A 144179-nucleotide genomic window follows, 5' to 3' on the forward strand; every position below is an offset into this window, starting at 1 on the left:
GTCTCTCTATAGGTTGCGTGATTGTGGTGTCTCAGGTGAAGGCTGTGCTGCTCTGAGTTCCACTCTGGGATCAAACCCCTCACACCTGAGAGAACTGGATCTGTCCTGGAATAAAGTAGGAGACTCAGGAGTGAAGTGTCTCTGTGCTGTACTGGAGAATCCTCACTGTAAACTGGAGACACTGAGGTAAGATCATCTCTCTGAGAGTCACATGACCTGCTCCTCAGTAAGACACATTCTCTAATAGTGAGACTGAAGCAGAAGTTTTAGGTTGATCATCAATGTCCTGAGGAGGAAGATTGTCTCTTTTCACTGCACACTGATGATTTGAGTCTTTGGGTCAGATGTACGTATGTGAGAAGCTGCAGAGCAAAACATGACTTGATGTGACTGCAGTGTGTCTGAAATGACTGTGAAATTTACTAAAACACTGTAACTAATCACACAAACTGCACCTGGGACACAAACTAAATGCACTGTGTGTGACTAATCCTATAATATATATATGAACATCTGGGTGATGAACATCTTTGTGTGATGAAGACTCTAATGTCCCTGTGTTTCCATGTTGGTGATGGAGAACATGCTCATAAACACATCATTCATGTAGTTATAACACATTCAACAAACTCAGAGACGTGAGAAGTGTGTGTTCATCATGCACAGTGAATCACAGACTGAGTGAACACAGACGTGACACAAGTGGAGTGACACAAGTCATCAAATCTGCCAGTTCTGTTATGAAATATATGAAACATCAGCGTTGTTGTGGTCGCTGCTCTTTGAAACACATTCATGGACCCAAATTAACTGTTGTATGACGCAGGTTTTATGGGTCATGTGATTATTCTGTGTTCATGGTTAGTGTTTTTTTTTTTTTTTCTATACTGTTTTTATTTTTCTTGTGCATATTGTTGCTGTTTTGTTGGCTTCACAATTAAAATGACATTGTATTTAAGGGCATTATGGCAGTGTCCATAATGTAATTAATAAATACATAAAAAATTATGTCATATATGTCATTATTTCTGTTTAAAATTACTTAAATATGTAACATAATTTTGTAGCAATATGTTTGTAACAGTTCTTTAAAGATGTTTTATGTTTAAAAACAAAATATTGTTACAATTCACTTAAAAATATTCATTAGTTAAATGTAATTTACTTTGCCAACATTTTCTATGTAAAAATATCACATTAGATGTAACGCTTCTTTTTCAATAAAGTTGACAGGAGAGTTGTGGTTCTGTGTTCTGTGGACGTGGGTCTGTTGGGGCTAGCAGGAGGGGTTAGCACCTCTGTGTTCTCTTCTCCCAGGTTCACAGGTTCTGGAACACGTTTGCAGTGGCTGGAGTGGATCCACTTCACACTTTCTGCTACCTTTACTGCTGTCCGTGTCACTAGGAGCACCTGGAACGGTCCCGATCACCTCCTGGCCTTCCGGTTCTTTCTTCTGAGGTCCTTCACCACCATCCAGTCTCCTCGTTTCAGATCATGCAACTTTCGCTCTGCCAGTTGTGGCAAGACCCCCTTCACTTGGGCCTGTACTCGAGAGTTTTGCACAATAACAACATTTCAACTTTACAATGTACTGTTATATTTTTAGCCACAGCTTTCAGTCGAGTTCCAGTATCTGATGGTCTACCAAACAGAATTTAAAATCTTTTCTCTCTCCCGCACACTTGTTCTCATATACATTAACACTATGGGTAGTGTCTTGGTCCATGACATTCCTATTTTATCACAACATTTTGCCAACTTCTTTACTGTTTTATTTTCTTTCTCTACTGCACCTCCACTAGCTTGATGATATGCGGCATGTTGTCGTAAGTCTATTCACAGATATCCTCTTGGTGTAGAGTTCATAAAAGGTGTTTTATTGTCACTACTATTTTTTTCAGGGAATACCCACCGTAGGATTATCTCAAAAAGCAACTTTTTTACTACTGCACTAGTATCTGGTTTGGTTAAAATGGTAAATAAGGTTTATCATTGGGGCTGTACCATATCACCTTCTTTAATTTGCCACCTGCTTTTAACCACTCCCGTCTTTCTTCTGGCATGGCTTGTGTCTGCAAATCCTGTAAATCATCTGTAGTAACAGAGCATTTTGTCATGCACATATTAACACTGTCATTACGTGGCCTTACATGTATATGAGTCATGGGTTTATCTGGACAGGTTAAAAATCTTTGATGTTTCCCAAAATCTGGAATCAATGTAGATGTTGACTGTTTTCTTTTTCTCTTGTTCTAATTTAACCAAATGGCATGAAGTCTAAATTCAATCTGGTTTACCACTGCAAATAAAGTATGAATGTTGAAAATGTTTTAAAGAAAGGTCATATATTATCATCCCTGCACTGGCTACCTGTTCAATTTAGAATTAATTACAAAAAAGTATTACTTACATACAAGGCCTTAAATGGTTTAGCTCTTACATACCTAACCAGTCTTCTGATACGCTATAATCCACCACGTCCCTTAAGATCACAAAACTCCGGACTTCTGGTAATTCCCAGAATTTTAAAATCTACAAAAGGGGGTAGGGCATTTTCATATTTGGCTTCAAAGCTTTGGAATAGCCTTCCAGACAGTGTTCGGGGAGCAGACACGGTTTCCCAATTCAAAAGTAGACTCAAGACGCATCTCTTTAATCTGGCATACGCGTGACTCATCCCATAACCTCATACTCCAGTACACCTATCCTGAATGGCAACTACGCTAATTCTCTCCATCTTTTCTGTATTTTTCTACCCATCCTGAGGCATCTGGAGGTTTCTAAGGCATCTAGAGAAGGACCAGCTCCAGCTGGATTCTGCTTTATGATGGCTGGAGCTACCATCCTGCTCCTGTGCTTCCAGTGATCCAGACCCCATCTGCCCTCTGCACCCTCTGACTCCCTGTGCTAAACTGGACTTCATGTTAATCTACACAACTTCTGTTATATTGAACTTTTACCTGCACAACACACATGATGTTATTTCTATCTGTTATGAGGATGGGTTCCCTGTTGAGTCTGGTTCCCACAAGGTTTCTTCCTATTGCCATCTCAGGGAGTTTTTCCTTGCCACCGTCACCGTCACCCTTGGCTTGCTCATCAGAGACATTTAATTCATCATTCATTCATTTCATTATTATCTAGACACATTTTTCTCACACATACACACTTCCAAATATTTTCTTTTCTTTTCTAAAAAAAAAAAATTCTTAAATTTTTTGTGAAGCTGCTTTGAGACAATGACCATTGTTAAAAGCGCTATAAATAAAATTGAATTGAATTGAATATATCTGTGAATGATGATCCTGGCTAGGGTGGCTTGAAGCTCATTGTACACATTCCCATTAACCCATTATCTATTTTTCACAGAAAGCCTCTGGTGAAATATGTCCACTAATCGGGATCGTTACACCATTTACAGAACTTTTTTAGTTAATATGATTGCAAGTTCAGCATGTGCATGGGCCCACACATAATAGTGGACACACTGGGTCCACCCTGAAGCTGATCCTGGTGTTGTGTCTGTATCTTTATTTGCATGTATATGTAAAGCAATACAAACCTTGTCTTTTTTGATAGCTGACGTATCTTTCTAGTTCTTCCTGTTATATTACACCATTATATTCCACCTTCTCCATACAGTTTAAAATAGAACCCAGAACCAATCTTTTGCTGTACGGCTCAACCCTAGACTGCGTTGTGACAATGACAATAGTTAAAAGCGCTATACAAATAAAATTTAATTTAATTAAATTTTAACTGTGCTAATTGACACACTTTCACTTCTGCACCTTATGTAGTTTGGGATTCTTTTGGTATAATTTTAAATATGTGTATGTGTCTCAGTTAGTTGTGTTGTTGTGTCCATGGTCCTGGAGGAATATTATTTAATTTCATTCAGTTATTTAATAACAATAAAAGCCACTTTGACCTCTGACACTGTCCTCTTGCCTTTTGTACTAGACTTTAGCAATATTTTCTTTTGTGTGTATGGACATGCTTTTACTTTCACTAGTAAATATAGTTAAATTTTTAACTGTAGATTTTTTTTTTTTACTGTGCAACTTCACCAAGTATTTAAGTGATCTCCAATTGTATGTTCTTTTTTTTCCCACAAAGTTGATAGTTCAGCACAGTCTTTGCAGGTTTTAATAATGTGTTAAAAAGTTAATTTCAAATCTTCTTAATTGTTTTTAATGCTTAATGCAGGACAATAATTTGAAACTTTTAAAATTATGACTTTTTATCTGGGTAGTGTAATTTTAGCAATTTTAAAATCTTGTATTTATTTTAATAACTTCAAATTAAAAGTCAGTAACATTTTAGCAGAAAAAAAGGCATTAAATAATAAGATGTAGCTTTTTGGTTGTAATTAATAACAATTTACATTTTTAAAGCTTACTGTTTTAAAGCTAATGAAGTCAGAAATGTGAATATGAACCGATTCAAAGAGTCGACTCCCACTTCTCGAATGACTCATCACCTATAATTCATCTTTTTTCCTAAAGTGAAAGTGAAAGTGTTTCAGCCTCGACTCCATTTTGTGGAGGTTTTCGAAAGGTTAAAAGACAACATTTAAAGCAGAAAATGGGATATTAATGTAACACAACAGGGCCGGGTGACTAAAGGTGAGTAATTCATTTATTATTAATGACTTTATATAAGAACAATGTGATTATTTTGTAAATAAAACTCGTGTAAAACTCAGATGTAGGAAGTCTGTAATCCGTAGTGGCCTGGTACAAACTGAAACAGGTTTTGGTCGGGTATTACTACAGTATATAAAACCGATATAACTATATAGAGATTGTACAGGCGCTTTTTGTCATTCTGCATTTGGCCCATCATCTGTTTCTGTAAAAGCAACAACGCCCTACCAGACATACTTTAATGTGTTTCACTTCTTACAGTAGTTAAAAAAATTAAAGCTTAAGATGAAAATTAGCTGTAATGTAACTCTGGAACAATACTATGTAATCTTACGGCAACATTTATGGTTAAAAACAAATGATCATGTTTTTATTAAAATTAGAAACAAACCTGAAAAGAAATGAGATATTTAATGTAAAAGTACGCCCTCTGCAGGACATGTAGCCACATCAACAGTACATTTTAAAGCAATATCTTACATGACCTGGATGTTATTGAAATAAAAGTATATGTATGTTAGAAATTAGGTAGAAACTGTTTTCATGGTTTACTGTTTTAAACATTATTTTATATATGAATGTTAATATTCAATATATGAATGTTTTCTAGTTTCAGTTTTTAAATGTCTCAGTTTCTGCATTTTAATTTTTTTTGTTACTTTAAACTGAACTTTGGGCACCATAAAGCACGGACACGTGGCGAGGTCTTATGGGAAAAATGTTATTTTATTTAGGATAAACAGGGAAGGAAAGGGTTAAAAGGAGGGAGAATAGAACGAAAGGGAAGGAAAGGATGTAAAAAAGTGTACATGCAGTTCTGGGAGCAGTGTCCAGCTGGCAGAACAGAGCACGCGGAGGCAGCGCTCCTGCACGTTTCCTCAACGGTTCTTCTCGCTGACGTCCGTCGGCTGGACGGTTTTCCCAGCTGGGATTGGGGGCCTTAACGCAGTAGGGAGTGAAGGTGCCACGGGAGCTTGCGCAGTTCCAGGCTCCTCTTTAAAGTCAATGGGGTGGGTCATATCGCCCCGCTCGCTTGCCACTCTCTCCTTCTCTGGCTTCTCTCCCGTCCCTTTCCATATCTGCAGAAGGGGGTGCCCCCTACCTCGATAGATTTGGGTGCACGCCCATCACAGGCGCCCGCCGTGACAATATATTTTAGAAATTTTTGGACAAAATAATGATCATCGAAGAAATAATCAGCAGGTTAATCAGTATTGTAAATAATGGCTATTTGCAGTTTTGAGGTACACAGATTCGAGATACACTGAGTGTTAATGCATTTATATATAAACCTAAGATCTGACTAATATCTTTTAATTTTCTCCATCACTCCGAGGCTCCGCCACACATTTTAAAATATATTTTATACCACTGGGTCACATGACATTAACTTTTACTTCTATTACAAACTATTAATTAAAAATATGCAAAGGCCTGATATCCAATGTACTACATTTTAGAATTACCTTTGAACTAATAGATCACATGACTGAACAGTTACTGAAAATATGCAAAATAATATTCAATAAAAACAGGTGTGTCTGCAGGACATGTAGACACACATTAAAAAAAAAATTATAAATGATAAATAGCATTGAATATAAATGCTTTTGTCCTCTATAGGACATTTAGCTACATACTTTTTAACTGATTTTCAACCGATAGTTCACATGATGGATGTGATCTCGCACCACCAGTAAGAGAGGAATGTGCATATACTTCCCGTGCTTATTGGGGTTCCTCTGGGTTACTCCTGTTTCCTTCCACAGTCCAAAGTCATGTGGAAAGGGTAATGGCCGTTTTTAAATGGCCCGTAGTGTAAGAGTTAGTGTGTGTGTGTGTGTGCCCTGTAATGGATTGGCATCCTGTCCAGGGTGTACCCTGCCTTATGCCTGGGGTCGTATCGGATAGGCTAATCATTTATAGGATAAGCGAAATAGAGAAGAAAAAAGTAAGTAAGTGGGAGGTAACATGACCTGAAAGTTATTTTAATAACATAATACATTTTCCCATACAATATAGAAATACAGTGGAACCTTGGATTGCGATTCCGAAAAGCAGGTTCGTATATCAAAACACTTCCTCATAAGAAATAATGGAAACTCAAATTATTCATTCCACAGCCCTAAAAAAATAAATACATAAAAAAATGAGTACAAAATATGAAGTAAAAATAAAACAAATTAACTTTCACTTTACCTTATAAAAAAGAATCGCAGCAGAGCCGTGTTTATGTTAGTGAGGGAGAGAGTGTGTGTGTGTGTGTGTGTGAAGGCAAGAGGAGAAGGGGTGTGTGTGTATTTGTGCGTGTGTGTGTGTGTGTGTGTGTGAAGGCAAGAGGAGAAGGGGTGTGTGTGTATTTGTGCGTGTGTGTGTGAGGGCAAGAGGAGGGTGAGGGGCATGCCGTCCAATGACATGCACACACACACAGACACACACACATACACAAAGTGCAGACTGACACAACGAGAGAGAAAATAGATCTTTACTCTCTCTAATAACACTTGTTTTTGCTTTAAACACGCACACACACAGGTGGTATAATAAACAATAAATGTGCACTGAAAAGGATGCCTTTTACACACACACACACACACACACACACACACACACGTAAACACAAAATAAAAGTGTGTGGGGTAGAAAAAACATTTTTCAATCAATGCTTGAAAAAAATTTGTTCATGAGGCCCTTGGGAGACGCTGAAGGAGAGAAAAATGCAAGCTTATGTGATGTTAAAACAATCCTTCCATCTTTATTATGATTAGTCATAAGAACTCTGTATCAGTAGTGACTGATTAGAATCCTATGGGATAAAGGCATGACATTGTGTTTTTAGTGCAATTTAGCATAATATTTCTTTATTTTTAAATCTCATTCTTTTTCAATGAAATTGATTTTATGTGTGATTGATTTACTAGTGTAAGTAAGGTTAGGTTTGTTACGTACTTCCTATCTTCAGCAAGGCATAGCTGGCATAAAAAGTGTGAGACCATCATAGAGCAGGACATTATTTGTTGTGTTTTTGGCACAGTTTAGGCAAGATCAAACAACACATACGTATTAATTACTAAATTTAAATGTCAGTGTATATTCTTTCAGAAGAGGCATATAGGTACATACTGTAGGGTGACAGCGGAGAGAGGAGGCAGAAGCACTCAGGTGGACTACATCATGTGTTTACGTTGTGATCTGTAAGAGATCAGTGACTGCAAAGTGTTGGTAGGGGAGTGTGTAGCCAGACAACACAGGATGGTGGTGTGTATATTGACCAGGTGATAAGGAAGATGAAGAGAACAAAGGCAGAGCAGAGGACAAGGTGGTGGAAGTTGAAAAAGGAAGAATGATGTGTAGTTTTCAGGGAGGAGTTGAGCTCTGGGTGGTCAGGGGGTGCTTTCTGTTGACTGAACAACTACAGCTAATGTGATCAGGAAGACAGGTAGGAGGGTACTTGACGTATCATCAGGAAAAGGGAAAGTGGACAAGGAGACTTGAAAGAAGTCCAGGAGTGGATACAGAGAAGAAGTGGGACACCGAGAGGACTGAAGAGAGTAGACAGAAGTACAGGGAGAGGCAGCGTAAGTTGAAGGTAGAGGTGGCAAAGGCTAAACAAAGAGCATATGAGGATTTGTATGTCTGTACATGTTGGCAAGGCAGAGAGATAGAGTTGTGATTAAAAATGGATTAAAGATGAGGATGGAAATGGACTCACAGGTGCCAGGAGGGTGATGGAAAGATGGAAGGAGTGTTTTGAAAAATTGATGAAAGAGATGACAATGAAAGAGATGACAATGAAAGAGATGACAATGAAAGAGAATGAAGAGTAGAAAGGCAGTTGGTCCTGATGACATACCTGTGGAGGTATGGAAGTGCTTAGGAGGGTAGCAGTAGGGTTTATGACTACTCTGTTTAACAAGATCTTGGAGAGTAGGAGGAATGGAGAAATAGAGGAGAACCGATCTTTAAGAACAAGGGAGATATAACTAATATTAATAACTACAGAGAAATAAAGCTGATGAGCCATACAATGAAGCTGTGGAAAAGAGTAGTGGAAGCTAGGTTAAGGGCAGAGGTGAGCATTTGTGAGCAGCAATATGGTTTCATGCCTGGAAAGAGTACATCAGATGCAGTATTTGCTTTGAGGATGCTGGCGGAGAAGTAGAGAGAAGGTAATTGTGAGTTGCATTGTGTTGCATTGTGCAAGAGAGGAGCTGTGGAATTGTATGAGGAAGTCTGGAGTGGCAGAGAAGTATGTTAGAGTAGTGCAGGACATGTATGAGAGCGCTAAGACAGTGGTGAGATGTGCTGTAGCTGATTACTCATTTTTGTGACACAGATTTTTTTTTTAACCCAAGAATGTTCTTTAGGGCAAAAATGTGAAAGTTATTGTGTGGAAGTTTAACTACAGTACATATTTGTGTTTTTGCTTTCCAGGAGTGTGATTCTTCAGAACTCAACTGCGACTTTGTGGATACCGATGTTCAAAGATGGAAAATCCTGATCTTGACACTGATAAAAAAAGGTAACCTGCCATATCTAGGTATTTCAGTCATTAAATATTAATAGGAGTACATATGAAAGAAGTAATGTAACAGTGTAAATAGTAAAGTTTCACTATTATGGACAAAATAAGGATCACCATGAAATTGATTTTGTTCATTGCAAGTAAAATTTTAGCTCTTATTAAATTAACAAGCTAAAATAATGTTGTGCAGTAAACTCCAGGGAGAGCGACCAAAGTTAAAAGGAAATTTCTGTAGATAAACAGGATGGCAATCTAAATACTAAAACATCATAACTGCCACTTTTAAGTGTCCAAATACTTATATTCTACCTTATTTAAATAATAATAATATTCTACTTTATTTATTTTTGAGAAATATTTGCTTAAAAAGCATGTTTGCTGTATCTTTAAAATAAATGCTACTTTATTTGTCATATTGTTCGTAAGTGTCCAAATACTTTTTTGGATTGCTGTATGTTACGGTACGTCACTGCAGGTTGAATAACCACTCATTTAGGCCTTACTTAGGCCCTTAAAAGATAGCATGACATGAGAATCTTTTAGAGTTGCACCATGTGAAAGTGTAAGTTTCAAATCAATAAAAAATACATGTTTCCCATGTTACCTAATGTCAGTCTGAGACCCAAATACATTTGTAAAAAGATACTGGTCAGGTTCTAGCCAAGTAACACATTTGCTGTGCAAATCATGTGTAAGCCTAAAAATCTCTTTTCGTCTGCAACCATGGATGTAGGAGCTCTTCACAGGAAAGGTCTTAGGACAAAGTAGTGGAGGAACACTAGTGGTTTTTTATTTACAGTCTGTGATAGTTTAAAAAAAGGGAATATAAGGTTGTGTGCCATAGTGTAAGATGTACATATCTAAGCACAGGCAGGTGCAGATGGTGCAGGTGTGGTGTCTCTCTTGTTGGAAGTGGCCACATGAAGCACTCGAGCAGTAGCAGCCAGAGGCAAGGAAGCTGGAGCGACCACCGGAGGAAGGCAAGGGTCACTTCTTAGCTGGTGGCTCGTCTAAGAAATGCTCCCTGGAGCTCTCTTGAAATCTGTAGGAGACAAGAAAAAACCATGAGTCTGAAAACCACACACTATTTACCTGACTGAAGCTCTGGAGGCCCTTTAAAGTGCATTCTCTCTGAGTGCATTGAGGATCTGACCCTGGTGCTGAACGCATGTTCTGTTTCATCTCCATTTGATGAATGAGAAGCGATGGGATGTGTTTGAGTGCTGGCTGTTAGCCTGCTGTCAGAATGAACTTCAAACTTAAAAAAAAAAAACATGCATATCGGAAATGTATATGGATAAACCATTCGGTATCATATTGACACATTTGTAAAGTTGTCAAATTGTAGCGCAGCCACAAAAAAAGCTTTTTATAGGGGGAAAAACAGCTTACGCTGATAAGGGAAAGGCAGCTGTGCCCCTTAAAAGTGTCCTTTCTGTTTTTTTGTTTTACTCCGGACAATTGGTAGTGGTCCCGGAAGGTACTCTCGCGAGAATGCACGCACAGGTAGCGAGAGGTCGGCGGTGACGCAGGAGGTCACCTGGTCTGCCTTTAAAGCGCTACCGCGAAAAAGCGAGAGGGGTGTAGAAATGAGAAGTAGTGATGGGAAGTTTGAATCATTTTAGTGACTAGTCATTTAGTTCATTTTGTTCTTTTGATCAGAATATGTCTACATACACAAATTTTGTCTATAGTTCCAGTTATGAAAATATTACAGTGCAGCTAAGGCCATATAATAATAAACAGAATGAGTAGCTCACCATCATATCTTCCAGTCTGAGTAGTTCGTTCTCTTGAATCTATTACACCGCATAGCGTCTATGGGAGTCACGTGGCAAAAGAACGAACGATTCAGGACCAAAGACTTAAAGGTAATTACTCATTTCTGTTTCCTGTATATAACATACGGAGGATTTGCGATGCTTTGCGCATGCGCGCCCAATAGAAAATGAACGAATCAATCTCCGAGACTACTCGTTCATCTGAGTCATGTTAAAGATTCTTTCGAAAAGAACGAATCGTTTATGAACGACCCATCACTAAGAGAAGAAAACAGGTTGTACTTTTACAAGAGAGAGAGAGAAAGAGAGAGAGTGGAGACAAACGATCAATTGGATTTACCGTTTTTTTTAATTATTAATCCTTGCTGGACATTTTCACTACCCTCTTGCTCCGTTGTCTCTTGCTCTGTTGTTGTGGTCCAGGAGCGCTTCATTACCGCCGATGAAACCGATTCAATACACACACACACGCGCGCGCGCTCCTTGCAATAATCCAGACATTGGACATTTATTTCATACGCTTACACACACGTGTATATTTGTATATATTTTGTAAATATAGTGTTCTGTTTTTCACCGCTAAGAAGGAACTTGTTGAAAAAAAGTTGAAAAAGTGATTGACAGGTGGTAATTTGTGTGTAACTTATCGGCGGCTAGCTCCACTTGGGCGAGTAACGTGTGGGGTTCGACGGCGCCGTTGTAGGAAAGCAGGCGCAGCTGCAGGTCGCCTCGCCGGCTGAAGCTTGCTCCGGTGCCTGCGCTGCGTCACCGTAGGAATCCCCCCCGATGTCCGTTGCCGGAATCTTAAACGCGCTGCTCCGCTCGCCGCTCTTTGCTCGCGCTGGCCCCGTCAGCGAGGGTTTTCCTACTCCTCAACTGTTCTGCTACTCGGCGGCCTGCTTGAATTCTCCGGATGTCCGCTCTAACCCGTTACTCTCCCTCCCACTTCTGACACCAATGTTGCGGTTTTTTTTATCACTAAGAAGGAACTTGGAGAGACGAGTAAGCTTCCTTGCTGCCCAATGCAAATAGCTGGGAGTAATTTATTAAGCAATAAGAACGAATCTTAAATAATTAAGAAATAGCATGAACAGCATATTCAACAAGTCACACACGAAACCAACAGTCACTAAAACACACACACCTTACCCACACCCAATCTGGCCGAAGCCACAAACCCAAACACCTTTCCCCAACAGGGTGAAAACACAACAACCCCTCCCGCAAAGCATGATGGTTGCTAGTCAAAACCCCGCCCCCGGTGCACCTTTGTCTGTTAGTTTGTTTATCACTTAATCCACTTTGGGTTTGTTTTAAATGTTGTGGCATGTTTGTGAATGTTAACCCTCATAATAACAGCACTGCTATAAAATTCTTTGACCCTTACACTGAAAGGAATAACATAACATGAAAATAGTAAGGGAACATTATGATTATTTTTATAAATTCTGCGCTAATTTTGTTTTCTTCTTACTGTAGTAAAACTTCAGCAGGCTACTTTACTCACATTGATATCACTGTCTATTAGGGTTGGGTCGATAGACGATGCCATCGCCCATCGCCGATGGCCGATAGACATCACGATGCTGATCCTCCGCCCCGCCCCAGCAGTAACCAGCTCATGAAAAACACACACTTAATCACACTATGGCCAAATGAAATGCATGCTTTCAATTCCCGCATCTTTACTTATTTTATGATTATTATTATTATGAGAAAATAGTAACAAGGAGGTTGTTAGCGATCACAATACAAATTACAGTGAACTCCAAACGAATTACACATTTGTTTACATTAATAAATGAGGCATACACAGTGTTGCCAACTCGTCAGTAAGGAAAGTAGCTATTGGCTGTCGTAGAAGTCGCTAGATGACGTCATCACGTAATTTGCATAATGCACGCTGCACAGTGAAAAAGCAGTTTTACCTGCTTCTCCAACGTGATCACATGCCAGCATAGAACAGTGTTCAGCGATAACTAATGCCATGGTGGCTTCAGCTTTTTTTGAAGAGTCTTTTTTTTTTTTTTTTACCATAAATGGCAGTCTGTGGCAAGTTGAGAAGAGTCAGTACAGACACATCAGAGTCTCCAAAAGTCTCCAGTAACACAAGAAAAAGTCGCCAGATTTGTCGCTAGTCGCTTTTTAAAAAAATTGTCGCTAGAGGGATTTGAAAAGTCGCTAAATATAGCGACAAAGTCGCTAAGTTTGCAACACTGGGCATACAAAAACAGCAGAAAAAAATCGAAAGAATTTTAATTAAATTAGATTAAATAAACTACACCAAATATGGCTTTTTCATGGTTTTACCATAACGAACAGAGCTTGAAACAAAAAACAAGTTTAAATATGAAGGTTTCTGGACGGAAAGACTAACATGTTTACCTTTTCTTGCTTTTATAAGCTGCGAAGTAGAGTAACAACATTACCCGCTGTGCTGAACACACGTTTAGATGGAGCACTGGTGGCACATATGCACGAATATTTGTGAAATTTGTAAATTTCGTCTGCGCATTTTTTGTGCGGACAACTTTACCGCAAATCCTACACACCACTTCAGACGTATTTCATGGCTGTCCTCTTTTATTCAGTCTAAAGCCAAAGTATTGCCAGATAGCTGAATTTGCACCTTTTTTACCAACCAAGTTTGTCGACGCCATGATAACGACACAGATCACTGTGCCTGTTCATGCCAGAGTCCCGTGGAAAAGACAAGTGGTAATTTGTGTGTAACTTATCTTTATTTATTTATGGTTTGGTTATGGGTAAAACAAAGACCATGCGGGTCAGGTAGTGGAAACGGTAGGCTATAATTAATAAATTCGTTATGAATTAATTATTTAACAACTAACCCCCCCTCCGCCTACGATGACGCCGCCATCGTCCATTGCGATGTTTTACATTAGACATCGTACAATGCCAAATTTGTCACCGTCTCCCAACCCTACTCCGCACACGTTAAATTTATTCCAGAGACAAGTTCTTAAGGCATAAATTTCATATTGCAAAATAAGAAAATAATGTAAATTCAGATAACCCGTTCCAGCTAACATTATTGATATTACCATCACATATACTCGTATATATATATTAATCATATTTTTGTTTATAAAAACAATCAAAACATTAAGAAAAGACATGTAAATGAAGTACTGCCATGGCGGTTTTGGATAAGACAAGTCGGATTTCTACAAAGCGCAACAGGTAATGCTTCAGGGTCTAGGCTTCTGATTGGCTCTCTGTTGATTAAGAAGGCTCCTAACAGCACTTAACAGGGCGTTTTGCGTTTTCATGTGGACAAAGATATTTTTAAAACGTAGTTCGTGTGGACAGAATTACTTTTAAAAACGAAGAAGAAAAATCTTTTTAAAAATATCCGGCTACGTGTGGACATGGCCTTATAGTTCTGCTTGGTTCAAGTCTATATTGACAGTGGGCTACTCAGTGCATGCGCTTTTGGCACTAACACATTGCGCACCCTATGTAAGGTGCGCCAGTGATGCTGCATGCTTAAAAAGGGGGCAGAGTAGAGAATATCTGTGCATATTTTCACAAGTTCATCTTGTCTACGTCCGAGTCTAATTCGCCAAAGAAAAAAGCTACCTAACTTCTGCTCTCTCGCACGCGCTCTGCGATATTACATACACACATATACACAAAAAAATCACCACTTAGATATTTAACTACGTTAAGAGCTCTCCATTGGATAATTACTGTTAACAGTAAAACCTAAACATTTGGTCGCATAAAATCGCAAAAAAAAATAAATCAAGTGTTAATGTTTACAAGTGCAAGTAAGAGCATTTCTCAGAAGATTGGGACTAAACATCTGTGTAACCTTAAGAAAACCACTTCTTAGTGAGGCTAGTCTATAAAAAGGTTTCAGTTTGCTAGAGAGCATAAAAAAATGGATTGTGGAGCATTGGAAAAAGGTAATGCGATCTAATGAGTCCAGATTTACCCTGACAACACAAAGTTGATGGATGCATGACGCTAAGAAGAGAGGCAGATGAAGTGATACAGCCATCATCAAAAATAGACAAATAAATAAAACACAGGGACTGCACTGCTGGTTTAACTGTATATACCATGTCAATGTCCCTTTTGGCTATGCTTTGTTCAAAACCTTTGCTCTCTACTTTTGTATTAAAATGTTTCACTAGGGTTTGGTGTGTATCTGTGGGGATTTGTGCTCATTTATCGACAAGAGCATTAGTGAGGTCAGGCACTGATATTGGGTGAGGAGGCCTGGGTACAGTCAGGTGCTAGTTCATTACAAAGGTGTTCAATGGACATGAGGACAGGACTCGGTGCTGGACACTTAAGTTCTTTCACTCCAACCTTGGTGTTTAATGAGGCTCACTTTTGTGTATTGGTCTCTTGCTTCTGGTGAAGGGGAATTCACCAGAGAGGGCCAGGGGTAGCTCAGTGGTTAAGGCATTGGACTACGGTTCGGAAGATCCCAGGTTCGAATCCCACAACCACCAAGTTGCCACTGTTGGGCCCTTGAGCAAGGCCCTTAACCCTCAACTGCTCAGATGTGTAATGAGATAAAAAAATGTAAGTCGCTCTGGATAAGAGCGTTTGCCAAATGCCTAAATGTAAATGAATTACAATGTTGCATGTTACAATTTCCATATAGAATATTTATTGAGAACATATGAAAGGAATACATTGACTAAAGTTTTAAAGTTCTTTTTTTTTTTTTTTTACTAAATATTTATGAGTTAACAGTTTAAAACAGTAAAGAGCTAACAGTAAAGCTAACAGTTTAAAACAGTAAAGAGTGTATATAAATAACTAAAGGACTGTCTGTAATGTTGTGCAGTAAACTCCAGGGAGAGAGACCAGAATCAGCAGCACCCAGCTGTATCTCCATGAAAAGTGATTGGTCTATGGATCGTCCTACAGGGTTTAATGCTGGAGACTCCTCACCTCTACACAGGTAACGTCTCCTCACTGTTAATGTCACTGCTGAAGTCACAGTTAAAGGGAAATTCATCCAGATAAACATGGTAAACTAAATACTAAAACAACATATCTGTTATCTTTAATGAAGACACTATTAAGTGTCCAAATATTTTTTGTCTTTGTAAGATATTTTTTCTTTAAAATGTCTTTGTGGTAACTTTAAAATAAATGCCACTTGGTTGGACATAGTGTTTAGGGATGTAGATAAATTATGTTTCTAAGTATGGATTATTTGTCCAAGAACGTTTTTGCTCACTGTTTGTTCTGTCATCACAGATTATCTTAATTTAGACACTGATAGGACACCAAACCAAAAGAATGTTCTAGAGTTAAATCAATATTCAACCAGGAAATCTCGCTAGATGTAGTAGTAGGAGTTACTCTAACTACAAAGAGTTAATCTGGGAAGATGGTTATAGAATACGCCGTCCCAAATTGGGAAACACTGAATGAACAAAGGATTAAATACCCTAACTAACTTAATCTAATAGGGAAGAAATCCCTTTATTTATCATGACTTGTACAACAATGCATAAATACATAAACCCACATTCAAATTGGAGGATATCTATAAAACCGCTCACAGCTGATCGTGCACACTTCTATCTCTCTTTCTCTCAAACACACACACACACACACACACACACACAAATATCCACATTTTGGTTGTAGAATTTTTATTGATCAATTTTTAGGAAAGACAAATACTTTTTTGACATAATCTCCTTTTTTCAGTGCATTTTATCCATCTGTCTAAGGTTTTTTACTCCCCTATTAAAATCTTTTTTAGCCTTAACTGCCACGAATGCACCGCAATCTTAATAAAAACGATAGGGCTGTTTTCAGGGGTCCAAACAGGTGAAAGTCAGATCAGGACTATATGGAGTAGCGTTAATTTCATCAACGAAAATAATGGCGAAACATATTGGTTGACGTGCTATTTTCTTTGACTAAGACGAGATGATGACGAGACGTCACGGATATTAATCAGCAGTGACAGTGACGAAATTAGCATGCGATGTTGTTAACAAAAATAGACAAAACTAAAATGTGGCCTAAAAAAATCTAAACTAATAAGACATCATCATTACAATCTGCTGTGATACGGTGTTCATTCATTATGGTATGAGCAACAGTGTTTTCCGGGTCACGGCACTCGGCATGTCAGTAGTACTGTAGTTTGCGCGCACAGTGACAGGATGCTACAAACTCAGTCATGTTTAACTCTTTGTTATCACAGCAGTATTACTCAGGGCAAAGAGACGAACCGGTATTTGGGCCCATTTTCTTCATATTAAACCGGAGTAAAAAAGACGATGTGTAGTTATATAGGAGGGGAAACAGTGGGGGCACACAATTACAGGAAGAAATACAACAAACCTGAAGAGACGCATCATGGCCTATCATAAAAAACACCCCCCTTATTTTACAGCCTCTTTGTGGTAAGTATGTTACCACATGTAAACATAATTATGTTGTAATGTATTTTATTTAATTTTGTTTCATAGTTAAACCGTAGCTAAACATATTAAGCTAATAGGCTAGCAAATGACCCGTAGTAGCTATCCCTACAACAGTCCAAGTGTGTAAATTCATTAAAAAAAGGTTTAAAAACACTGTATTGTACTTTTAAAAAATGGAAATGCAACAGCTGTTGTGATGGTTAAAAATAAATATAATTAGCTGAAAACATCAGATGAAAAATACATTTTAAATGTTAAGATAACTATTTTGTGAAAAACATTTAAAAAGGGGTTTTGACGACTAGATTGACTGTAGGGTTAATCTTATTGCTAAAATGTTATGTTTTCATTGACTAAATCTAGACTAAAATGTCTAAAGCGAATAACATGGATTATTTAATTTCAAATGGCATTTGTAAAATGATGGGCTCAATTAGGTTATTTCTCAAAATTGTGTTTCAAGCTCGAAAAAGTGGCAACTTTTTATGAGATAAAAGTGGCTTTGTTAAAAGCCTCAGTGATGTGCATGGGAAGCGAAGGCCTTATCTTGTCCAATTGCACAGATAACACTATTAAAAATTGCAAAAAAGTTAATACTTGCTATGATAAAGTTTCAGAACACACAAGACATGACAGCTTGCTTTAGCTCTCTCTCTCTAAACAAACAAAAAAGAACATTCCAGAGTTAGTCCCACTTTGCAGTTTAAAATCATCTCCACTCTTCTATGAGAGTTTTTCACTAGGGTTTGGTGTGTATCTGTGGGGATTTGTGCTCATTTATCTACAAGGGCATTAGTAAGGTCAGGCACTGATATTGGGTGAGGAGGCCTGGGTACAGTCAGTGTTCTAGTTCATCACAAAGGTGTTCAAAGGGCTTGAGGTCAGGACTCAGTGCCGGACACTCAAGTTCTTTCACTCCAATCTTGGTGTTTTAATGAAGCTCACTTTATTCACAGGTGCATGATCATGCTGAAACAGGTTTTGGCCCCCTGGTTCTGGTGAAGGGGAATTGCAATGTTGCATATTACAATTTCCATATAGAATATTTATTGAGAACATATAAAAGAAATAATTTGACTAAAGTTTTAAAGTTGTTTTTTACTAAATATTACTGAAAAGTCACTACTTAGCATAAAACATTTATTCACTGTATAAGCAATTATGTTCTTATTAAATCAATAAGGTACTTAAAATAGTAAAGCATGTATATACAGTGGTGTGAAAAACTATTTGCCCCCTTCCTGATTTCTTATTCTTTTGCATGTTTGTCACACAAAATGTTTCTGATCATCAAACACATTTAACTATTAGTCAAAGATAACACAAATCAACACAAAATGCAGTTTTTAAATGATGGTTTTTATTATTTAGGGAGAAAAAAAAACCAAACCTACATGGCCCTGTGTGAAAAAGTAATTGCCCCCTGAACATAATAACTGGTTGGGCCACCCTTAGCAGCAAGAACTGCAATCAATCGTTTGCGATAACTTGCAACGAGTCTTTTACAGCGCTCTAGAGGAATTTTGGCCCACTCATCTTTGCAGAATTGTTGTAATTCAGCTTTATTTGAGGGTTTTCTAGCATTCTAGGGTTTTTCTTCAGCCATTCAGAGGTGGATTTGCTGGTATGTTTTGGGTCATTGTCCTGCTACAGCACCCAAGATCGCTCCAGCTTGAGTTGACGAACAGATGGCCGGACATTCTCCTACAGGATTTTTTGGTAGACAGTAGAATTCATGGTTCCATCTATCACAGCAAGCCTTAGGTCCTGAAGCAGCAAAACAACCCCAGACCATCACACTACCACCACCATATTTTACTGTTGGTATGATGTTCTTTTTCTGAAATGCTGGGTTACTTTTACGCCAGATGTAACGGGACACGCACCTTCCAAAAAGTTCAACTTTTGTCTCGTCGGTCCACAAGGTATTTTCCCAAAGGTCTTGGCAATCATTGAGATGTTTTTTTTAGCAAAATTTAGACGAGCCTTAATCTTCTTTTTGCTTAAAAGTGGTTTGTGCCTTGGAAATCTGCCATGCAGGCCGTTTTTGCCCAGTCTCTTACTTATGGTGGCCTCTCGGATGAGTTGTCTCTGCGCTCTTGGGGTAATTTTGGTCGGCCGGCCACTCCTGGGAAGGTTCACCACTGTTCCATGTTTTTGCCATTTGTGGATAATGGCTCTCACTGTGGTTCGCTGGAGTCCCAAAGCTTTAGAAATGGCTTTACCAGACTGATAGATCTCAATTACTTTTGTTCTCATTTGTTCCTGAATTTCTTTGGATCTTGGCATGATGTCTAGCTTTTGAGGTGCTTTTGGTCTACTTCTCTGTGTCAGGTAGCTCCTATTTAAGTGATTTCTTGATTGAAACAGGTGTGGCAGTAATCAGGCCTGGGGGTGACTACAGAAATTGAACTCAGGTGTGATAAACCATAGTTAAGTTATTTTTTGACAAGGGGGGCAATCACTTTTTCACACAGGGCCATGTAGATTTGGAGTTTTTTTTCTCCCTTAATAATGTAAACCTTCATTTAAAAACTGCATTTTGTGTTCAATTATGTTATCTTTGACTAATAGTTAACGGTTTTTGATGAGCAGAAACATTTAAGTGTGACAAACATGCAAAAGAATAAGAAATCAGATAGGGGGCAAATAGTTTTTCACACCACTGTAAATGTCTAAAGGCCTGTCTGTAATGTTGTGCAGTAAACTCCAGGGAGAGAGATCAGAATCAGCAGCACCCAGCTGTGTCTCCATGAAGAGTGATTGGTCTATGGATCGTCCTACAGGGTTTAATGCTGGAGACTCCTCACCTCTACACAGGTAACGTCTCCTCACTGTTAATGTTACTGCTGAAGTCACAGTTAAAGGGAAATTCATCCAGATAAACATGGTAAACTAAATACTAAAACATCATATCTGTTATCTTTAATGAAGCCACTATTAAGTGTCCAAATATTTTTTGTCTTTGTAAGATATTTTTTCTTAAAAATGTCTTTGTGGTAACTTTAAAATAAATGCCACTTGGTTGGACATAGTGTTTAGCGATGTAGATAAATTATGTTTCTAAGTATGGATTAATTGTCTAAGAACGTTTTTGCTCACTGTTTGTTCTGTCATCACAGATTATCTTAATTTAGACACTGATAGGACACCAAACCAAAAGAATGTTCTAGATTTAAGTCAATATTCAACCAGGAAAGTTTGCTTGATGTAGTAGTAGGAGTCACTCTAACTACAAAGAGTTAATTTTGAAAGATGGTTATAGAATATGCTGTCCCAAGTTGGGGAAAAACTGAATAAACAAAGGATTAAATACCCTAACTAACTTAATCTAATAGGGAAGAAATCCCTTTATTTACCGTGACTTGTACAACAATGCATAAATACATAAACCTATATTCAAATTGGAGGATATCTATAAAACTACTTCTATCTCTCTTTCTCTCAAACACACACACACACACACACACACACACACACACACACACACACACACACACACACACACACACAAATCTCCACATTCTGGTTGTAGAATTTATATAAATAAATTTTTAGGAAAGTCAAATACATACTTTCTCTTCTTTTCAGTGCATTTTGTTTTGTACTCCTTTATTAAATTCTTTTTTAGGCTTAGCTAATATAAAATGTTAAATCAGGCTTCCAACATACAGTAATAGTATATAAACTGAAAGAGTTATGTACATTGGGTTTTACATTTTGAGGTAAAGTTGGTGAAATTCTAAGAAGATCAAGTCTGGTAGCCCAGGTGTCTGAGACATTAACCTTTTGTCTTTATGTACTTCCTGACCACTGGGTAGGGTCCCAAAGTAAATCTGAATGCGAATCTCAAGGCCAGGCTGTGCCTTTGTGTCTATGATAGTGTGAAGGTCTGGGTGATACTGTCAGGCTGATTAGATTAGCACCTATTAATTTGAAACGCACTGTTATGCTGATGAACTTCCGTTACTAGGCTGATTCCTGTACTACACAGATCGTCTCCACCTCTCTTTATCCCTCTCCCTTGAAAAGTATAAACTCTCCAGAACTGAGTTTTTAGTCAGACTACAGTGACGCTCGGCGAGTTCTTAATAAAGAGTAACTTCTGCTTGAAAGAAATCCCAATGTCTTCTGGTCTCTGATTCGTTAACATTGTTAAGGAATGTTTACTGTTTCTCCACTACCTTTTAACTCATCACCTAAACACCATATTATTATGTTATGTTGTGTTTTGTCGCACTGTCACTTTGTTGCTTTTGTTTGCACATTTGCACATGTTGTCTGTTGTCTTATAAAAAAAAAATGTAGATAGTCTTCCTTAGAAAGTTAGTTTTTGTTAATTTATGTTGTAATTTGTGTTAGGTCAATCTGTCTTGTCTCTGCTAGCCAGATAACTAGGCCTCTTAGTTAGCTAGTTAAGTTTTTCTATTAATTTATGTTGTAAATTTGTGTTGTCTGTAGCACCTTGGTCCTGGAGGAACGTTGTTTCGTTTCACTGTGTACTAACTGTAAATAGTTGAAGTGACAATAAAGCGTACCTGAACTTGAACTTGACAAAGGGAAAAAAGTTCCCAACAGCTGCAAGCCATAAAATCGCCGCAATCTTCATGAATACTTGTTCTTGTAGGGCTGCTTTCAGATCAGGACTGAATGAAGGATGCTTCATCACCTCAAAATGAAAAGTGTCTGCAGTGTGCGCAAAAGTGTGTGGACGTGCATTTTCATGCACATTCACAATGCCCTTGTCCCTCCACAAAGGCAGTCCTCTGTCTGAGGTTTTGGATACATGTTTTCAATAGGCGTCTCACTGTAACAAGCACTGTTGATTGCTGAACCTTTTTCCTGATAATGTTTCAATACTGGCCCTTGAGAATCCCGAAAAGAGAGTATTTCCGTTTCATACTTTGCCATTTACTCTCAGGCTTCATGAATCCATGTCTCATCACCAGTAATGATTCTCTTAAAGAAACTTTCACCTTCCATAAAGTATGGGTCCAAATTTTCTTCGCATATATCCAACCCCTTCTGTTCATGTTCTTCTGTGAGTTGTTTTGACACCAGGTACATCCTCAGACCACAAAAAAAAATTATAATAACTGTACACTGCTCTTCTATCTTGCAAATCACAAGTGGGTAATTCATTTTTACTCGCACCACAGTTACAAATAAACTAATGTAACGTACTGGGGTGACAGTAGCCTTAAACGGAAAGCGCAGCCAACAGAAGTTTTAATACTATATGACCAGAGTGCGGCTAGTGCTGACAACAAAGACAACTCTCAACTGCAACTGATTACCTAAATCATGGTAATATTTAGGGCTGTGCAATTAATCAAATTTTGATTTCTGGTCTCAATGATTACAAAAATGGTGTAATCGAAAAAACGATTATTCACTTTTTTCAAGTTATTTTGACCTGCGTTCTGACGCATACGCGCATCCTTACACCCTAAAAAATGCTGCTGGGTAAATATTGGACTAACCAAATGCTGGGTTAATTTAACCCAGCAAAATGGGTTATTTTTTTAACCCAGCAAAATGGGTTAAATATTCAACCCAAATGCTGGGTCATATTTAACTATAATGCTGGGTTAATTCTACCACATAAATTGGTTAAATGTTCTACCCAGATGTTGGTTCATTTTAACTGGAATGTTGGGTTAATTCTACCTCACAAATAGGTTATTGTTATTTTCATGTTTTACAGTGAATCTGTAAAAAAAAAAAAAAAAAAAAAACTACCCACGTCTATTAAACAGTTAAATTACTTTGATATACTGGTTTATTACAAAAAAAAACTTAAAAGTTTTGCAAACCATACATATATGCAATGAACAACATCCTATTAAATGTTCATAAAAAAAAAAACATTTATTTTTTTAAAGCACAAGAGCAGATAATCAACAGTGACATCATTACTATACTATTACTCACAAGGGCAGAATGGAGTAATAACACAAATAGGCTGAGGCAGCTTCTACAGAGCAGAACCTGTGTGACAAAACTATCCAGCCCTGGTCTCATTGCAACATACAAACACTGTCTATGACTTTTCAAGTAGGCTTGCTATTTTATAGCAACATTACAAAAAGTCCTCTACAGGAGCACACTACTTTGGATAGTTAATGTCAAAAATATAAAATGCCTTGAAGCACACATCAACCGCCCCAAGTAGTGTGCATTGCTCCAGAGCCTGTCCCACCAGAATGACGAATGCCTGAGAGCAGCGCTGGTCATTATCTCCCAACGTCAGGATGTACAGTAGGGGTACGGCCTTGACCCTTCAGCTGAAGGTATTCCAACATGTTGGTGCCAACCTTAGAAAGAAATGAAATAAGGTAAAAAAAAAAATTAATAACAAAGATTAAACTGAATAAGACTATCAATTTAATGTGTAATAGGATTTATACTAAATAAAAAAATTAAAAAGCTAGGGTATAGGTAACCTGAAACAAAAACATGGAGACAGCTACTACCAAAAATAAAATAAGCAAAATAAGCATGGCTTTTGGGATAAAGCTCGTATGTGTATATATATATATATATATATATATATATATATATATATATATATATATATATATATTATTATTATTATTATATATATATATATTTTTTTAAGTCAGACTAGTTGATCTTGTGGTCTGCATTGATTTTAAGCTAATTACCGAGGAAATGCATCGTCAGTTATCTGTACAGCTGACTTAATTTAGCCTGAGTCACAAGCAACTTTGGTTAAAGAGGGCTACCTGGTTAGCTTACATGCAGCAGTCATATTTGCATACTACTTGCCAAAGGGGGAAAGGTGTAAAATATTGTAATAACTTGGGAGAAACGCGGGCGAATTTTGACTGCGGAGTAAATTACTAACTAGTAAAAAACGTGAGGGTTAGCAGGTCTGGATATTTGTGAGAGGGTCAGTGTTTTGTAACACCCCAGCATTTTATTGTCTCAAACAGTGAGATTAATAAAGTTCTAATGTTAAAGTGGTTGCAAACGCTAGCAACCTAACTAAATGCTAGCGTCATGCTAATACTACACTTACAGTTTCGTCACCCTGCAAACATTCTACAGAAAAAGATAAAAAGCTCAGACATCTTATCCGTTTCTTTCACACACAGGTGGGGTTCTTTGGCTAACTATAGCAGCTATTGTCAGCTAAATTATCTTACCTCACACCAGCCTGAAAGTTTAAGTGTAACCTTAACACGGTAACAGTAATAAATGTTACATATAGTAATAATTTTTTAGTCATATGTGACTTAGGTGAGTAAACATGTGTATACAGACCTTGTATTTAGCGTCATTTTCCCTTAAATGAACCGTCATCACGAAGCTCTGACTGACAGCCTCTGAATCCACCGGTGAACTTTGGGGGAGGAGCCAATCAAACTTCAACCCAGCAGCTGGGTTACACAAAAACTACTCAACTCTCTGTAAATAACCCAGAAAAATGACCCAACAGCGGCAACCCAGCGCTTGGGTAGAAAAAACAACCCAGCGTTTTGTAGTGTGGACTTTCGCCCTTCCAGAAGCCCGAACTCTCCCACTTTATACTGTCAGCGAAGAGGTTGCGTATGTGGTATCTGATTGCATTTAAAAATCAGAGCGAGTGAAGATGGCAAAAAAAGAGTAGCCACAGAAGTGTTTGGTCAACAAAAGAGGTAGAAGCAATTCTGTTATTTGGGAACAGTTTGGATTCGAAGAAAAAAACATATTAGGTGCAAGATTTGCTATGAGGTTGTGTCGGCACCGTTTGGTAACACCACAAATCTTTTTAACCATTTAAAATTTAAACACAGGCCACATATGACCAACTAATAAAGAAACAGAAAGAACGACGAACAAGCTCTTCAGTGCAACTGCGTATCCATCCAGCTCAGAAAGGCACAAAAAATATAACAGATGCCGTTGCATACTTTTTAGCTAAAGACATGTAAACATATTTGCTGTTAGTTTTGAGCGATAGTTTGCCAGCCTTAAAATATTCTTGGACTGAGTTACTGACTGGAATTTTATTATTAATTATGTTTAAAATGTAGAATGTTGTAAAATGTTGTTTTGAATTTTTCAGTTTCTTAAGGCACATACAGGAGCAAATTTATTTTGGACTAATTTATTTATTATTTTATTTATTATTTATATTTTATTTATTACTAGTTTTCAAAAGATTGTGGAAGTGCACTACATTGTTGATCTTTTTTGCCTTTATCTGTTTTATCCGTCTTAATCTGTTTTAAGGAGAATTCACTGTTCTGTTTAATAAACGCATTATATTTCCAAAGTCAATGAGTAATCGTGTAAAATAATCGTGATTTCAATTATGACCAAAATAATCGTGATTATGATTTTTTTTTCCATAATCGAGCAGCCCTAGTAATATTCAAAATAACACTTAAAAACTGGAAACAAAACAGAAGCAGCCATCAGAAGCCAGTCTACAGTGTGACAGATTCCCAAATTTCACTTAAAACCTGAATAGATACAAAAACTTTCTCTAATCCTGGCTTGATTACAAATAGTTAAGTCATCTACAATTGTTACAGGTAGAATAATTAACACCCAGCAAATAAACAGCCTTTGGTGCTGATGAACAGGAGAACAAACATCCACAAACCAAAGCCCTGATGTCTTCAGCACATAATATCAGGCTGTGAGATATTTAAATTATCAGACAATCACGATAAATAATGAGTCAGAGCACCATTCCATGTGATTTTAATAATGACGTTACCTTCAATTTAATACAGGTAGACTAACGCACCTAAAGCAATCGTCCAGTAAAATCTCCTGTGCTGATGAATGTGAAACTTGTTTTAACCAAAGCTCTGACATCTGAACTGTATGTGACTTATACACCTTTAAGAATTAGCAAAAAAAAAAACAAGGTGGAGTTTTGAAATAAAACTGAAGCCTATGGTGGTAAATTAATAACTTTTTTAGTCCACATATTTGTTTATTTGTTCATGCCATGCTTCTGAATAAGATTAACAATAACTCCTAGTCAGGAAAAGTCTAGAATCTGCATCCTGGAGCTACAAATTTTCTTCAGTTGTTAATTTTTTTATTTTAGCTTTATTTGGTAAAGAAGATATGGATTGTTAGAGTTATATGGTTATAAGTAGTTAAGTAGGATATTTCGGGAATTATCATATCAGTTTATTTATTTCCATGTTACTAATGGACCAAACAAACTTTCAATTGTCTGCGCACATGTTCATCGTGGATCACAGGTCCTACACAATATGTTGTTTGGCTAATGTAGATGGTGTTGCCAAGTTTAAATCATATCTTGACATGTTAATGGTTTTGTTAAACATAGCTAATAAATAATAAAAAAGTTAACTATTTTATAAACTACTTTAAAAAAAAAAATCAGATTATTAAATTAAATCCCTATTAATTGAGAGACTTAATTGAATCTGGTCCCTATTATAAATATGGTGACAAGGCTCACCAGCTTATTGCTTACCTGTCAAGCCCACACCAGTCCTTCTAGATGTATTGCCCACATCTAAATATAATAACAACAAGACGAGTCTTCATTATCAGAACTGAGGGAAACAGTTCTCAATATAGAATCAGTTGAGAATAACTCATGTGGTTCTTTGAGGATGATAGGAGATGGTGGACTTCCCTAGAAAAACATGGAGGCCACATATTAGGTGGATGTAGGAACAATTTTATTACCATCAGTATTATCAGTATGCTTATTAGCCATATGCTTATCTAAGAAAAAGAAGCATTATAAGTAAAGAAAATATAAATGACAAAGAAGGCATAAGAATGACAGGAAGTAAAGGTGGTGAAATGATCCAGAGATAATGGGAAAGATTTCTGAGTTAGATCACATCATAATGGGAAATTTTCTGAGATGATAAGGAACAGGAAAGTAGTGAGTGAGGTGACAGCAAAGGTCCTTCCTTGGCAAGCTGCATTTAAACAAAAAAAACATAGAAGTTCCTTGGTCCTCTTTCCAAAGGGTGACTAGAAAACCTATTTTACATCTCAGGGCTAACAGGAAACATACTGCAATTTTTTTTCTGTGCTTGCCAACATTTAAACTCTTAGACCTGGGCATATGAAATCAATTATCTTGTTTTATAAGTTATTCTCTAGCTGTTTCTCTTATTTTGTGACTTAACAAAATTAAAGATTTATTTATTTTTCCTTTCTGTATGGACAGAAACTAATGTGAAGGGAATTTTTTTTATTGATCTTTTATTTGATACGTGGAACTGCAGAAGTTTCTTATGAGTCTCAGCTAAACGTTGGAATGCATTTTTGCACGGAATGAGGATTGTGGAATTTACGCTTATTTTACTTACATTAAACTCACTTCTCACATGACAAACGTCATGGGCAGTGTGCAGAGCAGGAAAATTTAAAACAGAAAATAAAGACCTAATGTAATACTACTTATATACACCTCAGTTCTAATATAATACTGCATAGAAAACACACAAACTATGCCTTCAAGGCAAATGTTTAGACTATAGTGGGAATGATCAACTACAATTTTTGTTCACAGTGATCTCCAGAAGGCAGGAGACAGAATAGCAGGGAGGATCATCACAGATACAGGGTAAGATAAAAACCAACAACATGACTGTGACACTGACACACTGCTGTTATAAACCTCTCTGCTGTTATTAACTACAGAGTGATTAGATTATAGAAAACATACAACCAAATAAAACAAACACATAGTGAGAACATTATAAAGAGCTATCAGTTATAACCATTCAGAAAAAATTAAATCTTAAAGATTAATTATTGGACCCAATGTTTCACCACATTTCTACTTCACCATCTCACAGGCACGACCCAGAATCTGCTGGTGTCAATGAATTTCAGGCCAAGTTCAAATTAAATCTGATGAAGCAGTTTCAGTTCTTGAATGGAGTGATAATAAACCTGGGAACCCAAACACTCCTGAATGAGATCTACACAGAGCTCTACATCACAGAGGGAGACAGTGGAGACGTCAATAATGAACATGAGGTGAGACTGATCGAAGCAGCGTCCAAGAGAACAACAACAGAGGAAACACCAATTAAATGCAATGACATCTTTAAGCCCTTATCTGAACAAGACGAACCCATCAGAACTGTGCTGACAAAGGGAGTTGCTGGCATCGGAAAAACTGTCTCTGTGCAGAAGTTCATTGTGGACTGGGCTGAAGGGAAAGCAAATCAGGACGTCCACCTCATATTTCCACTTCCTTTCAGAGAGCTGAATTTGATAAAGGACCAGAAACTGAGTCTGATGGAGCTCCTTCATGTCTGTTTTAAAGACACAAAAGGAACAGAAATGTCCAACAGAAAGGTTCTGTTAATTTTTGATGGATTGGACGAGTGTCGTTTTCCTCTAGATTTCCAGAACACAGTGAGAGTGTGTGATGTAACTAAATCAGTTTCAGTGCCTGTGCTGCTGATAAACCTGATCAAAGGGAATCTGCTACCCTCTGCTTTCATCTGGATCACCTCCCGACCTGCAGCAGCTGATCAAATCCCCTCTGAGTGTGTCCATCGAGTCACAGAGGTACGAGGGTTCAATGACCCACAAAAGGAGGAGTACTTCAGGAAGAGGATCAGTGATCAGAGCCTGGCCAATAACATCATCACACACCTGAAGTCATTAAGAAGCCTCTACATCATGTGTCACATCCCAGTCTTCTGCTGGATTTCAGCCGCTGTTCTAGAGAGAATGTTGGGTGAAGCAGAGAGTGGAGAGATTCCCAAGACTTTGACTCAAATGTACACACACTTCCTCATCATTCAGATAAACATCATAAGAGAAAAGTACTCAAAGAAGCAGGAGAGTGATCAAGAAATGTTTCTTAAACTGGGACAACTGGCTTTTGAGCAGCTGGAGAAAGGGAACCTGATCTTCTATGAGGAAGACCTGAGAGATTGTGGCATTGATGTGAGAGAAGCAGCAGTGTACTCAGGTGTGTGTACGCAGATCTTTAGAGAAGAGTTTGGGCTTCACCAGAGTAAAGTGTACTGCTTTGTTCATCTGAGCATTCAGGAACATCTCGCAGCTCTGTATGTGCACCTGATGTTCAGGATAGACAATAAAAATGTTCTTAAAAAGAGTCAAGCTTCAACACAGAAGAAGGAAAAAATTACTGTTTTAGATGTACACAAGTCTGCTTTAGATGAGGCTTTAAAATGTCAGACTGGACATCTGGATCTTTTCCTTCGCTTTCTTCTGGGTCTCTCACTGGAGTCCAATCAGAAACTTTTACAGGTCTTAGTAACACAGACAGGAAGTAGCTCCCAAAGCACAAAGGAAACAGTTCAGTACATTAAGGGGAGGATCAATGAAGATCTTCCTACAGAGAAATCCATCAATCTGTTCCACTGTCTGAATGAACTGGGTGATAATTCTCTAGAGGAGGAAATCCAACACTACCTGAAATCTGGAAGACAAAATAAACTCTCTTCATCACAGTGGTCTGCTCTGGTGTTTGTGTTACTGACATCAGCACAGGAGCTCGTAGAGTTTGACCTGAATAAATATTTCAGTCCAGATAAGATAACAGATGATGTTCCTCTGAAGCTGATGCCTGTGATTGCAGCATCCAGAAAAGCAATGTAAGTAAAGCTGAATATAACTGTTCTACTGTTACTGTACATGCTACTGTAAGAAAGCATTACAGTAGCATGACTGGATCTTTGTGAAAAACATTTTTACAAATATTTGCTGTGGGATGTTTTGATCTCAACATGATTTAGGGTGTGTAGGTGCATGTTATTCACAAGTTCTGACGCGTGTCTTTAGTTACAACAACTTATTTTACTGTATTCCTTTTAGCTTACTGTCTCACGTTATCACGGTCAAAAGCTTGTGTGCTCCAAACCTTTCTGTATCCTTCCGTGTCTTAACAACAACTACAACTAACGTGCGTGATAGACATGGAACTGCATAACTGTGGGATGATGTGACAGAACAACCCATGAAGTGATGTCACAATACAAATTATATTTATGATACTTAATGCTTAATGCTTAACTAATAAACTGAAATAAGATAAACATAACAACAAATCACAAGAATGAAATATGGCCCTTACAGGGTGGATTTAATACAATTAAATTAAGAATTAAATATAATAATAATAATAATAATAATAATATTTTTAAAGAAATTCATAAATAAATGAATATGTCCAAATGGTATTTAGTAGATGTGTGTGTGTTTGCGGGGGTCAGCTGATTTCATTTGAGGAGAAAAACACAAGTTATGATTTAAAAAAAAAAAAAAAAGTTATGCTGGTTTGAGTTGGATATTTGGTGTATGTTTACATCAAAACGCCAAGCTACATCCAGTTTGACACCTGCTAAGTTGCAATGTCACCACCAAATGACGCTTTTACAATTTGCAATTGCAAATGCAATTTTGTATTTATTATAGTGTCGCCAAATGCCATATTTGGACAAAATCTGATCCTGTTTGTCAAGTTGAATAGAGTTTGACAAATAGAAACACACAGTATAGTTATAGGTTTTGTTGGTCTTGGTCTATAGATGCTGCCTATAAAATTTGGTAAAATTTGGACAATTTTGTAGAATATGTATTTTAAGTCTTTTATGTACTTATCTACATCATTATGACATAATAACAAAATGGCCACAAAAGTAACAACTTTCTAAGGTAGGATAAAGGTACAACTTGGTTGTCTAAGTTTAATGATTGTAGCTTAAACCAACATGAAGATACATACATTTGAAAATTAAAAATTCATCAGCTCACTGTAGCATCCCTGCGGACTATTGTGATGAAAGACTTTTACATTTTAAAAAGTATTTTTTAAAGTTTAAGTTTAATTGGAATTAAATAAATCTAGTGCACTGCACAATCCATGTTAACATGCACTGAAATGTTGATTGGCTCCTTATAGTCATGGTTGGGCATAGCAGTGGACAGTTAGGACCCATATAACACTGAAGCTGAAAAACCTCTTTGGTGAAAATATCTTTAACCCCTGTGGAGTCATTGATGTTTCAGTCTCAGTTTTGCATTATCTACACCGTAGTAGAATTCGATGAATCAAAAACAAAATGACATTTCCCTTTGGGCTTGGTCCACAGATGTTACATATAAAATACACAAAATTCAAAATGGAAGAAAATTAAATATGGCAAAGTTAATTTAAATAAAATGTTATTTATATAGAGCTTTTGATAAATGTCATTAATGCAAAGCAGTTTTACAGAATAAAAAAAATGTAAATATGTAAATGTGAGCAAATGTTTATAACCTATAATTAACAGTCCCTGATGACCAAGCTGAGTGGTAAGGAAAAAGTTCCTGAGATCAATAGGAAGAAACCTTGACTTAACAGGGGACACATCCTCATTTGAATGATAATAGATGGGTAGGAATTGATTTGTTGTCATACTGTGTCCTATGAGGCAGAAAGTTTAGTATAACAGGAGAGGTGTTTATGTTAGTATAAAGTCCACTTTTGTTGTTGGTTACCTGTATAAGGCCGAGTCCAAGACCATTTTCATGGTCAAGTGAAACCATTCCCACTCATCAACAACCTCCTAAGCAGACCACATACTGTAATACCATCCTCAGTACCAAAACAGAGTCTTTATCCGAGGGGATCTGCAACCAGAACCAGGGCTCCAGGACATGTCAGACAGGTCAGAAGAACAGAAGGGGAAGGGATGGCTTCCTCAGGAGTGCCTTTAGGAACTCGGGAGTGATACAGTATGTAGATCGCCAAAAAGAGATATGGTTGGACCAATATGTTTTTTTCAAAACTAATTGCGATCATTTGATGAAGGAATGATCAAAGGTGAAGGAAAACAAAAAAGGCAAGTACGTTAGTGCATTTCAGCCATTGTTGTGTTAAAGTGACATTAGTTTCGTCCACTTGCTACAATAGAGGACCTAGAAACATTCCAGAGAAAAATATACTGCTCATGAAACAGGACGAAGTACACTATGATAAATTTTCTTACAAGTTGTAAGCACAAATGTTAGTCTACAAGACGCTCCTCAATGTACTTCAACACAATAATGGCTAAAATGCACTGACAATTTAGGCGACCCTGAAGTATGAATCATATGGTCTTGATTTTTTTTTTTTTTCCTTCAATAGTATTTTTTCTTTTCATTTTTTGTCTTCACCTGTTTTTTTTTACCCCACCCATTTGTTCTGACATAAGACCTTACCCTTTAAGGTCTCTGTATTTATTTTATTATTTTTTTAATTCTTTGTTTCTGAAACATTTTTGATTACAACTATTTACAACAAATCCCAAGATCCGCCAATATTACCTATACAGTGAAACCTTGGATTGCGAGTAACGCGGTTTGCGAGCGTTCCGCAGGAGAAGCAAAGATCTTTAATAAATTTTGATTAGCGAACTGAGCCAACGGTTTTTCTCTTACTTGTGTCTTAGTTTGCGTCTCTTACTGGTATAATCAACATCCGTGCATGCGTGTACTGTTCACTATAACACTGTGACCACGTTTGTGTGCATAAAACATATTTTATTTTGTGTCTGTATGCGTGTGTGTTCACAGCGCGCGTGTAAAGCTAAAGCAAGTCTCATTAAAGATGTTACAGATTTATTTTCTCTCTCTGCTCAAGGCTCAGCCTGCTCTTTGTGTCTGTGTGAACGAGTCATTGGACACCGTGCCCCACACACACACACAAACACACCCACGTGCACACCCCTACTACTTTCGCCTTTACAAACACAGAAACACGCACACTCTTTTTCTCTGCTCTACACAAAAACACTGAAAAAAGATTGTTAGTGTGTCGCTCAGGTGAGTGTTATCAGTGAAGTTCCTTGTTAATTTTTTTCAATAAAACAGTCTTTCTGTTAATGTGTGTAGCTTTACACATATACAGAAACACACACAGTGCCTGCGCACATAAAAGGAAACACTTATCTGTCGGGATTTATTTATACTTTTTTTTAAAGGTAATTTGTTTTATTTTTACTTTATATTTTGTATCAATTATTTTTATGTTTTATTTTTAAAATATGAGCCCGCTTCCAGAATGAAGTATTTTTATAATCCAAGGTTCCACTATATCTATTTACTGTTTATTTATGGCGCTCTAAGCCAGTGAGTGATTTACCGTACTCTGAGCGTATAAGTAATTTGATGGTGCTCTGATCCAATGACGTTTGGCATTGTCAGGTCGACATTTGCCAAATGATGTTGGAGGGGCACCAGGCGGGGTCAGTCATATTTCAGGGGGAGGGGATGACGACAACGACTGCTGTTACTGAACTTGTATGTCATGGTACTCTATTTTATTGCCTTTTGATGCCACTTCATAATACTGCATAAATAAGACTTTTGCAGGAACTATTAGTCTGATTCCTAAATAACATTTTTTATATTTATTTTTGATCATATTATTACCTAGTAGCTCATTTGATATGTGAATCACGTTTTTTTCTATTTTATTCTTTATTAAAAAAAAGGATAACTCCCCACAGTGCTGCTTCATCCATACTGTTTCATAACATGTAGGGGCCCTATCAACTTCCTCAGCGGCCCCCACCCACACCAGTCAAAATATTTAATTTAAAAGAAGAAACAAATTCATTACTATTAATAATTTTAATAATAGCTTAATAGTATTAATACTATTAATTTTTTTAACATTTGTGTTAAGCATATTTTGATGAGCACATTCCCCTCAGAACTAAACTGGTATCATCTTATTTTACTGTTAAACTGGTCAATTTTATACACAGCTGTGTTATATTTAGATCATCTGTAACCATTAAATGTATAATATTTATGACTTATAAATACCACATATAAATATACAAAAGAAACTGGAAGTTATTTATTCAGACTATTATATGTTGCACATTGACATATTTATAGACTGTAAACTACAATATTTATGACATGTATCTGTCTGGAAATCATCACCTGCCGCATGCTCCACAGTAAACTGTACCGTTTGGCTTGTCCTCATCGTCAGGGACAGGACTGTATCCCTTCTCACACCTGTGATTATGGATTAAATAGATGATAAAAATAGAATTAAAACATTGTAGTAATTACATATTCTTGAATATTATTTTGTCTTTGATGATAAATATACAAATCCCTTTTAAAACTTCACTGGAAACTCACACAGCTCATTATTGTTTTTTTTCTGACCACTGTGAAAACTTATATCTATGAATGGATACAGTATGAAAACCGCAGGACAAATTATTAAAAACAATTTTTTCTTTCTTTTTTTTTTTCCTTTTAGGTCGATGCTATATTATGAGAATGAGTCAAAAATGATCCACACTCTGGTTATATTAAAATGCTGTTGGTCACAATGTCTTATCAGTGCTTTCCATTCAAGGATACTGTCTCCCCAGTCAGTCTAAAAACTTTTTTTAATAAGAGAAAACGAAAACTTGTTGACAATATGTATTGAAATTAAGTATTTGTCTTTTCCAAACGTTAATTCAAATGAATTCTATAGCCTGAGTGCGGATAATTTTTGACTCACTGCTTTATATTAGAAGGGTTACAATCCTAAGGTAGATACTAGCTAGTTACAGTAGCTGTAGTTAGCCTTTAACTTAATCGATTTGAGAGAAATTGATTAATCACTGTTTATATTTTGGGGCGTTGTTTGGCTTCTTGTGTGTGTGTGCGCGCGCGCGTGTTTGCGTTTACATTCCAGTTAACCTAATGATCGTTGCTTCTCATGATCTTCTGATATTATTTAAGCTAGCTATGTTATTTGATTAGATAAATTAAGATAAGATTAGTTGTATTTTTGCTACTGCACTGTATAACGTGTGTGTGTGTGTGTGTGTGTGTGTTTCTTTTTAGTTGTTAAAATTATTATTTTAGCTGTAGTGTTGTTTTGGGCATATTGTCTAAGCGTTTTTTTTTTACTTTTAAAATTTGTAAAAAAATAAGAATGTGCAGTGAAAGATTTAAGGACTTTTGATCATTTGCACTAACTAAATTTTATTATGTATTTTATTTCCATCAGTATCAAATGTGATAAAGTTGGAGTGAAAAGTTGTTCAGCTCTGGGCTCAGCACTCAAGTCAGAAACCTCCAATCTGAGAGAACTGCATCTGACTGTCAAAACACTGGATCTGTTCTACAGAACACTAGGAGACTCAGGAGTAAAGACTCTCTCTGCTGTACTGGAGAATCCTCACTGTAAAGTGGAAAGTCTGAGGTAAAATCATCTCTTAGAAAGTAATGCTGTATGTAAACACACAAACAACTATTGGCGTTTTCTCATAGGGGTTTGGGGATGTTGTAGCAACTGCTAGGATAGCCACAGCACCCCCAAAACTTTATGGTGTATTTATGTTATTACATTTTTAATTAATAGAAATGTAATTTTATTTATAATTAAATACAAAAAATATTAAAATGCAATAATAAAACCAATTATTTTAGACCAAAAAAATTAATAATTAAAACCAAAAACAAGACATCTGATCTAATTCCAGTCGATTTATCATCTGCTTTCTCTCATGTTTTGTTAGCCAGAGTTAAATTTTTGTAACTTAGCATAATCAATACATTGATGATACATAATGGATATTATGGTGACTGATGTTAAATGCATGATTTTTCTGCTCTGTTGCCTGTCATGAATTTCATACATTGGTGGTTGAAGAAGAAACTGTGACTCCTCATCGCTGTCTCTATGTGATGCTCCTTCACACACCATGGGACTGTTTCTTATGAGCTTAATATTTTACCTGGTATTTATCACACAACAGCTATGTAACTACAGCTACCAACTTTTCAGAAAAGCTTAAAGTGAGGTTCTGGAAATAAGAGCATTGGTTCAGACACATGATCTCCCCACTGCACATGTCCATCCTAGTGAAAAAAAAGTATATTATGCTAAGTATATTAAATCCTACGATGCCAAAGCATAATTAAGTGTACTTGCTCCAGACCAGTGTTGGGTATAGAGCAGTGGTCTCCAACCTGTTTATCACCGCGGACCGGTCAACGCATGACAATTTTACTGCGGCACTGGGGATTGGGGGTGAACCGTCAGATAAGGCTTCTGCATGTTAGTCTGCCCGCTAATACTCACAAGCTCTACTTCTTTTCAGAACACCGGTAAGCCAGTTTTGTGACCCATTCCTATTTTTAAAAGGTTTTTCAAAATAAAATATAGTTCAGACTCCGATTATACATGAAACTGAAATATTTAATTATTTCTTGTGTGGCCCGTTACCATTTGAGGACCACTGGTATAGGGTACTTAAATTACTTTTTTTTGATGTAACGAGTAATGGTAAACGCGTTAGGTCCCCCATTTAAGTACTCAGTCATTTAGTTATATTTTCAAAAATGTAATCCGTGAGCCACACAGCAGTGATTCCATTATTGTGTGTGTGTGTGTGTGTGTGTGTGTGTGTGAAAGTCATCCTACAAGCCCTGCCCCCGATAACCAACCCCCCTGGTATTCCTGCTGTTATACTCCTATCTCACCTATGCGGTTTGACTCGCGGTGAGAAGCGGCGTTAGGCACTGTGAACCGCCGCGAGTGATCGCCCAACATTCTGCAAAGGACTGCAGGGACCGACGCGCGGAAAGATGGAAACGTAATCACAGCGCTAAAACTCACAATGATTCATGATAAACCATACTTGCGGCCACCGCGTGAAACCGCGTAGGTGAGATAGGGGTATTAGTAGTTAACAGATTATGGGCCAAACTTCGCTGAGAGATGATGGTAGAATAATTATAAAGGGCTTGACTTTCTGCAATGGAAAAGTACTCTAACTAGTTACTTTTATCAGAAGTAATGCTGTAATGTAACTGCTTACATTTTAATGACAGTAATTTTGTAATGTAATTAGTTACTTTAAAAAGTAACGTCCCCCAACACTGGTCCAGACTTATGATTACGTGCAATTAAGTGCATTTTAGTTGTAATTAAATTATAGAAAAGCACAATTTTAGGTGTATTAAGTGTACTTTTGTGTGCTAAAGTGGAACAACTTTAAGTATACTTAGTACACTTAAAATATGTGGCAAATACCTGACACAGTAATTAATGAAATTAAAGTATTTAATGTATTATAAGTATATTGCAGCAATTTTAACTGTGCTGCAAATAAATGAGTAATGTACCATAAATATATTCTTATTGCAGCAGTAGCATGATTCTGCCCAAATAAAAAAAAAAAAGTACACTTTGTGGTCAAAGCAATAAGTACATAAGATACACAAATACATTCTAAAGTTTAAACTACGTACTTAATTTCAAACTACCTAACAAAACATAAAATTTACCTTATGCCGATGAAAATAAAATAATAAGAATAAGAATGAACGCACGCAATGATGCAGCTTCCAGCCTTGAATTTAAAATAGAAGCATAGAATAGCAGAGCCAATCCAGAAACAGAGAGTGTGCCCACCTTTAGTTTCTAATTGGCTGGTGTTGCCCCAACTCTAGTCTCTGGTTGGCTGGAATAGTGAAAAAGTTTTAACACTGCTGCAGTTTGAGCAAGCTTTATGATAATGAGCTTTATGATATTGAGCACACTGAAGAGACAGAGTTCAAACACACAAAAATGAGCTTGAGTTTTAGCGCAAGAACGAGTTTAAGAGTGTGCTCGCGAGAGAGATTTGGCATGCAAAAACGAGTTTGAGCACAGACACGAGAAAGAGAGTAGTGCACTAAATATAAGCATAAATTAATATATTTAAATTTAACGGAAAATATACTGAGACTGTTTAACATTTGCATGGCTCAGGTTCTGTATATTTTAGCGTTGCAGTGTTAAGGTGAAACACTCACATTTTAAATATTTACCCAAACAAAACAAATGAAATAGGGCCTAACTTACCCATGCTCCCCATGCTCTCCAGCAACTCCATGTAGGACAGTATGGGGGGGAGCACAGAACTCCTATGAAAATGATATGTCACTATTCATATTCATAAGAAGAGAGCTCACAAACCTGATTAAGAGAAAATACAACAAAAACATGCAATCTTATGTGAAATGCAACGGTCATACTGGAGACGTGGAACAACGAGAATGTATGAGAGCAGCGAGGAAACTTGAACCCACAAGGAAACCGATAAAAGAGAAGTCAAGATATTATATATTGTAGGATAAAAAAAGTCAGCCAAAGTGAATCAGCAATGTGTGTGTGTGTGTGTGTGTGTGTGTGTGTGTGTGTGTGTGTGTGTGTGTGTGTGTGACCTTTAATAGATTCAAAGGGTGCTTTATATGGTCATTTATATTGTCAAAGCTCAGGATCAAGTGAGGTGGAGGTATTCCACCATGTTGGTTCCAACCTTAGAAAGAAAGAAATGAAAGAAAGTATAAATTTTCTTACACAGCAAACATTAAACTGAATAAGACTATCAATTTAGTGTGTAATAGGATTGATACTAAATAAAAAATGACAAAGCTGTCCATTAAGATAGGGTATAGGTAACCTGAAACAAAAACATGGAGACAGTTACTACCAAAAATAAAACAGCAAAATAAGCATGGCTTTTAGAATAAAGCTCCTTAATATTATATATTTTTTTGTTGTCAGACTAGTTGATCTCGTTGTCTGCGCTGATTTTAAGCTAATTACCGAAAAAATGTCATAGCTGGTGTCTTACTGGTACATTACAATCACCCAAATATTAATACTTCCATCTAGTAGTTACCTGTTCAGCTGTGGTACTTTTTCCTGTAGTTGGCACATTGACTGATAGTTAATTTAGCCTGGATCACAAGCAACTTTGGTTAAAGAGGGCTACCTGGTTAGCTTATATGCAATTACTGGTGATACATTTTCATACTTGAAAAAGGGGCAAAGGTGTGAAATATTGTTATAACTCGGGAGAAATTTGACCGCGGAGTAAATTACTAACTAGTGAAAAACGGGAGGGTTAGCAGTTATGCATATTTGTGAGAGGGTCAGTGTTTTGTAACACCCCAGCATTTTATTGTCTCAAGCAGTGAGATTTATAAAGTTTTAATGCTAGCAACCTAACTAAATGCATGCGTCATGCTAGCACTACAGTTAACAGTTTAGAGTTCATTCATCACTTCACCATCTTCGTACACCCTGCAAACAGTTTACAGAGAAAGCTAAAAAGCTCAGACATCTTAGCCATTTCTTTCATACACAGGTGGGGTTCTTTGGCTAACTAGCAGCTATTGTCAGCTAAATTATCATAACTCAGACCAGCCTGAAAGTTTGAGTGTAACCTTAACACGGTAACAGTAATAAATGTAACATATAGTGATAATTTTTCAGTCATATGTGGCTTAGGTGAGTAAACATGTGTATACAAACCTTGTATTTAATGTCATTTTCCCTTAAATGCACGAGGAGGATGAATCGTCATCAGCGCTTAAAAGAAAAAACATGAAGCTGACAGCCGCTGAATACACCGGTGGACTTTGGGGGAGGGGCCAAGCAAACTTCAACCCAGCAGCTGGGTTACACAAAAACTACCCAACTCTCTGTAAATAACCCAGGAAAAATGACCCAACAGCGGCAACACAGCGTTTGGGTAGAAAAAATAACCCAGCATCTTTTTGTGTGTGGATCTTCACCAGGTTTGCACACACTTCAGGAGGGATTTTGGCCCCTCGTCCATACAGATCTTCTCTACATCTGTCAGGTTTCGGGGCTGTCGCTGAGCAACACAGAGTTTGAGCTCCCTCCAAATATTTTTATTGGAATTATTGGAAAAATTTTAGGTCTGGAGACTGGCTAGGCCACTCCAGAACCTTGATATGCTTCTTACGGAGCCACTCCTTGGATTTCCTGGCTGTGTGCTTTGGGTCATTGTCATGTTGGAAGACCCAGCCACAACCCATCTTTAATGCTCTGACTGAGGTAGGGAGGTTTTTGCCCAATATGTCACAATACATGGCCCCGTTCATCCTCTCCTTACTACAGTGCAGTCGTCCTGTCTCCTGTGCAAAAAAACACCCGGAGCATGATGCTTCCAGCCCCATGCTTCACTGTAGGTATGGTATTATTGGAATGATACTCATCATTCTTCTTTCTCCAAACACAGCGAATGGAGTTACTGTAAGACCAAAAAGTTCTACTTTGGTCTCATCTGACCACAGGACTTTCTTCCATGACAACTATTGTAATTCACAAATAAATTGTTAAAAAAAAATCATACAATGAGATTGTGAGTGATGAGTGATTGCATTGATGGTGTTGTTGCATTGTTGAAGTTGGCAGCTTTAATGTAACAGTCACAGAGCAGGTACTGAACACTGTGTTTTTAAATGAGTGTGCATTAGTCTAGACCTTCTTGTCATTAAAAAAAAATATCTGTCATTTTTTACATTTCTACTGACTACAGTACACTGCCCCTACGGTTTATATGCATATTGCATATTGTGAGTGGGTCACGTTAATTTCTAAGAATGTGCACAAGTTACTCACTATCAGAACCTGAAGTTAGGGGGATGCAAGTGCAAGTACAAATGTTTTTATTAAAAACACAATCAAAGGTAAACAAATCAAACATGGGTATTCAAGGTCGTAATCCAAAACAGGCAAGTAATTTTTTTTTTTAGTAGCTCTTCACTATATATAAATTTTGACGGTTCAGGGTTCTGACCCACCAAAGACTGTCTGATTTGGGACAGATGAAGATGCACTAATTAATCTTCCAAAACAACCCATTTATTGTCACCACTCAACAGACTGGTTTGTAAAATTGTAATGCGTCAGGTAACATAAATATGAGCATATAGAATAATTGCAACAATTACAATAAAATATGCAGGTAATAACATAACACAATCAGTAACACAATCAAAACAGCTGTTCTCGGAGGACTTGTGACGTCAGTCACATGATAGTTCAGGACTGGAGTTTCCTACAGTCTACCTGAGCCTCCAGTAATGAACTGGACTCCATTTTAACTTAAACACATATCCTGTTTTACTGAACTTCCAATCTCTCACAGTATGATGCAGATTAATCCCTGCTATCCATTTCACCCAAATGAGGACAGGTTTCCTGTTGAGTCTGGTTCCACTCAAGACTTCTTCCCACTGCCATGTCTGAGAGTTTTTCCTTGCCACTGTTGCCGTCGTTCTCGGCTTGCTCATCATCTTATCATCCTACATTCACATTTCATAGAACCAAATTATTTTGATTGTGTAAAGCTGCTTTGCAACAATCTCAATTGTTAAAAGCGCTATACAAATTTTATTAAATATATAGTGTATCAGTGGCGATTTCTTTAAGACTGCAAGGGAAGCTCAGCTTCCCCTATAATGTCACAAAATTATTGGTCAAATTATGTACTATTGTATTAACATTTTATTGACTAAAAATGCGTTAGAAAACGTTCATCTCAAAGACGAGTTCGTTCAGAATCAGTTAGATAAAGCAGGTCGGCTGACTTGATTTTCTTCTCATACATTCCTGTATTGCATTTCCCCGTTTGACTTCAATGCGGCTGCTTTGAACGTTTTTTTTTCAGTGCTTTGAAACTAGACGGTCATTGGCTAAACGCTGCGATTATGTCCCGCCCATGGACGCTCAGCATCTCTGGGGGGGAAAGAGGAGCAAATGAGGAGTGGGCTGGCCTGGACTCCGAGCTTCTGCGTGATGATTGGAGGGTCTGTCGAAAGATTGCATCTTCTTTTGACTGACAGCGATTTTGTACTATAAGGAATCGCTGAAGCTATTCGCGCTCAGTCCCATCGTGGATTTCTCAAGTTCCGTCGAAATAAAAACTGCTGCAACCTATTTCTTTATATTTGCTTGGCGAAATTGCTTGATTTTCATCATAAATTTCACACAATTATACACCACATTCCTTGTTTCACTTTTACAGAGTTTAATATTTTTTTAGATCGTTCATTCATTCATTCATATAGTAGGCTAGGCTAGCGTCGTGGGTGAAACTGCACACGATGGCAGACAGTGCTAATATTGTCGACCTGATTTTTAGATCAACACCTAAGATTGATTTAGTGCAAAAGATAGGAAAAAATAACAGGTCTTTTCAGCTCTCCTGGTATGACAAAGTTAGCTGGCTGACTGAAAGTGCTGTGACAAATAAAATGTACTGCTGGCCATGCCTCTTGATGAAACCATCTCACGGATTTGTTGTTTGGTCAAAGGTGGGGTTTGGAGATCTGTCTAACTTTGACAGGGCATATAAAAGACATGAAATGAGCAATGAACATGTGAGTGCATGTGCAAGATTAAATTGCATGGGAAGGATCAGGGTTGAGCATGCAATAAATGAAGGTGCTCGCATTCAAGTGGCTAAACATAATGAAACAGTCAAACAAAACAGGGCCTTCCTAAACCGCCTTATTGATGTGACATCCTTGCTAGGCCGGCAGGAGCTGTCATTTAGGGGACATGATGAGAGAAGTGAATCATCCAACAAGGGGAATTACAGGGAGTTCACAGAAACATTAGCTAAATATGACTCTGTCCTGTCCACACAATTCGTTCTCAACTGTGTTTTCTGGTATGTTCCATACTATTCAAAATGACTTGATCTCTGCTCTTGCAGCCACCATTTCTGATCATATCAGAGATGAAATTCAGGATGGCAGGTGGATAAAACAACTGATATATTCTGCCGTGCCCAACTCTCTGTCATTGTTCGCTATGTGGATAGTGCAGGTAAAATTCAGGAGCGCTTTATTGGATTTTTTTGTTTCTGGGGGGAGAGATGCCAAGTCCGTTTTTGAAATATTAAATGAGAACATGCAGGGCTACAATTTTAAGGATAAGCTTGTGGCACAGACCTATGATGGGGCTGCTGTCATGGCTTTAGATCTCAATGGTCTGCAGGCCAAAGTGAAAGCAATAGCCCCCAATGCAATGTTTGTGCATTGCTATGCACACAGACTGAATCTGGTGCTGTCACAGGGGGCTAAATGCTTGCCTGAGTGCAGAATATTTTTTGCATCACTCTCTAGATTTGCCACATTTTTTTCAAAATCCACAAAGAGGACATCTTTTCTGGAGTCTGCAGGCTGTTCAAGGTTGCCCAGAAACGCTCCTACTCGATGGAATTTCACATCACAGATAGTGAGCACTGTGGCAAACAATTATGATGGCCTCCTGCAGACATTTGAGAACATCATTGCAGATACAACAATGGATGATGATACACTGGATTGTGCCAAAGGCTTTGTGAGGAAACTGGAGGATTTTGAGTTTGTGTTCATGTTGTACACATGAACAAATCTTCTCTGAGACTGATATTGACTAGTCTTTAATATTGTCCAGCAGAGGGCGATGGATGTTCTTTACTGCAAGAAAATAATTGAATCTCTTCTTGCATTTGTCAAAGAGAAGAGGTCAGAGGGGGCTTTCCAAGCCGTTTATGCCAAAACAGCAGATCCCACATCAGACCCACGAGATGAGCCCATGAGAAAGCGCCGTCTGACCCAATTACAGGATCCCCAAGAGCGATACAGAAATCTGTACATGGCCATCCTTGATAACATCTTGGAGCAGATTCCTCGACATTTTTCAAATTTGGAAAGCATGCTCTTCTTAGAATTAGCTAATCCAGAGAAATTTGATGACATGAGACAAGTATTTCCAGAGGAGGCCTTCCAAAGTGTCCTAAATGTTATGGCCATCACTTTGATTCAGGGAGACTGAGGTCAGAACTTTAAGCCCTGTATTCAGATCAGGACTTGCAGGGTAACAGGGGAAAGCTGTGTAATTACTTGGTGTTCCTTAAAGACATGGAGTTGGACAGTGCAATGCCTCAGCTTTACAAACTGTTCTCATTAGGGGCAACAATTGGAGCAACATCTGCAGGTGTAGAAAGGAGCTTCTCCTGTTTAAAGCGGTTCAAGTCCTACACCCGAAACACAATGGGCCAAGGCCGTTTAAGCAGCCTAGCTCTGCTGGTCATTGAGAGGACACTGGTCAAGTCACTGGAAAAGACACCTAATTGGTACAACAGGGTCACAGACCATTTTCTTGAAAAGGAACGTAGGGCAGAATTAACTTTTAAATAAATAGACAATTTTATGATGTAGGCCAAATATGAGCTTCTCCTATTTGACAGACCAGTAGCCGCCACTGTAGTGTATCATAACACCACAGGCATAGCTTGTGACTGGAACAGATTAAATGTCCATTGTTTATATGTTTAAAGCTTAGACACTTACTCTTGCATTCACTCACAACGCTTGATCCAAAGGGCGATTTGTAAACAACTAACCAGTCTGTAAACAACTATTTAGCTGCAACTTTTGCGTTGGTCTCTTGTTCCCACTTCACTAAAACTAAAATCTAAGAGGGAGGGGGAGGTCACATGGCCAGAGTTTCTGGACGCTGATTGGCTCAGATGAACTGGTCTTGTGTGTGTGTGTGTCTGTCTGTGTGTTTTATCATAAACAAACAGAGGTTCAAAGGGAAAGATTAGAAAAACACCAAAGTCGGTCGATCAACAACAGGCTAAACTGGGCTAGACACAGAAACAGTAACTAACCTGGTCATACACAAGAGGCAATTATTGTAACAAAGGCTTGGTACTGGTTTGGATTTTACTCACACTATTCACTATACACTAGCGTGTACTTCACAAAGGTCATTGTTTTGAAGTGCCATTTATTGTCTGGTGTGATTGTAAGATTGGTTTCATGTGTCATTAGAATTTCAGTGAAATTGCTAGGCTGAGTTGGGAGTTGTAGTACATGAAATGATGCATGTGTGAACACATAGATGAAACTAAGTATATTTCTCCCATATGGTGAGTCTGCACAGTTCCTCACTTCCTGTTGTAATCTCTGTAGAGCAATGTCCCCAAACTGTGTTAATATTTTAGTGAGTGTTAATTATTCCTTGTGATTGGCAAGAGAGGACAGATAGTCCAACATGACAGACATCATACTTTTAACAAGTGAACTAAGATAAAATACTGCTGATGAAGAGTGTGTCATTGTGTCTCTCTACAGGTTTGGTAAGGGTGATATCTCAGATGAAGGCTGTGCTGCTCTGACTTCAGCTCTGAGATCAAACCCCTCACACCTGAGAGTACTGGATCTGTCGTGGAATAAAGTAGGAGACTCAGGAGTGAAGTGTCTCTCTGATGTACTGGAGAATCTTCACTGTAAACTGGAGACACTGAGGTAAGATCATCTCTCTGAGAGTCACATGACCTGCTCCTCAGTAAGACACATTCTCTAATAGTAAGACTGAAGCAGAAGTTTTAGGTTGATCATCAATGTCCTGAGGAGGAAGATTGTTTCTTTTCACTGCTACACTGTAACTAATCACACAAACTGCACCTGGGACACAAACTAAATGCACTGTGTGTGAGCTGTAGGGTTTAAAAGCAGCGGGGAAATGCAAATGAGAAACATTTTATTGGTCTCAAAGCGAAATCATTTTTTATATTTTGTCAGTGAACATTCGTCTCCATCTAGCTGCTATGATCAGGGTTGACAGATCTGTATAATAGAAGCAGTATTAATACCCTGCAGTCTTTATTAATGCTCCTTTTACTGAGCTCTTAAATAGTTGTTTTCAACATTTTTTTTATAAATAAAGGCTATCTATAAATAAACTCACCAAATCAAATACACTCCTACAGTAACACAGAGCTGAAGTTGAGAACAGGGTCAATAGGTGTGTGTATGAGAGGAGATCACAGTGCATGATCACTACTGTATGTTTTAATACAGTAAATACAGAGGTACACCACATAGTTTTCATGCCACATTGCTTTTTGGGACGGCACTGCCATGTTCTGTTTTAATTCTGATTGGTTGCCATGGTGATTTCTGACACAGATGATTTGAGAGCGGCTTGTTATTTTTCTTTGATTTGTGACATGTTGTTTTCTTTTGAGATGAGGAAGAATAAACCTAAAGTAAAGGGACCTTACTGGGGGAAGTTAAATGCCAGTGCCAAGCAGAGATATTTTGAGGAACTTGTAGAGATCTGTATGAACTTGTCACAGTGCGTCAGATTTCGGCCACACATAGCTCCCCCGAAAGTAATCAGAATCACAGTTTCTCCGGTTACGACCTCACTTTATCTCTCGTTTTCGCCTCCGCCTTTACGCTTCGAATTTAACGTTGTTGGAATTACTGGTTTTGAACTTCGCCTGCTTTTGACACGAATCTGCCTTCTCTCGAATTTAACGTTGTTGGAATTACTGGTTTTGAACTTACATTTACATTTACATTTAGGCATTTGGCAGACGCTCTTATCCAGAGCGACTTACATTATTAATATTATTATTTATTTTATTTATTTTATTTTTTTTATCTCATTACACATCTGAGCAGTTGAGGGTTAAGGGCCTTGCTCAAGGGCCCAACAGTGGCAACTTGGTGGTTGTGGGGTTTGAACCTGGGATCTTCCAAACCGTAGTCCAATGCCTTAACCACTGAGCTACCCCTGACCCTTGACCCCTGACTTCGCCTGCTTTTGCCCACGAATCTGCCTGCTCTCGGATTTAACGTTGTTGGAATTACCGGCTGACCTTTGCTCACGTTTGACCACGAGATTGCCTGCCATGGATATTAACGTTGTGTGATTATCAATTTTTGGTCTCTGCTCACACCTGACTCAGAATTGAATTTCACAAGGAGATTACTGACCTGCAAACTCAGCCTCTTTATTGACTGCGATCTGACAACGGGAATCCGGATCACTGGATAAGGTTTCCCTGATGCGGATCGTGTGTGCCGCCTCCCTACTTCCCCGCGCCGGGGCGCCCTAAGCTGGCAGCAAGTCTCTTTCCTGATCTCTCTCTCTTTGCTATTGGATCTGCGTTTTTCCTCCCCCTAGTGGCGGCGTGACTGGTAGCTGAAGATGAAAAACGTCTCGGGTTACTTTGCTGTAACCCTGTTCCCTGAAAAGGCGGGAACGAGATGCTGCGTGAAAACGCTATGGGAACATCTTGTCATGTTGCCGGTTGTGAAGCATGTGTGTACCAAACACGCCAAATTTTTGGCTTTTATAACCTCGGTCAGGTGACGTCATCTGATAGGACGCACCTGCAGGTTATAAATAGGAGTGAACCGGAAACATTCCTCAGATTGATTTGTCTGAACGGACGTCCGGTCACATAGGCAGTGCGGCATTGGGATGCAGCATCTCGTTCCCGCCTTTTCAGGGAACAGGGTTACAGCAAAGTAACCCGAGACGTTCCCTTTCAAAGGCTACACTCGATGCTGCGTGAAAACGCTATGGGAACGAGAGTGCCAACGCCGCCGCACTGCAAGTGTCTGGACTCCAAGGTTGTGTAGCGTGTGCGCACAAGGCCGAGAAGGTCTCAGAACTATGTCTGGGTAGCTGACTCAAGGACCCGTGGGCCCGGAGTAGCATGAACATCCAAACTATAAATGTAATAAATGTGTGCGGAGAGGACAACCCTCCGTATCACACACTTGCTGCAGGAGAATACCTCTTGCTAGTGCAATAGATGGGGCGATCCCCCTGGTTGAATGAGCCCTGATTCCTAGAGGCGAAGTGAGCCCACGCGCCTCATAGGAGAGAGCAATAGCCCAGTGTAGTGGGGGCCACCCCTGTTGCGGCCCCAGACCATGTAAAAGCTGCTTTGACTTACGCCACTAGCTGATGCGGTGGACGTAAATCTGAAGAGCACGTACTGGACAAAGTAGGTGAAGTCTTTCCTGCTCCGAAGCTGTAAAGGCGGAGGACAGAAGGCTTCATAAACAATAGGATGCATATTGGAAAATGTGTGCGGAGAGGACCAACCCTCCGCGTCACAGACTTGCTGCAAGGGAATACCTCTTGCTAGTGCAATTGATGAGGCGATTCCCCTGGTTAAATGAACCCTGATTCCTAGAGGCGAAGTGAGCCCACGCGCCTCATAGAAGAGGGCAATAGCATCTCTCACGCTGCTTGCGGCTTCAAAAAATATGTAAAAGCTGCTCTGACTTACGCCACTGGCTAATGCGGTGGACGTACGTCTGAAGAGCACGTACTGGACACAGTAAGTGAAGTCTCTCCTGCTCCGAAGCTGTAAAGGCGGAGGACAGAAGGCTTCAAAACAATAGGATGCATATTGGCAAATGTGTGCGGAGAGGACCAACCCTCCGCATTACAGACTTGCTGCAAAGGAATACCTCTTGCTAGTGCAATTAATGAGGCGATTTCCCTGGTTGAATGAACCCTGATTCCTAGAGGCGAAGTGAACCCACGCGCCTCATAGGAGAGGGCAATAGCATCTCTCACGTAGCTTGCGGCTTCAAAACATGTAAAAACTGCTCTGACCTACGCCACTGGCTAATGCGGTGGACGTAAATCTGAAGAGCACGTACTGGACACAGTAAGTGAAGTCTCTCCTGCTCCGAAGCTGTAAAGGCGGAGGACAGAAGGCTTCAAAACAATAGGATGCATATTGGCAAATGTGTGCGGAGAGGACCAACTCTCCGCATCACAGACTTGCTGCAAAGGAATACCTCTTGCTAGTGCAATTGATGAGGCGATTCCCCTGGTTGAATGAACCCTGATTCCTAGAGGCGAAGTGAACCCACGCGCCTCATAGGAGAGGGCAATAGCATCTCTAACGCAGCTTGCGGCTTCAAAACATGTAAAAGCTGCTCTGACTTACGCCACTGGCTAATGCGGTGGATGTAAATCTGAAGAGCACGTACTGGACACAGTAAGTGATGTCTCTCCTGCTCCGAAGCTGTAAAGGCGGAGGACAGAAGGCTTCAAAACAATAGGATGCATGTTGGCAAATGTGTGTGGAGAGGACCAACCCTCCGTGTCACATACTTGCTGCAAGGGAATACCTCTTGCTAATGCAATTGATGAGGCGATTCCCCTGGTTAAATGAGCCCTGATTCCTAGAGGCGAAGTGAGCCCACGCGCCTCATAGGAGAGGGCAATAGCTGTCCGATCCTCTTAGAGAGGTAACACCATTTAGAAAAACCATCTTAAGGGTCAGAAACCTGAGGCGCTGACTCTAGTGGTTCAACAAGGGGCACAAGCCAGAGGACAAATTTTCTCTGCAGAAACTCCAGCACTGAAACAATTCGGCAGTGGACTGGGTCTACCTGCTTCGTCATGCACCAACTTTTCAAATACATTCTATTTGTTCAAGAATGTAAATCGCCCTGAGGGACAGGAATCTGGTGCGCTAGCTATTTGGCGGCGCGAGCACAGTCCGCCCTGGCGATTAATATACGAGACTGCCATAGTGTTGTCCACCCGCACTAGGACATGGTAGTCTCAACTGCTGGAGGAAGTGCTTTAGGGCCTGAAATATAGCCATGATTTTGAGGCAATTGATGTGCCGCGCAAAAAGATGGCCTCTCCAGCTCCCTTGGGCTGGACGGTCATTTAAGACCGCACCCCAGCCCATGAGGGAAGCGTCTGTCGTTAGCATCTGCGACGACAAGACGAACTTAGAGTGGGACCCAGAGTCAGAAACCGGGGTCTGAACCACATAGGAAGGGTACGAAGCACCTGGCGCGTAGCCCTTATTGGGGATTGGCCCTAGAGTAAAATCCCCTGGTTCTTAGCCACAACTGAAATGCTCTCATGTGCAGAAGGTCCAAAGGTGTCACCGTGGATACAGCTGCCATGAGAGCTAAGATCTCTGAAAGTGATGGTCACTTTCTGGTCTAGCTTGATTTCCTTGACGGTGTTGAGAATGGATTCGACACGAGCGGGAGACAGCTGTGCCCGCTTACGCTCAAATTCCATGTGACACCCAAAAATGTTGTCCTCTAAACAGGAAAGAGCATGCTTTCATGGCATTGGATCTCAATCCTAGGAAACAAAGATTAGCTAGAACGACATGCTGATGTCGAAGCGCTAGCTACTGAGACTGGGCCAGCCAGTCATGTAATTCAATACGGATGCTCTGGAGTCGTAAGAGCCAGAACTACATCCATGTATTTTGTGTATGTGCGGGTGAAAAAGCTAGACCAAATGGAAGGACCCGATACTGGTAAGCTTCGCCCCCGAAAGCGAACCTCAGGAACCTCCTGTGTTGTGGCAATATTTCCATTGATTTATTTTTAGATAGCGGTAAAGCCCGCAAAATCTAAAAAATTGGATGCAGCCCCCCGTTCCTATTGCACTTTCCGGTTTCATGGAAGTGGAACCACGCCATTGAAACGCGGAGGGTGATGTGAGAACTGAATCCTGTAGTTTCTCTGTACAGTGCTTAGTGCCCAAGGAGATATACTTGGCAGTAGCTTCCACGCTGCCAGTTTCTCAGAAAGGGGCAAAGCTCAGCGGCTTGGTTAAACGGGGGGGATGTTAGATGTTCGGCATCCTGAAACACGGCAGGAAAAACCCGAAGAACTAACATTTTATTGGAGACTGGAGTTGCCCGAAACACCAGTGGTGGCGGAGCAAGAACACCAACCTCCTGGGGGTGCCAGGGAGAACACTTCATTCTTTAAAAGGAATTCTGCGTGCCTCTCCTCATTGGGGGGCCACCCCCCACAGTCCTGGGCACATGAACCTCAGGGCTTCTTTGTGAAGACAATATAGTCTGACCTCTTTTGAGGCGAATTGCGTGACGCACCCCAATCTTGCGAGGGGGTGCTCAGCTCAAAAACACTCTCCTTGTGTGTTTCATGCCTCGCAACAGTCAGACCCGGTCGAGACTGGGTGGCCGACAGTCCCGACTCTTGAGCAAGGCGGGGAAGGAATTTCCCGAAGGCTTGTTATATAACTTCGCCTCATGAACCTAGTGGCGACCGAGTTAACGACATCGCCAAGTAGGCCGGGAGGCGAGATGGGGCATCGAGGAGGAATACACGATTCTACTCCTTAATGCCCCTGAGATTCAACCACGAGTGCCTCTCCGCGGAGACCATAGCAGCCATAAAACGGCCGATAGCACGAGCCGTCTGCTTTGTTGCACGAAGAGACAAGTCTGTGGCCCGGCGTAAATCCAATACGCCTTACCTTGCAGAGCCCCGCCAGTACTCAAGTCTCTCAGCAGGTCAGCCTGGTAGGCGTGCAAAACCGCCATGGTGTGCAATGCGCCAACCTGACCTGCTGCCTGAAAAGCTTTTCCCTCCAGGGAAGATAAAAAGTCTACACAGCTTGAAAGGAAATAATAGCTTTTCAGGAAAGATGATGTCCCAGAAGAGAGATAGCCTGGCAGCGTCTCTTCTATCTGGGTGTCATCATATAACTCCGCGTTTCTACCTCAATTATATTTAAATAAATAAATAAGTTGATGGCAGGAAAACACGGGATGAATACAGCTTACTCCATGAAAGGGTTAACTCATATGGAGATTGTTAAGGGGAGAGAGCGTCGTTGAGGCTCCGCCCCCGGCCACCCGACAGAACCTGCCGTCTATGTTTTTATTTTTATTATTTTTAAGTGCTTAGAGCCTATTACCATCTCCGCGGAGGCAAGAGAGGATGTTTATCCTTGCCCATTCACAAGAAGCGCGGCGCGCGCTTGCGAGCGGACAGAGGGATTTCCCGATCCGATGAGAACGCAAAAGAAAGGAGTTTTAAATCCGTCTCTCACTGCTCTGCCGGATGCACGAGTTTAAGCCCCAGGAATGCGCGGCGGCTCGAAGATTCTCAAGGAATGCGAGGCGCGCGCGTAGCACTTAATCGAAGCAGTAAAGTGTAGAGATCGCCCTCCGATATGGATTATACACACGGAGGGACATCTCGTTTAAACTCTGCCATTATCGGTGAGTTAAACACTTATTTTTGCTGGTTAGACACAACACGCTCACAACTAGACAAGGTGAAGACAAGAATCTGAGGAATGTTTCCGGTTCACTCCTATTTATAACCTGCAGGTGCGTCCTATCAGATGACGTCACCTGACCGAGGTTATAAAAGCCAAAAATTTGGCGTGTTTGGTACACACATGCTTCACAACCGGCAACATGACAAGATGTTCCCATAGCGTTTTCACGCAGCATCGAGTGTAGCCTTTGAAAGGGAACCCAGACACACAACCCCGTCTCACACAACCTGACATTTTAAATGGAACATAGGGTTCACTTTCTCATATGCATTGTCATCCCACTTTGCTTCTGTTCGCAAAAGGTTTAAAATGAGCCTTCAAATTCTTAAGCTTAATACGAGTTAAAAGAAGAATTACTGCTTTTGCTTCCGTCACTCCTCAATACGATAACACCTGACCCCGGACCAGGAGAGAGGTACTAACACACACACACACACGCACATTTTCTATGGGAAGTACTGTATTACCTTTAAGGGAAGAGAAAGCACAAGGAGAGGGTTGTTTTATGGACCTGGAGGCATGGGAAGATTCATAGAATATCAGAAAACCTTACAGTGCCCCTTCCAGATTTTGACAGTATCTACAGTACAAATACTGAAGCTCCTCTAGAAGCATACAAAACTGCCCAAAACATTCAGTCAATATTCTGTTCAGCAATCTGTCACTCTAGATTTCTGGTTTGTAACACTCCAACCACATGTAAAAACACTGTGCAACATCAGCTATACCTGGTCAATACCAGCCACCAACAGAACAATTCAGTACCATCCCCTACTGGACATGAATGTCAGTGATGATGCTCAGCATGGAAGCTCTCTAGTAACAGCTGGCCAAACCCATAGCAAAATGAGAATATCATCCACACACTCATTTATGCCTTTATAGTCTCTGGCATTGATTGTTGAACACTTTGTGGTGTTGACTGTGCTATAATTTCCTCTTTTCTGTTTCTAGTTCCACTTGTTGTTCGCTCTTTTTATTTGTTTATGACTTTTGCAGAACTGTCTCTCTGTTTCTCCTTAATACAAACTTCCCTGTCATATTTTATTTTATGTGTTCTATGATCATTTTCTTGACTTCTGCTTTACTTATTGTTTTTTTTTTCCTTAGCTGTTATCTTGTATTGTGGATTGTAGAATACAGTCCCTGTTCGTCCTCTACCTGGATCTTTCAGATCACAAACATAGCACAATGCATGGTGTCTGTGACTGACTGAAATGTGGTTTGTGAATAAGCCTTTTAGTGAATATAAAATGTTCGCGTTTCACTTTGCGGAGTTTTGAAAAGGCAGATGAACGCGCGTGCTGATATGGAGATTTATAAGAGATTTATTTTTAAAGGCAGTTTCTTTTTCATAATCCCCCAGAAATGGAAAAAAAACACAGATTTATACTTGCATGTGTGCAATAAGGCCGTGAGCCACTTTATTTCAGTCATAATATATTAACATATTTTTGCTGTGTATGTGTGCATAAGAATTGTATTTCAATGAAAGTTTCAGGAACCATGCTTTATTTTAGTTTATCAAAAGAAGCCCTATTTTGTGTGAGGAATCTGACTGTGACGGTGTGAACAGCTGAGACAGTAGGAGCCAGGTTTAAATAGGTCTTACATATTCATGAAAAGCAGGCACGTGCAGGGGCACCCGTCCCTTTCCTCCAGGATGCCTCAAGTGCCCTTTTCTTGGTTTTTTTTGTTGTTGTTGATGTTGTTTTTTTTAATGTGTATGTGCGTATGGAGCCCTGTCTTTGCCCCTCAACAATAAAATGTAACTATTAATCTCAATTTTGCTAAATAAAAGGATCTGGCTTGCATCAGTCACATGACTGCCATTAACCAATGCTTGCCCTTTTGGGCAGAGCGCGCTCGTTATGAGCGGTGTACGAGCTCGCAAAGTGCACATGCATTTTTTGCAGGCTGGGTGGTGCGGAGCTGGAGGAGAAGCAGGCAAATTAATTGGAAGGTGCGGACTGCAACAAAACAGTAAATAGGGTGTACAGCGCACACTATAGTCTAACAACAGATGAATTGAAAAAAATGAGCGTGCCAACAAACATTACCTGTCCTTTTATAAACTGCACAAGTAGTGGTGGTCATTAACTGCTAGCTAACTGGGTATAAGGGTGTTACAAGGAGGTATGTAGCTCTGGCCACCGTTTTAGGGAACATGTTTTGTTTTAAAGTAAGTTACAGGACTTTCTGGAGGGCTTTTATTTCACTAAAAACTATCTAGTATGGATATCCACATAATTATGGATTATTATATTTATGATATAAAAAAAACACTGCATGTGCATGTTTGTGTGTTTTATATGTATAGATTTTAAAAAATTATTACTAATAATATAACAAATATTCCAGACATGCCTCGTAAGGAGAGGAGGAAGAAACAGCTACGACAGTCATACAGTATGATGTTGTTGTTGGTCTTTCGGCTGCTCCCGGCAAGGGGTCGCCACAGCGGAATACCCAGTCCGCACAACAACTTGGCACAGGTTTTACGCCGAATGCCCTTCCTGACACAACCCTCACATTTTTATCCGGGCTTGGGACCGGCACTGCATCCAGTGGCTGGGTTTGGGCACTGGCCGGGAATCTAACCCGGGCCTTTCGCATACTGAGTTTTAGTAAACTATTGCTCAATAATTGCTTGAGTTTGGCATTTTTTATGGTGACCCTGTTAATTAAATAATTAATTAAGATTTCAGATTGTAGTTTGAATTTGATGACTCAACTCAGGCATTTGTGATTTCTCCCTAAATTAAATCTGTGATTTATTTATTTTTTTTACTTTTTTAAGGTTGCAGCCCGGATATTCTGGAATTAGTGTCATGTGTGGAGTTTGAGGCTTTGCGATTTTCAAAGACAACTAGTAAAGGAAATGCTTATCATGAAAAAATTCAAAGAAAAGTGTTCTGTTGTCCAAATGAGCACCACTGGATTTATAAAAAAAAAAAAAGTGGACCTTTGGAAAACAGTGTGAGATTTTAGCTAATCCTATTTATATTTTATCAAGTGAAATCCAACCACACACTTGTTCCACAGAGTGATGTGTACCTCCCGAAGTCATGCTGCCATCTGAAGACATACAGGTTTAAGGCTGACTAATCAAAAATTAAAATTTATCCTGAGAAGCTCACACTTAAAAACATAAAATTACTTTTTCAAACACAAACAAAACAGTTATTAGTGAAGAAAAATAAAGGCAAGGAAAAAATTATGTTTCCTATCAGGAGTAAAGTCTCCCCAAGTCTATTGTTGACCTCTTGGTCTTCTCCCTCTTCTCCTTTCCCAGAGTCTGCTCTGAGGTGATGAGAGGAACACTGGAGAGGAACGCAGCCCTCCTCTCGATCCTCTCTCTCCTCTGAGGGCTGACGGTTGACTACAGAAACTAACACAAGAAGTTTACAATACAATGTTTAAACACTTTTTATATAAAAGTTTTCTATGCAAATCTTATAATGCCAACATGACATCAAACATTCCCCATTGTCAAGAACTAACCTGAGATGACCAGAAGACGTAGCTTTAGCGGTTAGCCCTTTGTAGCGTGAATGGTAAACCCAAACGCGGATGAAACACGAGTAGGCAGGATAATCACGCTTTTAGTCTAAGGACTCTCACAGATGGGGAGTAAGGGAAAGACACAATCTAACCTGCGTCCTATAAATACACACTCGATCAGGAATTGGAACCAAAAAGGTGAGTACTCACAGTTAGAAGCAGGAATCAGACGTGGCATCGGCAAAACTCAATGACTGAGCGAGGTGCTATGGTTTGTTTACCTCTTTTATACTTCCTGGTTTGCGACCGCTTGACTTCCGGGTCCTAGTGCCGGTCGCGTTCCGAGTGTGCATGACAGTACCCCCCTGTCCAGGACCGGCTCCAGACGGTCCTGAGGTGGAGGATACCCTGTGACGGTAGTCCCGGATGAGCTCAGGATCGAGGATGAACCGTGCTGGGACCCAAGATCGCTCCTCGGGGCCGTAGCCTTCCCAATCGACCAGGTACTGGGTGCCCCTGCCCCGAGGTCGCGAATCGAGGATTCGTCGCACGGTGTAAGCGGGACCGCCGTCAATGATTCGGGGAGGAGGAGCAGGGGGGGTGGGTGGAACCAGAGGTGAAGTGATGAAGGGTTTTAGCTGTGATGTATGGAAGACTGGGTGGATCCGGAGCGCCGCAGGCAGCTGGAGCCGGTAGGTGACAGGGTTAATCCGTAACGTGATGCGGTATGGTCCGATGAACCTTGGTGATAGTTTTCTTGATTCGGTGTGCAGATGGAGGTTTTTAGTTGATAGCCATACCTTGTCACCTACGTGGTACAACCGTCCCGGTGGGTGTCGGCGGCGATGCTGGGCGACGTAGCTGGTGTTGGCTCGCTGGATGGCGCGATTCGCTTGATTCCATATCCGCCGACACCTACGGACCAACTGTTGGGCCGATGGTACATCAACCTCCGGTTCTTGATGGTCGAACATGGGAGGATGGAACCCATGGCACACCTCAAATGGGCTTAGGTTGGTGGCTGAGGAGACGTGTAGGTTGTGGGACAGTTCGGCCCATTTGAGGTAGCGGGCCCAGGAGCGCTGGCGATCGGACACGAAACATCTCATGTAGCGCTCCAGTTGTTGGTTGGTCCGTTCCGTCTGACCGTTAGTCTGGGGGTGGTAACCGGATGACAGACTACAGGTGGAATTGATCAGACGGCAGAAGGCCTTCCAGAACCGGGCTGTGAACTGGGGCCCTCTGTCCGAGACGATGTCCTTTGGGAACCCATGCAGTCGGACTACGTGTTCCAAAATCAATTCTGCGGTGTCTTTAGCTGAGGGGAGTCCGGCTAGGGCCACCAGGTGCACGGCCTTGGAGAACCGATCAACGATGGTTAAAATGGTGTCCTTACCCTCTGAAACCGGCAGGCCCGTGATGAAATCCAGGGCGATGTGCGTCCAGGGCCGTCGAGGAACTGGGAGTGGTTGGAGTTCTCCTGGAGTTGGTTGGTTCGTGTCTTTTGCCCTGGCGCACACCGGGCACGCCTGAACGAACTCGAGGACGTCTCTCCTCAAGGAGGGCCACCAGAACGCTCGTTGTATAAATGATAAGGTTCGTCACACCCCAGAATGTCCGGCGATGGTGGACGAATGCCCCCATTGGAGAACCTCTGCAGCTGTTGGGGTACGTAGAGTCGTCCAGGCGGCACACCTACCGGTTCGGTCTCCGCCGCCTGTGCCTGGCGGACCCTGGTCTCCAAATCCCAGTGGAGGGGTGCGAGGATTCGGGATGGGTGGATGACAGGCACGGGTTCCGCCCGGGGGAGGTCGTCCTCATACTGGCGTGATAGGGCGTCGGCTTTGGTGTTCTTCGACCCCGGACGGTAAGAAAGATGGAAATTATATTGTTCGAAAAAAAGTGCCCACCGTGCCTGTCGTGGATTGAGCTGCTTGAGGTTCTTGATGGTGATCAGGTTTTGATGATCGGTCCAGACGATGAATGGCTCACTGGCGCCCTGGAGCCAGTGACGCCATTCCTCCAAAGCCCACTTTATGCCCAACAGCTCGCGGTCCCCTACCCCGTATCGCTGCTGAGTGGGGTCAAATTTTTTGGAGAAGAAACTGCAAGGGTGCAGTTTCTGGTCTGGACCTCGCTGGGAGAGAACCGCGCCGGCGCCCACATCCGACGTGTCCACCTCCACAACGAAGGGTTTATTGGCATCCGGATGAAGAAGAATCGGGGCGGTGGTGAAGCGATGGCAGAGTTCCTTGAAGGCTGAGATGGCGGTAGGATTGAGCTGAAATGGGTGAGGTGAGGGCCTGGTCAATGTGGTTAATGGTGCTGCAACTGTACTGTAGCCCCGGATAAAGCGACGGTAGAAGTTCGCAAACCCGAGAAACCGCTGAAGCTGTTTGAGTGTCCTGGGTAGGGGCCAGTGACGTACAGCTTCTAGCTTCTGCGGGTCCATGGCCACACCCTGGGGCGAGATGACAAAACCCAGGAACGTGGTGGAGTGCTGGTGAAAAGCACATTTTTCCAGCTTGCAGTACAGTTGGTGAGCGAGCAATCTCTTTAAAACAGCACGTACGTGTTGGATATGTTCTTCCAGGTGGCAGGAGTAGATGAGGATGTCGTCCAGGTAGACGAACACCCATCGGCCCAGCATGTCTCGGAGGACGTCATTTATGAATTGTTGGAAGGCCGAGGGTGCGTTGCAGAGTCCAAATGGTATGACCAGGCTCTCATAATGTCCGGTGGGTGTGATGAATGCCGTCTTCCACTCATCACCCTCTCTGATGCGCACCAAGTTGTAGGCGCTCCGGAGGTCCAACTTGGTGAATACGGTGGCACCAGAGAGGGCGTCCAGGGCTGAGTTGGTGAGTGGTAGTGGATGTCTGTTCTTAATGGTGATGTTGTTTAGCCCCCGATAGTCGACACATGGGCGAAGTTCGCCCCCTTTCTTCTTGACGAAAAAGAACCCCGCGGCGGCAGGCGAGGTGGAGGGCCGGATGGTTCCCTGACGGAGGGCGTTGGTGACGTATTCCTCCATCGCCTGCGTCTCCGAGGTGGATAGCGAATAGAGGTGGCTGCAGGGAGGGACGGAGCCCGGCTGAAGTTCTATCGCCAGGTCGTAAGGGCGATGAGGCGGGAGATGGGTAGCTCGTTTCTTACAAAAAACTTCGGCCAGGTCTCGATAGGCGATAGGGATGGCGTTGTTGTCGACGTCGGGGGCCTCGGACTCCCTGGAACACGTCCCAGTCCGTGCCTGTAGGCAGAGCTCGGTGCAGGTCGGCCCCCACTGGAGAATCCGGTTCCGGGTCCACGAAATGATCGGGTCATGCTGTAACAGCCAGGGATAGCCGAGGATGATGGGCGGTGATGAGATGGTAGTAAGGTGAAATTGGATCTGCTCCTGGTGTTGGTCTATGGCGAGCGTGATGGGTTGGGTCTGATGGGTGATAGGGCTGGAGGATAAGGGCCGACCGTCGACCGAAGTGATATTTACCGGCTGGGATAACGCCTCAGTCCTCACCCCCAAATCTTTGGCATAATTAGAGTCAATGAAGTTACCCGCGGCACCGGAGTCGATGAATGCGGCACTTCGAACTCGTTTGTGGCCAATTTGGAGGTTTACCTCAACCGTGAAACGTGAGATGGTGGCGTCGATTGTGGAGGAGAGGTGGAGGGGGCCCGGTGAGTCTCTCCTTCCACTCACCGGGGCTGCGCGTTTCCCGGGCGAATCGGACAATTAGCTCGGTGGTGCGCCGCCGACCCACAGTAGGCACACAGCCCCTCTCGATACCGTCGTTCGCGTTCCGCCACGGTCAGGGAGGCGCGTCCTAATTGCATGGGTTCCCCGGCTCCGGTGTCAACCACGGCAGGAGGTGGAGATCCGACAGGTCCAGTAGTGGAGGTGATGAGAGCAGTAGGTGGTCGTGGCGTGGTGTAGGAGAAGGTGGGTGCAGGCGGCAGGGTCCTAGGGGCTGGCTTCGGGCGAGAGAGGATGCGTTGGTCGATACGGAGGGAGAGCTGGATCATCCCCTCCAGGGTAGCAGGAAGCTCTCGCCCGGCGAGCTCATCTTTGATACGTGGAGCCAGTCCCTCGTAGAAGGATGTCCGGAGCGCGGCATCTTCCCAGTCGGTCTGTACAGCGAGGGTCCGGAACTCAGCAGCGTACCGGCTCACGGACGATCCTCCCTGCCGCAGATGGTAGAGCTTGGTGTCGGTCTCCACCTCGCCCGCTGGGTGTTCGAATGTGAGTCTGAGTTGGCGGGTGAACTCGTTATATGAGTGCGCGGTGTCTGAATCCGCCCGGAGAACTGCCGTGGCCCACTCAGCTGCCTGCCCGGATAGCAACGAGACCAGAAGCGCGATGCGTAGCCGATCGGTGGAGTACCTGGTGGCATTGAACTCAAACACCAGATCAAGCGCTGTTAGAAACACATTACACTTCCCGTCCGTGCCGTCCCATTTATCCGGAAGTGCCAAAAATACATCAGAAGGAGGGGGGGGGGGGGGGGGGGTTGGTGCGGCGCCGCGGCCGCCGCGACGGGAGACCGGCTAGCCGCGCTATCCACAGCCGCCCGGAGATCCGCGTTCTCCCGCCGGAGCTCCGCGACCTCGCGGCACAAGGCCGCGACGTCTTGGAGGTCCCGGCGCAGATTAGCGATCTCCCCGGTTAGCGTGTTGATGAGCTTGGCATGCTGATCGACCACATCGCAGAGGTGCGCGTAATCCGCTGGGTTCACCGCGGAAGGCTCAGTCATTCTGTCAAGAACTAACCTGAGATGACCAGAAGACGTAGCTTTAGCGGTTAGCCCTTTGTAGCGTGAATGGTAAACCCAAACGCGGATGAAACACGAGTAGGCAGGATAATCACGCTTTTAGTCTAAGGACTCTCACAGATGGGGAGTAAGGGAAAGACACAATCTAACCTGCGTCCTATAAATACACACTCGATCAGGAATTGGAACCAAAAAGGTGAGTACTCACAGTTAGAAGCAGGAATCAGACGTGGCATCGGCAAAACTCAATGACTGAGCGAGGTGCTATGGTTTGTTTACCTCTTTTATACTTCCTGGTTTGCGACCGCTTGACTTCCGGGTCCTAGTGCCGGTCGCGTTCCGAGTGTGCATGACACCCATCTTAATATTTTAAGACTATTTTTAAGTTATTTAACTAATAGTTTGACTACTACTATTTCATTTACTTTCAAAATTACATTAAGAGCAAGATTAATAAAACTTTAAAACTAACATCAACAGCCTCCACCAAAGAGTCTGTCTCCATAGCATTGCCTCCAACAATAGCAAAGGTCACAAAACATGGAGCAATGCCCCAATTATTTGCATATTTAGAAGATACTGCACAGTGTTGGTCCACCTGTAGATTACACACCATTACTTAGTGTTGCAATATAACTAAAATTTAAGTCAAACATTTTTGTCAATGATGTACAGCTACAGATGGATTTAATGAGATGTGTTTTCTCTTATTAATACACATGAATTAATACATAAATTTAGTGTATATTTTTGACTAATTTACCTCAAGATGTAACATGTGAGGGATAACAGGATACGGTGCTCCAATTCTTCAAAAGGATGCAGATATAACTATGATGCATTTTTCTTTTTTTTATAATAAAAAAAAAAACTGAATGAGAAAACACATTAACCTCACACCTCCATATCAAAGCATTTAATTTGAACAGTAAAATACGCTTCCTCCTAAATTACTAGCATAGTAAAAATTTTGATCAACTTACCATAATATACTGAGTGGTCTAAACATGATTTAATCATAAGTGAAGAATCCAGAAAGCTCGCTAAAGTATAAACCAGCTACTGGGTCAAAATAACACAACCAGGTGTTTGTTTTTTACCCCCAAAATGATCCTGGATCAGACACAAACAGAAGACATATAAGACTTTATAATGATATAATGACATATAAGTCATTAAACATTTACATTTAGGCAGACGCTCTTATCCAGAGCTACTTAGATTTTTATCTCATTATACATCTAAGCAGTTGAGGGTTAAGGGCCTTGCTCAAGGGCCCAACAGTGGCAACTTGGTGGTTGTGGGGTTTGAACCTGGGATCTTCCGAACTATAGTCCAATGCTTTAACCACTGAGCTACCCCAATTGCTTTAGGATTACATTTAGGATTACATTTAGTAAATTTAGGATTTAGGATTTTATTTATGTGTGCTAACGAAACACATTTTTCTCATAAAATACAGTATAGCCGACTATTGGCACAGAATATAAAAACATGAGCTCTCCACACCCCCATATCAAAGTGTGATGGTGAAAAAGCAAATGAACTGAATGGAAATGAGCTTGCTCCTAACACAACTACTTACTCACTCATCATCATTACCGCTTAATCCTATATTCAGGGTCGCAGGGACCTGGAGCCTATCCAAGGAGACTTAGGGCACAAGGCGGAGTATACCAGAGTACCCGGAGGAAACCCACCATGCACGGGGAGAGCATGCAAACTCCATGCACACGGAGACGGGGAGGAATTGGCCACGACTAAATTGGGGAGAAAATTGGAAATACTCCCCCCACAAAAAAAAAAAAAAAAAAATCATATTTACTTACTATAAAACACTGCCAGCTTTAAGTGGCGTGCCCTTCGTCTCAGAAGTGAAGAATCCAGAAAGTTAGTCATGCCGTTTCTCAATTCCAAGAACGTAAAGAACGGACTTGACTTGGAAGTGCACACTCAAGGGTTTGAAGACACCGGATATATATTGCAAATGGAATGCAGAGTACAGGATGCGTTACACAGGCGCAATATATTATACCATAACTGATTATACCAAAGATTGCCAGTTAGAAATACCCAAAATAAAATAAATCCTCTGTTTTAAGTACTACAGAGACATCACAGCCAGCGGTAGTTTTCAGAGCTTCATTCCAAGGTGTGACTGGGCAGCTACATACTGTAAGTGCAGAGCGCCTGGGGGATTTGCTTGGATCTCAAATCGCCGAAAATGTTGGGGCAATTTTTTAAATAGATGCTATAAGTAATTTTTTTGGATTTTTTCCCGATTTTCTCCCTAATTTAGTCGTGGCCAATTCCTCCCCGTCACTAGGGGGCTCCCACATTAAGGCTACTTCTACCATTCAGCCGGGAGGGCTGAAGACTATCACGTGTTTCCTCCGAACCGCGTGACGCCAGCCGACCGCATCTTTTTGAACTGCTTGCTCACGCACCATTAGGGGCGAAGTAACACGCTCAGAGGAACGTGCTAGCCGCTCCTTCCGCGTGCGCGAGCTCACAGACGCCCCTGATTGGCTGTAGAGCCGTGATTAATGTGGGAGCGCAAGTGCCTCTCATCACTCATTGAGTCAAATAACCCAACCAGGTGTTCATCTGTAAATGATTCACCACGTCTCATTTGACCCAGCAATGAGCAACCCAGCAGTGTGTTTACAGAACCAGCACAGCATTTTTTTAGAGTGTAGGCATTTAGTAGAATTTTACATTTCTTGAACCAAACAATAAACATGATACCTATTCACATTTTGTATGGTCAGTAATTATAATGGTATCATACATGTTTGAAAGCTGTACATGGTCTATATTTTAAGTCTCCTGACCTCATCTGTTTCGCCTCAGTAACCTGTACTAATTAATCTGCATGTTATGCATCCTTCGCAGGACGTTTATGGTATCTGTCAGAAACAAACAATAATTATAGTCTACCATACATTAACATTACAATGACTTCAGATAATAAATATTTAACATGAAATAATAATAATGATGATAGAGGACTTACTGCAGGACTTCAATGAAGGATACCTGTAGTTTTTTTCAGGTAATTACCTGAATATAGGGCTATTTTAGGAATTAACTGTTTAATACCAAAGTTACAAAATCATATTTTAATGCAAATGCAATCCAACTGCATTGTAATGCATTGTACTTCATAAAATCTGCAGTAAAACTCGGGGGTCATTTTAAATTACATTGTTATTTAGAATAAACAAGTGATATCATACCAAATAATAAAATATATATATACAGTATATTCAAACACATCAGCTTTAAAGTAAGTCTTAAATGAAGATAAAAATCTGGTGATGAAGAGTGTGTCATTGTGTCTCTCTACAGGTTGTGGGATTGTGGTGTCTCAGATGAAGGCTGTGCTGCTCTGACTTCAGCTCTGAGATCAAACCCCTCACACCTGAGAGAACTGGATCTGTCCTGGAATAAAGTAGGAGACTCAGGAGTGAAGTATCTTTGTGCTGTACTGGAGAATCCTCACTGTAAACTGGAGACACTGAGGTAAGATCATCTCTCTGAGAGTCACATGACCTGCTCCTCAGTAAGACACATTCTCTAATAGTGAGACTGAAGCAGAAGTTTTAGGTTGATCATTAATGTCCTGAGGAGGAAGATTGTTTCTTTTCACTGCACACTGATTGTCACAGAGTCTTTGGGTCAGATGTACGTATGTGAGAAGCTGCAGAGCAAAACATGACTTGATGTGACTGCAGTGTGTCTGAAATGACTGTGAAATTTAATAAAACACTGTAACTAATCACACAAACTGCACCTGGGACACAAACTAAATGCACTGTGTGTAAGCTGTAGGGTTTAAAATCAGCAGGGAAATGCAAATGAGAAACATTTTATTGGTCTTAAAGCTGAAATAATGTTTATTTTGTCAGTAAACATTCGTCTCCATCTAGCTGCTATAAACAGGGTTGCCAGATCTGCGTCATAGACACAGTATTAAGACCATGCAGTCTTTTCTAATAGTTCTTTCACTGAGATCTTAAATAGTCTTGTATTATTTCAAATTTTGTTAAAAATCAAGAATATCTATAAATAAACTCACTGACTCAAATACACGCATACAGTAACACAGAGCTGAAGTTAAGAACAGGATCAATAGGTCTGTGTATCAGAGGAGATCACAGTGCATGATCACTACTGTATGTTTAATATACATAATAGAGTTACATCACACTGTTTTCATACCACTTTGAATTTTGGGAAGGCTCTGCCATGTTTGGTTTTAATGCTGATTGGTTGCCATGGTGATGAGAGTTGAGAGCAGCTTGTTATTGTTTTTAGATTTGTGACATGATGTTTTCTTTCGAGATGAATGCCTGAGAAACATGGCCACACATGCGGTTCACAATCCATCGTCTCACATCAGCATCATCATTACACTTTTCTCTGCAACTCCTTCTCAACCATTCATGGGAATTTAACTAAACCTTCACAGAACATTCATTAGGAAGCATAGATATGCCCTAGCTATCTCATTTTTGGAAGTAGCACATGCAGTGGGCAGGTAACATGTCTTCCTTGGAAGACTCCCATATACTGTAGACTTCTATATTGCTTACACTCTACAAGTCACTGGGAGTTCATGAACAATTTTGCCGTTGCTGTCACAGTCTAGTTGGGTCATGTGAACTTCTACACTGTAAAAAAAAAAATTCTGTTAAATATAAGTAAATTACTGGCAGCATAGACGCCAGCAATCTTCTGTAATTTTGCAGTACTCATACTTTTAAATTACTTTACAGTTTATTACTGTAAACATAAAAGACAGTATATTTCTGTAGCTCTGACAATTTACAGTAGAATACTAGCAGCACAGACACCAGCAATCTACTGTAATTTTACACTATACAGTACATCCAGTATTTATTTTACATCAATCTTCTGTAAAAATTAAATGCGTAACTGATTATTTCAGTTTAACTTTTATTTTCTCTGTTTATTAAAGAAGGGAATAATTGATAATAACTTTATCATATTAAAATTTCCAAATAAAAATAGAAAAATATTGCTCTGTAAATATCTATGAAATATACTATAAACACCACAAAAAAACTTTTATTAAAAGGTGGAGTCAAAAAATAATTTTAGGTTAAAAAAATATATATATTAAAAAAGTAAAAACAATAGCCATAAATTATTCTTAAATTTCATATCAGAGGCTTCTTGTTACATTTAAACTCAAAAACTTTAAACAAAAACAAATCATGGCAATTTTTTATTTATTTTTATAAATATTATATATTATATTTGCTTAATAATGGCTGCTTAAACCAAGGCAACACATAAAAACTTGTTAAAACATTACAAGCATTTTAAATTGTAAAAATGTTTAGTAATAATATCAGTACAAGTAATAACAAAACAAAACAAGTAACATTAACAGTACCTGTACCTGTAACAGTAAAACCTCGGATTACGAGTAACGCGGTTCACGAGTGTTCCGCAAGACGAGCAAATATTTTCAATTAATTCTGTTTTGGAAAACGAGTGTTGTCTTGGTTTACGAGCACCGAGTATCATGTATCACGCGTGCGCTTCTTGTTTTGACGCCGAGCGTCAGTGATTACAACTGAGCCAACGGTTTTTCTCTTTCTTGAGTTGCGGAATTGTGGGTAATCATCTCCTCTGCTGGGTCTTAGTGCTCGTCTCTTACTGGTATAATCAACATCCTTGCTTGGTGTACTGTTTACTATAACACTGTGTGTGTGAAACATATTTTATTTTGTGTTTGTAAGTATGTGTGTACTGCGTGCGTGTATCGTTTCTTATAACACACGTGTGCGCGCGAGTAAAGCAAAGGAAATCTCCATCTCTGTTTCAGCCTGTGTGAGCCTATGTGTGCGCCACGTAATTTAACACTTTAAACAACTTTAACACTGTGTGTGTGTGTGAGAGAGACTGCATGCGCACAAGAGAGAGAGAGAAAGAGTGTGTGTGACCCACACACACACACTCACTCTCTTGCGCGTGAGAAACAGACACACACAGAAAGCAAAGGTGCTTTTCAAAGGTAACGTGCGGTTCATTTGTTTGTTTGTTTGACTTTACAGCAGTGATTCCGTTATTAAGCGCTCACACGAGTGTCTTAGTGATGTTCCTTGTTAATTTTTTAGACAAAACAGTCTTTCCGTTAATGTGTGTTTATGTGAAATTAAAATAAGAAAGGTTTACTGTGTATTAAAGGTTTACTAGAAGGTTAAAAATCCATTTTCTCCCTCAGCCTCTCTTATGTGTGTGCGCACGCGTTGATACACTTGGTCATACATTCTCTCTCGGGACGGTAGGGGCTTTACACACACACACACACACACATTTTTTATATTTCTTAAGGGAAAATAATTTTTTAAGGGAAATTTAAATTTGGTTTATGGGTGTTTTGGAATACGAGCCCGCTTCGTGAACAAATTATGCTCGTAATCCAAGGTTTCACTGTATTTACTTTCTACGGGTCCTGTGAGGGGATACATGCCACAGTACCTGTAATCACTCCTTGGCTCATTGTTTCTCTCCAGGTTTATTTCAGAGTACCACTGCAAAAAAGCAGTAAGCAGTAATTTAGTAACTTTCTCTAGAATTGTCAAGCAACAATAACAACTCAGATAGTAACGTGATATTCACACAGCATTGACTAACAAAAACATGTCTTAACCCATTCCTAACATTACCAAGTTTGCTTAACATCTTTTATGAAATTTAAAGGTTAGCCCAAAGAGAAATCAAGTATAATTAAAAATCATTAACTATATGATTAACTCTATAGTACCTGATCAGCAGAAATAATAGTATATAGATATAAAGAACTATATAGATAGTAAATAACTTTTAACATGCAATATTTGATCAATTCTAAGAAAAGACATGAAACAATGAACACTTACATTTAAAAGACAATTTAAAACAATGTAGTCAGGCTTGGTGAGAGCAGAATCCTTGAAAATATAAGTGCCCGAGTTACTCACATTTCAGCACTAAAGTAAGTTCTAAACACATTTTCACAAACTCGACAGGCTGCTAAGCATGACCCTCATGCATTGCTCCTGGTAAAACTACCTTTATAAATAAAATACTTCCAAGAAAACAAAGAAAAAAGGTTTAAATTACCATTCAGATTGTTGGTGCAGATGAAGATGAAGGACTTCCTCATACATCCCTTCAGAATAAAAGCTATATAAATAAGTAATGACGTTTGCAGCAAGTTCACATATACTTGACTAAAAATGATCTTTTAAATTGCTGCTTCTAAAAGTTATGTTTAAGATAATAACACAAAACTAATTACTGAGATAGAACAGTAATGAAATTTAATCCGCTTTTTTATTTATTTACGCTTTTGACCAGGTGTCACATACATCCTATACCTCAAAAGAACAAAAGTCATTAATGTAAGTTACGTAATGTCAATGACGATGCTCAGCATAGGAGTCCTACAGGTACAACTGGCCAAACCTGTACCAAAATGGGAATATCATAAACGCACTAATTTACGCCTTTATAGTCTCTTTTGCATTTTAGCCAATTCCATGAGAAGTTTTGATTTTATTTGAGATATTTAACTTGAGCATAGACTGTAATGATAATGGACAGTATTGCTCCAGAGCAGGGGTTGGGAACCTTTTTGACTGAGAGAGCCAAGAACGCCACATATTTTAAAATGTAATTCCATGAGAGCCATACAATATGTTTAAAACTAAATACAAGTACATTTGTGCATTTTATGTAAGACCACACAGTAGAATAAGTCTCTGAATTCTTTTTAATAATGTTGTTATGCTGTTGCTTACCAATGATGAATAAAGTACTTCTTACCATTAATGCGACTTCAGGTGCTGCATGGCTTTGCTGATGGCTTTGTAGTCTGGTTGATACGTAGTGAGGTTAAGCTTCATGCAGACATTGAGACTTCCATCTGTTAAACGTGATCATAGGTTGGTCTTAATGTTCTTTAGATGTGAGAAAGACTGCTCGCATGAATACGTAGAGCCAAACATTGTCAATACAGCAATACTCACACGCTGCAGTGTGTGGTATGTGACGGGAACACGTTCCAAGTTTTGACAATTAGCTGGTCCGCGGGTTAAAGTTTTTTCATTTCTCCCCACTTGTGTTTGCTCGTCAACACTGCTTGCTGTCGTGCAAGTCTTTCCAAGTCTTCATTCAGTGACTTGAACTTATTCACCCACATGTCTGAGGCCTTCAGGTCAGCAGCTTGTAGCTCAAAATCTCTGACGGAAACACCGGGGATGTAACTCAGGTCGGCGCTGACCACTGCACACTCGTGTGAAAGGGTGATGAACTTAAAAAGACGAGTGCGCTCACAAAATTCTCCAAAGCGCGCTTTGAATGATTGCAGGAGATTAGATGTGAAGCCCGCTAGCTGCTGAAGATCAAGATGTTGAGCAGGGTCACTTGCTGTGCATGCATCTTTAAACTCCCCCAGTTTTTCAAAGTGTAGTAAATGATCTGTTTCAATGTCGGCGATTGAAGAGTTCTAGCTTGTTTTCAAATGCAAACACTGCTTGTTAAAGGGATAAAACTGTATTTACAACGCCTTGCATTTTCACATTGTGCTGGTTCAGATGTTCATTTATGTCCGTGAGATAGTAGAACTTCAGGAGCCACTCAGTGTTAGCTAACTCAGAATGCTCAACGTTTTTCATTTTAAGAATAGTCCAGATTTCGCTCAGCTGAAGCGGCTGCGCACTTTCGGCTGAGAACCTTCCCTCTTGACAACCAATGCACATTGCTGTGCAGAAGCAGACTAGGATAATTATTCCCAACTTCCCAGCAGGGTTTTAAATTGATGATCATTTAAAGCTTGGGCAACAATAAAGTTGACCACCTGAATGACCAGTGACATCACCTCATCGAGCTGTTCACCACATATCTGAGCACAAAGCGCCTCCTGATGTAGGATGCTGTAAAAACTTGGATGTGTCTCTTTTCATGTTCACGAAGAAGCGCTACGAATTCTCTGTTTTTCCCCACCATGCACGGAGCACCATCAGTACACATCGATATAAGTTTATCACCGGTATTTTTTTTTTTTTAGCAAACTCAGTGAAAGACTTTTATAAATCCCCCCCTCTTGTTGTCCCTTTAATAGGCAAAACAGCAAGACTTTCCTCACTTAGTGTGTCACCGACAGGATACCTTGCAATCACGCTGAACTGGGATGAATGGCTTACGTCTGTTGACTCATCCAAAGCGAGAGAAAAGAATGGTGCTGCATTTATGTCCTTCACTTGTGTTGCCTCAATTTGATTTGCCATCATGATGGTACGATCGTGAACAGTTTTTGCCAACAGAGGCATGTATTTTATTTATTTGATTATCTTGTCTTTATCCGAAAAGTCGTCAAAAAGTTCATTGGCAACATCAAGCATGAATGTTTTGGCATACTCCCCATCTGTGAATGGCTTTCCGTTTCTCACAATTGCTAAAGCACCAGCAGAGCTAGCTGAATTCCAGTCATCTTGTTGAGTCCAAACACGGAGTTGCTGTTGACTAGCTTGCACTCTCTACAGTAGCTCTTGACATGCTTTCTTCCTGCTGTCCCCCGCAGGATATTTCGATGCAAATGTAGTATGGCGCGTGTCGAGGTGCTACTTTATATTTGTATCGATGCAATTTTATTATTGCAAATTAGACACACTGCAGAACCTGCTCTCTCCACAAAGGCGAATTCTTCTGTCCATTCCTGCTGAAAAGTACAATGGTCCTCATCTTTTATTCTCTTAGCTATCTTTTTCGATAAAAGATTTTCTGCAATTAGCTAGCTGGCTACTTAATTAAAAGGAGGGAAGTTTACTGCTTGACCTCACAATGACCCATGTACGTTATGCATTATCCAATAAAAATTTGGTGTTGTCCCAGAGCAGCTGTGATTGGCTCCATCCACCCGCAAACATGAACATGAGTGATAGGAAATAAATGGATTGAAATACATAAGAATGTTTTATATTTTTAACGTTATTTTTTTTTAAATTAAAGATTTGTCTGCGAGCCAGATGCAGCCATTAAAAGAGCCACATCTGACATTTTTTACTTTCTATTAGATTTATAATTAAGCAATATCTATTTAAACATAAATTATCAGCAAATAATCTGGTTTATACAAGACATACGTTTTTTTATTTAAATATTTATACTTTACATAATATCTTTTAATTTATGATTTTTGTTTGTCCCCATATTTTACACTTTTTCATTTTTGATCATGCAACGAAATACTGTACATACACACATCTGCTTAGAGAAACGAAATATGAGACTCAATGTAATCATTTTTTATTACATTGTTAATTAGAATAAACAGTTAATGTCATTTCAAATAATAACATAATTTTATAATCACCTTAGCTTGGAAATAAGTCTTAGATGACAATGAAAATCTGGTAATGAAGAGTATGTCATTGTGTCTCTCTACAGGTTGCGTGGTTGTGGTGTCTCAGATGAAGACTGTGCTGCTCTGACTTCAGCCCTGAGATCAAATCCCTCACACCTGAAATACCTGAATCTGTCTAATAATAAAGTAGGAGACTCCGGAGTGAAGTGTCTCTGTGCTGTACTGGAGAATCCTCACTGTGAACTGGAGACACTGAGGTAAGATCATCTCTCTGAGAGTCACATGACCTGCTCCTTAGTAAGACACATTTTCTAATAGTGAAACTGAAGCAGAAGTTTTGGATTCATCATTAATGTCCGGAGGAAGATTGTTTCTTTTCACTGCACTCTTTGGGTCAGATGTACGTATGTGAGAAGCTGCGGAGCAAAATGTGACTTGATGTGACTGCACTGTGTCTAAAATTACTGTGAAATTTACTAAAACACTGTAACTAATCACACAAACTGTCACAGGTGGGGGCAGAACGAGGTGAATTCAAGCACAGATGAATAAAAGCAAAGTAGGTGGGAGCATGGTCGAAAAACGGAAGCGAGGGTCAAATACCGGTAAAGCAAAGCATCAGCGAAGCATCTGAGCCAAATCGTCAAAAGAGGGAGCGTAAGATCGGTAACAAGGAAATTAAGCAATGAAGCAACTATCCAAAAAAAAAAAAAAATTGAAACAAAAACCATGGTCAAAAACAAAGAAGCGCCAGGTCTTCCTGCAAAGGCGGACTAAGGCTTGGGCAGATGGATCGCTGACCACCTCCTCCTGAGACGGGAACAAGGTACTGGAATGGAGACAACCTGGTAGATGATGAGACTTGGGTGTTATGAGCATACTTGACCCAGGGCAGGAACCTGGAAGTGGTCATGCACCTCAGGGGGACCTTAAGAGCCTGGTTCTTCCTATCTGTCTGCCCATTGGTTTATGGGTGAAATCTCAACGACAGACCGGGATGGCACCGATAATCTTACAGAACTGTGGACCATGATCAGAGACATTGTCCTTGGGTAAGCTATGAAGCTTAAAAACATGGAGAATCAGGAATTCTGCAGTCTCCTTTGCGGATGGAAGTTTAGGCAGGAAGTGCAATCTCTGCTCTTCATGACTGTTTCGAGAACACTGACTGGAACATGTTTAGGGAGGCTGCAACTTACGTCGACTTCACCAACTTGGAGCATTACACGTCATTAGTGACCAGCTACATCAACAAGTGCACCGATGATATCACTGTCCCCAAGAGGATCATCTCACGACCCAACCAGAAATCGTGGATTACTGCGGAAGTGCGTGCACTTCTGAGGACCCGAGACTCTGCCTTCAAAGCGGGAGACAAGGTGGCCCTTAAAAGAGCAAGGGCCAAACTTTCTCGGGCCATCAGAGAGGCGAAGCGCGCACACGCCCAGAGAATCCACAACTACTTCATAGCCAGTGGCGAGACACGGCGCATGTGGCAGGCAAGGTGCTCAGAGAATGTGCGGAACAGCTGGCAGATGTTCTCATCGACATCTTCCACTTCTCTTTGAGCAGCGCTGTCGTTCTCATGGCCGTTCAAGGCCACCACCATCGTCCCCATGCCCAAGAAGTCTAATGTGTCCTGTCTCAATAACTACCGTCCCGTTGCATTTACACCCACCATCATGAAGTGCTTCGAGCGGCTCGTCATGAGACACATTAAGACCCTGCTGCCCCCCTCACTGGACCCACTGCAATTTGCGGACCGTCCTAACTGCTCAACGGACGACGCCATCTCCACTACACTTCATCTTGCCCTCACACACTTGGACAAGAAGAACACATACGTTTGAATGCTGTACATAGATTTAAGCTCAGCATTCAACACTATCATCCCTCAACAACTGATCGGGAAGCTGAGCCTGTTGGGCCTGAACACCCCTCTCTGCAACTAGATCCTGGACTTTCTGACCGGAAGGCCTCAGTCAGTACGGATCGGAAACTGCACCTCCAGCACTACCACACTTAGCTCATTTCCACTACACTGGTGCTGGTGCTCGGCCGGTGCTGGACTGGGAACCACTAAGAACCGGCCCGCATTTACACTAGACAGGAGCTCAGCGGGAGCAGCATGATAATACGTCACAGGCCACGCCCACTAAACAGAAACAAACAAGTCAGTTTACTCCAAACTATGAAAATGTATTTCAGTATCCAAAGGCAGCTTATTTAACGTGTTATCACTGCTGCCACTTTTACACAGCCGCTTTTTTTGTCCCTGTAGTCTTTCTTCAGTCTTTTTAGCCTATTACACTATTTGGTCGGTTGTTCGTGTGAAGCCTGCGACTATTAGTTCTTCTCTTATTTCCTCATACACTTTTTTTTTTTCTTAAAGCACTTCCTGATTTCTGCTGAATATCGACGGATGTCCAAATTGCTAAAAGCGCGTTTGTTTCGTCTGCGCTCCACATTAACAGACTTTGGGTCTCCGCCATTTTTTTTATGCTCCCTATAACTCCGCCCACCGCTCGTGACGTCACGGGTTCTCGCGACTAGACAGCAGAGTTTAGGGGCCGGTTCGGTGCTTATTTTAGGGCAACGGCACAAATTGTTTTCTGTGGAAAAGCGCGGCACTGGTTCCAATATTGGGAACCGGCACGGGAACCAGAGCAGTGGAAAAGGGGTAACTGAGCACTGGGGCCCCAAATGGCTGTGTGCTTAGTCCCCTGCTGTTCACACTGCTGACTCACGACTGTGTAGCAACACTCAGTTCGAATTACATCATTAAGTTCGCTGATGACATGACCACGGTGGGTCTCATTAGCAAGAAGAGAGGAACAGAGAGGAAGTGCAGAGGCTTACGGAATGGTGTAAAGACAACAACCTTAAAGATGTAAGGTGTAAAGATGGTTGTTGACTTTAGGAGGACACGAGGCGACCATTCTCCACTGAGCATTAACAGCTTCTCTGTGGAGATCGTCAAAAGCACCAAATTCCTGAGTGTCCACCTAGAGAAGGACCTCAGCTGGTTCCACAACACCAGCTCCCTACACAAGAAAGCCCAACAGCGTCTCTTCTTTCTAAGAAGACTGAGGAAGGCCCAGCTTCCACCACATTCTGCATCCGCAAAGCCACAAGCATTGTGGCTGATTGGACACACACTTTACACTTCTGCCATCTGGAAAAAGGTACCGAAGCATTCGGACACACACATCCAGACTGTTCAACAGCTTTTTTCCACAAGCCATCCGTCTTCTCAACAAAAGGGGACTGGACTGATAAACATACACACACACACACACACAAACATTATCACTCAGCTTAACTCACCTACCTCAAAACATTAAGACTGGAACGACTAATCAACACAAGCGCAAACACACCAATCTGTAAATGCTTCATTGTTTATTTCTTTTGCACAATATTCATTACTGGATTCCTTTTCGCAATAATTCCTTAATTCTTGCTGCTACATTAAGGAACGTTTACAGTTTCTCCACTACCTCAAAACCATATTATTATGTTATGTTATGTCGTGTTTGTCGCACTGTCACTTTGTTGTTGCTCTTGCTTGCACATTTGCACGTGCACTTTATGTTGTCTGTTTAAAAAAACCTGTAGATAGTCTTCCTTAGCTAGTTAGTTTTTGTTAATTTATGTTATAAGTTTATGTTGTCAGGTCAATCGGTCTTGTCTCTGCTAGCCAGCTAACTAGGCTAGCTCTTAGTTAGCTAGTTTAGTTTTTTTGTTAATTTATGTTGTTTAACGTTGTTTCGCTTCACTGTGTACTAACTGTATATGGGTGAAGTGACAATAAAGCCTACTTGAACTTGAACTTGAAGGTGGGTAATTTTGTAACGAAGTCCATGTCAAGGTTGGACCATGGGCAGTATGGAATCGGTAGAGGTCTGAGGAGGGCTGCAGGAGCGGTGTTGGCGTGTTTGCACCTTACACAGATGTCGCATGCTGACACAAATCTGGAAACATCCTCCTTCAATGTTGGCCAGCAGAAACATTACTGGACTTGGGACAGGATGCGAGCAGAACCAGGGTGGCAGGAAAGCTTGAAGCTGTGCCCCCATTCCAGGACCTGAGATCATAGTATGGTATGTTACTGAGCCCTGGTTTGTGAGACAGGGCCTGCTTGACCTTGGTTTCTATGTCTAGCTCAGCCGCTACAAGCAAGCAGGGCGAAGGAAGGATAGTGTCATAGGCGGTAGAGTCTTGGATGGTCATGAACTGTCTGACGAGGGCATCTGGTTTGGAGTTCTTAGACCCAAGATGATAGGAGAGGGTGAAGTTGAACCTGACGAAGAACAGCAACCACCGGGCCTGGCAGGACTTGAGCCTCTTGGCACCTCGTAGGTACTCAAGGTTCTTGTGGTCGGTCCAGACCAGAAATGGAACTTTCATCCCCTCTAACCAATGTCTCCATTCCTCCAGGGCCAGCTTGATGGCTAGGAGCTCTCGGTCACTGGTGCCATAGTTTGCTTCAGCAGGGGTTAAGCGGTGTGAAAAGAAAGAGCAGGGATGCAGCTTATTGTCGTGAGCAGGCCCCTGAGAGAGAGAACACCTCCTACCCCCGTGCTGGAGGCATCAATGTCCACAACAAACTGATGTGACGATCCGGCGGGGTGAGAATTGTGGCAGACGTAAACCGTTTCTTGAGTTCCAAGTAGGCTTTCTCGGTTTCCTGATTCTAACAAAACTGTGTTTTGGGAGAGGTCAGGGCTGTTAGCAGGGCAGCGATGGAACTGTAGCCTCGGATGAAGTGGCGGTAAAAGTTTGTAAATTCCAGAACCACCGTGGCATGGGATCTTTCCATGATGAACAGGGAGATCTGCTCAGAGTGATTTCCCGAGACCCACAGACCTAGAACAGGGGTTCTGTGAGTGATAAAGGGGACGGGGTCCCATTGATGGCTTGGACCTTAAGGTGGGTCTCCAAGATCAGGAAGGGGTTCCCCAGAGCCTTGGCTGAGGCTGTATTGATTAAATTACAGTCTGAGTCTGAGTCGATTAATGCCTGCACCAGGTAGGACTGCTGTTCGTGGACGAGGAAGACAGGGAGTAGCTGACATTGGTCTAGGAGTCTTTTTAATGTTGCACCATCTAGCGCTCCCAGTTGAACTACAGGGCTCCCCCTCTTTACTGGACAGATCATGAGTTGGTGATGCGACTTTCCACAGTAGAAACTGGCCCTTTCCACTCTGCATTGTCATCATTCTTTAGGAGAGATGCGGCTCCTGCCCAGTTGCATGGGCTTTTCCTGTTAGCAGGTCATGGTTTAGGAGGTCTCGGGGTGACTTTGAGTAGTGATGTCTGGCTGATGAACGAACGTGAACCTACTTGGCTGGCCAAATCCATGAGCTCTTGGAGCGAGGAGGAGAGTTTTTGAGAGACTAATTTGTCTTTGAGTGCTTCTGACAGACCCTTCAGAACATCGCTCAGTGCTCACCCACTTGAGAGAGCCAGTGTCTGGAACTCTATGGTGTAGTCGTAGGCCAAGCAGCAACCTTGGCAGAGTTTCAATAGCTTGCGGCCCGCCTCTCTGCTGTGACATAAGCCAATCTATCACTCTTCTCATCTCCTTAGAAAAGTACTCAAAGTTGGAGCAGCAAGGGTTGTGGGCATCCCAGAGTGCCATGCATTAACTCTCTGGCTCATCCTGAGAGGAGCGTTATCACATATTCCACCTTGGAGTGGTCAGAAGTGGAGGTGGAGGTCTGCAGCTCAAAAGTCAATGAGCACTGAGAGAGAAAGGAGTGGCAGGTGCCTGGATCTTATTCATAGATGGGGTGCACAGGGAGCCACGCCGGAGAGAAAAAATGGAAGCGAGGGTCAAATACTGGTGAATCAGTCAGAGAAGCGTCAGAGCCAGATCGCAAAAGGGGAGCCGTAGTCAAAAGAGGGAGCATAAGATCGGAAACCAGGAAATCAAGCAGTGAAGCAACTATCCAAAAATGTTTTAACCAAAGCCGTGATCAAAAACAGGGAAACGCGAGATCAAAGCCGGGCGATTAAACAGCGAAGCGACAGTCCAAATCGAGAGGCGAGAGATGAGAAAACTAGGAAACGAAATGAACTTGACAATGTGAAAGCAGTGGAACAAAATGTGAGAGAATCAAGGCAACAAAACATTAAATAATCCAGGAATTTAAGCATGCTTAAATCCTGTAGTAATCAGTGGAGAATTCGAGACAGGTGTGCAGACGGGAAGGAAACAGAGGCGTGAGAAAGGGCACATGACGGGCTAGACAGGGCTTGAATTACGACACAAACAGCACCTGGACCACAAACTAAATGCACTGTGTGAGAGCTTAAGGGTTTAAAAGCAGCAGGAAAATGCAAAAGAGAAACATTCTATTGGTCTTAAAGCTGAAATAAAAATAATGCTTATTAAATTTATGTTTTATGTAACAAAAGATAATAGGCAGTTTATAAAAAAATTGTGCTTATGTTCCACAATCACTTACACTTGCTGCTAGCTTTTGAAACATGGAAAGCTCATATTAGGCCTTCATCATATTTTTTTTCATTATAAATAAATTTTTTTATCATAAAAAATCACCTGCAAATACGCATGGGACTGAACTCAAATCTCTGTAGCGCTAATGTATACTTAAGACATGCTGTCAATCAAAAAAGGGGTTCCGCCCTTTAAACAGCTCCTCCAATCATCATGCAGCAGCCCAGCGTCCTGGCTCGCCCACTGCTCCATTCACTCCCAGAGAAGCTGAGCTTCCCTGAAAGTGATGATTTTGGTGCATTTATCCAATTACCATCCAGCTTTTCTGCAGTGAAAAAAAGCTCCTCTGTGCTGCCCATAAAGCTCCAGTAAAGCTGGGCATCATGAGGGTTTAATACGCTGTGCTGCACAGAAATGTATGACAAGAAAATACCTGATTCTAAACAAGCTAGTCATGAAGTTGAACGTATTCAACTTCCCTCGTAGACCTTGCGGAGCTGCCCTTGTAGTCTTAGAGCAGCCGCCAATGTTGTGTCTGAAAATACTGTAATTTTACAAACACATCAGCTTTAAAGTAAGTCATAAATAAAGATGAAAACCTGCTGATGAAGAGTGTGTCATTGTGTCTCTCTACAGGTTGCGTGGCTGTGGTGTCTCAGATGAAGACTGTGCTGCTCTGACTTCAGCTCTGAAATCAAACCCATCACACCTGAGAGAACTGGATCTGTCTCAGAATAATGTAGGAGACTCAGGAGTGAAGTGTCTCTGTGCTGTACTGGAAAATCCTCTCTGTAAACTGGAGAAACTGAGGTAAGATCATCTCTCTGAGAGTCACATGACCTGCTGCTCAGTAAGACACATTCATTAATAGTAAGACTAAAGCAGAAGTTTTAGGTTGATCATCAATGTCCTGAGGAGGAAGATTGTTTTTTTTTTTCACTGCACACTGATAATTTTTCACAGAGTCTTTGGATCAGATATATGCACAATTTTAGTCACCCCTTGATAAATTACAGATTTTGGTGATTTTTAATTGAAAAAGTGCTAACACAGTCTCTCTTGGAAATGGAAAGAATGCACAATATTTTCAGCAACTTTACTTTAACTTTACTTTTTATGTCATAAATTGAACAAGGATAAAGAATAAAAACATTATTGTGGCACTGTTCAAAAGTTTGCGCACCCTACATAATCAGTACTAAGTAACACTTCCTCTGGCAGATATCACAGCTTGCAAACGCTTTTTATAGCCAGCTAAGTCTTTCGATTCTCGTACTTGGGATTTTCTCCCATTCTTTCTTGCAAAAGGCTGCTAGCTCTGTAATTTTCTTTGGTTGTCTTGCATGCACAGCTCTTTTAAGATCTACCCACAAATTTTTAATGATGTTTAAATCAGGGCACTGTGATGGCCATTCCAAAAGCTTCAGTTTGCGTCTCTTGAGCTATTCCATAGTGGATTTTGAGGTATGTTTAGGATCATTGTCCTGTTGTAGAAGCCATCCACTTTTAAGCTTAAGCTGTTTTACAGATGGCGTGATGTTTGCTTCCAAAATTTGCTGGTATTTAGTTGAATCCATTCTTCCCTCCACCCGTGCAATGTTTCCTGTGCCACTGGCTGCAACACAACCCCAAAGCATGATAGATCCACCGCCATGCTTAATAGTTGGCAAGGTGTTCTTTTCATAAAATTCTGCTCTTTTTTTCTTCAAACATGCCTATGCTGATTGTGTCCAAAGAGTTCTATTTTAACTTTATCAGTCCACAGCACTTGTTTCCAAAATGCATCAGGCTTCTGTAGATGTTCTGTTGCATACTTCTGATGTTGGATTTTATGCTAGGGACGCAGGTAAGGTTTTCTTCTGCTGACTCAGAAGTGGAATGGTGCACTACCACTCCTGAGACTGCTAAATCTTCCTGCAGGTTTTTTGCGGTCAAATTGTGTGTAACGCTTGGATTTATTAAAATCAATAGTTACTTTGCTACGGGGTCGAGAATCAAAATATGGGCTTGTAACAGGACAACAGCGGGACAATATAAGATGCGACACAAAAACAATTACTAAACCAGACCAAAGTGTATTTTACAAAACAAACAAACAAACAAACAAACAAACAAGGTGCACCAAAACCAATATATACAAAATATATACAAATATAAACAAAGGTGTGGAGTGTATGCGTGTGTGTGTGTGCGTATGTATGAATGTCCAAGTCCATGTTATTGTAAGTATGCAATGGTGTACGGGAGAGATGGCTCGGTCTTACCGGGTCAAGATGAAAAGTCCGGGAGCACGAGAAAACGGAAGGAGATGGGAATTGATTGAGTCCTGGGAAAAATAATCCACTGCAACCACAAACAATCGCTCTCTCTCTCTTCGTGTAACCAGCGCGCTGCTTCATCTCTCCGTGTCGGGCTGTTTGCCAGTTCTGGCTTTATACCGGCACAAGTGACCCGACGCCGCTTCCGGGTTCCCTCGCGTTGCGATCGCGCATGCTCGCGAGAGCTTACCCTGTGACCAACACTGTCTATGTGGACAATTTAAACCGCCTAGGGCACTCTTCCTCGCCCAGGTGAGCAACATTAGCTCTTTAATTATTTACCCGGGTATTTAATATGCCTCTTTATGTGGCCGCGCTACAGGTGGTTTTGATTTGTCTTTCTGACCAGCATGTAAGCAGTTCTCGCAGAGAGTTTTCTTGATCTTTCAGATATCATCTTGACTTCCACCATTCCCCTGGACTGCCATCTCTTAAGTACTTTTCTCACTGTGGAAACTGCAAGCTGACAATTTTACAATTAAAAAAATTTATGTAAAAAAATCTTCAAACTCCAATTCACAGCCAAAGATATTACTCCAAAAGTAGAGCAATTACTTATTAAAACCGGGGACCTGACAACCGCTCCATCGACACTGTGTTAATTTAACATGCTTCTGAGAGGAGGACAAAATAAAGTGTACAGATCTGGCCTTTAAAAACGCACGTTTTCGGAAAGGGATCCCACGACTTGCCGCGGCTGCGCGCGGCAAGCTGTGAAAATGCCCTTCAATACCTGTAGGGGGCAGTCGTGTTTCAGTCTAAAGTATTGTGTGTCTACTGAAGCCGAAAAATGTTATGTCTCTTAGGCGCCCATTGACAGCAAGCGACAGAGCTCATAAACGTGTCAAGCTCAAACTGATATGTATTTATTCTTCATTTTCATTCAGAATTATTATTATTAGTAGTAGTAGTTCTCCGAATGTATTATTATTATTATTATTATTATTGTAACGCACCCGCGCATGTGTGCAAAAGGACTACAAAGATGTATAATATGTTAGCCTTTGTTGTTTTTATGAGTTTTAAACATAGACGGGCACTGGTGGCTCAGTGGTAGGTGATTCGCCTGCCATGCGGAAGGCCCAGGTTCGATTCCCAGCCCGTGCTCAAAATACTGGTGTTATGCGCTAAAATGCCACGATAGAGCCATTACGTTATCAAGTTATGCTTCAGTACTAAATGCATGTTTGCAATTGAGAAAAATTTTTCTTAAGCTATGAAACACATTAGCACTCACCTCACAGTTGCTATAATTTAATGATTATCATAAGCAAAAAGTGTAAAACAAAGGATTCACATTTATTACATTTTCACCCAGAGCGGGATTCGAACCAGAGTCTGGACGATTTTATAATATTATTTAAGCAACGCCACACCACGTGGAAAGCGGCGAAAATGCTTTAATTTCATTGACTGTCACTGAGTGTCAGTTATTCACGACTGGCCCCCGCGGAACGCAGAATCCCCGGGCTTTGACTGCGCTTTCTCCATTTGTTATTGCCAGGGGCGGACTGGGACCAAAATGTGGCCCTGGACTTCCACTACAAGGGTGACAAATATGCAAAGAAAAAATAAATCAGGAAGGGGCAACTACACTTTTTATGACACTGCACATGTAGTCAGATTGTTCCACTGGGATTAAACTGTGCCATGCGGAGTTGAAGCACTTTCAAAATCATACTAACTACACTGATATGAATAACTTTGAATGATATGAATAGCTTTTTACCACCCTTGTGACTCAATAAGAGACAATGCAAAGAATATTTTCTAACAGCATGTAAATGATACATTTTGGGAGTATTGTCTTGCATCTTTTGAAATACATAAATAAATTAAAAAATTACAATACTGACAAAATGTCAAAAAAACTGTCAAACTGTTTTTAAGCCTCCTGGGTCTCTGTGGGACTGGTGCTACTGAACACTGAAAATATTGTAGATTTATATGTTGTTTGACTTAATATTCTTTTCTTTGTTTTACAAATATGACCCAATATATGTTCAGTGAAACTTTGTTTTACGTTTTTGTATTGTGTTATATTTTTATAGTAAGTAGTTTTCAAAATTAATCTCCACTTTATTGAGCCAGTGTATTATGATGTGGGATGTGGTGCGCTGCTGGATCCAGCCTCACTGTCCCTGACCTGTTATAGGCAGAATCTGTTCATTTGAAGCATTTCACAGCATTTACTTCTAAAGCTTTTTCTTATTTTCGCGTAACCTTTTCTTCTTCCTCCTTTTTAGTCATGGAAATTATTATTAATTTGCTCAGAAAATTCGCTGCATCAAGAAAGGATCAATATCTAAAAATTTTAAGATGCCCACATGTGTGAACAAAGAATACAAAAGTGTATAATCTTCAATAAAGTTAGCCTAATACAATATTGTTTCCAATACTGAAGCAAACATGATTTTGTTTTAGTCTATTCTTTGAATACAACGCGACAGCGCGCTCCGAGGTGAAGCGCACCCACAGTTACTGTAATCCCCCATCTCACCTTTACGACAGGTGTGAAGTCATTAAACTGGTTTCGCTGCTGGGGGAATTCGCAGAATTGGGGGTTTTAAAACAAATTAACAAGACCGAGTAGACGTCTCTGCCTAAAATGTATTTCGCCAGCAAAACATAAACATAAATAGAAAAATAAACATGTAGATATAAAATGTTTAATGGTAACAATTAAATCAGACTTCATAGTTGGATTTGATACCGTGAGTGTAATTCATAAATTTAGCATAGTAAAAGTACCCTAGCATGAGTTAATATATACCTATATCAAATAAAATGTCATATTATTCACACACACATTGATTTATACACATCGCGCAGGGGGGTTAGAAGTGGCGATGACGGGGAAGGGGGGGCGGGAGGGAGTCTCGCCAGGGGAGCAATTCAGTGTAGAACCGCCACTGCCTATTCTCCGCCACATCACGTACTTCCCTGACCTCGGACTAAACTCCGCGCCTTGCTTTTATAATGTGGAGCAAGCCCGATCATATTAACGTTAATTATCGCCAGCCGAAACGAATAAGCAGCTCCGTCCCTTTGCCGCCTATTCAGGGAGTTAGAGCGGGTAGCGATAGTAGATTTGGGCGCACACCCATCACAGGCGCACGCCGTGACAGGTCATCACAATTTTCTTTAATAGTAAATAATGACCCCCGTTGCGCTGTACCACCGCTGGCAAAACCCTTATGAAATAGAAGTTAAACGAATTTACAAAACTTTATGCGTGGTTAAGCATAATCTAACATTCTACGTACAGTAGGAAAGTAAAGAGGAGCAGTGGCGGACTGGCCATCTGGAGCACCGAGAGTTTTCCCGGTGGGCCGCTGGCCACTGTGGGCCAGCCCAGTCAGGATGCAAAGATATGTATATTTAAAAAAAAATGACGGAAACCATAATACCATGCATCTCTTTTCTACGCATATGGATGCGCAAGTGCGCCGCCGACAAAGAGCGCGTGTTTATGTTACTGCGGATCCCAGTGGAACAATCTGACTACATGTGCAGTGCCATGAAAAAGTATTTGCCCCTTCCTAATTTTTTCCTTTGCATATTTGTCACACTTGTATAGGTGGAATTTCATCCAAACACTTTATGAGGAAAAGACAAATTGGCCTTTTTGATTAAAAACAATGCAATTTATGCTATCATACGGAAAATATCAATTTCTTCCATTCCAAGGATTAAAAACGGTAACAATGTCAACTTTAGAATCTAGAATCCAGAAGATAAAATTAACACAAATTTAAAAAGAGGCCTTAATCACTGAAAGTCTTCAGAAGAGCCTCAGATTCAAGAGGTTTTTAAAGTGTGGAGAGGTGCATTAAAGTACCTCTGAATGTATAGGTGAGAACAGCTGATTTACACTTGGGGAGAGTGAATAATTTGCATTTGAATGTTGTCTGGCATTGTAAAGCACATACACACACTAAAAGAACAACAACCCAGGATTAATAGGAATAGGAGGCACTAAAGAGGAGGATTTTTAGGCTAAAAAATAATTTTTAGGCGTGCCAGCTGCCACTTTTTAGTTAGACGTTTTCAGTACAAATCTTATAATGCCCACATGACATCAAACATTCCCCTTGTTAATATTTTAACTATTACCATCCGTGCCTAATTCCGCAGCCCCGCTGCTTCGCATATCTGATTCGCATGTCCGCATATCTGATATTCGCATGTCTGAAGGGGAGGCCGCCTAACTAGTGAGCGAGAAGCGTTATTGATTTGGGCGCACGCCGTGACAGGCTGAAAAAACTATTGTCCTTAAAAATGTAACAGATGAGGACTCAGAATAATGTGCAAATCTATATAAGACTGCATAGCCTTTATAAGACTCAACTTTTATTAAAGCGCACTCACAATAACGGAAAAAATGTGATTTTGTAAATGTTTGAAAGCAAATAAGGTGCGCGGTTCTGTATTGTTTTTGGTGAACTTGAGCGCTTTAGAAAATGAATGCAAACGTTTTTTTAAATGGTCAGAGTCAGTCTGCTAGCTGTTTTCCCGACGCGTTCATAATCATTAGTCTACTTCTGCCGATGCGCTCTGAAAAACTTTATGCATGCGGCCGAGCGCTGATTAAAACTATGTAGTAAATTAAAGAAGAGAATCACGATGCCGAATCGAAGTCCTGAGCCCAAACCTCATTTAAAATAAATTAACAAATATTATAAGTAAAAAAAACAATAGCCTATGTTTAGAAAACGTTTATAAATTCTTTCCAACATGAGTTGGCCCGGTGTTATGCGCAGAGCGCCGGGAGATTTCCTGAAGCTCCGAAATCACTGGGGCATTTTTTTCTTAATAGATGCTATCTTTAATAACTGATGGAGGTTTTGAGCTGTATACACACGCATTTTTGAGGGGTTTAAAACGAATTAATAAGTCCGAGCAGACCTACATGAAAGGAGAGAAGTAAGTAACTGCGCGCGCTGTCGCGTTGTATATACTGTACAACACACGTTTATCAACCTTTCGATAAAAACGCTGCCTTTTGTAAAGTGAAAGTACTTTACAAAAGACAAACAGCTTTATTTCAGTCATGAATTCACAATCACATCACATTCCAGCTATTATTTCCAGCCGTGGTTAAATAATGGATGAAATAATTATTCAATGCTGGACACAAACAGCAAATATGATGATTATTATAAAAAGCCCGAAGAACTTCGTGTTCATAAAATAATATTTACTTACTATAATATATATAGTTCATTCATGTCTTCTGATTGTCACACACACCCGCTCCGCGACCGGCACTAGAACCCGGAAGTAGTACGGTCGCGAAACAGGAAGCATAAAAGGAGACAAGATGGTGCTTCACATTGCTCAGTCATTGAGTTTCACCCATGTCGGTTCAGATCATCCGTCTGCCATTTCGTGAGTACTCACTTTCTTGGGTTTACTTTCTGATTCGAGTGTGTGTTTATAGGGCGCGGGTTAAATTTGTGTTCTTCCCTTGCTCTCCTTCCGTGAGAGTCCTTAGACTAATTCGCGTGGCTATCCTGCCTATTAACTAGCTTCCGCGTTTGGGTTTGCCATCCACGCTACAAAGGGCTAACCGCTAATCGCTAAGTCTTCTGTTCACTCCGGGTTAGTTCATGACCGAATGACTGAGCCACGAGCGGTAAACCCAGCGGATCACTCGCACCTCTACGATGTGGTGAACCGGCACGCTGAGCTAATCGACAAGCTAACCGGGGAGCTTGCTACTCTTCGCCGGAGCGTCCGAGACGTCGCGGCCTTGCGCCGCTAGGTGGCGGAGCTTCGGCAGGAGAATGCGGCTTGCCGCGAAGCTGTTACTAGCGCGGCTAGCCGGCCTCCCATCGTGGTGGTTGCAGCTTCGCCCCCCTCCTCTTCTCCTTTAACCTCTGATGTGTTTATCTCCCTTCCGGATAAATGGGATGGCACGGACGGGAGGTGTACTGTTTTTCTAACTGCACTAGATCTGGTGTTCGAGTTAAATTCCACCAAATACTCCACAGATCGATTGCGCATTGCACTTCTTGTTTCGTTGCTATCGGGGCAGGCAGCTGAGTGGGCCACGGCAGTCCTTCGCTCCGATTCAGACACGGATTAAAGATGAACTAGCCGGGCGAGAACTTCCTGCCACGCTGGAGGGGCTGATTCAGCTCGCTCTCCGGATCGACCAGCGCCTTCTCTCTCGTCCGAAGCCAGCCCCGAGAACCCTGCCACCAGCACCCACCTTCGGCTCCACCACTCCACGACCATCGGACCCAGCCACTTCCATCACATCTGAACACACCGGTTCTCAACCTCCTGCCGTGGTTAACACCGGAGCCAGGGAACCCAGGCAACTATTACGTCTGTAGACGGTCGCCCCCTCTCCTCCAGCCCCATTACTGCTCAGACTCATCCCATCACCCTCCTCATCGACCAGCATCAAGAACAAATCCAGTTTCACCTCACCTCCATATCATCACCTCCCATCATTCTTGGACATCCGTGGCTCCTTCAACACGACCCCCTCATCTCCTGGACACAGAACAGGATATTACAGTGGGGGCCGACCTGCACCGAACTCTGTCTAAGGGCACCGGCTGGGACGTGTTCTAGGGAGTCCGAGGCCCCCGATGTCGACACCAATGCCATCCCCACCGCATATCGGGACCTGGCTGAAGTGTTTTGTAAGAAGCGTGCCACACACCTGCCTTCTCATCACCCCTACAACCTGGCGATAGACCTTCAGCCGGGTGCCGTTCCCCCCCGCGGCCACCTTTACTCCCTATCCACCACAGAGACGCAGGCAATGGAGGAGTATGTAGCTAACGCCCTTCGTCAAGGCACCATCCGGCCCTCCTCCTCACCCGCCGCCGCGGGGTTCTTCTTTGTAAAAAAAAAAAGGCGGCGAACTTCGTCCGTGTGTCGACTATCGGGGGCTCAACAACATCACCATAAAGAATCGACACCCTTTGCCTCTTACTAACTCAGCCCTGGACGCCCTCTCTGGTGCCACCATTTTTACTAAGTTGGACCTTCGGAGCGCCTACAACTTGGTGCGCATCAGGGAGGGTCATAAGTGGAAGACGGCTTTCATTACACCTACAGAACACTATGAGGGTTTGGTTATACCCTTCGATCTCTGCAATGCACCCGCCGCATGCATGTCCTCCAAGACATGCTAGGGCGGTGGGTGATTGTTTATCTAGACGATATACTAATTTATTCACGCACAGTTGAAGAACATGGCCAACATGTCAGGGCGGTCCTAAAGAGATTGCTTGTTCATCAACTGTACTGTAAGTTGGAGAAGTGCGCCTTTCACGAGCGCTCCACCACGTTCCTGGGTTTTGTCATCTCGCCCCAGGGTGTGGCCATGGACCCGCAGAAACTGGAAGCTGTGCGTCATTGGCCCCTACCCAAGACCCTCAAGCAGCTTCAACGGTTTCTCGGGTTTGCGAACTTCTACCATCGCTTTATCCGGGACTACAGTACGGTTGCAGCACCCCTAACTGACTTGCCCATCATCCCATCATTTCACCCTTAGTCCTGCCGCCATCTCCGCCTTCCACGAACTGTGTCATCGATTCACCACCGCACCAATCCTTCTTCACCCAGATGCAAACCAACCTTTCGTTGTGGAGGTGGATGCCTCGGATGTGGGCACCGGGGCCGTCCTCTCCCAACGAGGTCCATACCAGAAACTACACCCGTGTAGTTTCTTCTCCAAAAAATTTGACCCCACTCAGCAGCGATACCGGGTATGGGACCACGAGCTGTTGGCCATAAAGTGGGCTTTGGAGGAATGGCGTCACTGGCTCCAGGGCGTCAGGGAGCCGTTCATCATCTGGACCGACCACCAGAACCTCATTACTATCCGGAACATGAAACAACTCAACCCCAGGCAGACGCGGTGGGCATTATTTTTTGAACATTACAATTTCCATCTTTCCTACCGCCCGGGGTCCAAAAACACCAAGGCAGACGCCCTCTCCTGACAACACGAGGAAGACGTTCCCCGGGCGGACCACGCGCCTGTCTTTCCTGCATCATAAATCATCGCACCACTCCATTGGGATTTGGAGACGAGAGTTCGCCAGGCGCAGGCTGGGGAGACCAAACCGGCAGGTGTGCCACCTGGACGACTCTACGTGCCACACCCCATGCGAGTTGAGGTTCTTTAGTGGGGGCACTCATCTCCACTCTCCGGACACCCGGGCACTCGTCGCACCCTCCAATTCATTCAGCGCGCCTTCTGGTGGCCATCAATGAAGAAGGACGTCGGCGAGTTCGTCCAGGCGTGCCCTGTGTGTGCCAGGGCCAAAGACAACAACAGCCAACGCCAGGGGAACTCCAACCACTACCCGTTCCGCGCCGGCCCTGGACACACATAGCCATCGACTTCATCACGGGCCTGCCGGTCTCCGAGAAAAAGAAAGAACAGCATCCTGACCATCGTCGATCGGTTCTCCAAGGCTGTGCACCTGGTGGCTCTCGCCGGACTCCCGTCAGCCAAAAGAACAGCCGAGCTGATATTAGAACACGTAGTCCGCTTGCATGGGTTCCCGAAAGAGATGGGGACAGGGGTCCCCAGTTCACTGCGCGGTTTTGGAAGGCCTTCTGCTGTCTGATCGATTCTACCTGCAATCTATCCTCTGGGTATCACCCCCAGACCAACGGTCAGACGGAGCGGACCAACCAACAACTGGAGCATATTCACGAATCAGGACATTCGCAGTTAACACTATCAGATAGCCTACTATCAGGAAATTAAATTAATTTCAACACCATTTAAACCAAGGCATTGCCATGTCTTTCACTGTTTTGTCCCTGTTAAGACATTACAAAAACTATATAAGAAACTTTTAAAGCACGAATTTGGGCATCTCATTTCATCATTGTGAAAATAATGTGAAGCACATATACACACATTCATCATGAAAGATCTGTTGTAAAACAAAATAAAATTCATGTTTGCTTCAGCATTGGAAACAATATTGTTTTAGGCTAAGTAATTATATACAATTCTTCGTTGTACAGTGCTTTGTCCGGCTTTTAGATAAAGTCCTTCCATGCGCCATCTGGCGGATATTTAGTAAAGCACAACACATTTATTTAAATTCCCGAATGTTGCTTACGCTAAATTGCGGCATCTCGCGGGAAAACACACGCAGTCTTAATGGTCTCTCCTTTGCCACTCTTTCTTTAGAATTTTTATTTACTGTGAAGTTTACTTTTAAACCAGTAGAACCCAATAGATTCAATTTGTAGACATTTTCTACTCTCCGTTAGATTATTAATTAAGCAATATCAATTTTAAAGTAAATTATTAGCAAATATTGTGGTTGACATAAGACATGGGTTATTTTTTAAATTTAATGATTTATACTAAATAAAAAATATATACTGCAGAAATATACTGTCAATATGCACACATCTGCTGAGAGAAACAAAATATAAGATTTAGCATAATCAATTTTAATTACATTGTTAATTAGAATAAACAGTGGTGGTCATTCTGAATAATATATATATATATATATATATATATATATATATATATATATATATATTTTTTACAAATGCATCAGCTTTAAAGTGAGTCTTAAATGAAGATCAAAATCTGGTGATGAAGAGTGTGTCATTGTGTCTCTCTACAGGTTGTGTGAGTGTGGTGTCTCAGATAAGGGCTGCGCTGCTCTGACTTCAGCTCTGAGATTAAACCCCTCACACCTGAGAAAACTGCATCTGACTAATAATAATGTAGGAGACTCAGGAGTGAAGTATCTCTGTGCTGTACTGGAGAATCCTCACTGTAAACTGGAGACACTGAGGTAAGATCATCTCTCTGAGAGTCACATGACCTGCTCCTCAGTAAGACACATTCTCTAATAGTGAGACTGAAGCAGAAGTTTTAGGTTGATCATTAATGTCCTGAGGAGGAAGATTGTTTCTTTTCACTGCACACTGATGATTTGTCACAGAGTCTTTGGGTCAGATGTACGTATGTGAGAAGCTGCAGAGCAAAACATGACTTGATGTGACTGCAGTGTGTCTGAAATGACTGTGAAATTTACTAAAACACTGTAACTAATCACACAAACTGCACCTGGGACACAAACTAAATGCACTGTGTGTGAGCTGTAGGGTTTAAAAGCAGCAGGAAAATGCAAATGAGAAACATTTTATTGGTCTTAAAGCTGAAATAATGTTTATTTTGTCAGTGAACATTTGTCTCCATCTAGCTGCTATAAACAGGGTTGCCAGATCTGTATCATAGAAGCAGTATTAAAACTATTCTGCTTCTATTAAAACTATTAAAAAAACTATTATTTTTTAATAGTTTTTTTTCACTAAGCTTTTAAAGAGTCTTGTATTATTTCACATTTTGTCATAAATAAAAAATATCTATAAATAAACTCACTGACTCAAATACACTCATACAGTAACACAGAGCTGCTTTTTGGAAAGGCACGGACATCTTTGGTTTTAATGCTGATCGGTTGCCATGGTGATTTCTGACACAGATGTGTTGAAGGTGACACATACAGTAGACATGAATATTAATTATTTTCAATTGTAATAATTTGTATTTGACATTATATCACTTACTTCATGAATTTTTGTTTCCAGCATGTTTCACACTTTTACGTTTTTATCATGAATCAATATACTGTAAATATATACATGTGCTGAGAGGATTAAAATATAAGATCATTTTTTTATCACATCGTTATTTAGAATAAATAGGTCAAGCCATTCCCAATAATAACATACTTTTACAAACACATCAGCTTTAAAGTAAGTCTTAAGTGAAGGTAAAAATCTGGTAATGAAGAGTGTGTCATTGTGTCTCTCTACAGGTTGCGTATTTGTGGTGTCTCAGATGAAGGCTGTGCTGCTCTGACTTCAGTTCTAAGATCAAACCCCTCACACCTGAGAGAACTGGATCTGTCTAATAATAAAATACAAGCCTCAGCAAAGAAGCTGCTCTCTGCTCTTAAGAATGATGAACATTACAATCTACATAGTCTAAGGTGAGTAATAAATGTTTTATATAATTGTTGGGGGAAAAAAACTACATTTAAGTAGTTTCTTTAGTTTGTACATTTTGTTCATTCAAAATAAATATAGGATTAGCAGGTTAGGAGTATTATCAGTGTTTTATTTAAATATAATATTTCATTAGTAATTAAATATTGTGGCATTTTACTGCCCGACGGAACTCGGAGAGACGAGTGAGTTTGCTTGCTTCCCAATGCAAATGCCTGGGAGTACATTATTTCGCAAGCACAATACAGCATATAGCAAGTATCACACATTCACCCTAGAACCTACATCCAATTTAGCCTTAGCATAAACCTGATCACATTCAATAGGTCACAAACCCACACAAACATGTCCGAAGCCACTAAGCCAAACACCCTTCCCCAACATGGTGAACACATAGCAACCCCTCCCGTAAAGCATGATGGTCATCAGCTGCCACCCCGCCTACGCCACAATATGCTTTAAGGCTGTGTTTAGAAAAATTTGTTGATTTAAAATCCATGTGAAGTCAGAAGACAGGGAGTCAGTCAGAGTCTACAAAATGTCACAAATGAGTGCATGAGAGTGATTGTAAATGAACAGCTCGTCTCCTTGTGACACCCTGCTATCTCTGACTTCATACTGCTGCTTTTGTCTGAACAAGATGATCACTGCTTTTCCCTGTTTCTGATAAGCAGCACTTCCAACTCTCATGAAGCTCAGTAAAAGTAGCATCTTTTATTCAATTCAAACAAAACTACAACAAATAACGAACATAGTTATTGGGCATTAGGCGCCCTCTAGGGGTTAACCCTTACACCGTGTCTTCGGTCATTCCTGTAAAATTCACCTCAGCTTGTTCTTAAAGTCTGCACTTAAATATAAATGTAGAACAAGAGCTAAATGACTCAGTAGTGTTGATTATTTAAAAAGCTCCAAAGCCTGTGATTGGATAAGAGCAGTGATGTGATGAGTAAATATCTGCTCATGTTCCTGTTATAACACAGATGTTACTAAGAATGAAGAAATGTTGAATGATTAATTATGAACAGGAGATGAAGATGTTTCCCTTGAAGGAGAGATGATTACATGCTGTTGATCATGAAGTACCACAGTCCAGTTCATGGACATTAATACATGTTTTTCTTTTATATTCAGGGTGTGATGAACATCTTTCTGAGATGAAGACAAGTGGAGTGACACAAGTCATCAAATCTGCCAGTTCTGTTATAAAATATATGAAACATCAGCCTTGTTGTGGTCGCTGCTTTTTCAAACACATTCATGGACCAAAATTAACTGTTGTATGATGCAGGTTTCGTACTGTGTATGACTGTGTATGTGACAAATAAAATATGAATTTGAAGGTTTGACGTGTTGTGAGATTATTATTTTTGCTTCAAATTACAGAAATTATGGATGTAGCTTGAAATTTGTAGTAAAATTATGATAAATTACCAGTTCTTGGTAAATATTGTTACAATACACAAAACAAATTATTCAATGGTTGAATGAAATTTACCTTGGCTACATTTTTAACATAAAAATATCACATTAACTGAGTCACTTTGTCTGATGTTTAGATACAATTAAAATGTTTATAATAAAGAAATCACAGTCTCATTAAACCATAGTGATTTTGTTAAAACACAGCTACATCACACTGATCTTATGTAATCTTTCTTAAAATCAAACATACATGTATTATATTAAACCAGTGTGCTTGTCCAGCAGTGTCAAAGTCCATTTTAACTACTGGGCTTTCATCTAATGATAATTTTCCAGAGGAAGATGTTCATAAAATGTACAAAAGTTTTATTATTTTATTTTCCCAATGTTGTAAAATTAACAACCTTTACTGACTCAATTACAATATAAATTCAATATACAGACCTTTAATTATTCAATTACATACTGCCTGCCTACAAAAAAGTAATCATCTGGATTTACCTAAGCAAATAGTTAAGAGCTTTCTATTGGATAATTACTGCTATTAGCTGGCAACAGATTATTCAGCTGATGGGTCTGATGAGTCCAGATTTACCCTGTTCCAGAGCGAGCATGTACCCAAAACAAGGAGGTCAGCAGACTAAATTTCCTGCATGACCAGGTTTTCTCATGAATATTTTTTTTTGTTGATGTTCCTTGATGGCATGGGCATATTCCAAAATGATGATGCTAGTGTTCCTCAGGCTCAAATCATAAATCAATGGTTCAGTAAGCATGAAAGATCATTTTTAAACATAGATTGGCCACCAGTCCGACCTTAACCCCATTAAGAATCTTTGTGATGTGCCTGAGAAGACTACGCAGTCGTCCGACGTCAAAGTTTGAACACACCTTCTCTTTTTGTGGATTTTACTTACTTTTTTTTCGATATTGTACCATAATCCTGAAGACATTCAAACTATTGTGGTGGAAATCCTGATAAACTATAACTCATTCGCTGTGTATGAGGCTGATAATTCTGCAGGACCAGTAACCGGTTTTCAGAAGTAACGAAATAAAACTTAATAACTAGATTATGTGAAAATTCTTCTGAAGAAATTAATTTATTAAATAAATAGTAATTATATAAAGGTATAGGATAGTATTTCGCTATTAATGTGGCTAATAATAATCAACACTGAACTTGAGGCAGACCAATGGCAGCACAGACACGCAGCAAAGAGGAGGTGTTGAGTTCTGGTATTTGTAACAGCTGTTCACGTGGAAGAAGCCTATCTCTCTCTTGCACATTCCTCATAAGCTTGGTATTCGCAAAATTAGGCCAGGACCAAAACACAAAACATCCAGAGGCAGTTAAACCACCCCAGGCATAATTAATAAGGCCCAGCAGCTTTTTTAATTATTGAGCTGCTTATATCCACCTATATAAAAGTGCCCTTTATGTGGCTGCGCAACAATATGACTATATTGTATATATATATATATATATATATATATATATATATATATATATATATATATATATACAATATAGTCATATTGTGACTATATATATACAGTGGTGTGAAAAACTATTTGCCCCCTTCTTGATTTCTTATTCTTTTGCATGTTTGTCACAAAAAAATGTTTCTGATCATCAAACACATTTAACTATTAGTCAAAAATAACACAAGTAAACACAAAATGCAGTTTTTAAATGATGTTTTTTATTATTTAGGGAGAAAAAAAATCCAAACCTACATGGCCCTGTGTGAAAAAGTAATTGCCCCCTGAACCTAATAACTGGTTGGGCCACCCTTAGCAGCAATAACTGCAATGAAGCGTTTGCGATAACTTGCAACGAGTCTTTTACAGCGCTCTGGAGGAATTTTGGCCCACTCATCTTTGCAGAATTGTTGTAATTCAGCTTTGTTTGAGGGTTTTCTAGCATGAACCGCCTTTTTAAGGTCATGCCACAACATCTCGATAGGATTCAGGTCAGGACTTTGACTAGGCCACTCCAAAGTCTTTATTTTGTTTTTCTTCAGCCATTCAGAGGTGGATTTGCTGGTGTGTTTTGGGTCATTGTCCTGCTGCAGCACCCAAGATCGCTTCAGCTTGAGTTGATGAACAGATGGCCGGACATTCTCCTTCAGGATTTTTTGGTAGAAAGTAGAATTCATGGTTCCATCTATCACAGCAAGCCTTCCAGTTCCTGAAGCAGCAAAACAACCCCAGACCATCACACTACCACCACCATATTTTACTGTTGGTATGATGTTCTTTTTCTGAAATGCTGTGTTACTTTTACGCCAGATGTAATGGAACACGCACCTTCCAAAAAGTTCATCTTTTGTCTCGTCTGTCCACAAGGTATTTTCCCAAAAGTCTTGGCAAAATTGAGACGAGCCTTAATGTTCTTTTCGCTTAAAAGTGGTTTGCGCCTTGGAAATCTGCCATGCAGGCTGTTTTTGCCCAGTCTCTTTCTTATGGTGGAGTCGTGAACACTGACCTTAATTGAGGCAAGTGAGGCCTGCAGTTCTTTAGATGTTGTCCTGGGGTCTTTTGTGGCCTCTCGGATGAGTTGTCTCTGCGCTCTTGGAGTAATTTTGGTCGGCCGGCCACTCCTGGGAAGGTTCACCACTGTTCCATGTTTTTGCCATTTATGGATAATGGCTCTCACTGGGGTTCGCTGGAGTCCCAAAGCTTTAGAAATGGCTTTATAACCTTTACCAGACTGATAGATCTCAATTAATTTTGTTCTCATTTGTTCCTGAATTTCCTTTGGATCTTGGCATGATGTCTAGCTTTTGAGGTGCTTTTGGTCTACTTCTCGTCAGGTAACTCCTATTTAAGTGATTTCTTGATTGAAACAGGTGTGGCAGTAATCAGGCCTGGGGGTGACTACAGAAATTGAACTCAGGTGTAATAAACCACAGTTAAGTTATTTTTTAACAAGGGGGGCAATCACTTTTTCACACAGGGCCATGTAGATTTGGAGTTTTTTTTTCTCCCTTAATAACGTAAACCTTCATTTAAAAAATGCATTTTGTGTTCAATTATGTTATCTTTGACTAATAGTTAACGGTTTTTGATGAGCAGAAACATTTAAGTGTGACGAACATGCAAAAGAATAAGAAATCAGGAAGGGGGCAGATAGTTTTTCACAATAGTTTTTCATATATATATATATATATATATATATATATATATATATATAAACCACTTCTATGATTTATTATTATTTATTATATATATTTATATATATATATATATATATATATATAAATGATATTCTTTATTTGATAAATGCATGTACACATCTAAGTGTTTAAAATGTACAGGTATGATGTACAATGAAGATGTTTATGTTATTCTTAAGGTCTTTATGTCTGTTATTTCTTTTCTTCATTTGATCGCTTCCTTTTAAGTTGATTGGCATCCTTGTGATGTGACGAGATGTTCTGGTGACTGTATTCTGGATCTGTTCAGGCCTTCCGGTGAGTCTGAGGAGGATTTGGATTGGCAAGCCTCCGTTGAATCTTTCTTGGATATTTTTTCTAAAAGAAAAACAAGTGTTTATAAACTCTACAAATGGTAGGGAATCAAATGTTGTCTTCAATTTATTTCTATCAAAGAGACAATTCCCCCCCCCCCCCCCCCTTATCGACAGCGTAGAGATATTTAAATTATTCTACACAGTATCTAAGGACTTTTTTCATTAGAGACTATGCAATTGAGTGTTGATATTGAAATTACTGTTACAATTTAATTGAAGAGTGCTTTTTTTTCCTTTTATTTGGTGTTAACTGTCATTTCATATTCAAATGCTGATTGATTTAAAGAAAAGTAAGGGTGAACAAAGAATGATAAGAATGTTTGTAAATGTAGTGGTTAGCACTGTCGCCTTGCACATCCAGGGTTCGGGTTTAATTCCTCGATTCTTGTCTCTGTGTGTTCTCTTCTCTCCGTAGTTTCTTTCAGGTACTCCGGTTTCCTCCCATGGTGCAAAGACCTGCAGATTAGGATACTTGGTGTTTCCAAAATGCCTGTAGTGTGTGAATGAGTGTGATAATCTTTAAAGGTGGTTTATCTCTCTTTTTCTGCCATTACTACACCCGGTACAATCTAAGGAGCTGATTTCCCTGTCTGCCCCAGAACAAATACTTTCACCTTTATGCATTATGCTGTTCCCTCTTCTTGTCCTGGTTACCTGTAGATGTCTCTGTTCTGTTCTGGTTATGAGGTGGTCTGGGGTGTTATTGAAACAGATTTATCATTTTAAAACAATAGTCTAATGCAGCTAATGCTTTCTTCATCTATATTGTCTGTCATGTCTGCATGAATGCAATTAATCTCAGTCATGTATATTCTTTGTCTTAGGTCTGCTCCCCCCTTACTTTAGTTCTCTACATTAACCCTATGGATAGTGCCTTGGACCATGGCATTCAAGATTCAAGAATTTTATTTCTCATACATATGGTTGTAGAAGTACAACAGTAGTGAAATGCAGTGCAACAAATTCCAGACTGTCCATATTAAGAAAAAAAAATCCCATTTTATTACATTTTGCTAATTTGTTCTTAACTGTGGTATTTTCTCTCTTTACTGCACTCCACTAGCTCGATGATATGCACCATGTTGCCATAAGTCTATTCCCAGATATTCACGGACTTGGTGGACAGCCTGGTTCATAAAAGGTCACATTGTCACTGTCATATGTAATGGAAATGTTTAAGTTGACTGAACGGGACCAACTAAGTCAAGCATTTATCTATCGTGCGCCAAGGTCTAATTGACACTCCTTTCGAACCGCTAGAGTCAGCGCCTGACAGGCTTCTGACTATTAAGATGGTTTTTCCTATGGCCATTACCTCTCTCAAGAGGATTGGGGATCTCCGCGGGGATCTGCGCGTCAGTTTCCCCATCCTGCCTGGACTTTGCCCCTGGGCTAGTCAAGGCCATTTTTCATCCTCACCTATCTTCCGAAAGTTCCATTTTCAAACATGCACCCTGTTGTTTTTGAAGCATTCTGTCCTCCGCCTTTTACAGCTTCTGAGCAGGAGAAACTTCACCTATTGTGTCCAGTACGTGCTCTTCGGATTTACGTCCACCGCACCAGCCAATGGCATAGATCACAGCAGCTCTTTATATGCTATGGAGGCCGCAACCGGGGGGCGGCCGCCACTACGCAGACCATGTCACATTGGGTGAGAGATGCTATTGCTCTCTCCTATAAGGCGCGTGGGCTCACTTCGCCTCTAGGAATCAGGGCTCATTCAACCAGGGGGATCGCTTCATCTATTGCACTTGCAAGAGGTATTCCCCTGCAACAAGTGTGTAACGCGGCGGGCTGATCCTCTCCGCACTCATTTATTAGATTTTATAGTCTGGATGTTCCTGTCACTCCGGGCTCACGAGTCCTCGAGTCACCTTCCAGACATAGTTCTGAGACCTCTCAGCCTTGTGCGCACACGCTACACAATGCGGGGTCCAGACACTTGCAGTGCGGCGGCATTAGTACTCTCATTCCCATAGCGTTTTCACGCAGCATTGAGTGTAGCCTTTGAAAGGGAACGTCTCGGGTTACTTTGCTGTATCCCTGTTCCCTGAAAAGACGGGAACGAGATGCTGCATCCCAATGCCGCACTGCCCACATGACCGGACGTCCGTTCAGACAATCAATCTTCACATGCTTCACAACCGGCAATATGAAAAGATATTCCCATAGCGTTTTTATGCAGCATCTCGTTCCCGCCTTTTCAGGGAACAGGGTTACAGCAAAGTAACCCGAGACGATTCAACGGAATGGTGTGCGCCCATGGTCCCAGTTATAAAGAAAAATGGAAACATAAGAATCTGCGTGGACTTGAAATGCCTTAATGAAAACGTGAAACGCGAGAAGTTCATCTTGCCCACATTGCTAACTTAGGGAGTAAATCATCCAAAGAGCACCGTGTTCTCCAGTTTGGATGCAGAAAGCGGGTTCTGGCAAATACCTCTGGAGGAATACAGTGCACATCTCACCACCTTCATCACACCACTGGAAAGATATTGTTTTAAGTGGCTTCCCTTCAGCATCACATCAGCACCTGAAATCTTCCAACAGAAAATGTCAGAAATGCTGCATGGACATGATGGGACAGTCGTATATATGGACGATATCTTAGTTTTCGGAGAAACGCAGGAAAAGCAAGATCAAAACCTTAAGAGGGTCATAGAGACCATACGAGCTTCCGGGGCCTGAGACTCAATAAGGAAAAATGTCGGTTCAGCCAGCCGGAACTGAACTTTCTAGGCCAAGTGGTGACCAAGCAGGGCATCGCTCCAAACCCAGAGAGAATCAAGGCAATCACAGCTATGGATTCACCCCAAAACGTCAGTGACTTGAGACGACTGCTGGGGATGATAAATTACATTGGGCGATACCTGCTGAACCTCTCCACAGTGTAACAGCCCCTAAATGAACTGCTTAAGTCCGAACGTAACTGGTGTTGGGGACCATTGCAAATGCAGGCATTCACAGAAGTGAAGCAATTAATCTCGTCAGTTCCTGTCTTAGAGTTTTTTGACCCTGCGAAGCCAACAGTCGTTAGCACAGATGCTAGCAGCTTTGGGCTTGGAAGAGTCCTTATGCAGAATCATGAGGGACAGTTAAAGCCTGTGGCATTCTGCTCACGCACGCTGACCGACGCCGAAAAGAGGTACGCGCAAATCGAAAAAGACTGTCTTGCAGGAGTGTGGGCCGCTGAGCGGTTCTATCCGTATCTGTGTGGCCTGGAGACATACAAGTTGCTTACAGACCACAAGCCATTAGTAACCCTCATCAATTTAAAAGACCTCAACACTGCTCCTGTATGTTGTCAGCGCTTGCTCATCAGGCTAATGAGGTTTAATCCAATCGCCGAATATGTTCCGGGGAAACATCTAGTAGTCGCGGACGCTCTGTCTAGACACCCCATGGCGGACATTACACCGGGTGACTTTGAAGAAGAGGTTAAAGCATACGTAAATTCAGTGAAGGAAGACCTCAGGGTAAGAAAGCCAATTATTGAACAGTTAAAAGACAAGACAGGAATGGATGGTAAACTGCAGTGCGTCCTCAGATACATCTGAAATGGTTGGCCAGAATATTGAAAGAGCGTTCCATTGAATGCGAGTGCTTACTTCAAAAAGCAAGGTTCACTCAGTGAAACCAATGGACTGGTGTTAAGAGGCAGACAAATTGTCATTCCTAAAAGTCTGAAAGGAGATATGCTCCAAAGGATTTATCGGGGCCATCAAAGCCTTACAAAGTGTAGAGAGCGCTATAGAGGTGCCGTGTGGTGGCCGTGTATTGCAAGTGATGTGAAAAGGCTGGTGTCATCATGTAAACACTGCAATATTCACAAGCCAAGCCAAAAAAAAAGAACCGTTGATCACTACACCATTACCTGACTTACCTTGGCAGAAGCTCGCTGCCGACTTGTGCAAACTTAAAAGTCACCATTACCTGATTGTAATTGACTACTTTTCAAGATAGCTTGAAATCTTGAAACTGCCAAAGACAACCTCAGATACAGTCATACAAAAGCTGACAGGTATCTTCACACACTTTGGGATACCCGAGCAGTTAATGACAGATAATGGACCTCAATTCTCAGCTGAACAGTTTAGACATTTTGCAGCGGAATATGATTTCCACCATGTCACCTCAAGTGCCCATTTTCCACAGGCCAATGGCATGGCCGAATGAGCTGTGAGGACTGCAAAATGGTTTTTGAAACAGGATGACCCACACCAAGCACTGTTGAGTTACCGGTCTACCCGTACCGAAACCGACAAAGGAAAGTTCAGCCAGACTGCTGATGGGTCGCGAAATCCGTACAACACTCCCGGTCTTGAAAGAGAGTCTTCAGCCAATGTGGCCTGACCTGGAGAAGGTCAAAACAAATGATGTGAAAGCAAAACAGTGCTATGAAAAGTACTACAACCGCAAATACTTTACCAAACCTCTTCCACCACTCAGTATTGGTGACAGAGTCAGGCTGAAGATTGACGGAGAAAAGGCGTGGACAACTACCGCAACAGGTGCAGCACCAGGAAGTAATGCCACGCTTCTTCACACTGGAGACCGAGCAAGGCGATACACCCAGGAGAAACCGGCGCCACATCCAACTGGTGAGCCAAGAGCATTCCTCACCTCCAAATATAGACTCTTCCCAACCAAAGGACCAACAAAGACAGTGTGGACCATCAGAACAAGACCTAGTGCAGAGCAAGAGTGAATTTCCTTCTGAACCGCCTTGTTCACCTAAACCTTTGAGTCAAGTTATCACCAGGTTCGAAAGAACTGTAAAACCAAACCCCAAGTATGCAAGTTAGTTGAGATGTTGGACATTTAGGGCAGAATAATCCCTGTCCCATCTCAAGGGATTGTGGTAGTCTACCCACACTCTTAGTTAGTTTGTGTTGTGTAAAGAAAAATAAAAAATAAATAAATATTAGACCCTCTTGTTCGTTGGGTGACAATAATTAAGGGGTACCCATTTAGAGGGTTAAAGTTATTGTTATGTTTACTATGTTCACTCCAGGGGGGGGGGGGGGGGTCATATTTAATGGAAATGGTTAAGTTGACTTTGTTGTGACTGTGTGGCCATTAGGGGGGGCTCTGGGTGTTGTGGTCAGGAGATGCAACAGATAAGCGTTGAAGGACTGTTGAATAAAAAAACCCTTGTGCACAGATAAAAAGGATACCTGTCGATTTGTGTGGTTAATCGGTGACGAACACTACAGTCACTACAAATTTTTTCAGGCAATCCCCACTGTGAGATAATCTCAGAAGGCAACAATTTTGCTACTGCAAAAGTGTCTTGTTTGGTTGTAGAAAGTGCTGTCAACCATTTGGAAAAAATATATCAAATAATACCAAGCAATATTTTTTCCCTCCACTTGGTGGTAATTTCACTGAGGTAGATTGGTGTGCAACCGTCTCGGGTTACTTTGCTGTAACCCTGTTTCCTGAAAAGGCGGGAACGAGATGCTGCGTGAAAACACTATGGGAAACATCTTGTCATGTTGCCGCTTGTAAAGCATGTGTGTATTAAACACACCAAATTTTTGGCTTTTATAACCTCGGTCGGGTGATGTCATCTGATAAGATGCACCTGCAGGTTATAAATTGGAGTGAACCGGAAACATTCCTCTGATTGATTTGTCTGAACGGACGTCCGGTCACATTGGGACGCAGCATCTCGTTCCCGCCTTTTCAGGGAACAGGGTTGCAGCAAAGTAACCCGAGACGTTCCCTTTCAAAGGCTACACTCGATGCTGCGTGAAAACGCTATGGGAACGAGAGTGCGTAAATCTGAAGAGCACGTACTGGACACAGTAAGTGAAGTCTCTCCAGCTCCGAAGCTGTAAAGGCGGAAGACAGAAGGCTTCAAAAACAATAGGGTGCATGTTGGCCATTTAGAAAAACCATCTTGAGGGTCAGAAACCTGAGGCACTCTAGTGGTTCAACAAGGGGGCACAAGCCCGAGGACAAATTTTCCTGTGGAAACTCCAGCACTGAAACAATTCGGCAGTGGACTGGGTCTACCTGCTTCGTCATGCACCAACTTTCAAATACATTCCATTTGAGGGAATAAGCTCTTCTAGGGGAGGCAGCCCTAGCACTTAGAATAGTCTTAATTACGTTGGCTGGAAGACCAGCTTGACTTAGTTGGTCCCGTTCAGGGACCGCCAAGGCGTCCAGACGCAGGGGCTGTAAGAGTCAGAGAGTAGTAAAGGGGACATTTGCTGATCTTGCGAGGCAAAGAGGTCCACCTCTGCTACATGAAATTTTCCCAGAATGTAAATCGCCCTGACGGACAGGAACCTGGTGCGCTAGCTATTTAGCGGCGCGAGCACAGTCCACCCTGGCAATTAATATATGAGACTGCCATAGTGTTCTCCACCCACACTAGGACATGGTAGTCTCAACTGCTGGAGGAATGGCTTTAGGGCCAGAAATAGAGCCATCATTTTGGGGCAATTGATGTGCCGTGCAAGAAGATGGCCTCTCCAGCTCCCTTGGGCTGGACGGTCATCTAAGACCGCACCCCAGTTCATGAGGGAAGTGTCTGTCGTTAGCATCTGCGACGACAAGACGAACTTAGAGTGGGACCCAAAGTCAAAAACGGGGTCTGAACCACATAGAAAGGGTACAAAGCACCTGGCGCGTAGCCCTTATTGGGGATAGGCCCTAGAGTGAAATCCCCTGGTTCTCAGCCACAACTGAAATGCTCTCATGTGCAAAAGGCCCAAAGGTGTCACCGTGGATACAGTTGCCATAAGAGCTAAGATCTCTGAAAGTGATGGTCACTTTCTGGTCTAGCTTGATTTCCTTGAGGGTGTTGAGAATGGATTCGACACAAGCGGGAGACAGCTGTGCCCACATACGCTCGAATCCCATGTGACACCCAAATATGTTGTCCTCTAAACAGGAAAGAGCATGCTTTCATGGCGTTGGATCTCAATCCTAAGAAACAAAGATTAGCTAGGACGACATGCTGATGTCGAAGCGCTAGCTACTGAGACTGGGCCAGCCAGTCATGTAATTCAAATACGGATGCTCTGGAGTCGTAAGAGCCAGAACTACATCCATGTGCAGGTGAGAGAGCTAGACCAAATGGAAGGACCCGATACTGGTAAGCTTCGCCCCCCAAAAGCGAACCTCAGGAACCTCCTGTGTTGTGGCAATATTTCTATTGATTTATTTTTAGATAGCGGTAAAGCCCGCAAAATCTAAAAATTGGACGCAGTCCCCCATTCCTCTTGGGAACCAAGAAATACAGAATGTAGTAGCCTGACTCTCTGTCTGGTAGGGGAACATGTTACATGGCCCCATTTCCCAGCAACCTCCGTCAGCAGATGCGCACTTTCCGGTTTCATGGAAGTAAAGACCACGCCATTGAAACGCAGAGGGTGATGTGAGAACTGAATCCTGTAGTTTCTCTCTACAGTGCTTAGTACCCAAGGAGATATACTTGGCAGTAGCTTCCACGCTACCAGTTTCTCAGAAAGGGGCAATGTCTCGGCGGCTTGGTTAAATGGAGGGGATGTTAGATGTTCGGCATCCTGAAACATGGCAGGAAAAAAACAAAGAACTAACATTTTATTGGAGACTGGTGTTGCCCGAAACACCAGTGGTGGCGGAGCAAGAACACCGATCTCCTGGGGGTGCCAGGGAGAACACTTCATTCTTTAAAAGGAATTCTGCATGCCTTTCCCCATTGGGGGGCCACCCCCCACGGTCCTGGGCACATGAACCTCAGGGCTTCTTTGTAAAGAAGACAATATGCCAGTCTGACCTCTTTTGAGGCGGATTGCGTGACGCACCCCAATCTTACGAGGGGGTGCCCGGCTCAAAAACACTCTCCTTGTGTGTTTCACGCCTCGCAACAGTCAGACCTGGTCACGACTGGGTGGCCGACAGTCCCGACTCTTGAGCACGGTGGGGAAGGATTTTCCCGAAGGCTTGTTATATACCTTCGCCTCATGAACCTAGTGGCAACCGAGTTAATGGCATCGCCAAGGTGGCCGGGAGGCGAGATGGGGGCATCAAGGAGGAATGCACGATCCTTCTCCTTAATGCCCCTGAGATTCAACCACAAGTGCCTCTCCGTGGAAACCATTGCAGCCATAAAATGGCCGATAGCACGATCCGTCTGCTTAGTTGCACGAAGAGACAAGTCTGTTGCCTGGCGTAATTCCAATACGCCCGACTGTACCTTGAAGAGCCCCGCCAGTACTCAAGTCTCTCAGCAGGTCAGCCTGGTAGGCATGCAAAACCGCCATGGTGTGCAATGGAGCACCAACCTGACCTGCTGCCTGAAAAGCTTTTCCCTCCAGGGAAGATAAAAAGTCTACACAGCTTGAAAGGAAGTAGTAGCTCTTCAGGAAGGATGATGTCCCAGGAGAGAGATAGCCTAGAAGCGTCTCTTCTATCTGGGTGTCATCATATAACCCCACGCTTCCACCTCAACTATATTTAAATAAATAAATAAGTTAATGGCAGGAAAACACGGGATGAATACAGCTTACTCCATGAAAGAGTTAACTCATATGGAGATTGCTAAGAAAAGGGGAGAGAGCGTGATTGAGGCTCCGCCCCCGGCCACCCGACAGAACCTGCCGTCTATGTTTTTTTTTTATTATTATTATTTTATTTATTTATTTTTTTATTTTTTAAGTGCTTAGAGGCTATTACCATGTCTGTGTAAGCAAGAGAGAATGTTTATCCTTGCCCATTCACAAGAAGCGCCAGGGCGCGCTTGAGAGCAGACAAAGGAATTTCCCGATCCAATGAGAACGCGAAAGAAAGGAGATTTTAAATCTGTCTCTCACAGCTCTGCTGGATGCACGAGTTTAAGCTCCAGGAATGCGCAGCGGCTCGAAGCTTCTCAAGGAATGCAAGGCGCGCGCGTTGCACTTAATCGAAGCAGTAAAGTGTAAAGATCGCCCTCCGAAATGGATTATACACACGGAGGGAAATCTCGTTTAAAACTCTGCCATTATCGGTAAGTTAAACACTTATTTTGCTGGTTAGACACAAACACGCTCACAACTAGGTGAAGACAAGAATCTGAGGAATGTTTCCGGTTCACTCCTATTTATACCCGACCGAGGTTATAAAAGCCAAAAATTTAGCGTGTTTGATACACACATGCTTCACAACCGGCAACATGACAAGATGTTTCCCATAGCGTTTTCATGCAGCATCGAGTGTAGCCTTTGAAAGGGAACTCCTTATTCCCCCGCTCCAGGACGCCCACTGCTGGCCGTAATTCTCTCTTTCCTGATCCCTCTTCCTCTCTGCTACTGGATCTGCATGGTTCCCTTCTAGTCATGCCCATGACAGTTTCACCCAAATGAGGATGGGTTCCCTGTTGAGTCTGGTTCCTCACAAGGTTTTTTTCCTATTACCATCTCAGAGAGTTTTTCCTTGCCACTGTCTTTGTCGTCCTCAGCTTGTTCATCAACACAGGGACAGTCTGATCATTTTGAGTCATACACATTCATATTTCATAAAAACTTCAGTAATTCTTTTGATTGTGTAAAACTGCTTTGTGACAAAGTTAAGTGTGTGTGTGTGTGTGTGTGTGCATCACATTAGATTTTTAAACAGATAGAACATTATACTTGATAAACTTTTAACCTAAACCTTGACCTTTTTATATGTGGATTTTGACCTTAAACTGTCAAAATTAGTTTGACGGTTTATAACCTATAACCTATATATGCTGACTTCTCCGTAGCCACAATGGCATTTTACCCACTTCAACCTCAAGAGCATACACTGGGAAGGTTTTAACTGCTCATAGACACTCTTAAAAGATGAGCTTGCACTATATCCAGGCCTGACAACACAGATTTAGCTGCTGATCCATATACTGTACTGCCACATGATCCATCTTTGTTCTTATAAGGACTATATATTTTTACAGAGTGCTACTGTGATGGGTGAGTGCCTAAATATTATACCGCTCCTCGCTCACTTCTCACTCACTAGGTAGGTGGCCTCCAATTTTTCAGGGGTTTTGTCCCCTTCTGCCCACTGACCAGCATGTGCACACCTTTCCTTACCTTTTCCCTCGTCTGGTGCTCGTATTTGTGGTGCCGACTGTGTGCCAATATATATATATATATATATATATATATATACACTCAGCAAAAATATAAACGCAACACCACCCTGGAATGTGCAGTTTTGTCTCACAGCAAAATGCCACAGATGCCACAAGCATTGAGGGAGCGTGCAATTGGCATGCTGACAGCAGGATTGTCAACCAGATCTGTTGCTCGTGCATTGAATGTTCATTTCTCCACCATAAGCCGTCTCCAAAGGCGTTTCAGAGAATATGGCAGTACATCCAACCGGCCTCACAACCGCAGACCACGTGTAACCACACCAGCCCAGGACCTCCACATCCAGCAGGTTCACCTCCAAGATCATCTGAGACCAGCCACTCAGACAGCTGCTGAAACAATTGGTTTGCATAACCAAACAATTTTTGCACAAACTGTCAGAAACCATCTCAGGGGAGCTCAACTGCATGCTCGTCGTTGACCTGACTCCAGCTCGTCGCCGTAACAGACTTGAGTGGGCAAATGCTCACATTCGATGGCGTCTGGCACATTGGAGAGGTGTTCTCTTAACGGATGAATCTCGGTTTACATTGTTCAGGGCAGATGGCAGACAGCGTGTGTGGCGTCGTGTGGGTGAGCGCTTTGCTGATGTCAATGTTGTGAATCGAGTGGCCCATGGTGGTGGTGGGGTTATGGTATGGGCAGGCATCTGTTATGGACGAAGAACACAGGTACATTTTATTGATGGCGTTTTGAATGCACAGAGATACCGTGATGAGATCCTGAGGCCCATTGTTGTGCCATACATCCATAAACATCACCTCATGTTTCAGCAAGATAATGCACGGCCCCATGTTGCAAAGATCTGTACACAGTTCTTGGAAGCTGAAAATGTCCCAGTTCTTGCATGGCCAGCATACTCACCGGACATGTCACCCGTTGAGCATGTTTGGGATGTGCTTGACCGGCGTATACGACAGCGTGTACCAGTTTCGACTAATATCCAACAACTTAGCACAGCCATTGAAGAGGAGTGGACCATCATTCCACAGGCCACAATTGACAATCTGATAAACTCTCTGCGAAGAAGATGTGTTGCACTGCATGAGGCAAATGGTGGTCACACAAGAAACTGACCGGTTCTGAGTCCCCAGACCCCCAATAAAGTAAAAAACTGCACATTCCAGGGTGGCCTTTTATTGTGGGCAGTATAAGGTACACCTGTGCACTACTCATGATGTCAGATCAGCATCTTGATGTGGCACACCTGTGAGGTGGGATGGATTATCTCAGCAAAGCAGAAGTGCTCACTATCACACATTTAGACTGATTTGTGAACAATATTTGAGAGAAATGGTAATATTGTGTATCTGGAATGAATTTTAGATCTTTAAGTCCATCTCATGAAAAATCGGAGCAGAAACAAAGGTGTTGCATTTATATTTTTGTTGAGTGTGTGTGTATATATATATATATATATATACTGAACAAAAACATAAACGCAACACTTTTGTTTTTGCTCCCATTTTTAATGAGATGAACTCAAAGATCTGAAACGTTTTCTACATAAACAAAATAACCATATCTCTCAAATATTATTCACAAATCTGTCAAAATCCGTTACGATGAAGAACTGGAGTCAAGTCGAGACCCCAATGAGGACGACGAGCATGCAGATGAGCTTGCCTGAGACTGTTTGTGACAGTTTGTGCAGAAATTCTTTGGTTACGCACTCCGATTGTTTCAGCAGCTGTCCGAGTGGCTGGTTTCAGACGATCATGGAGGTGAACATGCTGAATGTGGAGGACCTGGGTTGGTGTGGTTACACGTCGTTTGCGATTGTGAGGCTGGTTGGATGTACTGCCAAATCCTCTGTAACACCTTTGGAGACGGCTTATGGTAGAGAAATGAACATTCAATTCACGAGCAACAGCTCTGGTGGACATTCCTGCTGTCAGCATGCCAATTGCACGCTCCCTCAAAACTTGCGACATCTGTGGCATTGTGCTGTGTGATTTAACTGAACCTTTCAAAGTGGCCTTTTACAGGTGGCCAGTCTAAAGCACACCTGTGCAATAATCATGCTGTCTAATCAGCATCTTGATATGGCTCACCTGTGAGGTGGGATGGATTATCTCGGCAAAGGAGAAGTGCTCATTATCACAGATTTTGACAGATTTGTGAACAATATTTGTTATGATATGGTTATTTTGTGTATGTAGAAAATGTTTCAGATCTTTGAGTTCATCTCATAAAAAATTGGAGCAAAAACAAAAGTGTTGCGTTTATATTTTTGTTTAGTATATATATATATACTCACCAAAAAAAGAAACGTCCTCTGACTTTCAACTGTTTTTACTTTCAGTAAACTTAATGTACAAATATTTGTATGAACACTAAAAGAGTCAACACCTTAAGACATAAACTAAAAATGTTTCACAATGTGTCCCTGAATTAAGGGAGGCTTAAAATCAAAAGTACCAGTCAATATCTGGCGTGGCCACCAGCTGCTTGAAGTACTGCAGTGCATCTCCTCCTCATGGACTGCCTATTGCGGACAGTATGAGCACTGATGGAGGGATTGTGTGTTTCTGGTGTGACTCGGGCAGTTGTTGAGGCTATCCCGTACCTGTCACGCAGGTGGGATATTCGGACGTACTGATCCTGTGCAGGTGTTGTTACACGTGGTCTTCCACTGCGAGGATGATCAGCTGTCCTTCCTGTCTCCCTGTAGCGCTGTCTTAGGCGTCTCACAGTGCGGACATGGCAATTTATTGCGATAGCCACATCAGCAGTCCTCATGCCCCCCTGCAGCATGCCTAATGCACGTTCACGCAGGTGAGCAGGGACCCTGGGCATCTTTCTTTGGGTGTTTTTCACAGTCGCTAGACAAGTCTCTTTAGTGTCCTGCTTTTTTACAACTGTGACATTAAATGCCTACTTTCTGTAAGCTGTTAAGGTCTTAATGACCATTCCACAGGTGCATGTTAATTAATTGATTATGGTTAATTAAACATGCATGAAAAACATTGTTTAAACCCTTTACAATGAAGATCTGTAAAGTTATTTGGATTTTTAAAACATTATTGTTGAAATACACAGTCCTGAAAAAGGGACGTTTCTTTTTTTGCTGAGTATATATATATATATACTACCGTTTAAAAGTTTGGGGTCACTTTTTAACTCCATGATATTTTCTGATTTTTATTTCTTTCTACAGTGTAAAGGAATGTAAAAAGAAATAAAAATCAGGAACAATCATGAGTTAAAAAGTGACCCCAAACTTGTGAACAGTAGTTTATATACACAACAAATTTCTGGAGTTGAATAATCTGGAGTTAGACATAAAAATGTGAAAGTGTAAGATTTGGGGAGTTTATTTTCTAATTTTGACTATGGGTGGTGTTTAGAGTTACTCTGAAGCGGTGTAATATTTTGGTGTTCATTTTGTGGGTGTTGCGGAGCCTAATTCAACTCCCCCTGGTGTTGTTTGAACTGCGTCGTTGCTGCGCCTTGATGCATTCTGTTGGACTGTGTGGTGGATTTTTTATTCTCCCCACATTGAAGTTGCCCTAATTCAAAACATTAAACAAATACTGTAACTTTAGTAAAATAAATCAAAGAAAGACTTCAGACTCCGTGCAGATCTAGATGAAGTAAGAACCAAGTTTTATTGCAGCAACAAAACAAAATGAGCCAGCCCTGAAAATGCTTAGGATGTAACTCCAAGCATCGCCAAGAAACAGACTGATTTAACTGTGACATAGGTACCTCTTTTATACAATTTCAAAAGGGCGGAGCACTTACCTAGCCACCTCCTTTGTACATTTTTTTTTATTTCTTATCAAACAATTTTTACCCAATAAAAATACATTTTCTATACTACGTCATATACCTCGTCATCTGACTCCACCTCCTACTGATATTATTTTCTATTATAACTTATTTTTCATATGAATAGATTTCTATTATCTTTTCACTTTTCTTGTTAAACTTAAAAAAATATGGGGTGGCGCTTACGTCAACTATAAATTCTTGGTGCTTCCGGTTCATTCCACAGCTCTCAAGACACAGGCCATGGGTAAGCACCTCCTTCACATTATTTTTAACTATTTGTCTTATTTTATCAATTTTGTTGTATTTACGTGTTTTATTTTATTTTCTATAGCTAATCGCATCTGCACGAATGATCATTACGTCCCTCCAAACGACTCGGACAGCCAGAGCAGTCCGGTTCACAGCCCTACTGACTACACTCCTACTGAACCTGTCATGGACCGGGCCTCGGTGAGTTTTGCTGAGGATGAGCGCGAGCCATCTGGATCGCTATTGCAGTTTCTAGAGGAGACAGGGCTTACTTTTTTTAAAAAGGATGACTCCAAACCTGGTCCTTCTAAAAGACCTCGTGTGGATAGCCCTTATCCATTTTCTTTTAGGCCCGTACGGCCCGAGTCTACTACTCCGGCTCCGTCGGTCCTAAAACCTGTTTGTCATGTTAATGTTGGTACCCAGACCGCTTCTACTCCCGCACCTGTGCCAATTTTAAATCGCGGTGTTTTTGTTCCTCTCACTGACCTTCAAATTGGTTTTGTCCTGCCTCAAAGGAGGTCAGATACTTAAAATTTATGCATTTCATTATGCTATTGATGCTTACCCAGGCCCCCTATATTTTGTACTTTTATTTTGGGCCTTAAACTTTGTATTTTTATATTTCTTACTATGTAGATGCACATACTATTCCACCTTTGTGTCTACTCTTATTAAATCTATTATTCATATAACTGTGTGTGTGTGTGTGTGTGTGTCTTTTTTGGCTATTTATCTGTGTCTCTTTGATTTAACATATTGCATGTGTATCCAATGCCTGTTACATCACAGTAAGGTCTGCTGAGCTTGTGTCGTGTCTAGGTTACTATGACATCATGTGCATCTCATATCTAAGATGGCTGCAAGTCTAATTGTTACTGTGACATCACATTGTCCCTGCCTTAACTCTGTTATCCTCACCTCACCTCTATAAGTCTTAACAAAATACAAGTATTTTTAATTAAAATACGCTTACATATTTCCCCCTCTGAGACTTTTAAGTCACACAAAGAAAATAATGCATCGAATAAACCGTACATATTAGAAAGAAGAAAAAATTTAAACACTAGTAGTTAGAACGAAGGAAAAATTAAACTACTAGTAACAAGAAAAAACTTAACTAGTAACAACTTAACTAGGAAAAACTTAACTAGGAAACTAGGAAAACTTATAAGAAAAACTTAACCTCATACCTCATATATCCCTTACATATTACCCCCTCAGCAAACAATCAGTCTAGGAAAGACAAGCAAAATGAGTGAATATAAGTAGGAATACGTATATATGAGTATAATAAACATGCAATGGTTATGATAGGATGAGTCCAGAGGTGGGCGAAAAAACCTTCAGTACAGCCAATTTAGAAGGAAAAATTCCACACCTTGCCAGCTTTTCATGCTCGACAGTGTATTCATCACCAGGACTTTAATCCTTATATTAAACATATATGACAGAAACATTTTAATTCGTCAAAGCCACTTAAGGAGTCCGTTAGCATCTCTGTAAATTAAAGATAGTGTGTCAAGAGCTTCAGTCCCTTCTTCAATCAATGTCTTACGGTCCTCCTTGAGTGAATTCAATCACATACAGGTCCTCACAGTTCCCCAGCTGTGATAGTGGAATTCGGTTTATCCTGCCCGTCTCCAGACGCAAAAAGTCTAGCCACATTTCATCAGCTTCCGGAAGAGTATCCAGTGCACGTTGCAGGGGCATCGGCGTATTTGTCCATAAAATGTCGTCCCCCAACATCACTTTAGCTATGGTCTTAGTTGCTGCCATGTAAACATCGTCAAATTCAACTACTCCACAGATATCATATCCAGCCCACTCTTCTTCAATCCCAATACCTCTATACACGCCTAGCTTCAGATGTCTCCCAAGCTGATATGTAGTTGTTTCCAGACGAAGTCCTGTGCTCATGTCCAGGTCGAAAGCTTCCTGTGTCTTTGCCTTAATCCATTTGAAGTCCTTTGTCAAGACGTTAGCCATGGTGATGAACTCCTTGGTCCCTATTGGGTGTTGCGGATGCCAGTCAACCAGGTTATGTCTCAATTCTGCCCATCTTTTCGTTGGAGTCTTTTCCATAACCTCTTTCCATGCACCACAGCAGACTGAACAGGAAACTATCCACCTTGGGTCAGGTACCGGTTCCATCCTGCAATACATACGTGTACAGCAGAAACAAAACACAAAAACAAAACAAAACACCAAACATAAAACATACTTCTTCTATACTACTTTTTCTCTGATATAGTTACTTAAGCATGGGTTAAATATGTTAGATTAAAATATGCTGCTACGCTAAACAAGTTTTTTTTTTCAATGTACATGTGATTCAGTTAGTAGTCAATTGTTATTTATCCAGTGTTGTACTTCATTTCCATATAAGTGGATTCCTCCTCCTCATCTTCATCCGGTGTAATCTGGTCATGGTATTCCACAACAACAGTGTATTGTCCTACCATTCTCTGAATGCTTGCTCTGGCCAGGGGAATAATGCAGCATGACAAAGTGAGTAGGGTGCCTAGCACTATCAAAACTATTGTTCCCAATTTCACAAGTAGTCCATACCAATTAGAAGGATTAAGCCAGTCAAACCAAGAGGTCCACGCGGTAGTTTTCTGCACGTCTTGGGTGACTCTAACATGTTCATCTCTTAGTTTCCGCATGGCTCTTAGTATTTTGGTTATATTACCCTCTGGGCCTGTGTGTCTTGGAATATATGTACAGCAGTCTTCTCCAATTAATCTCTTCTGCTCTTCCCATGGCAACCCTTCAGTGCGTTCGTATGGATCTGGTGCTTGTTGTCTGGGTCTTTCCTCGTCTCTCTGAGGATCTGATTGCAAACCCGAAGGTCCCGCTCTTGGAGAATCAGTGTCCTCCTGAGGAAACCTGTCTCTTACTTGGTCCGGATTTGGCGCCTTGCAGCAATGATTCAAATGGTACCATACGTCTTTACCTTTAACTTTCACAGCAGTTGGAGTTGCCAACACCACCTTGTATGGTCCTTCCCTTCTAGCTTGATCCCACTTTCTTTTGAACACTCGGATGAATACCCAGTCACCAGGCAGTACAGTTCTTTCGTCCTCTGCCTCAGCGTCCTCAGCTTGATCAGCTGCTCTCTGTCTGGTGTTATCGTGTATTGTTGCTCCCTTAACCTGTTGGAAAATAACTTTGTGTATTTCAGATAAGTGTTTCACATAATGATGAAACTTTGCAGTTGTTCAAGTGTGGGGCCTTTATAGGGCCCGCGAGTAAAGGAAGTAAGCATAGGTCTGCCAGTAAGCATTTCATGCGGAGTTAGATGCGTGTTACGGTTAGTTTGCGATCTCATGCCCATTAAGGCTAACGGCAAAGCTTGAAACCAGTTCATGCCTGTCTCCGCACATATTTTAGCCAATTTCATCTTTAGAACTCCATTTGCTCTTTCTACCATCCCCTGAGATTGGGGGTGATAAACACATCCGAATCTGTGCTTGATTTTTAACCACTGAGTAATTTTCTGTACTATCTTATTTGTGAAGTGTTTACCATTGTCTGAACTGATTGTGTCTGGAATTCCAAATCTTGGTATCACTTCTCTACACAAGAATTTTGCTACTGCCGTTGCATCTTCCTTAGCTGTTGCCACAGCTTCTACCCATCTGCTAAATCTGTCTTCAACCACTAAGATGTATCGTTTTCCTTGTATCCTAGGTTCCCCCATGTCCACATAATCAAACATTATATGCCTGAACGGCCCATCTGGCTCTGGGATGTGTCCTATCGGTGATGTGAAGTGTTTTCTAACGTTAAATCTAGCACAGATGTCGCAAAACTGCGATAATGTTCGATGAACCATAGGACCTAGATAAGGCGACCACCATTCTTTTTGGATTCTCCTTATCACTTCCCCTTTTGCTACGTGATCGTTACCATGAACTTGTCTTATCAGGGTTAAAAGAAAATTTTGTGGAGCTACAAACCGCCCATCTGCGCTTTGCCACATGTTAGTATCATTATTTTTTGTTGCTCCTCTTGCGAGCCATTTGCGAATCTCTTCTCCTGATGCTGCTGCCTGCATGTTCGCTAGTGAGGTTAAATCTGGTGTAGGGGGCGCATAGTCTTCAGGTATAAGTAATAATCTTTCCTCTGGCTCTGGACTTGCATTCTGCTCTTCATCAGGAGCTCGGTTGATTATCTCCCTGCGGTTTAGGTTCTGGTTGTGTTGCTGTCTCTGGCATCATATTTATTTGGTTTACTGCTGCTTTCTTTGCTGCTTCATCTGCTGCTTCATTTCCATCACTAACAAAAGTACCGTCCTTTTTGTGTGCTGCACATTTGATTATGGCTAATCTTGATGGTAATTTGATTGCATCTAACAGTTTTGATATTGCTTCTCCATGTACTACTGGTGTTCCGTCTGCTCTTTTGTAACCTCTTTGTGCCCATATGGGGCCATACAAATGGCATATTCCATATGCGTAAGCTAAATCTGTATATATCGTACATGCTTTGCCTTCTGCTAGCTTACAAGCGCCTGTCAAAGCGAGTAACTCAGCTAACTGAGCAGAACAGGGTTGTGGCACATGTTCTGCTTGTGCAATTCTAAACGTTTTCCCATCTAAATCTGGTGTTACTATAGCATATCCTGCTTTATTGCTATCCCCATCTCTAAAACATGACCCATCCACAAAATATATACAATCTGGATGTGACAGAGGTTGGTTCTCTAAATCTTGGCGTGTCTTTAGATATTCTGCTGACACTATTTGACAATCGTGGGGATCTCCCTCTGCTGGGGTCATTATTCGATCCGCTGGGTTTACTGTCTGACACCTTCGTATGGTCAATTCTGGTGCAGAGAGTATTACATCATATCCTGTTCTTCTGGCGTTTGTAATCACAAACGATGGACTAGTCAAGAGTGCATGTAATGCGTGGGTCGTATACAGCGTTACTGGGTGTCCCATAGTAATTGATGTTGCCTTCTCATAAGCAAATGCTGCGGCTGCCACTCCTCTGTAACAGGGAGGCATGCCTTTTTTAATATTATCAAGCGCTGTACTATAATAAGCAATTGGTTGTTTACTAGGGCCTTGTTGTTGTGTCAGAACCCCTGTGGCAAAGCCGCCACGCTCTGAGACATATAGGTGGAATGGCTTGTTATACTCTGGGCTAGCAAGTGCTGGTGCTGTACAGAGTTCTCTTTTTAGTTGTTCAAAAGCTTCTAGTGCTTCAGGTGTCCATACTAACACTGCACTATTTTTTGTTTGTCCCACTGCTTTGACTAATGCTCTTAAGGGTGCTGTTTTTAATGCAAAGTCACATATCCAGTCTCTGCTAAATCCTACCATACCTAGGAAGGATAGCATCTCTTTTACGGTTCGTGGTTTAGGTGCTTTTGATATTGTTTCTATATGTTCTGGAGATATGTGCTTAGATGTTCCTTTCAACACTCTGCCTAGGTACTCTACCTCCTGCTTACAGAATTGCAATTTTTCTCTGCTAACTTTATGTCCATTTTCAGCTAGTACTGTCAGGACTCTTAATGAATCCGCTATACATTGTTCTTTCGTTGGACTACAAATCAAAAGATCATCACAGTACTGAATCAAAGTGCTTTTAATATTTATCGAGGCTAGGTCTTGAGTTAATACTCGGTTAAATATTGATGGGCTCTCGCAGTATTCCTGCGGTAAGCGATTGTAAGACAGCTGTTGTCCCTTGTAGGTAAAAGCAAACAAGTGTTGTGACGCTGGATGTAGTGGAATACTAAAAAATGCTGAACATAGATCTATGACTGTGTACCACTGAGTGTCTTCTGGTATATTAGACAGTAGTGTATGTGGATCAGGCACTACAGGTAATTCTGCTTCTACAATTTGATTTATGGCTCGTAAATCATGCACGAGTCTCCATTTATCTGAATTGGGCTTTCTGACAGGAAATATAGGAGTATTACAAGGACTCTTTGTTGGTTTTAATACTCCAGCTTTTAATAATCCATCTATGGTCGGTTTAATCCCTGCTATAGCTTGAGGTGTCAGTGGATATTGTCTTTGATAAGGCAATTTTGCATTTGGTCTTATTTTTATTAAGGCTTGTCCTCCAGACTTAACTAATCCCACATCTGTAGAATGCTTTGTCCATAGTTTTTCTGGGATTGTTTTCAGTAATTCCTCTTCTAATGCTAACTCTGTTTCATCTATCTGTCCTAACATCTTAACTGGCATTTGTGTATGCGATGACAACGGTATATTACACACATCCCCCTCTGAGGGTGTGTTGACAACGTCATGTTCCCATCTATCTCTGTGTGTGTTGCCCTCATTCTATCTATTCCTGAAAATGTTAATTTCAAAAATCTCTGATCTTGTGAAATATGTACAGAAGGATTAGAGGTCTGTTCCCAGTTAGTCACTTTAGCTGCTTGCTTAACCATCAGTCCTAATTCTTTGGATTGTGTCTTTTCCCCCATTAATAAGGAAATATGAGGTGCTGCATTATGTACTTGATGCCAGTGTTCCATTTGTTCAGTCAAATGTACAGTAATGGCTGCTCCTGGAGCGCCTACAATTATGTCTCCTAGGGACACATCAGTGACTGTGTTTTCTATCACATCTAACCACAATTGGGCATATTCTTCATCTTGACTTCCTTGATCATAGTACATAGTACAGTGAAGTGGTAAGGTTACTCTTTTGCAATCTGGTCGACATTGCATAATCCATTCTTCCCATAGAGTCTGTGCATGTTGAGCTCCTTTGCCCTCGCAAAGTAACCAGTATACTGTATCTGAGTTGTTTTGTTTCTCTGTGATCTGTAAGAATTGTCCTATTGTTACATACAATCCTTTAGTATTACATTGATTTTTTGCTTAATTAATTTTTGCTTTGAGTTTACACAATAAATCTCTTCCCAGCAAATTAACTAGAGTAGTAGGTGAAAATAACAAGGGTGCTGTTATAGTGGTGTCTTCTAATGATATTATTTGGGGCTCTGTAAAATGCAATACTTGTGATAGTCCCGAGAAGCCTGTGGTTTTTATCGTATTGCTTGAGAGGGGGAGCTGTGAGCCTTCGCGTCCTATACATGAGTATGTGGCACCTGTGTCAATCATAAATGGAATTGGTCGTGAATTATTTATAGACACCATTACAGTTGGTTCCTGCTGTGGATGCAGTGTTGAGACGTACTGCATCTGCTCCCCCTCTGGCTCCTCTGGGCCTCGTCAATTCCAGTTCTGTGGCCCCATCCAGGGACCTGCCCACTGATTCTAAGGCTGTCCTTGTGTCCATGGTCCAGTGGGTTGTCTTGGACCAGGAGGTCCCATATTTCCTCGGGGTGCTTGTATTGCTCCATAGGGCCCCTGAGGTTGAGGTCCATTTTGGATTCCCCATGCCAGCTGTGGACAGTTTCTTCTAATGTGTCTTGCTCCTCCACACTGCCAGCACTGCATGTCTTGAGTATTAGGACCCATTTGTCCTGGAGCATTCATTCTGAATTGTTGTCTTCTTGGTTGCTGTTGATATGGTCCCCTTTGTCCCCTGCCTACAAAAGGTCTGGGGCCTTGCCCTTGCCACCTCATGGGTGGATTTTGTCCTTGTTGGTTTCCAGTATGCACATATGTTGGAGGGGCATTAGCTGCTGTTGGTTGTTGTGTTTGTTGCGCTGGTCCAGCGGGGGGCGGTGCTGTCTGGTTTTCAGGCACCATTATCGCTGCTTGGACTTGACCCTTACTTTTCTCTTTTTCCTTTTTCTTTGCAGCTGCGAATTCTCCCAGTTGTATTTTGTGTAACTGGGTCGCAATTGACTCAGCAGTTTCTTTGGCCTCCTTCTTCTTCTTTTGATGTTGGTCTACATAATGTACAACGTGTGCTTGGAATGTTTCCCATGGTAGGGTATTCAGCCCCACTACTCCTTCTAGGGTTGCTTGGACTTCTGGAGGCATGCACTTTTTCAGCATCATTCGGAACAGGCTCTTACTTGTATCTGTTTGATCCCAGGAACCTCCAGTTTCTTCTCTCCATTTAGCTTGGAAGTTATTGATGAACTTTACAGCATTCTCATCTTCTCCCAGTATCACTGATTCTAGCTTTCCTGGATCCATTTTGGTAGGGTAAGCTTTTCTCAGGGCATCCCATATTCTGTTTCTGAGAGGCCCAAATGCTAGGGTATCTCCTCTGTTCTGTCCTGTTAATGTGTGCAGATTAGCTTCATCCAGTATTTCTGTGGTTTTCACTTTCCCAATGGTTTGTGCTAGAATAGCTTTAACATCTCCCAGTGCTAGGAGGTGTCCAGTGGTTTTCTCTTCAAACTGTGTTATCCATCTTTGTGCTCCATTGCATAGATCTGGTAGTTGATTAGCCAGGTCTGACATGTCCATGAATGACCATGGTACATATTTGTACTGATTCCCTTTTTCCACGCGTGGGTAATGTCCAAACGAGGTGTAGCCTTGTGAGCCAGGCATGTGTTGTCCATTAGAGCGAGTTTGTCTTTCATTTTCTCCTTCATCAGGCCAGGTCGAGAGCACCTCCCATCTTAATGGTCTTTCTGATGTAGATAGTTTTGTTGCGGCTTTTTTAATTTTCTTTTGTGAATTCTTTATGCGTTTTTCAATTCGGTTTTCTATTTGACTGATTGCTTCGTCGAGGGCGTCACTGTCGTCATCTTCTTCCATTGCCTTGGAACCTTGCTGCTGGCATTCGCTTCTGCATTGGTCACTGCGTCGTGGTGTGCTTGTCTTTTCTTTTCTTCCTGTTCTTTCTCTTGCTTCTTTTTCCGATTCAATGATCAAGTGCCCTTTTACTTTTCTTTTTACTGGTTGTTGTTGATCTATCTCGATTACCTCATCTTCCTCTGTTCCTGTTTCATTTCTGTCAGACTCTTGATGCGATGATGCGTGTGATTCTTCGGAACATGAGTTTATGCAGCTCTCTCTTTCCAGGTCCTCTCCTCTTCATCTCTCGAGGGACAGCTTTTCTCTATGGTGTTTCATCATCCTTCTTTCAGATGTAGCTTGTTTTTCATTCCTGTGTCCCTTTATTTCTGACAGGAATTGTGCGTTTCGTTCTTTCAGTCTTTTCATTTCTTTTCCACTGTTTTGTAGTTCTTTAGGTTCTCTTAGTTCACATGGTTCTGTTTCTCCCTCTTTACTCCATTCTCTTTCGTCGTCACCACTCTGTTTGTGAGCCATTGATTCCTGTTCTGTTTCTTCAACTTGTCTGTTCATCCACTCAGAGTCACATGACGTCACTTTTATCTGTCCCGTCACACGTCCTTCAAATCCCCATGCTCCTTCATTTTGTTCTTGCAGCTCTAGTTGTGGGTACATTCCTCTATCCATCTGTTGCATGTGTTCCTCAGTGTATGGTGGTGGTCTCTCTAGTTCTAAGCTTGTTTTCTCTTTTCTACCCTTCTGGGCTCTTTCTTTCCTGTCTTCACTTCTCTCTGACTTCTGATCCTTTTTTCCTTCTTTAGCTTGTTTTTGTCTCTCCTGTTCCTTTCCTTCATTTTCGAACCATTCTACAATTTCTAACTTTTGTTTAATTTAATTTTTTCCTTGCTGCCCTTTTCTTTACTTGTGTGTCTAAGCATTTCTTTTACTTCCTTACAACATTCTTCATTAAAGGCTCCCTCTTTAGGCCATTGCAACTCTCCTGATGTCCTGTCATGCCATTTCATCATGCATTTTCTAATGTATTTTTCGTCTTCTTTATGTTTAGCTATAATTACGTCTACAGGTGTCGCTGGCTTTGGCCACGCACCTTTGCGGCAGAACAGCTTCCCCATCACACACTTCTGTCCTGATTTATAATGTAGATTCTTGTGTCTCTTCTCTCTATTTTTTACTATAGTTCTCTTGCTATGTGTTTTATGACCGCTGCCAATTTTCAACAACTGTCTTTTCTCTATATATTTTTTAAGCATTAATTTTCCACTGGCATCAATATCAGAGGCGTAACGATTTTGTCAAGGGTCTGAAAAATTATTCTCCCGTCTGGTCCAAAGGGTACTATCATAAATTTACTATTGTTGTCAACCACCCACATACGACTCAGCACTGCCGGACTTGTCTGTGTTCCTGTTAGTCTATACCTTTTTACTTTTCGTCCATCCGTACCTTCTTCTAAATACAATATATCAAACTCTGGGTATGTTTGCAGCAGCGAAATGCGCGGGGTTAAGCTGGGAGGTCCTCCTATTCCTCCAAATTCTGTTGTGGTATTTATTACTTTCAAATGAATCTCTTTAGGAACTAAGCCAAGGAGATAACTCATATCTTCATTCTAAAATATGATGTAACAATTAAGGTGTGCGTGTCACAGTTAAGCTCTAACACATCAGGTATTAGGGAAAGCCTAAGCGTCCACTCTCCCTTATCACACTCTTTTACTAAAAGTAGATCCTTTCCTGGATTATTCAGCAACCATCTATTTGTTCCACTCCGATCTGACTCCAAAATTCTAAACTCCCTTTCACACTTGGTCAGAACTCCTTCTTCACTTATCTGCTCGTCCCAGTTAACCTCTCTAACTTCACTTATCATCTAGTCTCCTTTATTCGTTATACTTGTTTCATGTGTAACATAAGTGCATTTATTATTTTATGCACTATATTTATTGTTATTAGTATTGTGTCGTCGACTACACAACACGTAAAGGTACCTTTATATCTTACTTAAGCTTAGCTTCAATAACTAATATATTGCTGCGCATGTGTACACTAGTTCAAAAAATTATTATTTTATAATACTACTATGCTGACTCATTCAACTCCCGTACCACTTTCGTGTCACAGTGAAGCTTATGTCACAGAGGAAGTTTATGTCACAGTGAGCTTACAGTGATGTATGATAGCGCATCACAGATTGCATCACAGACAAGACCTATGTCACAGTAAGCTCTATGTCACAGTAAGCTCTATGTCTAGCAATGTGTACTATTACTTTAATATTATTTTATTCTTATTATTAATTAAGTCAAGACAGAAAAATCTTTAATGCCGTATCTCTTATTATCTATACATTATATTTTACACATACACATAAATTCAACAAAAGACTTCACACATAGATATAACACTCATACACAGTTAAAAGACTCACATACAAGACATAGGACACATGAAACAAGCGCTTTAAAACAATTAAGAATTTTAAGTACTCTAAACAATTTCTTCAATAAAGCAATTTATCACACAACACAACCTGGGCCCAGAAAACTTCAATACCACCTAAAGGAATTTCAAAATTGCAATCGCTTTATGTTCCCTAGCGATACCTCATATACATGGGTTCTAGCCCTAGGAAACTCGATCGCAGTACTGCTCCTAGCGATACCTCACACAAGTGGGTTCTAGCCCTAGGACTCAGCACAACCACCTACAGGACTTTTTCACAATAAAACCTAAAAAATAACACCTGGCTGCACTCGCGTCTCAGAACGGTGAGTCACCTATATGTTCTGTGCCTGACGGCGGACTCAGGAATTTTTCACCTGCCACGTCTGGAGCCTCAGCTCCTACTTAGTGTATTGCAGGACTTTATCGTGGGTCCAGCCCCACTGGTTGGCGATTCCTCGTCAGGTCTCGACCTAACACAGTGGCGTTACCTCACTTATCACACAACGTATAAAATTATAAAATGTATATAAAACAAAAATCACACCACAAACATAAAACACACGGAGATCTCCTAATGTGTCGTTACTTCATCCAGTCTTTTTACGTTAAATAAACATAGCGATTTATTTATCAATTTATCAATTTTCTGGCAACTTTAAAATGATTGTGTTCAATATACCTTAGGAGTTACCCCCTCTGGCTGGAACACGCACACTAACAGACCATGAACTTCTAATGCAGAAATTTGATCAAACAGGTTTTCTGCTTACCTTTTTTATGCCGGCACAAGTTGATGGTCTGTCAGCCCGCGGTGGTCTTAGGTCCCCGGAGGGGCCCTCCGTGAAGGCAATCGCAGTCGGGGTCACCAAGAACTGTGGTGGATTTTTTATTCTCTCCTAATAAAAAAGTTGCCCTAATTCAAAACATTAAACAAATACTGTAACTTTAGTAAAATAAATCAAAGAAAGACTTCAGACTCCGTGCAGATCTAGATGAAGTAAGAACCAAGTTTTATTGCAGCAACAAAACAAAGTGAGCCAGCCCTGAAAATGCTTAGGATGTAACTCCAAGCATCGCCAAAAAACAGACTGATTTAACTGTGACATAGGTACCTCTTTTATACAATTTCAAAGGGGCGGAGCACTTACCTAGCCCCCTCCTTTGTACATTTTTTTTTATTTCTTATCAAACAATTTTTACCCAATAAAAATACATTTTCTATACTACGTCATATACCTCGTCATCTGACTCCACCTCCTACTGATATTATTTTCTATTATAACTTATTTTTCATATGAATAGATTTCTATTATCTTTTCACTTTTCTTGTTAAACTTAAAAAAATATGGGGTGGCGCTTACGTCAACTATAAATTCTTGGTGCTTCCGGTTCATTCCACAGCTCTCAAGACACAGGCCATGGGTAAGCACCTCCTTCACATTATTTTTAACTATTTGTCTTATTTTATCAATTTTGTTGTATTTACGTGTTTTATTTTATTTTCTATAGCTAATCGCATCTGCACGAATGATCATTACGTCCCTCCAAACGACTCGGACAGCCAGAGCAGTCCGGTTCACAGCCCTACTGACTACACTCCTACTGAACCTGTCATGGACCGGGCCTCTGTGAGTTTTGCTGACGATGAGCCCGAGCCATCTGGATCGCTATTGCAGTTTCTAGAGGAGACAGGGCTTACTTTTTTTAAAAAGGATGACTCCAAACCTGGTCCTTCTAAAAGACCTCGTGTGGATAGCCCTTATCCATTTTCTTTTAGGCCCGTACGGCCCGAGTCTACTACTCCGGCTCCGTCGGTCCTAAAACCTGTTTGTCATGTTAATGTTGGTACCCAGACCGCTTCTACTCCCGCGCCTGTGCCAATTTTAAATCGCGGTGTTTTTGTTCCTCTCACTGATCTTCAAATTGGTTTTGTCCTGCCTCAAAGGAGGTCAGATACTTAAAATTTATGCATTTCATTATGCTATTGATGCTTACCCAGGCCCCCTATATTTTGTACTTTTATTTTGGGCCTTAAACTTTGTATTTTTATATTTCTTACTATGTAGATGCACATACTATTCCACCTTTGTGTCTACTCTTATTAAATCTATTATTCATATAACTGTGTGTGTGTGTGTCTTTTTTTGCTATTTATCTGTGTCTCTTTGATTTGACATATTGCACGTGTATCCAATGCCTGTTACATCACAGTAAGGTCTGCTGAGCTTGTGTCGTGTCTAGGTTACTATGACATCATGTGCATCTCATATCTAAGATGGCTGCAAGTCTAATTGTTACTGTGACATCACATTGTCCCTGCCTTAACTCTGTTATCCTCACCTCACCTCTATAAGTCTTAACAAAATACAAGTATTTTTAATTAAAATACGCTTACAACTGCGTCATGAGGAAGGTCAAAGAACCGTTTTAAATTATTTAACTACATTTCATGCTGTAAAAGGATTTTTAAATAGTAATGACCTTGTATGTGTTTTTTGGTTACATGGATGCTTCAAATGCTGAAGTATGGTAGTAAGCTAACTCCATGTGTCCTTGGCTTGAACGGTACTTATGAGTTTGTGCGCACTGTTAAATCCACATAAGTTTTTTTTTTTTTTTTTTTTTCAGGTAACGTTGGCTTAACTAAATTAATATACACAATTATTGTTACTAACAACGTTTCTGTTTCTGTCCTTTAGCGGTGTTAGACCGTAAGAGTGGTAACGAATGAGATACGTGTGCTGCACTGTATAAACAACAAAATAATGTCTTAATTTAGCATTAGTGAATTTACCTGCATGATACTCATATCATATCATAACAGCCTAATCAGAACGCAACCCTGTCTCCAGTGTTGACAAGATATGTTTACAAGTAAATGGCGGACACATGGCTGTGTAGGTTGCTAAACTTTGTCTAGCTAAATAGCAAAAAGTTGAGTAGTCTGGACAGGCTACCACAATACATAAATGTTTATGGATAAAGTTATACGTTGTATAACAGCTACACAGTACACAAGTTGGTTTTATTAGTAGTAAAAGTATTTTTTAACATTAGGTGGTCAAGATGTTAATAAAGGTAAAACATGGAGAAACAAAGAAATATGTGAAACTGGAAGAAGGCAGTTTCTCAGATTTTGTTAGCATGGGTAAGTTATGCATAGTTTGTAACCTTAGTAATGTTTATTAAAGTGGAAATAACGTTAATAATACGTCAATGGAGTATTGATTGTTTCAGTCCAGCAGAAGTTTTTCATACCAGAAAATACAGTACTAAAAATCACAGGCAAGCATTGTATAGAATTGGATGAGGATGTCTTTCCAGAACTTACAGCAGTCAATGAAGTGTGTTTTGTCATCTAGACTGATAAGGGTAAGTAAATGCAATGTTTTGTTCTGTTTGTTCTGATACACAAGATTTATATGTTCACTCTTGAAGAAAGAAGTTAAAGTTTCAGTATTGTCTGATATTCTGTGCTAAATAACAATTACAAAATTAGTTAAAACTCCTCATTGAGTTGGATTTATCATGTTAATTTCAGATCTCCTAACAGCAGAATCATTTAAGAACATATCCGACCGCTCAGACCTAACAGAATTTATGACAGTCACATCTTGTGGTAAGCAGGATTGTTGTATTATAATCCTGTTCATTATTGTTTATTGTTTAGAATGAAGTATGGAATAACCATCTGTTCTCCTGGGTCAAATTGTCATCTGGAAAACAAAATTTTTGCCTTATTCTGCTAGCATACAATTTTTTTTTTGCCACATACAAGTGACTTTTTAAAAATATTTTAATATCTTCACTAGGTAGAATTTAAATATGATAAACTCAAAATGTTTCATAGAATTTACACTTTTACTAATATCTGTAGGGATAAAGAAAAGCACAGACTGAAGCAAGATTATTTTAAGGATGACTGTTTGAGAAAGTTTGGATGAATTTGCCAGTGAAATCAAAAATCCAGGGTTAAAAATCCAGCCTTATGTACAAAGACTTGCGTTGAATTCATACTCAAACATTGCTTATGGACAAATGTAAATGTGCGTACGCAGTAAAAAAATCTGATGTAAAAAACACTGCGTACACGGAATCCCACGCATATTCTCTTTGTACATCCGAATTAACGTGCAATTGAGCGCATGTGCACGAGCGCAAAACCCCTCCCTGCCTTCTCCCCCGTATAAATATGTTAATGACTCCACTTTGGCAAAACCAGACAAAAAAGCAATGGCAAAAACAAGCAAGAAGAGAAACTTCACAGAATGTAAATTGGAGCTGCTCCAATCGGAGGTACATGTAGACCGGAGAAAAACTGTTATTTGCAAGTTTGTCCTCCGGAATTAATAAGAAAATAAAAAAAAAACGTAGCTGGAATAACATCTTTAAATACATCACTCACCAAAAAGCCACCCATCGCGCACCCTGCCACCTTGGAGCCTCATCCCAACCATGCTGTTTGTGAGAATGAATGAATCATGGGTTGTCCCAGGCCACCTTGCCACAATATTTGTTAGGCGCATTTGAGCATCACATATTATTTGCACATTTATTAATTGGAAATGTTTCAGATTCACGTATGCAAATTCGCCTTAGGATGGCATCTTTATGGCAATGTGCATGCAGTCGATCGCTCCGATTACATTAGGAAAACCGGCGATCACTGCAAATTGCGCTTTATTGTTTGGCTGGTCAACTGCATGGTATGGAAACCTTATATACCTGCTAGACATGCGGATGATCCCATCCCATACAGCTGGCATTGCACGGCTCAAAGACGACTGGCTTAACCCCGAGCGGTCTGCCAGTTCCCTTTGGAAAGGACCAGTTGCCAGGAAACCAAGCGTTGTCAGCACCTGTAAGGGAACAGGTAATGCGTGGCTCCTCGCTGTCTCTCTTTCCAAATTTGGACCCAACTCAGCACAGAGCTCCAAGAGGATAGCTCTTGAAAAACTTAAACGGCTAATAAGCCAGTCATCATCGTGGGCCAGAAAATCACTGTGATCCCTAAAAACGTGTTCCCTTTGGATTCGGCCACTGACAATGTCCTCTAATAAGGCCCACACTGCCATTGCCATAGAATAAGGGTTGTATACATTTGCAAATGCTTTTATATGTTCTAAATTAAATAATTGGTAGAAAAATATTGTGTTAATTAACCCATTTTATCAATTATAAATTAATAGCAATGTTTTTCACGTGATGGTGCGATACTTTGTAGTGTGCAATTTAACATAATTGCCTCTAGGAGTCGCCAACAGAAATAAAACAAACACACACCAGAAATACACATAAAGTTGGCGTGGAAAAACGCACATTCTCACGTTAATTTCACTGTTAGTAAATCCGACCGTGAGCGTGAAAACTGCCGTAAGCAGTTTTTGTGCGTACGCAGCGTTGATACATGAGGCCCCAGGTGATTTGTTGGACTGAAAATGTCCTATTTACACATGCATAAATGGTGGTTTTGTGTGGGTTGATTTGTTTTTATTTTTTTGTATATGCCTTGAATCCAAAAAGTGGTTATTTGTGATCCTCAGATTTGACTGTTCTGTGGCAAGATGGTGAAAGGCCTCCTCCCAGGTTTAACAAATACATTGTCTGTCTCAACGATCAGCAGTTAGTGCAGTGACACAAGTGATGTTGAATGTCAAATAATTCAACCTGTCATGGACAGTACCCATGCAAGAAATGTAATTTTATTACTTACTTACTTTTGCACATAGCTTTTGAGTTGGCAATACTTGAAAATCAAGCTTAAATACAAAAATAATAATACAAAAGAAAGAACTAAAAATAGCAATTTATTTAGTAAATAATTAATCTTATGTAGTCAATGGACTGAAAGAGTTGTTCTGATTAAAAATTATTGTTTTGTTGTTAAATATTGTTTTGTATTTTATGTGAAATGTATTTAGACTGGAGCAGATTCTGACTTCCAAACCAGCAGGAATTACTGTCATCCAAGAGTATGAAGAAACTGGGAGTTTTAAAAGATTCCATCAGGCGATTAATGTTGAACATCATTGTAGCTCACATGCGTTAAAAGGAAGGGTAATCCTATAAGTTTCTTATTTTTAATAAAAATCTGTAATAGGAATCTTATTACAAACTATACTCATGCTTATTTAGGAGAGCTGTAAGTAAAGCAACAAAGGAGTTTCATGCCCTTGGAATTATGTCACTCTTTCCATCTTTGAAGCACCCATACTCAAAAAAAGGGATAAGTGAGTTTGCATTGTAACTGTGGTGTGAAATAATGACAGTAGTTAGACTGTGGTTGTTTGATATTTTATATATGAACATATACACCCTAACCAGGACAAAAACTTGATATTGTCTTCACTCAAATTAGGACTCATATTTTTTCCTTTTTTCTTCTTTCTTTTTTAGGAACATTTCTATGACATTTAGAGCAACAAAGTGGCGTGTCAGTCCAAAACCACCACTATATTCCAGAGCAGATTGGAGCTAAAAGGGGGCCCACATCACCAAGAACATTTGGTTGCACAGATGACCAGCGATCAGGAGATGAATGTATGGAGGCTGTGTCTCTTCTTTTACCACACCACTGACCCTAACATAGTCTTTCAGAAGATGAGAGAAACATTCCATTATCCATATTCTTGGACACTAAAGGACTGGTGGGTAATACATACGAATTTGAAAAAAAAAGTTACAATAGTTAAGGTATTGTAATGTAAGGTAATGGTAGTACTTCCCTTTTTTGTAGATATTACAAGACTTCACAATGATGTTTGAAGCAGATGCTGCTTCCAGATTTCTGGAAAATGGAGCAACAGTTTTAAAGACAAAATCATCAGGAAGGCCAGGGCCCTCAAAGAGACTCATCTTCTGAAAAAACTGCTGAAAGCAACCTTAAATGAATAATGTGACACTGCTGATGAGCCAGGTAGTATTACAAATGTAACACTTTACTGGTGTAGTCATTTGCAAAGATATCATCAAATCAGCATCTGTCAGGATGAACTAACCTCCTGGACCAGACGACGTAGAACCGACACGGGTGTGCATGACAGCAACTTGCACAATGTGTGTATGGATTACCTCTTGTCTATTTACACACTCAACCAGTCATTAATGAAACGAGTGACTAGTGAAAGTGTAGTACTTAATTTATAACATATGGTTTCAAATATTAGTATTGAACTCCTTAACACTGTTTGCAGAGTGGGACAGTGACATGGATTCTCTTCCTGTTTTGCTGCATCTTCTCACTCCTCAACCAACTGGAAGAAAACGACCCAAAAAGATCAGTGTTGGAGAGGTAATAGACCATTTTGTGGTATTTCACAAGGTTTGTCAAACCATTCCGAATATTGCAGTCCAAAATTTGTTTAAACTAATGGCTTATACAAATATTGCTTCTATTATGTTTTAGTCCTGAGTTGAGTCTTGAGAATCATCTTGTAAACATTAAGGGAAATCCCCAGCCATATCTCCTGGCGAGAGGCACTTCAAAAGCACAGGTGTCCAGCTTCTACAAAGTCTTGGATAGAAAGCTTCTTCTACTGTATGTCAGTCATGCACATCCTTGGGTGCATTTGATGAGCTGTTCAAGTCCCACATTGTGTTCAGTGTAAAATATGATGATGCCCTGTCCAGGCTGTACACATTTTTGCAGACTAGTGTTTACAATAATGATGTAGGTACAACAGAAGAAATTCCAAGAGTCAGAGAGGCGAGAGCAAGGCTGTTAACCAAGCAGTAACTAGCTTAGGCAGCTAAAATTCTGATGTGTTTTCTCTGCACTCCATCCTTCGGTACAGCTTTACTTTTGTTCAAGCACCTAAAACTAGCTCATGGAATGTATCCTGGAAAAGATTTGAGACTGAAATGTGGTCAAACAGGATGTTTTTTACAATTCTCAAGTTATTCTGGATTTAGAAGACATTTGAATAAGATTTATGCTCCTACTGTGCACTTAACGCATACTCCTTAACGCATGTGGCAGTAGGAGCATAACCCAACCCAAGTAGGAGCATAAGGAGCATTCTGACCATGACACCCAACAGCACAGTAATTCTCAGATCTTAAATGATAAAACACCCTCAACTTCATCTCAGTGCCAAAATGTTAAAGCAGGCCTTTCATGGGCAACTCACTGCATGGATATTTGTGCGTCCTAGTTAGACTTCTCGTGAGTGCTGTAACAAATACTGTAGTTCTTTCTACAATTGAGAATTTACAGGAATTAGTGGAAGATTTGCAGTCTAACATTCAGGAAAAAGTACTGAACTTACTACCAACCCACAGTCCCTGCAGATCAGCACTAGAGTTACTGTATTTAAAGGTTTGCACAATCCTTTTAGCCAGCTGAATGGAAAATAGTACAGCCTGTTGAACTGCACCTAGGAGTAAGGTATGACACCAGACGATGTAGTAAAACCAGAGTGTATGAGCAAGGTTCAATTAGTGACAAATTCATATATTTTCCCATATTGAAAACACTTCAATTCTGTTACTTGGTGCGGTATGGAGAGCCAGCACTGTAATGCCTTCATCCAGCACTGCAGGATGAAGGCATTACACCTCTCTGACTCGCCCGCGTACGGCTGTGGCGCTTATTAATCCCACGCATCTCCGAAATTAACGTGGTTAGTGCTTCCTCATTCCTATTAAGCACTCTCGCTTGACCCTCAACTATATCCTGCATCCTCTCCATTCCCGCGGGCTCTGCTGATGGTGCGAATATTCTGTTACGTGGTGCGGTATGGAGAGCCGCACCACGAGATGTTATAAGGGTTTTAAGAGCCCTGACGCAGGGCTTTAGAGGGAATCTGTGAAATAGGAGGCTGTGAGAGTGCTTGTGATACGCACGGAAAGACCTTCCCGTTTGGAGATAGCGTGGGATTATTAATTAAGAGAACTTAAAATGAAACAAATGAAAACTAATAACACAAAATAAACAGAGCTACGCCGTCAACTTAAGAATGGACGGGGCTCTGGAAAACAAAACAAAAACTATATCCTCTCGGGGCGTTTGCCCTTACCGAGGATTTATGAGGAGAGAGGGGTTGTGTTTTATGCACACTAATACTTAACCGGAGAGCGAACGCTACACGGCTGCGTGACGCTCTCTATTTCTCTCTCTCGCCGGCGTCTTAAGGAAGCAGAGATTGGGACTTTGCCTCTGTCTTCCTCTGCGCGCTTGTTTGCGCTTTTCTTTTCTTTGTCTGATACATTACCGGTGCTACCTAATATTCGCACGAAGTGCGGAGGTATCAGGACCCTTATATAGACGTGCTGCCAGGTGCGGCTCGTTCAGGCTAATTGCCTGACAACGGCGTTGCCTGGCAGCCGTGTGCATAAATGGCCGCGTCTTTGCCTGTTCAGAACCCCGCATGGTAGCAGCCTGCAGATCTGCCCGTTCTGAACAGTTTAAGAGCGGCTCTGCCTTTTGCGCGAGCCTCATCCTTACAAATTCATTTTCAAAAATGAAACTATTTGTAAGATGATTCAAATATGTACTCAGTCTGACAAATATGAGGACTCCTGATGGAAGCTACTTCAAAACTCAGTCTTTGTTTTTAAGTAGTAAGTTTGCCGTCGAAATCCAGTTATACTATGATGAATTTGAGTGTGATAATCTGTTAGGCTCAAAAAAGGGCATACATAAGGTTGGCTGCCTTTACTTCATTTTTCGAAATCTTCCACCCAGTGTGAATTCTGTTTTAATGAACATTCACCTGGTATCACTGTTTTATGCACAAGATGCTAAGAAATTTGGAATTGATGAAATACTGAAACCCTTAGTCAAGGACCTGAAAATGTTAAAGACAACTGGAGTTGCTGTTCCATTTGCTGAAGTTTTTGTATATGGCACTCTTGCACAAATTACCTGTGATAATTTGGGAAAGCATAGTATTCTTGGATTTTTGGAATCTTTTAGAGCAAATTATTTCTGTAGATTTTGCTTAACTGATAAATCTTCAGCTCAGTCAGTTTTTTCACCCATCTTTGACTTTAAGATCTGCATTTCTGAATGATCATACTATCTTAATTTAGTAGCTCACCCAACTTTAGCCTCTTTATTTGGCATCAAAAGAAAGAGTATACTTAATACATTGCAATATTTTAATATTGCAGAAAATTATGCTGTTGACATCATGCATGATATTTTGGAAGGGGCTGGTCAGTATAAGGTGAAATTGCTATTTGAATATTTAATTGAACATTTCATTTCTAAAGAAAGGTTGTTAAATACAATATATGGTTTCAATTATGGTTATTTGGAGAAGCGAAATAAGCCAACAAATGTTAAACTTGATTGTGGAGGTCATGGAATAGGGCTAAATGCATCACAAACACTGTGTTTGATCACAAACATACCTTTGATATTTGGTGACCTGGTACCAGAGGATGATCTGGATTGGCATTTGTTGCTTTTGTGTTCTCATACTTGATCACTGAAGGGATGGCTGTTTATTTAAAGCACCTTATTATTGAACACCATTACTTCTTTAAAGAACTGATCATACAACCCATAGTACAACTAAATTCCAAAACATTATTTTTGGGTCCACTATCCCAGGTGCATTCGAAAGATCAGTCTACTAATTCATATCTGGACTATGAGATTCAAAGCCAAACACAAATGATTTATTATGTATCATTGGGAATGCATGACTTTAAAAGCCATTGAGTCTGGTCCAGTTTAAATGTGTTTACTCGAAACACAAGAATGTTTAGAAGTTTTATCTGCATATCTTCACATTAATTTAAAGCCATTATTAATCTTACAAACTGGGTGAAATGTTGTGGAGTTGAATATTGTGTTGGCCTCTTCGTTTGCACAATCATTGATGAAGACATGCCAGTGTTCAGCAGAATAACCTCTATCATTTTGCATGATGGTGAAGCTGTTTTAGTTTTGGTTGAGCATGAAACTTGTTTCCATAACCATTTTCATGCTTTTCAAGTAACTGAAAACATCCCTAAGAAGATCCTGGTTAGGGTTAGGGTTAGGGTTAGGGAACAACATCGAAAAGTTGGCCCCGAGTGAATTAGATTACTGAGAAGCTGGCCCCCGATGGGCGCTTTGGCTATGTTGGGCCCGCCATCCATTCATTTTCAATGGGGTCCAGCTTAGCGGTTCCCGCTTAGGCGATCCAACTTCTCCGTACTGTGTCCTTACTCTTTCGTCCACAGAGTGGCGCCAGAGAGACCCTTCCCAGTGTTTCTTCTTCGTTGGTGGGGCCAGGTTGTCGGGGTCCAGCATGTCCGTGGACCCTTTAAGCCCCCACTTTGCGCCCAGGGTCCGAGGGGCCCCAGAGGGGTTCCCATGGCCCCTGGGGTCCCCGGGCACCCCCCCGAGGGGTCCCAGGGGCCCCAGGGGCTTGGCCATGTAGAGTAGCCCCGATCTGGGTTCCGACCTGGGGGATGGGACCCCTGGGGACCCCCGGGTTGGCTGCAGGGCCCCTGGGACCCCTGGGGCTCCCGGACCAAGGCAGCATCCTAGGGGGAAGGCGATGTGATTTCTGGGGCCTGGGGCTCACCCTGAGCCGGGCTGTGGTGGTCCTGGGTCCCTGGGTGGCCCCTGGAGGGAACTAGCCCGGGGAAGGTGCTAGGGGCCTGGGGGTGGTTTGCCCCGGGTGCCCCGGGCCCTCTGAGCTTGCTGCTTGGGTCTGGGGCTGATCCCTCGAGTTTGGCTGAAAAGACCCAAATTGAGAACCTGGGCCCCGTAACACTGCTGTACCGACAACTTGGTCCCGAAGTCGGGGTGTGGCCCTAGGGGCCCCTGGGGGCCCCACCCCAAAAATGCTCCTAGAGGCCTGGGACTGGGTTTCTGGGGCCTGGGGCTCATGCAGAGGCCGGCTATGGGGGTCTGGGGCTGCTGGCTGGCCCCTGGGGGAAAGTAGCCCGGGAGAGGCCTGGGGTTCGAGCCCCCAGTCGCCCCAGGCCCCTGGGGTCCCCTGGTGAAGTCTGGGGGCCCTCCCCATGTTTTGGTGAAAAAACCTGCCTAGGGTCACTGACAAGCTGGGCCCTGGGGACCAGCTTGGTGTTACCCGGCTCTCCATCCGTGCCCGGGCACCCACACTTAAGCCCTCCCCCCACTGACTAAACAGCAATACCCCGCCTTGTAAAAACTCCAAACCCCTGGGAGACCCGAGGACTTTGAAAATATTCGCGAAAAATACCTCGGGTCTCCCAGGGGCCTGTGTTAAAAAAAGGCTGAGGTCTCCCAGGGGCCTGTGTTAAAAACGCGGAGGTATCCCAGGGGTCGGGTCTTTTAAACTTGCGTCGGGAAGGGGTTTAGTCAGTATAGGGGGGCTTAAGTGTGGGTGCCCGGGGCCCCCTGGTGCGCCGGGTTCACTGGGGCTAAGATCCAAGGGGCCAGGCCGGTCCCAGGGCCCCGGGCAGGGGTGCCTGAAGGCCGGGCAGTGGAGGGCGCTGTTCCCCCTTGGGGTTGGCCGGGTGTATCTCGGCGGCCGTTGGGCTGGGGGAGGGCTCGTTGGATAGGTCCCGGCGAGCCCCAGAAGGCTGTCGAGTTTGGCGGGGGTGGGTCGCTCGTAGCGCCCGCTAGCGGCCGGCAAGTCCCGGGGCCTTTTCGGGTGTATCTCCGCGGCCCTTGGGGCTAGCGGGCTGGGGGAGGGCTCGTTGGAAAGGTCCGGTGGAGCCCGAGAAGGCTGGTGAGTTTGGCGGGGCTGGGTCGCTCGGGGCGCCCGCTAGCGGCCGGCAAGCTCCGGGGCCTTTTCGGGTGTATCTCCCCGGCCCTTGGGGCTAGGGAGCTGGGCGAGGGCTCGTTGGAAAGGTCGGGGCGAGCCCTAGAAGGCTGCCGAGTTTGGTGGGGCTGGGACTTGAGGGGAGTCCCATGGGCGTTTAAACCTATTGGGTGTCCAATATGGTCAAAGCCTAACCCCAAGAGGCTAAGGGTTAGGGGGTGTGGGTGACTAGTGTTGCCGACCTGAGGTGCCTGTGGCTGGGGTAAGTCGATTTCCTCCAGGCGGGCTTGGCCTGAGCCTGGGCGAAAAGCCCTAGTCGACTTAATCAATCAAATATTCAAAGTCCACCCTAGGGTTTGGGCGGGTGTATCTCCCCGGCCCTTGGGGCTAGGGAGCTGGGCGAGGGCTCGTTGGAAAGGTCGGGGCGAGCCCTAGAAGGCTGCCGAGTTTGGCGGGGGTGGGTGGCTCGGGGCGCCCGCTAGCGGCCGGTAAGCTCCGGGGCTTTTTCGTGAATATCTCCCCGGCCCTTGGGGTTAGAGAGCTGGGGGAGGGCCCGTTGGAAAGGTCCGGTGGAGACCGAGAAGGCTGTTGAGTTTGGCGGGGGTGGGTCGCTCGGTCCGGCCGGTAAGCGGCGCTAAAGTTCCCGGGGTTCGAGCGGGTGTATCTCCGCGGCCCTTAGGGCTAAAGAGCTGGCGGAGGTCTCGTTGGATAGGTCGGGGCCAGCCCTAGAGGACTGGTGAGTTTGGCGGGGGTGGGTCGCTCGGGGCGCCCGCTAACGGCCGGTAAGCTCCGGGGCCTTTTCGTGAATATCTCCCGGGCTCTTGGGACTAAAGAGCTGGGGGAGGTGGCATAGGGTCCGGGCCCTCCTCCCGGACTCCGCTATGAAGTTTAGGGTCGATGGGACCTAGGGCGGCCGAGATACAGGCGGATGAACATCACTGTAAATCCCCCATATTATTCAAAGTGCTGAAAAATTCAAAGTCCCCAAGCCTGACCTCCATGGGTGTTCCCACGGGTGTGGGTGACCCATCTGGCCGGCCTGAGGTGCCTGGGGCCCGGCTGGATCCCCACCCTCGGGTCGGAGTGGGCCTTTACATGTGGAGACACTACCTGAGTGGAAATTCCCCTATGTCCCAATGGGGCAAAACCCCTTTGGTTTTTGGGGCATATCTCCGCGGCCGTCGGGGCTACGGGGCTGGGGGAGGGCTCCTCGGATCCGTCCCCGGGCCCCAGGCACTCCTGTCCCGGTCTGGCGGGGCTGGGTCGCTCGGTGCGCCCGCTAGCGGCCGGAAGGTTCCCGGGACTCATCGGGGCATATCTCCCGGGCCCGTGGGGCTAGAGGGCTGGGGCTGGGGTCCTCGGATGCGTCGCGGGCTAGGGCACGTTAGGGTTATGGGCTGCGGGGATGGGGCGCTTTGCCGGGCCGGTAGGTGGCGTAGAAGGACCGGGTGTCTGAGCTCCGCGGGTCTTCCGGGCATATCTCCCGGGCCCCTGGGGCTAGAAGGCTGGAGGAGGGCTCCCTGGATTCCCCCCGGGAGCCCCTACGAGGCAGGGCCGGTGGCCCGGACGGGGAACGCCCTAACCGGCCGGGAGCAGCGCTATTTCCCACTTACGGTTTGAACCTCCATATCTCGGCGGGGGTTGGGTCTAGAGAGCTGGGGGAGGGCTGGTTGAATTCAGGGGGTCCAGCCCTACTAGGGTGTGGGACCTGAGGTGAGTGGGGCTGGGGGAAGGTGTTGATCCCCAATCTTGGGGCAAGGTTTGGGTTAGGGCAAGTCCCCCCAGCCCAGCCCACTCAAGGTGGGCTTGAGCTGGGAGCCCTGATGAGCTCCGACCCTGAAATGTCCAAGCCCCATGGAGGCTAAGCCCTAGGGGGTGTGGGTGACTAAAGTGGCCGACCTAACCTTATCCTGGGGTTAGGCAGGGTCCCTAGCCCCAGGCTGGGGCTGGGGCTGGGGCAGGCCCCCAAACCCTAGGGGCCGGGAGCCCTAATATGCCATAACCTTAAGACGTCAAAGCCCCAAAGAGGCTAAGCCCCAGGGGCTGTGGGTGACCTGTGTACCCGACCTAGGGGTGCCCGGGGCTGGGGAGAGTCCCAAGCCCCAGCCCCCTAGGCTGGGGCAGGCCCCAGACCCTAGGGTCTGGGAGCCCTGATATGCCCAAACCCTAAGATGTCCAAGCCCCATGGAGGTTGAGACCCAGGGGGGGTGTGGGTGACCAGTGTGGCCGACCTAGGGGTGCCTGGGGCTGGGTAGAGTCCCAAGCCCCAAGCCCCAGGCCCCAAACCCCAAGCTGGGGCTGGGGGTCCGAAACCCTAAGAGCCGGGAGCCCTGATATGCTGCAACCCTAGGGTGTCCAAGCCCCATGGGGGCTGAGGCCCAGGGGGGTGTGGGTGACCAGTGTGGCCGACCTAGGGGTGCCTGGGGCTGGGTAAGGTCCAGAACCCCAGGCTGGGGCTGGGGAGGGTCGGATTCCCCCATCAGGACCTTCCCTGAGATTTTTGAAAAGTTTTTATAGTTAGTGAATTTTATTGAGATGTTGGCCCCCAGAAATGTTGGGCCCTTAGGTCCAGAGCCCCCTTTAATATGGAGGAGTACTGCAATTTTTACAACTTTTGATAGGAAGGTCGTAGAGAGCTGATTTTTTTTTCTAAATTCATGAAAAAATTCAGGGGATTCGAACCTGGGGCCAAGGGATTTTTGTGACCCCTCCAAAGGGGAGTTCAGGGTCGTATCTCAGGCAGGGAAGGGGTTAAAATTCCGGGATCCCCTGCCCCAGGCTCAGGGGGCCTCAGGAGCAACTTTGGTAAAGGCGAAAACCGCTAGGACCAACTTCCCGGTAAAACTTTGCCAGCATCCCCGTATAAGACCCTTTACGGCCCTAATTCTAGAAAGGGAGAGACTAAGACATTTCAAAAGTTTTGATATCCAGATGTCATATGGGTGTGATTCGCAATTTTTTTTATTATATTTTTATTGACATTTAACAACAACAAAAAAGCAGAGCCAGATCAATATACAATTGACACCCACAGCAAACATTTAAACACAAACAATAATTTGTTAATATAAGATTAAACATGGAAACACCCAAGGGCAAAACAGTTCAGTAAAAGAAAACATAACAGAAAGACAGAGTCATGATTGTTCAAGTACAGTAGATCCCACAAAGGGGCCCATATCTGCCAGAATAGTTTTGAATTGTTCTGTAAGTCGTATGTAAGTTTTTCCAATGGTAGAAGATTACCCACTTGTGCCAAACACATCTTTACAGTTGGTACACGAGATGATGACCATAAGATAAGTATACATTTCTTTGCCAGATAAGTAATGAAATTAAATAAACAATTTAAATCAGAAGAAAGATCTAGTGATATTTTACAATTTACCAGGTATATAATTGGAGACATAGTGAATTTTCTAGCCAGTATTTTCCCAACCAGATCATGCACTTCATACCAAGAATAGATGCATCAATGTTCCCGTTTCTGAATTACAATTAAAACACAGCTGAGATACATTTGGATACATTTTGTGGAGGCGTACAGGGGTGAGATATGTTCTATATATGAATTTCAAGTTTTGCTCATGCACAGAAACTGAAGTTGATTTGTAAAAAAACCTCCTCACATATAGAGAGCCATTCATCATCAGTGAATGATCGGCCCATATCCTTTTCCTAAACCTTTCTTAAAGGATTAAAAGGTGAAGGGGTTTCTTATAAAGGGAGCCATACAAATAGGAAATCTGACCCTTTAATGCCCCTGGAAGAAGTAGATGATTTTCAACATCAGACAATTCAAAGCAAATTTTGCCCTGTCTAATTTCAGATTGAATAAAGTGACACAACTGGAGAAATTAAAAAAAAAATCTGTTCTAGGAAGTTTATAATCCATTCTAAGTGTCTCGAAAGATTTGACAACATTATCTGTAAATAAATTGGCTAATTTAAAAACACCTTTCTCCACCCAGAACCAAAGGCCAATATTAGCCAAGGAAGCAGGAAAGTCAGGGTTCAAAATGATTGGGGATTGCATGGTTAAATTTCCGGGGAGGTGGAGATATTTTTTGACATCTTCCCAAGCCAAAAGGGTATTTAATAACAAAGTTTTCAACAACTGGCCGGATCTCCTTAAAATGATTAATAAATGGAAGAGATGTTAATGTTCTCAGGGCACAGGCAAAAGATTCCATAGTGACCCACAAAGAGCCTGTATCATTTGAAAACCATCTAAGCATTTGTTTGATTTGAGCAGCCCAGTAATAAAGCTGTATGTTGGGCAAAGATCCGCCTTCACATTTCCTTGGCCTGAGGAGAGAAGTGAATTTAATCTTGTTTTTTTTTTTCATTATTCCATTTAAACTTACTGATGGCTGTATTTAGACCCTTAAAATAGTTTGAATTTAAATAGCAGGGTATGCACTGAAATAAATAAGGTAAACGAGGAAGCACATTGATTTTAATTGTGCTAATTCTTCCAAAAAAAAAAAAAGAAATTGGCAAAGAAGTCCACTTATTCAAATCCTGTTTGAGTTTTGTCATTAAGGGTAACTAATTCTTGGAGAATAAATCCTTTAAGTCAGGGGTTATGTGTATGCCCAAATAAAGAAACCCAGAGTCAGTGATGTGAAAGGGACACTGTAAATTAACATTCTGTGGGGCATTAAAAAACATGGGTTGGGATTTCCCCAGGTTTATTTTGTACCCACTATACTGGCTATACTGATTAATTATCTCCAATACCCAAGGAATTGATGATTGTGGCTGCCTTAAGTATAGAAGGGCATCATCTGCATATAATGATACGTGTTACGTCCCACCTGCCTCAACGCCCCTGACGCCGCCATGCATGTGAATGCCTTCTGCCAAGGGTTCGATGAACAAGGCGAACAGGAGCGGCGACAGAGGGCATTCCTGACGGCAGCTTCTATTAATTGAGAATTTACTTGATAATAAACTATTAGTGTTAACCACAGCTGTTAAATCAGAGTAAAGAAGCTTGACTAGTCTGATGAAGTTAGAGCCCAAATTGAATTTGCCCAATATTTGAAACAAAAATCTCCACTCGACCCTATCAAATGCTTTTTCTACATCCAGAGATATTATAGTGGCCGGGTCACCATCTGTATTCAACTGATGTATTATATTCAGGAGACGACGAACATTGTCTGAGCCATAGCGAGATTTAACGAATCCAGTCTGATCAGGTTTAATGATCTTAGGCAGAATTCTCTCCAGACGATGAGCCAAGGCCTTGGCCACAATTTTAAAATCTACATTAGGTAAACTTATTGGGCGATATGAAGCACAGTCCAATGAGTTCTTTCCTTTTTTAAGAATCAAGCTAATAGAGGCGGTCTTCCAGGAACCTGGAGTGAGACTGTCTTCCAAAAGGTTATCAACTACAGGCATGAAAATAGGGGAGAGCTCGTGCCAAATTTTAAAATAAAATTCCAGAGGGAAGCCATCCAACCCTGGCGCCTTCCCACTAGGCATAGATTAAATAGCCGCAAAAAAAAATTCCTTTGTAAGAGGAGTGTTAAGAAAAGCCTGATCCTCCTCTGAAGTTGAAGGTAGCTGCATCTTATCCAAAAAAACTGATGGGGTCTTGGGATGCACATAAGGAAGTGTACAGGTTCTCATAAAAATCTTTGAAACTGGAATTAATTTTAATCGGATCATATGAAATTACTCCTTCAGTACCTCCAATAGCCTTTATGGATCTTTCAGCTCATTCACAGTTGAGTTGATATGCTAAAAGATGACTAGGTTTATTTCCATATTAATAAAACCTTTGCCTACTAAATGTTATTAATTTTTGTCCATGTTCTGAATAGTTCACGTTTCATTTAGATCTAGCACCAGTTAGAAGATTCCAATTGTTTTGTGTAGGTGAAATTTTATGAAGCAGTTCTAATCTTTTTACCTCTTCTTCAATTTTTTCCTATTCCCAGCCTTTTGTTTTTTATGGCAAGTAGTAAAAGAGATAATGTCGCCTCTTAAGGTGGCCTTGGCTGCATTCCATTTAGTGGCGCTATTTACTGGACAAAATTCATTACCCGGCCAGTATTGGGATATTTTTTCTTTAAGGAACTGGCAAAACAAATTGTCATTAAGGAGAGTACTATTAAATTTCCAATAAGATGATTTAGGAGTTGAAAATTCTGTCAAACCTAAATAAACAGGGTTATCATCAGAAAGAACCATTGAACCAATTTCACAAGATCTTACACAATTAATGTATCTGGAAGGCAGGAATAGATAGTCTAATCTGGAATAGGAATTATGGGGAGGAGTATAGTCGTTGACACCTGGATGTAGTTCTCTCCATATATCCACCAAGCCTGAAACACGACACATATTCTGAAGAGTTTGTGAAGAACGAGACGTTGATTTTACAGAGGATGACCTGTCCAACTTGTTATTCATGACACAATTAAAATCCCCAGCCATATTTCTCAGACCATTACAATGATGATTAAACAATAGGATCATATTTGAGATAAAATCAGGACTGTCCTCATTCGGGGCATACACATTTAAAACAGTTAAGGGTTTCCCCAAAGATGTGACCGGTAATCAAAATAAATCTACCATCAGGATCCTGTTCAGTCTGCTTTAAGATAAAAGGAACGTTTTTTATGAATCAAAATAGCAACTCCCTGCTTGTTTGATGAAAAAGAACTGAAATATACCTGACCAATCCAATCTCTTTTGAGCTGTAAATGTTCCCTATCTGACAAATGTGTCTCTTGTAGAAGTGCAAAAAATACAAAAATAGTCAGGCTGGACATATGTTAGTGCAATACAAAATATTTGGATGCTGTACGATCAGCTCTGCTAAACACAAACAAAATCCCCCACAAGCCCTCCCCCCTGTCCCTATCCCCAAACAATAGGGCTCAAATAACCCAAAAAACAAGAAGTCACACACACCTTCCCCCAACTTCTCCATTGACCGACCAAAAAAACAACAGCCAGAGAAGACCGCCTCAAAACTCCCCATTAAAAAAACCTTAAGTCCACTGTAATAATAGTACTAATAAAAATATTTAACTAAGACACAAAAAAAAACAATGAATAAATAAGTAAATGGCAGATGACAAATAAAAATATGTAAATAAAAAAAATAAATCAACGTTTGTGCAGATCCGCCACCACAGTCAAAAAATATACAGCCTGAAAGGGCCTTGTGCATGCAAACCTAATTTTACCGGATAGCTGCATCATCTTAAAGAAGCCATTTATTCACTAATAAGTTCAATAGCAAAAACACCTTCAAATTGTTTTAGGAAAGAAAAACACCACAAAAACTGTCTTAAAGTTGACGCCAATTAGTCAGGAAAGCTCACTTATCCGGAACCTCCAGGAATTTAGTAGCCGATTCAACATTATCGAATAGAATTACCTTTCCGTTATGTAAACAGCGGAGTCTAGCCGGGTACGCAAAACCCCGATAAACACCTCGTTCTACCATAGACTTGCACACCGCCCCAAACGCCCGCCGCCTCCGCACAATCTCCGCAGATAAGTCCGGGAAGAAGCGTAATGTGGCACCTTTATAACTTACTTTAGTTTTCTTAGCTGCTTGCAAAACTGCCTCCTTAAAAGACGTAAGAAACACACAATAACACTCCTCGGCAGTGCGCTTGGCGCAGACTGGGATAGAAGCAGGGCCCTGTGCGCTCTCTTAATCTCAACAGCAGGGAAATCTGCGGGAAGCTGTAACCACACTGGTTACACATTTCTGTTAAAATTAGCGAGGTGTCCGACTAAAGACCAGCGCCGGCCTCTTCCCCTTTTCCATCACGCCCCTCCATCCTTCCCCTTCTCCATAAAAATAGGAATGTCTTTATCCCCTTCACTTTCCATTTCTAAATATGTTATTAACTAATCAGAAAGTAGGTAAAAAATAGGGCATAATAAGAAAAATACAGAGTTTTGATACGGAGCAAAACTCCTAGGCTGTCATCCTGCTTCGGGTCACGTGACCGTGATTCGCAATTTTGTGTTGTGTCGGAAAGTTGTATACTTTAATTTGCAGATACTGTTCGCTTAACAGAGTCTAATTGGAATTGATCTCTGCTTTAATGTACATGTTTATGCACTTTACAGATTTTAAAGTCAACAGTCTGCCACATATTAACAATTCTGCATTAGAATTTTTTATTATTATTATTATTTTTTATAGTATTTTTTTCTTAGAGAAGTGGTATTGACACTGTGCTTTAAGTTTTTTAAAATATGTAATTTCCTTTAATTAAAATTAATCTGTCAATTTCCTTACGTTTTAATCACACATTTCCCAAATGTTTACCTGCTATTATAGCAGCTGTTTTATGGGTAATTGTTTGCTGTTACGCTGTAAGTGAAGACAGATATGAAGCATTCATACAGTGTGCATTTTATACACTGTATTTATATACACTGAATACAGTGTGTATTTATACTCAATACATTTATTTTGATAAATAAAAGTAAGCCATTCATAGTAACCAGTATGGTGGAACCATTTTAGTGTTTTGGATTTTTTAACACTATGAATGAGTTACTATTGCAAGTAACTCAAGTTAGGAGTTAAACTTTACTCTATATGGTAATAAAATTTTAACTCCACAGGAATTTAGTTTAATTTAGTTTACTCCTGAAAAGAGTTGAAAGATCAACTCCCAGAAAAGAGTTAATTTAACTAGAGTTTATTCGATGGTCACGCATGATGGTTCATGTAGAAACTAAATTTCTATGGAGTTAAAATTTTACTACCATATAGAGTAAATTAAACTTCTAACTTGAGTTAATTTTAATAATAACTCTTTTATTTTGTCAAAAAATGGTTCCAGGTGAAAATAATTACACACAAAAAACACCATACTGTACACACACACACACACACACACACACACACACACACACACATAAACACACACAAAATACTGTATTTTATTGATTTGCATTTTAAATATCAAGCATGTTTACACTCATTACATTTATTATACCTATATTGCAATACAGTATCTTTTTTTGCACTTTACTCACATTAGAACTTTGTATTGGTCAGCTTTGCACTCTAAATGAACTTTGTACTGGTCAGCTTTTTAATGTTTTGCTCAAACTATGCTCATTGACACACTTTCACTTGTGCACTTCATGTAGTTTGGGATTCTTTTGGTATAATTTAAGATACATGTAGTCTCAGTTGTGTTGTTATATAGCTTTCTGGAGGAATGTTATTTCATTTCACTGTAACTATGGTATATGGTTGAAATAACAATAAAAGCCCCCTTCTGACTTTGGCTTATCTATAAACATGCATTCCATCACACAGAAAGCACAGTTTATTTATTTATAAAGTTTTATTTATTTATTCATTTGGATTCATACTAGACTTTAGCAATGTTTTCTTTATGTGTATGGAAATGCTCTTCACTATTAAATACACTGTAAAAAAAAAAAAAGCGAATGACTTGCAGCAATGGCTGCCAAACAAAAAACGTAAAATTAACGTAGAATATTGTAATCCAAATTAAGTGCAAAAACATTACATTTACAGAAATTGATATTTAATCTTTTACAGAGAAACACTTATTTTACAGATTTTCCCTAAATTATTACAATCAAATACCTTCAATAAAATGACAGCACTAGACATTTATCGGCGAAATGCTGTTATTTTACAGTTTTTTATTTTATTATAGTTTTACAGTCAAACACATTCAATTAAGCAACAGCCCTACACTTTTAGCAGATAAATGCTGTTATTTTACAGATTTTTCTACTATATTATTACAATCAAACATGTGGGACATCGCTAGGTCCAGGCTCCTGGGTCAGGGCTTGCCGAACCTTGCTCTCTATGTCCAGTTCCATGGCGGCGACGAGGCAGTGGGACGGGAGGATAGTGTCCTCCGACGTGGGTTCCTGGGAGGGTGAGAACTGGCGTGAGAGGGCGTCTGGCTTGGAATTCCTTGAGCCTGGCCGGTAGGACAGGGTGAAATTAAACCTGGAGAAAAATAGTGACCATCTGGCTTGGCGTGCATTGAGTCTCTTGGCTGTGCGTAGATACTAGAACACTAGAAATGGGAGCTCAGTCCCCTCTAGCCAGTGTCTCCACTCCTCCAGGGCTAGCTTGATGGCCAAGAGTTCTCGGTCTCCCACGTCATAGTTCCTCTCAGCTGGGGTTAGCCGACGGGAGTAGAATGCGCATGGGTGCATCTTGTTATCTTGGGTGGACCTTTGGGAGAGGATCCCACCCACCCCAGTATTGGAGGCGTCAACCTCCACCACAAACTGAAGAGATGGGTCAGGGATAGTGAGAATGGGAGCAGAGGTGAATCTTTGCTTGAGCCTAGCAAAGGCTTGATCAGCTTCCTTATCCCAGCGGAACCGGGTCTTTGTGGAGGTTAGCGAGGTCAGGGGAGCGGCGATGGTGCTGAAACCTCGTATGAAGCGGCGGTAGAAGTTTGCAAACCCCAGGAACCGTAGGAGGTCTCGCCGTGAGGTTGGTGTGGGCCAGCTAGTGACAGCCTGGACCTTGGCTGGCTCCATCTCCAACATGGACGGGGAGATGACGAACCCCAGGAAGGTGGTGGAGGATGTGTGGAACTCACACTTCTCCGCTTTGACATAGAGGTTATTCTCTAAGAGTCTCTGGAGGACCTGGCGAACGTGGTGACGATGTTTCTCCAATCCTTGGGAGAAAATTTAAATGTCATCCAGGTAAACAA

At 41.5% G+C, this 144179-nt stretch overlaps 1 protein-coding gene across 1 annotated transcript; it reads left to right on the plus strand.

Annotated features, from left to right (window-relative positions):
- The first annotated feature begins 15835 nt into the window (after positions 1-15835).
- Positions 15836-91752, plus strand: LOC128533817 (NACHT, LRR and PYD domains-containing protein 12-like). The gene is made up of 11 exons (XM_053508077.1): positions 15836-15900; positions 20093-20209; positions 27921-27974; positions 28210-29991; positions 35394-35588; positions 63716-63889; positions 70832-71005; positions 77850-78023; positions 89164-89337; positions 90367-90540; positions 91691-91752. The coding sequence occupies exons 1-11, from the start codon at positions 15851-15853 to the stop codon at positions 91695-91697; spliced, it is 3075 nt and encodes a 1024-aa protein (XP_053364052.1). The 5' UTR covers positions 15836-15850; the 3' UTR covers positions 91698-91752.
- Positions 91753-144179: the final 52427 nt, after the last annotated feature.

This window comes from Clarias gariepinus, chromosome 12, assembly GCF_024256425.1.
Source record: "Clarias gariepinus isolate MV-2021 ecotype Netherlands chromosome 12, CGAR_prim_01v2, whole genome shotgun sequence".
NCBI lineage: Eukaryota > Metazoa > Chordata > Actinopteri > Siluriformes > Clariidae > Clarias > Clarias gariepinus.

What these genes read in the sequence shown, in the direction of transcription:
- LOC128533817 (XM_053508077.1), top strand. Translation starts at nt 15,851, where the DNA reads ATGGATCGTCCTACAGGGTTTAATGCTGGAGACTCCTCACCTCTACAC. An exon ending in TGTAAACTGGAGAAACTGAG is followed by an intron (nt 78,024 to 89,163) that starts GTAAGATCATCT and finishes GTCTCTCTACAG; the next exon opens with GTTGTGTGAGTGTGGTGTCT. An exon ending in TGTAAACTGGAGACACTGAG is followed by an intron (nt 89,338 to 90,366) that starts GTAAGATCATCT and finishes GTCTCTCTACAG; the next exon opens with GTTGCGTATTTGTGGTGTCT.